The sequence below is a fragment of the Cryptomeria japonica genome, chromosome 2, assembly GCF_030272615.1.
Source record: "Cryptomeria japonica chromosome 2, Sugi_1.0, whole genome shotgun sequence".
Lineage (NCBI taxonomy): Eukaryota > Viridiplantae > Streptophyta > Pinopsida > Cupressales > Cupressaceae > Cryptomeria > Cryptomeria japonica.
The window spans coordinates 411,658,569-411,802,747 of record NC_081406.1 but is presented as its reverse complement, the minus strand read 5'-3'; the positions used below and the strand labels follow the sequence as shown (position 1 = coordinate 411,802,747).

The 144,179-nt window shown below is 37.7% G+C and overlaps 2 protein-coding genes across 3 annotated transcripts; one reads left to right on the top strand and one right to left on the bottom strand.

Annotated features, from left to right (window-relative positions):
- The first annotated feature begins 22,878 nt into the window (after nt 1-22,878).
- On the top strand, nt 22,879-23,649 carry LOC131861213 (uncharacterized). Its single transcript, XM_059214922.1, has one exon. The coding sequence runs from the start codon at nt 22,879-22,881 to the stop codon at nt 23,647-23,649; it is 771 nt and encodes a 256-aa protein (XP_059070905.1).
- Nucleotides 23,650-29,922: 6,273 nt separating this feature from the next.
- On the bottom strand, nt 29,923-140,382 carry LOC131061995 (uncharacterized). 2 transcript variants are annotated; one of them, XM_057995830.2, is made up of 7 exons: nt 140,225-140,382; nt 136,721-136,786; nt 136,535-136,584; nt 136,256-136,320; nt 109,615-109,706; nt 109,323-109,394; nt 29,923-30,214 (listed from the first exon to the last, which is right to left on the bottom strand). In XM_057995830.2, exons 1-7 carry the CDS (start codon nt 140,225-140,227, stop codon nt 30,176-30,178), a joined length of 387 nt encoding a protein of 128 aa, XP_057851813.1. In that variant the 5' UTR covers nt 140,228-140,382; the 3' UTR covers nt 29,923-30,175. The 2 variants fall into 2 exon arrangements, with proteins under 2 accessions (XP_057851813.1, XP_057851812.1); XM_057995829.1 differs by lacking the exon at nt 140,225-140,382 and adding an exon at nt 140,057-140,149.
- Nucleotides 140,383-144,179: the final 3,797 nt, after the last annotated feature.

Sequence of the window (144,179 nt, the reverse complement as noted above, 5' to 3'; positions counted from 1 at the left end):
CTCCTATAACATTCGTCTTCCAGTCACTATGATCGAACTTTGCAATACCAAATAGAAGACAGGAGAACCTTCCTTGAAATGTCCCATTTTCCTCTATTCTTGAGGACCTTGAAGCTGTTGGATTGATTGGCTCTCAATGGAGCAATGACCTCCAAAGTGGAAACTCAAGAGTTGAGTAGCTACTTGATCATGATTGATTATGCAAATGATATGAAATGTATGATCTAAGAAACTAGATTAACATGCTATGATTAATCCAAAATGATAATTAGTAGATAATTGAAATGCAAATTGCCTATAATAATGATGCTAAAACTATGCATGCAAGGGATCCCTCTCGCTCCAAAATGGGGGATATTTATAGGAATTCCAAGGCTAGAGCTGAGGTGGCAAGAATCAATGGTCCAGATCTGATCTGAAGATATCAAGGGCCAAGATTGAGGAAGTTGGAAAAGAGGTTGGAGGAAGGGACATTTGTCATCTTTGTGGTGACAAGTGTCAAGGAGCCTTGCTCATGAGAGGGCAAGTGTCCACGGGAGGAGACATGTGGCAAAAGTGCCATGTGTCTCAAGGGGAGAATATCCACACAATAGGAGGTTAGGATAAGGAGGTTAGAATGTGCAAGATAGGATAGGGTTAGTCAAACCCAAGGTTAGGTGGAATGGGTTAGGTTAGGTGGTTAAAAGTTAGGAGCCATGTGGGGAATTTGAATTTAAAAATTCAAATAATAGGAAAAGGCTAATTAACTTTCAACAACTCATAAATTAATTTTTTTTAATTAATTAGGGGATTAGAAGAAATGAATTTAATGGGGGTGGGGATTCAATTTGGATTAATTAATCAAAGGGAACGATTGAGATGAACTTGTTAAATAAATCCTTATATTTATTAATAAGTAGATGAAAGGGATTTAATCAAATTGCTAATGAATTCAATTAAATTGGGAAGGGGGGTTAATTAAATAATTGCTTATTTAATTAATTATCTTCAGACCATTTTTAGGTGTATACATTTTGCCCCTCTTTGAAGCGAGGTGTGATGATGCATTGATTCAAAGAATAATCTCAATGTGATTATGTTGATGTGATATTGGTTCGATAGGATGCCCCAACCATTGATTGCTGAATTGTGGTACGATGATGCCCCCTCGGGAGATCAATTGAGATGATTGATCTTTGGAGTTTTTGGATCTTTGCGAAATTGATTTCCCGATAGATTATGATTTGATTTCTGCAACATTGATTAATGAATCTATGAGTCCTTCGATCACTTTGATGTGGTTCCTTATGTGATGATTGATAGAGTTTGATTGAATTTATAAGATTGATTAGATTGATACAATCGAGATTTAGTCTGGTTTCAGGAATGACACCTCTTGTATAAGATAAAGATGATCAAAGCGTCTGGTTTCAGGAATGATATATCCTGTATAAGACATGATCAAAATGTCTGGTTCCAGGAAAGATACATCCTGTATCAGATATGATAGAATAAATCAGATGAGATCGATTGATAGAATTGATAAGATTGATTGGATAAAGAACTGATAGTTTGTTGATATCATGTTGCAGGAAGATGCATATATGTTGATGTGGGTTCATTTGAGGGGGTAGCATAAGATTTGCATTGGGTTGACAATATCTGGAGAGAGATGAGTCATCATTCTGATTGTGTATACACCTATAATGATACATTGATGATTCCTATGATAGATTTGGCCTTGGATAAGATGAGCTTTTGTGATTCCATGCAAAATGAAATGTAAATCTACTTTAAAAATGTAAATGCAAAATGAAATGCAATTCGGCGTTCGGACCGGACATGTGGTCATTGCTTTGTTTCATCCTTGAGCCTTTAAAATGTGGGAAGTGAGTGCAAACATCAATGGTATAATTGAACCATGATGACTTGAGCACTACTTTCCTGGGTTTTGATATTGCAAGTTAGCACAAGCATCGAGGTATAATTGAACCAAGATGACCTGAGTGTTGCTTGCATAAAACAGGCAATATTAATCATTTCTATATGGAAGTCTAAAATGTCTTCTATGATACTCCGATGATAAGGTCCCGAGACAAATTTGCACATATTAATGATTAATTTACAGACAACAGACAAGAAAAATATCATGTTCCTTCCTTGTTCCTCTAGTCAAAGACATCCTAGAGTCACTCATAAATCATGATATTGAAAAATCAAGATAAAATAGTTGACCATTATTGTCAAAGTGTTAAAATCATGAGTCAAGATATATCATCCATTGATATGTGTTTGTCATGTTTAGACTGATATGTGATAGTTGATGGTTGACAATGTGATCTTATGTTCAATGTTGGATGTGTCTCATTTTTTTGCTTGACAAATGTTTTCTAACTGTTGTCCTACCTGTTTGATTAAGCTCGAAATGATGAAAATTTTTGCCCCCAGCTAGGTTCAGGATTTTGCTGCCAGTCTAGAAACAAACTTTATTATGATATATACAATGATCCAAACCATGATGAGAAATCACCTGGGATGTCTGTGTATGTACAAAGGCTTTATTATGGATATAAATAGTGTTGATGGAAATGAATGCAAGTAGAAGGATGCATGAACCAATAGATGGAAGAGCTAGCTGACAGATAGCGCCTGTTTGCCAGGTTTTTACCATCTGTTTTTATTGCACTTTTTCTCATATTTTGATTTTTTTATTTATTTGTTTTTCACTGTTTTTGTATTTTTTGCTTTTTCACTGATTTTGGATTTTCTGCTTTTTCCCTATTTTTGGATTTTTCTACTTTTCCACTGTTTTTGGATTTTTTGCTTTTTCACTGTTTTTGGATTTTTTCCATTTTCACTATTTTTGGATTTTCTGCTTTTTTAGACATAAAACTTCTTCAGGTGCATCCTATTGATGGGTTCCTTGAGTTGATCCCTGTTTTGTGTTGATAGCTAATATTCTCCTGACCCAAATATTGTTGTGACCACAAACGAACCTAACCAGTTTGGTTCAAACTTTCCTTTCTTTTCTCGATCTGACTGGTTTCATGGATTTTCCTTTAGTACTAGTTCCCCAATTTGAAAGGTTCATTGTTTGACCTTGTGATTATAGCTTCATCAAATTCTTTGTTGATATACCTTTAAATGATCAAAGGAATTTTGTCTTCCTTCATGGATTAATTCTAACTCTTGTAATCTGGATACTCATTGTTCTTCATCTGGGATAAGACCTTTTAATGATACTCATAGAGAAGGTATCTCTACTTCTATTGGCAGTATTGCTTCTGATCCATAAACAAGAGAGAAAGGTGTGGCACCTGTTGGTGTGCAGATACTAGTACGATAGGCCCGTAGAGTAGGGTTCAATTTAATATGCCAATCTCTGTCAGCATCATTCACTATCTTTTTGAGGATTTTCAAAATAGTTTTTTTTTATGCTTCTGCTTGCCCATTCCCTTGTGGATAGTAGGGTGTGGAAAATATGTGTTGGATCCTGAATTTCTCACATAGTTCTTGGACATCCCGATTCTTGAACAGTTGTCCATTATCAATGATAATGGTCATGGGTATTACATAGCGATAGATGATGTAGTTCAAGATAAATGCAACAATTTGTTTTCTTGTGATATTGATGAGAGGTACTACCTCAATCCATTTTATAAAATATTATGTAGCTACAAGGATGAATTTGTGACCATTGGATAAAGGAGGATTTATCTTGCCTACTAGATCAAGACCCCATTGGCAGAAAGGCCAAGATGTTGCCAAAACATGAAGTTCTTGTGTTGGTGCATGAATCAAATTCCCATGGATCTGACATTGTTTGCATGTTCTAGCTATCTGAAAATAATCTCGTTCCATAGTTGGCCAATAATAGCCCAAGCGTATGAGTTTTTTTGAAAGGTTAGACCACTTGAATGAGTGCCACAAATGTTGTTATGGACTTCATTTAAGGCCTTCTCAGATTCTTCTTGCTCAAGACATCTTAAGAGATTATTGTCCAGACCTCCTTTAAAAAGGGTATCCGCGACAATAGTATAATGGGAGGATTGGCGAATAAAGTTTCTCTTTTGATTTGTTAACAAATTGGGAGGTATGGTGTTATCTTTTAGGTATGTATAAGTTTGGCCATAGCGAGAGGAATCATGCCCGACAAGGTGACAGATAGTTTGGGAATCAGGACAATTATGAGCAGGGTAAAACAACTCTTCCACCAGGAATTCATAACGCTCTTGATTTTCCTGTGTCTGAAGTAGAGAAGCAAGTGTTGCCATGGCATCTGCTGCTTTGTTGTCATTCCTTGGAATTTGCTCAAAAGTTATTTCCACCAAATACTTCTTGAAATCATCTACCATCTTTTTGTAAGGTATGAGTTTGTCATCCTTTGTTTGGTAATCATCATTAATTTGATTGATGACGAGCTGAGAATCTCCGAAGACTTGAAGTTATGTAATGTTCCATTCTATAGCCATTTTGATACCTGTAACCAAAGCTTCATATGATGTTGTGTTGTTGGTGCATGGAAAGTTTAATTTGTACATCTTTAGGATTGTATGACCTTGTGGTGTGATGAATAGAATGTCTGATCCTGATCCATGTTGTGTTCCATTATTGATGCCTTCTCTTGGACTGATATTCGGGTGATGTATTATAAGATTTGGATCCAACCCTGGAATGTCTGCATATGACCATCTTTTGATTTGCCTCCTTTTGAAGAGTTCCAAATATTTTTGTCTTTCTAGTTCTGATAGAGAAGTTGTTGGATATAGATCAATTGTGCCAATGTTAATTGCATCTGTTTGTTCTGTCAGGATAGATGACCTCTCTTGATAGTATTCAAGTAAGGTGTCAAATCTCCCATCTTCTGGCGACTCAAGGAGGTTTTCACCGTTAGATGCATCCTTTCTTTGTACTTTTTCATAGTCTAATGTTGCCAATAAATGGTTTTCATCATTAGACCTGATATTGTTTTCTCTATTTTCACTTTTGCGACTAGGAGATTTGGCACCCACTTGACTCGAAGATACATTAGTGAAATTCTTGGCGGAAGTTGTTGTGGGTTTGATTTCATTAAGATATAAGGATATGGCATGGTCATTAGGAAAGGTATCAATGGTAGTATGTCTTTCATTTTCCCAATCTATAAGTTCAGGATGGAGTAAGGGTAAAGGATCCTCAGGGTGAATTGTTTCAAAGATATTAGGGGTCATGATAGAGATGTCAGAGCTTTCAATATGCATTTCAATGTCTAGAACAATACTCTCATCAGAATAACCTCGCACAAGTAGCTCCTGATTGTCCTTGATTAAGTCAAATTCAACCGAATGTGATTCTAATTCAAGCGGGCTAGTTCCTAACGTTTGCCCTGCATACGCATGAACTACATCAACACCTACATCTTCCTCTTCCCTTTCAATTTCAAGTTGCTCTTGTTTGTTTTTCCATGATAATTAATATTCTCCATTCCCTCGATCTCTTAGTTGCATTTGTTTTTCCATGCTTGATAGAATTGAGGAAAATGATTGTTCCTTAGATTGTGTGCTTGAAGATGATGTCTCTTTGTTTTGAGGAACAATGACCTCTTGAGCTGGTCTCAGATTATTACAGTACTGTAATGGATTTGAGTCTACTGAGATCATGATTTCCTGCCCATTGTATGGAAATTTTAGGCACTGATGATATGTTGATGGAATAGCCTGTATGTCATGTATCCATGGTCTTCCCAAGAGTATGTTGTATGATAAATCTAAGTCTATAACTTGGCATGTTGTGTCTTTCTGTAAAGGTCCCACTTTGATGGGTAATATCACAATTCCTTTAGAGCAACACTCTTCTTCATCATATGCTTTGAATGTGATCTTTTTCTGGGGATCAACTGCATCTTCAGAATAACCTAGAGCATGGACAAGACTCAATGAGAAAATGTTTAATCCATCTCTCCCATCTATTAGGACACGTTTAACGAGTGTTCTATGAATGAGGACTTCAATTTGCAAGGGAGCGTTATGGGGATGTTATAAGGAATCAATGCTTAGATATGAAGGAGATGGGCTTTGAATAGGATCCTCTGAAATAGGTTTGATGGCCATTATGGATATCCCTTGGGGAACTTCATCCTTGGATGTATTATTTGGTGAGGATGCTATGGAAGGTTCTTGCAAGTTTTTAAGAGGTGTAGGAATAGATGCCTTTGGAGATTCAATTTTCTTATGGGGGGATGAGCCATTCCTAGACATAGGTGCGCGATTTTTATCATCCTCAACAAAATCCTTTAGGGATCTCTTTAAGAGTTGCATAAGAGAACCACCTTTCTTTAGAGATGCATTTGAATCCTTGTGAGGTTTTGACATAGTTTGATTTTGATTTTGGACTTGTTTGATTTCTCTGATATGTTGACATGTTATGTCTTCTTCTTGTATTTTGCTTTGGTATTCCATGTTTCTATTTCCGTTGTAAGGATTTGATTGTCTAAAAGGTGTTTTGATAAGTGACCAACTGTCAAGGTAGGTATGATAGAGTGATATGACATGAAAAGATAATTCAAGTATTTGTAGATTTGTAAATTTTTTGATCTTAGTTTGGAGTGCAATGATCATGATTTTGATAAAACCAAGTCCAATAGGAACGATACATCCTACGATGTGGGACACGTTTATCTTGATAAAACATTGCAGTTTCGTGATAGAGGATGATAGATCCTGATGAGAAACTATGTTGTGAGTGATCAATTTATCAAAGAAGGTGTGATGTTGGACTTTGAGATGTTAGATCTTAAACTTGTTGGAGATGAATACTTGAGAGCTTTAGTGTGTCTTGCTTTGAATCTATTTTAGCAAAAGATAACCTGACTGAGTGACCCGAGAAGATGACCTAGTCTCTATGTTTGACTGTCTGAGAAATGGGTTGTTTTTGTTTTCTGATTTTGGTGTAGTTTACCAGAAACGCTAACAAAATGACCAGAAACGCTGACAAACTGACCAGAAATGTTGATAAACTGACCAAGAACACTGCTATACTGACCATAAATGCTGCTATACTGACCAAAAATGCTGCTATATGGACCAGAAACACTGACAAACTGACTAGAAACGTTGACAAACTGACCGAGAACACTGCTATACTGACCAAAAACGCTGACAAACTGACCAAGAACGCAGAGGAACATACCAAAAATGCTATTCTGTAGTGTAGTGACTCTAAAGTTCAAAACAACGATGTTTATACTAAGCAAATTGAGTGTTTGAACTTAGGAGATTGTTGTTTTGACCTAACTTTTTTTATTTTTAGACTCAAATAACTGAAATTTAAACCTAGCAAGCGCATACTAGAAGATCTAGTGTTGAAACATGAGCAATTTGACATTCAACCTAAAAGAGATGATGTTTAGACTAAGAGAGCTGACATTTAGACCGTAAGAGTTAACGTTTAGACCAAGAGAGCTGACATTTAGACCGTAAGAGCTAACGTTCAGACCAAGAGAGCTGACGTTTAGACCAAGAGTGTTGACATTTAGACCAAGAACTCTGAAGCTTAAACTAGTGAAGTTAGAACTTAGACAATGATTATTTTGACCCCAAGAGTTAATGTGTAGAATGAGAAAATTGATGTTTATACCTAGCAAGCTCAAACTTGGAGAGTTAATGTTGAAATATGAAAAAGCTAACATTCATACCAAGAGAGCTGACGTTTAGACCAAAAGAGCGACTGTTTGAACCGTAGGTGCGACTGTTTGGACCGTAGGTGCGACTGTTTGGACTGAAAGTGCAACTTTTTGGACCGTATGTGTGACTATTTGGACCGTATGTGCGACTGTTTGGACCGAAAGAGCTAATCTGCTGTGAAACTTGTAAATTTGACAATTTGAAGTTTGATATTGCAATTTTTGTTGTATTTCAATGGATGATATCTTGACTTGACTTAAAAACACAAAATTCAGATTGTATTTTTGTCTCAATGGACACATAAAGTGTATGTTCAAGAATCTTTAAAGAAAGCCCAAGTTTTCACAGGTTTTGAACAATTGAAAACACATCATTCAATCTATCCTAAGGAGATTGGCTTCATTATTAGTTCTTAGCCCACATTTGGTACCCTGTCAGCTCACACAGCCTTGTCACCCCCTAAAGGGCGCCCGTGTTTTTACCTTTGCGAGAGCTAGTGAAGTCCCATTATGAGCCTAACAATAAGGTCTCAAAAGGGGATTTTGCACATACACTCAAGAGGGACATATGGTGAGTATCTTAAGGAGAGACTCTTCCCCTCCATGCACTAAGAATTTAATAATGTTCGGAGGTAAACCAGGTAGCTTCTAATTTTAATTGGAACTAGTAAGGGATCCGTTCAGCACGTCAGGGTATAAACTTAATTATGAGGCCTCCCAGCCTTGAAAACCAAGGTTTGATATACCCGAAGGTACCAAGGAGAGCTATTCCCAAGCACTGTCATTGACTTGATTTTCATCAAATCACATTTATTTTATAGTGAGTTGGAGTACTTGGCATTAGCCGTTCCCACTTGGGTCGTTCCCCTCTCACCAGCCTTAATGGATTTGGCCTTATAGGTTCCTTGGGAGGGCAGGCCCACTAAAGATATGCACTATTGAAAGAAAAAGATGAGTTTGGCTTTTTGACCACCTAAGAAAGGTGAGAGCATACTCGCCTATCATCAAAACACATAAGACATGTTTTTTCATTTCCATTGTAATTAGTCTATGTGCCAAATTTAACAAAAATAAGTGCAAAATCCTGTGGTTGCAAACAAAATTAGTAGTTTATATTGCATTCTTTGACGGAAAAATGGTTTATGCCTCCGGTATCTCATAGCGAAATGAGTACCTGCAAAACCAACAATCTGCAAATTCGTTTCAGGAAAATGATAGTCTAGAAGAAGAAATAAGGAATGCAACATACAACATACAACATTTGCGAAATCAATAAAAAATTAAAAATGCCATCAAATTGACCAAGAACGCCATCATATGTGCCAAGAACGCTGCCAAATAGACCCAAAACGCTACTCTGCACCCCAGAACGCTATTCTGCACACCAAAAACGTTGTTAAACTGACTGAAAAATGTTGTCAAATATACCAGAAATGTTATAGAACATACCAAAACCTCTAAGGTACAGACTAAAAACGCTAAAACAGAGAAAAACATAAAAACGGAGTTGAGGAATCTCCCATAAATGCCATTTTAAGTGTTAGGATGCTACAATAGAGAACAAGAACGTGATTCGAGATCCTCGGAGAGCTAATCTACCCATCGAAAGAGCTAACCAACCTATCAATGAAATTTCCTGCAAGAAAACTTGTTAAAGATCAAAGGGGCTAGGCCCCACGGTGGGTGCCAATTAATGTGATGCTAAAAATGTGGTAAATAGAAAGGCATACACATATAATGAGACAATAAAACATAATGGAAAGCTTAATTGAAACTAAATTAAAGATGCAAACCATAAGCCTTCCTTGAAATGTCCCATTTTCCTCTATTCTTGAGGACCTTGAAGGTGTTGGATTGATTGGCTCTCGACAGAGCAATGACCTCCAAAGTGGCAACTCATGAGCTGAGTAGCTACTTCATCATGATTGATTATGCAAATGACATGAAATGCATGATCTAAGAAACTAGATTAACATGCTATGATTAATCCAAAATGCTAATTACTAGATAATTGAAATGCAAATTCCCTATAGTAATGATGCTAAAACTATGAATGCAAGGGATCCCTCTTGCTCCAAAATGGGGGATATTTATAGGAATTCCAAGGCCAAAGTTGAGGTGGTAGGAATCAACGGTCTAGATCTGATCTGAAGGTATCAAGGGCCAAGATTGAGGAAGTTGGAGAAGAGGTTGGAGGAAGGGACACTTGTCATCTTTGTGGTGACAAGTGTCAAGGAGCCTTGCACATGAGAGGACAAGTGTCCAAGCGAGGAGACATGTGGAAAAAGTGACATGTGTCTCAAGGGGAGAATATCCACACCATGGGAGGTTAGGATAAAGAGGTTAGAATGTGCAAGATAGGATAGGGTTAGTCAAACCCAAGGTTAGCTGGAATGGGTTAGGTTAGGTGGTTAAAAGTTAGGAGCCGTGTGGGGAATTTGAATTTAAAAATTCAAATAATAGGAAAAGGCTAATTAAATTTCAACAACTCATAAATTGATTTATTTTAATTAATTAGGGGATTAGAAGAAATGAATTTAATGGGGGGGGATTAATCAATTTGGATTAATTAATCGAAGGGAACTATTGAGATGAACCTATTAAATAAATCGTTAGATTTATTAATAAGTAGATGAAAGGGATTTAATCAAATTGCTAATGAATTCAATTAAATTGGGAAGGGGGGTTAATTAAATAATTTCTTATTTAATTAATTATCTTCAGACCATTTTTTAGGTGTATACACATATGATCCAAAAATTAAACCCAAATGATGCAGGGAAAACGAATACTATGAATATCATCAAAACAAAGGTCATACAACAAACAACTGCATGAAACTCAAACACGAGATTCAAGACCTCATCGATACTGGAAAAATTGTTGTTGGAAATCACATGACTAATGTTGATCACAAAGCTTTTAAAGATCCTTTGCCTGCTTATGAACAAGGTGATTCCTGAAAATCCAAGGGAGGTGCCAAAGTCAATTACACCTATGCCAACAATGACAATGTGATCAACATGATTTAATCTTCCCAATTTTAGTATTGCAACGTGATCATAGTCAAAGATAAACAACATAAAATGAAAACTGCAAATGTTGTAACCAACGCTCAAAAGAAGGTTAATCTAAAAGGAGCCAGTTCCTCAACTCCTGATCAAACAACATCAAACCTACCGCCTTCTTCAAACAGACAATCAGATACGATCACGGCTAAATCTAGTAGTTGGCTTCATCATCCTCTCTTGGTTACAACATTGTCAAACAATTAAAATGAACCACCACTCAAAACTGCATTTTTGAACTGCTTAAGATCTCTTCTACTCATAGAGAGATCCTGGACAAAGCTTTTCTCACTACTAATGTCCCCAAAGATTTAGATGTAGATCGGTTTCAATCTATGGTGGGTCACCTGACTTTTCCTCATTACCTCACCTTCTCTGAAGAAGATGACAATTCACTGAATCGCCCACATAACCAGCCATTACACGTCAAAGCTATGATCCATAAACACCAAGTCAAACGTGTTTTGATAGATGGAGGCGTTGGGTTGAATATTTGTACCTACAATCTATTGACACAGTTGGAATTTTCTGAACATGTCATTGATCCAACAAAGAAAATAACAATCAAAGCTTATGATGAAGAAGAAATAACCTCTAAATGTCTGGTACTGTTACCAATTAGGGTAGGACCTGTGGAGAGAGATGTAATTTTTTAGGTGCTTGATCTTCCTCTTTCATACAACATCTTGCTAGGCAGGTCATGGATTCACGAAATGCAAGCAGTGCCATCTGCCTATCATCAGTGCTTGAAATTTCCTTATAATGGAGTTGAAGTCAGTATTCCTACTGATACAAGTTACACCTGTAATACATTGAAACAGTGTATTGATGCCTTTATTACTCATAACAGAGAAAGCTCTGCAACTGAAAGTTCATAAACTTTGATGAAAGACTTAGAAAAGAAATTGAAAATCATGAGTACTGGCATAGATGGATACAAGATAGAACCTGTACTTTCAATAATGTCTCTCCCTCCATCGCCAAGACAATCTAGAAAACCATCTGAGACAACGAAGCCACAAACTTCAACTCCAAATGTCATTTATGATTGTATTTTTGTACAGTCCTCTACTTCCCTTGTAGATGAAACAGAAGAGGAGGTTGTTCTCAAATGGCTTTTCAAAGAAGAAAATGAAAATAAAAAAGTGCAACACTGTGAGATTTCTCTCGAACAATATGGTCCAGGCTATAAGATGATTCAACACATGGGATATTCAGGTACTGGTCCTCTGGGAAAGCGTCAAGAAGGTATTGTTGAACCTATTTAGCTAGAAACTAAGTCTACAAATGATAGAGCTGGACTTGGATACCATTTAGAGGAGTCATCAGATTAGAAACATACTTCTCATCATCAGTCTAAGTGGAATAAAAAGATACTACCTTCAACATCACAGGGAGTGACTCGGCAAACTCAATACGAGTATGAAAAAGAACAAGAAGAATTGGCAATCAAGAGAGAAGAAGTGGCTTGTAATCAAGTTCCAATTGTATCAGCAGTAACACTACAAGGAATAGAAGTCCCAGAAGATATGGGAGAAGAAACAGAAGGAATTAAAGAATTGTTTGCACCACTAAACATTTTGGTCACATGCACAGCAAGAATGTAAGTAGATAATTCAGAAACTGACTCAAATGAGTATGAATGGGGTCCAAAGCCTCTGTTAGATGCATCAACTAAAGAAACTCCTGAAGAACCTAGTGATATCATAGATGAAGCACAAGAGATAGTGCACTTAAAAATGAAAAAGGAAATAGAGGATATTATACTAAAAAGACAAGAAGACTATGAACAACAGCTGAAAGAAGAAAGAACACAAGAAAATTCTTCACCTACTATATCTTCCTCTAATGAGATAGAACAAATCAGGTATGGGACTACAAATGAAGAATTGGAGGCTATAGAAGCAAGGTCGATATTTAGTCCAAAGGAAGCTGAATGGAAAAGACGATAGAGACTAACAGAGTCATCAAGGATATATCAACAGGTATGTCAACTACAAGTGATCATGAACCAAATCATGAAGGAACTTGCAGCGTCAAAGATGTAGATATTGATACTATACATGCTTTCACTAAGCCACTTGAAGAAGAGTCAGAGGCTTCATCTTCTGACTTTGATCACTCTGAAATAAGATCTATTTATGACATTACCTATTTGACACCAAACTATAACTACTCTGTCATGAATGTCAAGACTCTATCTGCTAACCATGATATTGTCAAACCATGATATATAGTCCAGTTGGAAATAGAAGACAGTGCTAGTGGTAAGTCTGTTGGGTTAGGTCCCCTAAATACTAACGTAAACTTTGATAATCGTGTTCTAACTCTTCCTGGTCTTGAGACGCTTTTGCCAAGTAGTCTTCTGGTACTCGACTTGTCGGTCCGAGGTTGTGATGACAATACCTTGAATTCCCTTGAACCTGTTAAATATTTATCCCTTGTACATCTTGAGCTTATTGATTGTACTCTTCAAGATCAACCTTTGAATATACCTACCTTTGCCAATGACTATACATTAGCCTGTTATCTTAATGCAGTTGAACAAATGGACTCTTCCACTAGTGAACAAAGTGAGAACATGACAGCAGCAAATGTCAAGTAGCTTAGTCACAAAAATCAAAAATAGAAAAATAAATATTCTAATGTTGAAAACCACACTATGGTGGTATCAGAATCAAAAATAGGAAAACTAAAGGACGTACCTAATGGTGAAAACCTCTTTGAGGCACCTGAAGGTGAGATACTTGACATTTTGCCTGATCACTTTCAAGAGAGATCATCAGTGTTGATAGAACCTACACAGCCAGTAAACATTGGAACAGAAGAAGCTCAGTACACCATACATGTATCTCAAACCTTGTCAGCCAAAGAACTAAAAGAATTTGTTGATTTCTTCACGAAAAAGTAGATCAATTTTGCATGGACATAGGTTGATATGTCGGGTCTAGATCCTGACCTCATAATGTATCATCTCTCTATCACTCCCAGGTTTAAACTTGTTAAGAAAAAACTCTGAAAGAATGCATCCTCATGTTGCATTACTTGCTAAGGTTGAACTAGAAAAATTACTAAAAGTTGGATTCATTGAGGGCAATTGATTATGTTGAGTGGATATCTAATTTTGTACATGTTTCCAAACCTGACAAATCAATACGTGTTTGCACAAATTTCAGAGATCTAAATAAAGCCTATCCAAAAGATGATTTTCCACTACCCAACATAGACATGATCGTGGACATGACTGCTTGCTATGAAATGTACTCTTTAATGGATGGTTTTTTTGGATACAATCAGATCAAAATTTCACCTGAGGATCAAGAGAAAACAATATTCACCTGCGCATGGGGAACCTTCTATTGGATTGTAATGCCCTTCGGCTTAAAGAATGCAGGTGCTACTTATCAAAGAGCTGTAACAACAATTTTTCATGATATGATGCACAAAAACATGGAGGATTATGTTGATGACACTCTAGTTAAATCTATGAAAAGATCAACACACCTATCAGAACTAGGTCCAATTTGTGCTAAGAATGTGATAAACATGCTAAAGAATCCAAATATACAACATTCAAAATAAAAAAATGCTCTTTGAACCTTAAAAACTACTTGTTGTTTTTCATACGAGTTTCCATAGACAAGCAACAACTCATATGAGCAAACACGACGATTCGAACGAGTAAACAGGCCCAAACAACAATTTATTACATGTCGCACAACTAAATGGTCACTTAAACACATTTTCGTACAAAATAAGGGTGACTACCAGATGACAAACCCTATATGCCCATACGACGAAATACAAAAAGATGGAAACTCGTATGACAAACAGTAACGACCCGCACGATAAAACGATAAACATGACTTCAAAATGGATTTGAAAATGAAAAAATTCAACAAAAATACAAAAATTAAGAAATGCAAAGGCTAAAGATCTATCACTTACTGTTGGGGCGTAGTTTCGCTGTCGATTATGACAACTTTGGCTCTTGAAACGATGCTCTTGAATTGGAATTGCCATTTTTCTTCACAGGAGGTTTTTCAAATTTCAAACTTTGAGAGGTAAAAATGAATTGACAATGACACATTGAACCCCTTATATAGCCCAAACCCTAATTTTTAAACTTGTTTCGATGGACGTAAAACTTGTACCCTAAGCTAAATCGACTGTCATGAGTCCATTTTGGGATCGAAATCAAAATTTGACGTCAATTTTCTAGTCGAAATTTCACAACATTGACCACTTAGCACTTTCATCCTCAACTCAATTTTTGAATCATTTTGTCCTCAAATCAATTATGATTTTAAGTCTTCAACATCAATCTTTGTGCTCAAATTATCATCGCTAAATCTTTTTATATTTTCAAAATTGCCTAAAAATCGTTGTACCCTCGCTACCTTTCGATTTTGCTCCTGAGGGGGCATACTCATTATCATTATCTAAAGTCGACAAAAATTTTCAAATCTTCATCTAAAGTCAAGCAAAAATATTTTCAAACAAAGAAAATCAACTAAACCTTGTTACTAGGGGCATATTAACTAAATCACGCCATATCAAATTGAGATTCTTCGATGTCAAATAGAGAAATCTCTAGGGGCATATCAATTTTTGTCCTTATCTGAATTGATGTTCAGTTTCATCACATCAAGTCAAGTTGGACATTTTCTCTTGCTAATCGATTCTTGTTCAATCAAGTTCGGAATCGATTGCATCTCTCTCTCAATCTAGTTTAATCAAGTTCTAGATCAATGCTTGTTTCTTGATCAATCAAGTTCAAGAATGGTATCTCTCTCTTTGTCGATCCTTGTTCAATCAAGTTCAAGATCAATATCGCTTTAATCAACTTTGTTCAGTTTCATCGCTTCAAATCAAGTTGAACATCTCGCTCTTCATCGGTTTGTGATCCATCAAGTTCAGAACGGATATCTATTTGACATAAACTATTCTTTGAACCAATGTGTTGCTCACACTTTAATTCAAAGAGGGGCAAATGTAATACCCTAAAAATGGTCACCTAAACCATGGGCCCCTAATCTCAACAACATCACCAAGGTCTTAACCAAAGGCAATTAAATCAACCTTGAGCACCTACTTAATTAATTCTTCAATCATTAATGTTACATGGTAATAAATCACTCTATATTAATTAAATATTTATTTAATTAATTAATCATTCCAAGTAAATCATTTTGATCAATTATCCTATTTATTTAATTAAATATCCTAGTATATTTAATTAATAAATAAATTTGCCATTTTATAATTAAAAAAAAAGAAATTAATTACAAAAAGAGGAATTAATAAACAAAAAAGAGAATTAATTTACAAAAAGAGATTTATCACAAAAAGAGGAATTAATCTGCAAAAGAAAGAGTTAAATTGAAAACAAAAGAAAAAGAATTAAATTGATAGAAGAAATCAAACTTAAGATATTTCTTTTTCTAAAATTGAGATAACTTGAAAATTAGAAAAGCAATTAAATTGAATTAATCATTTTCTCTAAAGTTAAAACTCAAAGCTTTTGAAGAAAGAGGTTCAGTTGCATTGAAAAGGCCTTTTTCTAAATAAAAATCTTGAACAAATTAAAGAAAAGTGCATGGAATCGCCTATTTTTATCTCAAGTGCATGGAATCAACTAAATTTTATCTCCAATGCAGACTTAGACTTATAATCTGAATGCATTCAATCAAGCTATAATTGGAATCTATCTCAAGATTAACTTAATATGATCTCTCAATTATTTCAATTATCCTCAATTGTGCTTTTTCTTGAGGAATTTCAACCGCTCATTGCTAATCGATCTTGACCGTTGGTCTCTCTTTTGAGTGTCTATAAATTTAGCCTTCATCTTTCATTCAAAACACCTTGGAGATTTATTGTTATTATGCATATTTTTCTCTGGAGTCATTGAAGATGTTGTGCTTTGAGATTATTGCATCTTAGTTTATCTTTTTTGCATATTTAGTTTAATCATTATTGCTTTCATTCATTTAGCTTAATATTCATTCATCTAGCTTAATCTTGCATATCTATCTTAATATTGCATACATTTAGCTTGTTCTTGTGCTCATATAGATTAAATCCTTCATCTTGGTGTAGTCTAGTCACTAGTATTTCTTAGACAAATCTGAGAGCAAGTCTATACTCGCATCTTTTAGAAGGCAATAGCTCGATTTGTTATGGTTTTTATATTCATGATTATATCTGTCTAACCATGCATGCAATGACTTAATTGAAGTGTTGTGCCTTACAACTTACATACTTATTTCACTTTTCACACACACAGGTCCATCCCGTTATCTGTCATGTTTACTGATTCTTTTGACCTTTGTGTTCGATCTTCACCCTCTCCGATGGGATTTTCCTTCCGTGGTGATTGATGGTCATTTCGATCAGGGTCTCGATTTCTTATTGGTGTAGTATTATTATCACTTCTTGGTGTGGTGCTTATTCACTTTCTCTATTTTCCTTCGCGGCCTACATTTCAACATTCTCAACCGTTCCTTCGAGTTGACCCTTTTCATGGAGGGTCGACTCTTCTTCTATCCTCTTCTACTTTGTGGTAGGAGTTCCATCTCCTTTGGGTTGTGTATCCTTCTCCTTTTGCGAGGCCTCTTCTAATTCTCCTGATCCCTCCATGTTTATCATCCGGTCCATCATACTCCTACTTGTTGTAGCTTTTGTTTCAAGTGGTGGCTTCTACAACGATTTTCCTTGCTCCAACTTCCTTTGCCATTCCCCTATAGTTCCTTTGTGGTGCTTTTCCAACACCCAATTTAGGTCATCATAAAATCCCAGGTCTTTTGCGAGATCAACTCCAACCAATTTTACTATATCACCTAGGATGTTATTAACCAACGAGGGAGATGTTAACAACTATGCAGAGGACTGAGACACATTTATGGGAATAGACCACAATACATGCTCTTGGGATGTTTCCTTCTATGTTTCGGTTCCTTCTTCCCATGTGATTTCTTGTGTAGTTTTACTACATTGATCCTGGGGCTCTTTACTCTTACTTTTGGCTACCATATCTAGATCTGGAATGGTAGCCACTACTTCAACCCCTTCTTGATCCAATTCTTCTGCTTCCAAGGTACCGGGCTTTATGATCCTAGTCATGTCCATATTTCTCTTACGAACCAGAAAGTCTGCATTTTCCTCTATGTCCTTTCTTTTCCTCTTCCTTCTTATTGTGAGCTTTGTCCCTCACTACACCATTTCTGATTTATATGCCTCCAGCCACCATTTAGTTGCTTCTAAGAGAGGTTGGTTCACTTGATCCTTTGAAACTATCTCTGGCTCATTTGGTGCAGGTTTTGTTAATGGCCTTTTCTCCACATTATCTGTTAGGTATTCCTTCCTTAGGACTTCTTCATCATCTTCTATTATTTCTGGAGATACTTCAATCCCTATTTTAGCAAGTCCTAATTGCCTCACTTGTGCCAGTGTCAATCTCTGGTAATATTTCCTTTTTCTTTCTTCCTTTTCATCTTCACAATCTATCTAGTGGTCCTCTATGTCTAGAATGTGTTTGACCCTTCTAGCAATATACTTTTATATTCTATGCAATGGATCATAATCCTTCTTGGTATACTGGAAGTATTGTAGATGTCTAGCTAGCAAGTTTTCTTCTGCCTTTTTTTGTTGGTGAGGATGGTCTTGAGATTTGTCTCCCCGACAGTATTATGGATAATATTGCCTCCTCGCTACACCTCTGCTTAGTGGGGAGATTCTTGGCCTTCAGACCCACGATAGACATGGTCAAAAGATGGGTTGGTTCGAGATGGAAACTAAAAGGTAGTGTCTCTATCTCTGCTATGTCAGGTTGGCTCTTTCTATTCAGATTCACTGTTGAAGAAGACTTTAATTACATTATGTTTGGTTCATGGTCTTACGGCAAACACTGATTAGCCCTCTCTAAGTGGAAGTCGGGGTTTGACCCTAGTGCAGATCTCCTCAGACTTGTGTCGGTCTGGATCAGACTCTCGGGCCTCCCTTTGGAATTCTGGGACGACACCATTTTTAGATGGATTGGCAACTCTTTTGGTCAGTTCGTTGCTGCTGACAATGTGACAATGGAGAAGTCTAGACTTGTTTATGCTAACTTGTGTGAATGTGATTGTTAACAACCCCCTCCCTAACTTCATAGCTCTCAAATCTAAATGGACACAAGCTATTGTCTACGAGAATGCCTCCCTTTATTGTCAAAGGTGTGGAAAACATGGTCATGTGATAGCTGATTGTTTGACCCCTCCGCCTCTAGAGGAAAAACAGAAGGAGAAGTTGTCCTCCCTGAGAATTGTCAATGAGGAGGCGACTCGGAATGTTACCCCCCCCCGTCCCCTGGTTAATGAAAATATTGAGGATCAGGTCAAGGACTCGAAGGAAAGGGATGATTCTCAAGTTCCTATTGAGGAGGGCTACCCCTTCTTGGAGGGTATTCTTATTATGATGAAGACCCCTGGCCCCAAGGTGGCACCTCCCTCCTCGGGGAGCTGCTTGGACCCGGATTTAGAAGAGGGAGAGATCTCCCAGAGGAAGGTAGAACAAGAAGAACTAAAAGTTGAGGAGTGCTTCAGAGAGAAGAAAGGGTACAACGAGACTACTCTGAATGTACTCAAACAGCTGAAACCCAATACTGTGGGGGAAAACGGGAGGAGTATATGGTGTGTAGGGGTTGGCCCCATGCCTCCCAAAGCGAACATCCTAGATCCGACCTCCTCTTCTATTGCTACTAGATCTACTGGGGAGATCACTATGACCTTTCTCTCTCAAGGTAGTCGATTTGCCTCGTCTTCGCCTATGGATAAAGCGAAAGAGGATTGGCAAGAACCAAAAAGAAAAACTAGAGGAAATAAGAAGGCAAATGTTGGAAGTGACTCTAATGGCCAGAGAAATTGCCAGTGGACAGCAATTAACTTTGGAGACATCTCAAAAAGGCAAGAAATGAAGTTCCTTGCATGGAACTTAAGGGGCTTAAACAGCCCCCAGAAGCAGTATGCTCTTAAGCAATGCATAGTAACCAATAAGGTTTATATTATTCTAATCCAGGAGGTGAAAATGACCTATCAAAATTTTGCTTCACTTGTGGACAATATATGGCCTGGTGTTGCCTTCTACTATAGTGAGGCGGAAGGAGCTTCAGGTGGAGATGCGACTCTCTGGAATAAGAGCAAGTTGGATGGGCACGTTGTTGGCCTTTCTCACAGCTTTCTTGCTACTAGGTTCACTATGAATAACTTCTCATGGTACTTTTTCAACATATATGCTCCTAATAGTAGAAATGGTCGAGCTTTGGTCTAGGAGGAAATCTCTATCTTCATGGTTAACAATAAGGAGGCAATATTCATGTTAGTCAGTGACTTTAACACCCCTCTTTATCCCTCCGAGAAGTTAGGTTGTCTAACTGATTACAGTGATAGCATGCTTGACTTTGTTGACTTCATTAGAAAAAACGAGCTATTAGATCTAGACCTTCAAGGGAATTCTTTCACCTGGTCTTACAATAGAAAAGGCTCTAATTTGATTCAAGTCAGGTTGGATAGGTTTTTGATCTCTGTTAGGTCGGACTTTAGCAACAATTCCTCACTCTTGAATCTCCCTCGCACTATCTCTGACCATTCCCCAATCCTCCTTTCTTGGGTTGATAGGTTGGTCTCAGGCTCCATACCCTTTAGGTATGAGATTATGTGGCACTCTCACCCGGATTTCAAACAGTGTATACAAAATTGGTGGAACTCCCCTGTTCAAGGTTCTACTATGTTTAGAATCTCTAAAAAGCTAGAGATAATCAAAAGGGAGGTCAAAGCCTGGAATAAATCTTCCTTTGGTGATATCTTTAAAAGAAAGGAGGAGGTTGAAACCAAATTGGACCACATCCAGAGAACCATTGTGGAGGGGATCACCTCAATGGATATCCACAAAGAGGAAGAATGTTGGAGACAAAAATGGAAAGAAATCATGAGCCTTGAACAGATCTATTGGAAGCAAAGACCCAGAATCCAGTGGTTAACTTAGGGGGATAGGAACACCTCCTTCTTTCACAGGTCTGCTTCAAAGCACAAAAGGAGAAACACTATCCGTTCCATTTTCAATGACAGAAATGAAGAATTGGTGGGGAATAACGAGATTGGGCAATGGGCTTCTCTTTTCTTTACTAATGCTTACACTAATGACAGGGCGAGTGAACCTACTGAGGTTAGTGATAAGCTTCTCAACCTTATCCCTCAAGTCCTGAATGATGCATACAATGAGTTGTTGATGTGCCAAGTGTCTGAAGATGAAGTTAAAGAGGCAATTTTTGCGATGGTTGCCTTTAAGGCCCCAGGCCCCGACGGCCCTCGACGGCTTCCCTTGGCATTGTTTCAGGTGTTCTGGGAAATTATGAAGTGTGACTTAATCAAAGCTACCATGGACTTCATTCGCACTAGGAACCTTTTGAAGAAATTGAATAACACTTTCATTGTGTTGGTTACCAAAGTTCCAGATCCTAAGTTTATAACTGATTATCGCCCTATCAGCCTGTGTAATTCGATTTACAAAATCTTTTCTAAAGTTGTTGTCAACAGAATCAAACCCCTTCTTGATAGATGTATTAGCCCCTCTCAGAGGGGTTTTCTTTCGGGCAGGCAGATCCTCGATGCGGTCATAACTACCCATTAGAAGAGTCGCAACCCAGGTATGGCTTTTAAACTTGACATCTCTAAGGCTTATGATAAAGTTAACTGGAATTTCTTGTATGTTGTACTATCCAAGATAGGATTCTGGGGAAGATTCCTCAATGTTATCAAGGTGGTGGTGGAAAGTGTTCACTACTCGGTGATTGCCAACGGCACCCCTTCAGAATTCTTCAAGATTGGGAAGGGCCTAACGCAGGGGACCCTCTCTCACCTTATTTGTTTATTATGGTGGCAGAAGTTTTGAGCAGGAACTTCTCCCACTTAATCAGGAATAGAAGAATCTCGGGGGTGAAAGCGGCTTCTACCCATCCCCCAGTGGTTATGCAGCAATTTGTTGATGACACCTTCCTATTTGGCTAGTCGTCTGTTATTGAAACTAAAGAATGGAGACACTTGTTGGAGGATTACGCCTTGGCCTCGGGACAACTTATCAATTATAATAAGAGCAAAGTTTATTTTTTCAACACGGATAGGAATCTCCAAGGTAAACTTATTCAAATTCTTGGATGTTGTGCTGCTAATCTTCTTGATTCCTACTTGGGACTTCCCCTCACGATTAAGGAGGTCACCCCCCAATTCTGGGAGTCTATCGTAGAAAGAATGCAGAAGAAACTTGCAGGCTAGACGTGAAAAACCCTGAGTAGCGCTGGCAAACTCCAGCTTCTGTCGGCCTCTCTTCAAGGTGTCCTGGTCTATTTTCTATCGCTATTTAAGATCTCCATTGTTGTGGCTAAGAAACTTGAGAAAATCCAAAGAAGTTTTTTGTGGACGGGGATGGAGGAAAAGTCTAGACTCATCCTAGTCAACTGGGAGGTGGTGTGCAAACCTAAGTACATGGGAGGCCTAGGGATCAGAAAAATTTCGGACCTAAACAAGGCTTTGCTGACTAAAATATGGAACAACATTGTCAAAAACCGGAAGCTGCTTAAGGGAGGTCTAAAATGGCAATTGGGCAATGGTGAGAAGATTAGATTCTGGGAGGACAACTAGATTGGCGATAGACCCTTGGCCTCTTCCTGCTTCAGTTGCCTCATGGGAACCCTCAAGGACTCGCTTGGCCCTCTAGTGATGAATTACATATCCCCCTGTCGCTGCTGGTTGAGGCTTACTGATGGCCTGGGAGATAATACTCATTGGGGCCACTTAGCGAGGGAATTACAATCTCTTCTTGAGGAGGTCAGGATTCCCTGATTCCCTCATGTTGATAAGTTTGTTTGGGCTAAGAATCCCTCCGGGTCTTTCAATGTTAAGACGGCCTACAATCTCCTATTTGCTCCTGCGAATGACTGCTACAGCTGGAGGGAAGTTTGGAATTCTCAACTTATCCCTAAAATAAACTTTTTTATGGTGGACGATTCTGCATGGGAAGATCCTAACCATTGATAACCTTAAAAGGAGAGGTTTCCTATTAGCCAATCGGTGTGTTCTGTGTAATTGTGTTGAGGAAAGCATATATCATCTCTTTATTCATTGCCCCTTCGCTTCTATGGTCTGGCATAAAATCTTACAGAAATTCAACATTGCGTGGACCTTCTTAGAAGACTTGCAGCAGTTTATCATCAACTGGAAGTGCCCATCTGCTCACCCTCTGATTAGACAGTTTTGGAAACTCATCCCTCATATCTGTTGGAATATCTGGAAGGAAAGGAACAACAAGATCTTCCGGGACACTGATAACTCTGTGGACACGGTGGTTGGCATAACGGAAAATATTCTCAGGGAGAACACTTTGGTCTGTAAATGGAAAAAACCACAATCTGCCCCTCTAGAGATGGATTGTAATTGGGTTAGGACATGGAATATACCTAACGACTTCCTCCGATATGAGAATTCTAAAAGGATGGAGAGGCTCAACACTAGATGGTCGACCCCATCCTCCTCATGGCTCAAACTTAACTTTGATGGCGCCACTCGTAGTGGAGTTGCGGCAGCAGGTGGAATTATAAGGGATAGCCTGGGCAACCTAATTCTGGCCTATGTTGGGAATCTTGGCTCTACCTCTAGTAATATGGTCAAAGCCTTAGAGCTCTTTTGGGGGCTTAAATTGGCTCTCAATATTAATGCTACAAGATTGATCATTGAAGGGGATTCTAGGCTGATTATTGAGGCAACTAAAGGTGTTTCTGGGATAAGCTGGATGATTAGCAGCATACTCAAGGACATATGGTCTATGATTGTTTGGCTTGAGGAATTTCAAATTCAACATATTTATAGAGGGAAATTCGGTGGTGGACTCCCTAGCTGCGGCAGGCCTTGAGATGAAAGGTATGAGGTGCTGGAGACACCTAGAATCGCTTCCTGACAGACAAAAATCCCTCATATGGAGAGATCAAAATTTCATTACTAACCAATGATTTGGTATGTCCTATTTTACGGGCAAACGTTTTGGCCCTTCTGCGATGTCAAGATGCAGGAGGGAAATTCAAATTTGAATTGGGCGGAATATGCCAAGGTGGCTATCGCTGGTCCCCATTTTCTCCACCGCTTTGATCTGGCGATGACGTGTCTGGCCACCTATAATTGTGTTACCAAAGGATTGCAGCTACAACTATCTACTGAAAGAAGGAAGTGGAAGAAAACCGACAGGGTCACGGATGAGACCAATATGAACAGATTCTACAAAAAAGGTGAGGAGCCAGTTAAGCTGCGTGGGGGTTTCAATAGAGAATGCCTACCTTATTCGTGGGACCAGATGTGTAAAATTATCATGAAATATTTTACCCTTGAGGGAAGATATGGGATTTTCTATTACTACCACTTCCCATTGCTCAATAATTTTCGCAACCATGATACTATTTCTTTTCCGTTATTTTTACTTCATGCTTTGGAATCCATTGTTAAAGAGGTTCGTCATTGCATGAGTCGGGACAGCAATTCCACCATCCTTCACCAGGGTTTAATGTTTCGGCTCTACAATTTCCACCGAGCCCTGTGTCCGCCTAAACCCATCTTTGTCTAGCCTGCCCCCTCCTACCAGGGCCCCTCTGTTGGTACTAAAAAAGGAAACAAAAAGACCTCGAAAAAGCCTAATACGCCATGTCAATCCCCTGACCACGCCCCTCTCATTTCCCCTAAAATTGGGGAGAAAAACAAATGCAATCCTTCTGCTACCAAAGCTACCTCCAAAAAACCCAGGAAAGAACCCAAGGTCCTGGTAGTTGAGTCTAACGCGGAAGACAGAGTGACCACAGATTTGTTGGTAAACCTCGTATGAAACAAATTGTTGTGAGGAAGAACTATGCCAAAGACGATGAGGAAGATTCTGAGGAGGAGGAAAGTGATAAGGTTGAGGATGATATGGAGGCCACAGAGGGCTCGGAGTCTTCTAAGTTGGATACCAATGCCCTTGACTCTGAGACTGTAAAAGAAGATAATAAGAACACCTCCCCTTCATCTACCACTTCCCCTCCTCATAATCAGATCTCTGAGGAGGATGGGAGGAAGTCTGAGGGCGGTCAGACTGTTGTTGAAGGAGGTGAGAAGGAGGAGCTGGTGCATTGTGTGGGGTGTAAAGCTATCTCCGAGGACCTGAACGGTGTGAAAAAGAAGCTGGACTATCTGGATTCCCATGTCAACAAAATAACGAAATTTGCCATTAAAGTCATGCACTCCTCGGCCACTACAATGTGTTTGTTGCACCAAGAAAAAGTGAACAAGGGTGGGTTGGAAGGTGACACCACAAAGGAACTGTTTGAATTCCTTGTTGAAGATTGGACAAGGCTACTGCTCTCCCAGCATATGAGAGCTGGAAAAAAATGATTAATAGGTGTTGCTTTCCTTTTTTGTTCTAGTTTTCATTTCAGGATCAGCTAGATCCTTGTTATGTTTAATTTCATTATCAGCCCTATGAGGCTTGTTAAGACTCTCTTTACTTTATTTAGTTATTATAGTCTGAACAATATGCTTACCTCTAAGGATAGATGGTTTAAGGTTAGTTTCTTTTTTGTTACCTAATGTTTAAGTTGCTATATGGACGAGATTGTTATCAATCTTGGGTTATTCTATAACTGCGGGTGGTTTATGTTTTTGATGATTAAGATAGGGATTGGTTGACTGTCGTTTGGCAGCTATGTGTGTGCTAGTTATGCTCTCTCTGAGACTTGTTGTGTATTCCAAGTCAGCCCCCTTGTTTTGGCTACTTTATTATCAAAAACAAAGATGCATATATAAGGCAAAAGTAAACATGCTTGATGAAACAACACCTCCATAGTCAATATAACTCTATCTAAATGATAAAAAGACATTGTCTCAAGTATAGTGTGATCAAGTGTCGCAAATTGTAACAAACATAGAGGTATTGATCGAGGTTAAACCAGTGACAATGAGATACCATGAGGATACATCAATATCAAATAAACAAGTGTAGATTCAAATATGAAATAATTTTGAAATTAGATAAATGCAATTAGAAAGTTAGATATGACAACTATAATGGAAGAATAAACCCTAACAAAACATTAGTGGAGTTGAGTTCACCATAAACATAATAAAAATATATATAGCTTTTTAATACTTTCACCTAGGATAAATAAATAAACAATAATAAAAAGCCTAAATTAAAAGTTGGGATTGATATTAAATAATTAAAATAAATTCTATAATAAATATGAAATTTAAATAAAAGCCAACACAATACTCAGTTGGATTCTAGAGATGAAAGAATAGTACTAAAGATGTCAAGAATTGATTAGCGCAAAATCAAATGTCTCACTTTATAAATAATGCACTCATTTGGTTCAGCTCAAACTATAACCTAGTTTCATACCCACATATCTAACAATTGGTATTCACTTGCCTCGATATTTTGATATTTTAAATTAATTAAGGATTAACAATGTTCAAGAACACCTTTGATAGATCTACTAAATTGTGAGGATTGTGTTCTCAAGCAAGCCCATGATTAAACTAGCTTTAGGGTTTTGAGTCAAACATTGATGATAGCGAGCAAACATATAATGGTGCCTATGATGATATCACAAGCAAAAAATGCAATTCTCATTTAAGCTCTTTCATCTAGATGATCTTTTCACATTCCAACATTCCTAGATGATTTTAAATGAGCAAATGTGGTCTATTACAACCACCAAGCACACAAATGTGCACTAGGGGTGGCCATCAACAAGTAGGAAGACGTTCGTGGGATTTACTTTGAACAAGTTTAGGGTTCAAATCTACAGCTACAAAAACTACCTTAGTCAAGACCATACCAACAAATCTGATATAGAGCGATGAATCGGAGATTTAAATATCTAAACCAAATCTGTTTTTGTTTTTTTAATAAAAGGGGTAAAAAAATATTCAATCAAAGAAAGAGATACAAAGCAAGAAGAGCCACATGGCCAACAGAGGAAAAGTTACACAGCTCTATCAACATCCACTAAAGTATCCAGCAAACGAGACATATCTAAAGATAATTGCCCATGATCATAAGCCCATTTGGCCAAACAATCAACAACTCCATTCCACTCCCTAGGAATGTGACAAAAAGTAACAGATTCCAAGGAGTTGCACAACCAAAGAATCTGCCTAATCACCACAGCAAAATGCCAACTAACCTCATCTAATGGACGTTCATTTAGCAGTGTCAACGTCATCTGAGAATCTGATTCCAACCAAGAACACAACTACGCTCCGCCGCATGCAAAATGGTGAGAGCTTCCATGAGATTATTAGTATGAGAACCCTTATAAATTGAGAAAATAAACTGAATATCTCCAGAGCTGTCACGGCCGACCCCAACAATACCAACATGGCCAAGGTTCCCTTGAGAAGAACCATCAGTGTTAAGCTTCAAGACTCCTTGAGGAAGGGACTAGCGACCAACCCTATTAACTCTCCGCAAAGGATGACGACGTCTATTTCTCATAATCTGCCCAGCATGCTATCCCCCAGAAGAAGGAATACCCCCCGAAGAGAAAAATTAAAATGATTACAAATATCCACATCCCTGGGATCCACACCCCCAACAAAGTCACACTTTGTCAATACAGTCTCACACAGAGAATGCACAATTCTCCACCACAAATGTTGAACAACCATCCTAGCACCATAAAAAATCCTACAAATTCTTTCCAGCCAAATATACCAAATAATAAAAGGAGGACCGATAGTACAAGCAATCTGGAGAAAATAAATCTTAACAGAAGGCTTGCTCAGGTGAGCCCAAAAAAACTACGAGGATTTTATGAGCCAAACTCACATAAGAATATGCCATTTGCACACTTTGTTATTGCATTTAGGACACCAATCAAAATCAGCTAAAAAAAAATAAGGGAAATGAGCATGGGGATGGAATTTTCAGCAATAAAAATATAAATTTTGAAACTAAAGAACCAGTAGTTTACCTAAAGAAATAAAGCTCAAACAATAAATATCAAGAGCTGGAAAATTTGGTTCTATCCAAGTCAAAATAGCAAGAGTCAATCCCAACAAAGCTAATAACACCTAAACAGCATTAGCTATTCTAGGAGATGGCACCTTTTGCAATCATCGGCATTAACCATTGGATGGCTAACTTACTACATGAACGAGCCCATTCGGAAACAATGTTTTTTAATAGATAATCGAAAAAACAAGGGTCCTGACCCTTTACAAAAACTGCCCTCAGGCAAGGCAAAACAGGCCCAAACCAGCCAAAAACAAAAAACTAACAGCACTGAAACATCACCCAGTGAGAAGCTAGGCAACCATAAAACTGCAGCTGAGCTACTTCCCAACAATGACTAGGTTTTGAAAGGACCTAATTCTTTAAACGTATGAAACTGAGAACGTACACAACCCCTGGTCCCTTTCTAGCATTTTGAACACCCTTAACTAGGGTGTGTGAGACAAAAGCATGTTTAGGAAGAACTCTTCTATTTTAAGTGAACATATTTAAAAGAATCGAATGAAAACTGGATGATGAAAAAAAAATTGCACTGGTGGTATTTCGTTATTTAATGTATGGGAATAGAAATATTTGAATCAAAGAATGCAATATTGAGATATGATAGGAATTTGAAGGGTGACAAAAAGACTCGTCTGGAAGCAGATTATAATGAAACTAAATGAATTGTACTTGAAGGAATGACCCTGCACATCGAAATGCTATAGGTGGAAATAATTAGCTGGAAGCATTACTTAATTCCTAGACGTGGGCATAGAAATCAACTGGACCATTCCTTTTACAGACAATAATTAACAATAATCAACTACGCAATTAACTATAAGATACTAGTGCTGCCCTAGAGATTTAATGATCTGAAGAAGTACAGAAGCCAGACAAAAGTTAAAATATACTACCAACACTAAGAATGAAAATTCAAAATAAGTATAAACATTCAACGGAAAAAATTTAACTGTATATGACACCTTGAGAACCTACACAGCCCCTGGTCCCTTTCTAGCATTTTGAACACCCTTAACCAGGGTGTGTGAAACACAGCATGTTTAGGAAGAACTCTCTTCTTTTTTAAGAGAACATATTTAAAAGGAATCAATGAATATTGGATGATGAAAAAAAAATTGTACTGGTGGTATTTCGTTATTTTATGTATGGGAATTGAAATATGTGAATGAAAGAATACAATATTGAGGAATGATAGGAATTTGAACGGTGACAAAAAGACTCGTCTGGAAGAAGATTATAATGAAACTAAATGAATTGTACTTGAAGGAATGACCCTGCATATCGAAATGCCATAAGGTGGAAATAATTAGTTGGAAGCATTACAAATTTCCTAGAAGTGGACAGAAATCAACTGGACCATTCCTTTTACAGACAATCATTAACAATAATCAACTACACAATTAACTATAAGATACTAGTGCTGCCCTGGAGATTTAATGATCTGAAGAATTACAGAAGCCAGACAAAAGTTCACTTAATATATAGTATATAGTATATACTACCAACACTAAGAATGAAAATAAGTATAAACATTCAACGGAAAAAATTTAACTGTATATGACACCTTGGGACATGTGGTACGGTCACAAAGATGCCCTTCCAAATCGAGATAATTGAAAATAAATAAAGGTGAAGGAAGGTGGGTAATACGATCCCTTACATATAGTATAGTTTCCAGGTGCCTATTATTCTTGAAATCCTTTGAATAAAAGTTTGTCAGAAACATATGTCAAATTGGTTTAGCAATATTATAGTTTAAACTTTAAACCACTGTAATAAAACATAGTGACATTTCCATTTCAATTATTTTGCTCATCAATTTTCACCATATTAGTGCAATACGCTTTCACTTCTATGGGAAACAAATGCATTTGAACACAAATCAATAAATGAAACAGATATGGCCATCTTCTCAAGACAAGCAAAAATCAAAAGCCAAATTATATTTTTCTTCTGCTAAAATATGCTTTGTATAAATGACTTCCCAAACATATGAAAAGGAAAAATGACACCAAATTAAGGAGACAATGAAATATCAATAAGATTGACCATAGCCATTCGACATCTAACATGTATTTCCACTAACAATTATCATTTGTCAATTTTAATTATAACAATAACATTAAATTCAGCCCTCAAATGTTATACAGAAAAAAAGGCAGGCCATCTCAAATTAATTAAAAAAAATTGAAATTGTCATTTTCATGATAATTCTAGAAAAAGAAGGCCAAATTCAATTTTCTCATGGAGAAGTATACTAATAAGAATACCCATTAAACTCAACCATCAATCATTTCTGAAATACAAATAATCTTCACAAGGTTTATACCCAGTTTTCACAAAGACCATAGCAGATATAGGTCAAGGATATATATGAAATATGTATATTATATCCCTAATCATCATCATCAAGTACACTCCGCCGCCTCTGGATCTGACATAAGCACAATAACATAAGATTATTAGTCAGAAAATACTTGTTCCTTAAAAGAATACCTCTGTGGAGAGATAGTGTACACATTTTACTGAAATTTTTGTATCTACTCTCAGTGCTGAAGAAGAAACCTAAACTTTGCATGCTCTAGCTCTTTATGGAACAACGTTTTGTTGAAGATGAGTGGCCAAGAAAGATTTGTTGAATTATACCACTATTTTTAATTGCTTCCCCCCCACTATGTCTTACATATCCCAGCATAAATCAACTACGATTTAACTGCATAGCTTTCTTCTCTGACGAGTATAATCTTATGTTCTACCATAAAAGTAAAGATAGGAACTATTCTTGTTTGTGGCATTTGAGATTAAAGGACTTAAAAATCAAAATTTTGGAAACCTTTTTTAGGAGGTTGGGTGCTTGTTTCCTTGGCACTGGAAACGTTAAGGTGGAGTAGAAAGATAATCCTTTAATTTTTACAGGGTTTTAAATTGAACTGGAAGAAAAATATTAATGGGTTTATCATATCAACAAGATCAGGGCTTTCTCAGTGATTTCATCTTCCTTTGTGTCTCTTTGTTATTTTGTCTCAAACTATTTAAATTTCTTTACAGGTTTACATGATGATGAGAGTCAAGGTGGTGGCATGCTCAGCACACAAGGGTCTAACAGCAATATGCTGTACCTGCAAATTTTAGCAAGTAAAATGAATCATAAATTGACACTGGAATTTTCAGTTTAGGAAATTACTTCAGAACACTTCTGAAAACTAAATAAGAAATTAATCTTTTACAAATGTCCCCTTAGGTGAACAATAATGTTGATCTGTAACTTAAGTTAAAACGAGGAATTAAAATGAAATCCTTGGATTACTACCTCAAAACATGAAACTCAAAAAACTTTAGTTTCTTAACTTAGCATGTTTTTGTTGTAACTTTTTTGAGAGGTAGAGTGGAAACTTTAGCATGTCAGAGGCTTACTGTACTATACTTGAACAACTGAGGGTTTATGAAAGACGTGCTTAGGGACTTGGTTGCATTAACTCAAAAGTACTATAATAACCATGGTGCTTTTGAGGAAGAAATGATATTGCCTAAAAAGCAGAAACTAAACTGAGAATTTCGGACCAGTAGAGGGTTGAGCACAACAGTGTGAAAATAGCATGTTGAGTAGAAAAGGCTGGTCAAGGTTTCCATTAAGGAGAATGCATATATGTTAAAAGAACATAAATGAAAATCTGAGAACAATATACCTTGCAGACAATACTGTGCTGCCAATTAAAGACATCTCTACACTACAAATGTATCATGTCTTTACTTCAAGGTTTAGAGAGGTGCTTTCGTGGTATAAAAAGAAATCTGAACTCCAACCCCGATTTGAGATTTTCTAGTTAACATATTTAACTTTTAACAAAATATCAAAAAGTGAAAGCAAATATAGAAACACCTAGTCTAAAGCCATCATAACTAACGCAATCCTAAGGGTTAAGAATTGCATGGTTCCCCCTTTACCATCCCAGCAATGGAGGCAATCCTGTTCAGTGAACATTGTGTGCACAGGATCTCATCATTACATTATTTCTGGTTTAAACCTTATTAATATGTTTTCCATAAGGAGTTGTGATTCCAATCTTTATGAAGTTCCTCAGATGGAATGCTAATTATTTCTTCCTAAGGTACATCTCAATATATGGCAGATTAACAAGTTGTAAATATAAATATGGCTAACATATGCACCAACCTGGAATGTCTATACACTAGAGAAGTATAAATGGACCAAATCCTAGAAGGATACATCAACAACTGTAAAGTGCTCATGTCCAACATTATATCTTTTTTAGTTAATCAAATTACCTAGAAATGGTTGAAAAATAAGTTTAATATTAGATTGATGTGATGGGAGGAGCTGCTGTGCATGCATGGTGATTGTATTAGAAGTTTGACTATTGTGTTAGTGTAATGTCCCCAGTTTGGGATTTTATAATAATTCAGTCCTGAAACAACAATTCCAGCTTATAGTGAGAAATGTAATATATTTATGAATAAAATTTAATCAAACTGGAAACAATTTATTATAATATTTGATTCATAATTGATAATTCTAAGAATAGTTCAGGATGGAAAACTTATCTTGATAGCTTGTCATCAATAGATGATACATAATCCAAATCTCTTGCTGTCACTTCCTCTAATATAATATTTTCATGGACAGCCCTCTAACCATTACGTGTATATAATGATTTGTCTTCAAACACATATACACACCACACAACTGTACCTCCTGCTTCCTGTCCCCTATTTAATTTACCACTTATAATAAGAATTATAAGTCACAGTCTGCTATATGAAGATATCTATTTCTCTGACTTGATGTAATTGACATCTGAGATATATATATATTCTATTTGGTACAATGGATATGATGTTCAGAGTTTGTAATATATATAGATATATATTTATAATCCTTATCGAATGGATATGATGTAAAATATTTGCTATGTTAGATACTCTGATGGGGGTTATGACATGACTATATACTACAAAATACCCTTCTGCTATGGCTGTATACTTATGCTGTCAGTCTTCCCCTTGTCCTCTATAATGTTGATAATTAATTGCTGTGTCTGATCGTTCTTTTGAAGTATGCAGATAATTGTGCTGTGCCTGATTGTTACCTTTAATCACACAACAATCTCTGCTCATAAATGTAATATAAGTCTTAGAATCGATCACATTATAATGTGTATCTAATAATGAAGCCTTCCTGATTCAATTCTATAGACTATGTGCTTCTATACTACTCTGTCTACAGCCCATGTCGAGTGATCAGAATCTGGTTAATACTCAAGGTTGAATATGCTAATATTGTTGATGGGAGTATGTTGCTGTTCTTGGTTTGGAGATTTACACTTCTAAGAATGAATGTCGGTGCTGTCTCCGATATGAATGTGCATATTTCTTATCATCGCACCACTAAACAATATTTCTTATCTAAGCGGTTGGCCATCTATATGACTTGGTGTATGCGAATAACTAATCATTATTGTATCTTTTTAATCATTGTTTTTTGAGCTGTAATCGATGTCAAAGATAATCTTAATTATCCTAATCGCTGCTTTAAATGTCTTAACCAATATATGTTTGATTGGAATGTCTTAATGTCAACTGATCGGATTGGCTTAATATATTATCAATGTCGATGTTTACTTGACTATTGCTGCCTAATAGTGGGGCTGATCGCTGATTAAATATCACTGCAGACGAAGTATCGATGTTTTGCCTTAAGCAATACCTCAGACTGCAATTACTGTCTCAAAGGCAGAAAAATCTGACATTGGTCTGCCACTATGTGTTTATTTAATAATTATTTAATAGTAATTAATATTGATTGTAAATTAATATTTTATTTAATAATCTATTATTATAGAGATAAATGGTTATTCATTATTTTATAATATATTGCTGATAGCAATAAATGGATGATTAATCAGTACTAAATAAATGTTTTTTATTTAGTTTAGTTTAATTTTTATGTTTATTCTTTTTTTTTTTTATTATCATTATTTATTATTAAATTATATTTCGAAGTGGGGACATCACAGTCTCCCCTCCGTGGAGATGCTTGCCCACAAGCATCCTTAATTTTGTCATGAAGGTTCTTGATTTGTGAAACCTTGTACTTACATGACCGAAGATTTGTAAGGATAACCTGTCACTACATTGTGAAGCACACATGCAAATATATACATATCCCATTGTAAGGATTTAAGCAATTACTGGGAAGAAGAGATGGGATGGGTTTGCTGGGAGCTGCTTCTCCACTAAGCCATTTTGTGAAGTTGGGGGGAGAATGTAGCCAGGTTGCTTGACTCTTTACGAGCCCCTCGGAACCTCTCAGCTCAATCTCAAGCCCACAACAAAAGATGGGTATTATACAATTAATTTTTTTATGCATTCCCTAAGCACTTGTTATCTTGTGAAGTTGGGGGAGAATGTCAAAACTCTATTGCATCTCAAGCCCACAACACAAGACTTGTGAAGTTGGGGGGAGAATGTCAATACTTTGTTGCATCTCAGGCCCACAACACAAACTTGTGAAGCTGGGGGAGAATGTCAATACTTTGTTGCATCTTAGGCCCACAACACAAGATTTGTGAAGATGGGAGGAGAATGTCAACACTTTGTTGCATCTTAGGCCCACAACACAAGATTTGTGAAGATGGGGGGAGAATGTCAACACTTGTTGCATCTCAGGCCCACAACACAAGATGTGTTTCATACTATCAATCTTTATGCATTACCTCTTGCCATTTTGTGAAATTGGGGAGAGAATGTAGCCAGGTTGCTTGACTCTATACAAGTCCCTTGGAACCTCTCAACTCACTCTCAAGCCCACTCCACAAGATGGTTTTAAACAATCAATCTTTATGCATTCCCTCTTATAGGATCGGGGGGAAGACGTAAGGGGGTGACTTGACTCTTTAATTGTAAGTACTTGCTTTTAGGTTACTTACAAGCCCCTCACGACCCATCTCTTACTCTTCAAGCCCTCACCCATAAGAGGATAACAAATAGTATTATGCATATGAAGACACGGAGTATACATATAAATGCATGAAGACACTGAGCATACACAAAGTATGCACTTGTACAAACACGGAGCATACATTTGAAAACATGAAGCATATATATGGATATACGCAAGCACGTAGCATACACTCAAATACTTCTATTGTTAGATTTCTTCTTATTGACTGAAATGATTTATTGATTCTTTACCCTGCCATCCCATCATGCTCTGATACCACTGTACTGTCCCCAGTTTGGGATTCTATAATAATTCAGTCCTGAAACAACAATTCCAGCTTATAGTGAGAAATGTAATATATTTATGAATAAAATTTAATCAAACTGGAAACAATTTATTAATATATTTGATTTATAATTCTAAGAATAGTTCAGGATGGAAAACTTATCTTGATAGCTTGTCATGAATAGATGATACATAATCCAAATCTCTTGCTGTCACTTCCTCTAATATAATATTTTCATGGACAGCCCTCTTACCATTATGTGTATATAATGATTTGTCTTCAAACACATATACACACCACACAACTGTACCTCCTGCTTCCTGTCCCCTATTTAATTTACCACTTAAAATAAGAATTATAGGTCACAGTCTGCTATATGAAGATATCTATTTCTCTGACTTGATGTAATTGACATCTGAAATATATATATATTCTATTTGGTACAATGGATATAATGTTCAGAGTTTATAATATATATAGATATATATTTATAATCCTTATCGAATGGATATGATGTAAAATATTTGCTATGTTAGATACTCTGATGGGGGTTATGACATGACTATATACTACGAAATACCCTTCTGCTATGGCTGTATACTTATGCTGTCAGTCTTCCCCTTGTCCTCTATAATGTTGATAATTAATTGCTGTGTCTGATCGTTCTTTTGAAGTATGCAGATAATGGTGATGTGTCTGATTGTTACCTTTAATCACACAACAATCTCTGCTCATAAATGTAATATAAGTCTTAGAATCGATCACATTATAATGTGTATCTAATAATGAAGCCTTCCTGATTCAATTCTATAGGCTATGTGCTTCTATACTACTCTGTCTACAGCACATGTCGAGTGATCAGAATCTGGTTAATACTCAAGGTTGAATACGCTAATATTGTTGATGGGAGTATGTTGCTGTTCTCAGTTTGGAGATTTACGCTTCTAAGAATGAATGTCGGTGCTGTCTCCGATATGAATGTGCATCCCCCTAGAATTGATTTTTGAAATACTGTTTATACCTTTATCTTCCTAAAGGTCATGTCTTTTGGAATAACCATTCCTTGAAAATTCATCATTGTTTGTTAACATAAGAAGTTATCTTAATAACATCGCACCACTAAACAATATTTCTTATCTAAGCGGTTGGCCATCTATATGACTTGGTGTATGCCGATAACTAATCATTATTGTATGTTTTTAATCATTGTTTTTGAGCCGTAATCGATGTTAAAGATAATCTTAATTATCCTATTCGCTGCTTTAAATGTCTTAACCGATATTTGTTTGATCGGAATGTCTTAATGTCATCTGATCGGATTGGCTTAATATATTATCAATGTCGACGTTTACTTGATTATTGCTGACTAATAGTGGGGCTCATCGCTGATTAAATATCACTGCAGACATAGTATCGATGTTTTGCCTTAAGCAATACCTCAGACTGCAATTACTGTCTCAAAGGCAGACAAATCTGACATTGGTCTGCCACTATGTGTTTATTTAATAATTATTTAATAGTAATTAATATTGATTGTAAATTAATATTTTATTATTATAGAGATAAATGGTTATTCATTATTTTATAATATATTGCTGGTAGAAATAAATGGATGATTAATCAGTAACAAATAAATGTTTTGATATTTAGTTTAATTTAATTTTTATGTTTATTCTTTTGTATTTTAATTTTATTATAATTATTTATTATTAAATTATATTTCGAAGTGGGGACATCACAGTTAGGATTAGGATTTTTGAGAATCAAATCAGAATGTTATGTTTATTTATATTATAAACTAGATGGTGATTGATTCCATATTATTACATTGTGCATAGATGATATGTTATTTTTTGTAACACTAAGGATGTCATTTGTGATTTGAAGTCTTAAATTCCAACACCGTTTGATATAACAGAATTGGAGCAACCAAATATGTCCTGGGTATGGAGATCAAAAGAGAGAGAGAAAATAAAACCTTTAGTTGGACTAGAGCATGTATATGAACTATGTGTTGGAAATATTCTACATGTCATTTTATAGACCATTGAATGTTCCAATTTAAATGGGGACTAAGTTATCCATGGAGCAATGTCTGACTACACTTGATCAAATAGAGGACATGGCATGCGTGCCTTATGTTAAACCAAAGAAAATACCCTAGCAATGAGAGTCTTAATTTGTTTTATCGTTAATCCTAGATGATATTATTGGTATGTGCTTAAGAGATTCTTTAGGTATCGATAAGGTACTTCTGAGTGCTTTATTTCTTATCATGGTAATTCGACAAAACACTAGCACTTAGTGGATATTCATGGATTTGTGGGTTTAGACTAGGCAGGAGATGTTGAGAGAGAAAGATCCACCACTAGATGTTTTATAATTTATTTGGTGGTGTTATCAATTGGATAAGTGGCAAGTTATGGTCACATTATTTACTACAGACATTGAGTACATGTCAGCTACTCATGCTTATAAAGAGGTCATTTGGATTAAGAGATTGTGTTCAAATGTGGAGCTAGATTAGGGATCCATGAGTTCTTTGTAATGTTCAAAGTGTCATATTCTATCAAAAAATCCATTTTATGTGAGGACAAAGGACATAGATATGTAGTACCCATTTTGTTTAAGATATAGTAGAGGATAGGAGGGTGATACTAGATAAGTTTGACACTTTGCATGTTATTGTAGATGTATTAAAGAAGCTAGTGAGTAAAAAGAATTTTTGATGGTGTAATGTGTCCATGGACCTTACAGGCTCTAGTAGTTAGATTTGTTAATGTGTGTAACTTCGTGAGACATCATTTCATGCAATGTCTGTAAGATTCGTATAGCTGATTGCACCCTTTCACAGTTCATCTATTTTGCTCGATTGTTATTTGAGCTCCGTGTTCGTGATAATTCTGTTTTTCATCTCCAATATGTTGAATGTGTTTTCGGTTCTTTCCAATATCCATCACCACATATGTGTATGTTGCTTGCGGCTTCGTGGAAGTATTGTGTGTTGGCTGCCATTACCGTCCGATCTGGATTCCATCCGTTGTTCAATTCTCTTGATGTCGGTCATGTAACTGACATCTTTCCCTTGCGCGTGGCTTTTCATCTTCACTTCATGGAGAGTTATACTTCTTCTATTCATTTCTATATCTCTATGTTTTCCAGCTGCAATGGAGTTCAGGCATTCTATCTATTTTATGTATTTTGGTGATCTTCAGCAGTGTGTGCTTTTTCTTCAGAAAAGAGAGGCTGTATTCAATGAGCGGTATAATTTAAAGGAAGACCATTTATTCTTTTGCTTCTGTGTTCATCCATGATTGAGTTCGAAGGAGGTATTTTCAGTAGCTTCCGTGTATCGTTCGATCCATTCTATATAACCTTTGTGTGAATGATCGATGTGCAAGATATATATATGTTGTAAAGGAGGATATATGTGGTATGCGTTATAGAAGTCATTTTTGACTTATTCGGTTGATTGTTAAATTGATAACAATCATTACTTGCTAAGCGTATCAACTTTGTATCAGACGTGTTTTGATAATAAAGATATTTTTAGTGTGGCTGGGTTTTTCACCCTCAGGTGGAGGGTTTTCCCAGGATAAGTTTTGTGTTTTTGTGTTCTTGTAAGAATTCTTGATTTAGATTTTTGAGTTTTTATCTTTCGGTTCTAAATTTTAACATGGTATCAGAGCGGGTCTATAGAAAAGATCCAGAACCAGATTGGTTGGTTTTGAAATATTCTGATTCTAGTTGGAAATCTGATTCTGAATCTGATTCTAATTGGAAATCTGATTTTGAAATATTCTGAATCTGAATCTGATTCTAGTTGGAAATCTGATTTTGAAATATTCTGAGTTTTTATCTTTCGGTTCTAAATTTTAACATGCTAGTGTTCTTCCACACAAGAACTTTGCCTTCAGCAAATGCAACCTGATATCCTGTATATTTAGCTTGTTTATTTCAAGTTTTCAACAATGGTGAATGGACTCAAAGTTGAAGATAGATTGGATGGTGTAGCTAATCATACTTCATGGAAATTCAGAGTTCTTATTGTGCTTGAAGAGAATAATCTTCTCAACAACGTGAAGTCTGTTGTAGATGAACCTTCTGATGATTCTGAGAAAGCACAATGGAGGAAAAATAATTTCATGGCAAGAAAGATTCTAATTGATTATGTTAAGGATCATCTAGTACCTGTTATATCCAAGTTGGATTCAGCCAAAGAGATGTTTGAGTGTCTTCAAAGTTTATATGAATTCAACAGCACTAGTAGAGCTCTAGCCCTGAGACATCAACTTCTTCATATCAAAATGGCTAGAGGTGAATCTATTGTTTCTTTCTTTATGAAGATTACAAATTTGAAGGATCAGCTCAATGCTATTGGAGATTCTATTGAGGATAAAGACCCGGTTATGCTGGCTATGAATGGTCTTCCTCACTCTTGGGAATCTTTCATTCAAGGTATTAGTGGAAAAAATGAACTACCCAAGTTTGATCGATTGAGAGCTGATTGCATTCAAGAGGAATGCAGATTGGAGGCAAGAGGAATTGGGCGGAAATCTCATAATGAAGAAGATCATGTTCTTACTGCCCATACTTCTAGAAAAAAAGGAAGGAAAAGAAACTTTAAAAGAAACAGAGACAGGAGTTCTGATTCAGCTCCTGAATCTAAGAAGAAAAAGGATCTCTCTAGGGTTCAATGCTTCAAATATGACAAATTTGGTCACTTTGCTAGAGAATGTCCTTCAAGGCCCAAGCATCAAGCTGCTGCAACTAATGTTGAACATGCTTCTCCTCATAGAGAATCAAGTGAAAATTCAGAGGGTTTCTTATTTATTCCTGCTCTTTCAAGTAGTGTTCCCTCTGATAGTAATACTTGGTTGATTGACAGTGGAGCTTCTCGCGATATTAATGGTTATCGTGAACATCTCTCTAATCTGATTGAAAAAGATTCTCATTTGCATGTTATCATTGGTGATGATGCTCGTTATTTTGTGAAAGGCGCTGGAACCACATCTTTTCATTTAGATTCTGGAATTCCTCTTCATCTGAGTGATGTGCTATTTGTTCTTGGAATCAAGAGAAATCTGATTTCTATCTCAGCATTGGAAGATAAAGGATATCAGGTTGCATTTGCTGAAGGCAAAGTTCTTGCGTGGAAGAACACTAGCATCAAGATAGCTCGTGAAATTGGTGTTCGTCATGATAGTCTATATAGACTTTCAGCTCGTTCTATTCATGCCTTAGCTCATGATTCCACGACTTCTAATGAGTTGTGGCATAAAAGATTTGCTCATCTAAATTTCAGAACTCTTTCCTCCATGGAGAAGATGGTCATTGGTCTTCCTAAGCTTAATAAAGATCATGATGGTGTTTGCAAAAAATGTCCTCTAGGTAAGAACATTAAAAGTCCTTTTCACTCTAGTGAAAGTAGAGCAAACGAAATTCTAGAGCTGATTCATTCTAAACTTGTGTGGTCTTATGTCTGTTGCTTCTTTAAGTGGTTTTTGGTTCTATGTTACTTTCATTGATGACTTCTCTCATAAGACATGGATTTATTTTTTGAAATCTAAAGAATCCGATGAAGTGTTGTCTAGATTTAAAGAGTTCAAAGCTCTAGTAGAGAATTTGTCTAATAAGAGGATCAAACTTTTAAGATCTGACAATGGGGGTGAATATACTTCTGGTTTGTTTCAAAATTTCTATATTGAAGCTGGGATTAAGAGGGAGCTTTGTGTCCCTTAAAATCCTCAACAAAATGGAATTGCTGAAAGAAAGAACAGGTCTATTGTTGAGGCAACGAAAGCCATGATCCATGATCAAGGCCTTCAAATATTTCCTCGGGCAGAAGCTTGCAGGACAGCTATTTATGTTCAGAATCATAGTCCACATCAAATTCTAGACAATATGACTCCTGAAGAAGCATTCTCAGGTGTTAAACCAAAAGTTAGTCATCTCATAATTTTTGGGTGTCCAGTTTACATTCATGTACCTAAAGACAAGAGGTCTAAGTTAGAGCCTTCGGGCAAGAAGGAAAATTTTGTTGGTTACTCTGAATCTTCAAAAGTTTACAAAATCTACATTCCGGGTCAAAAACAGATTGAGAACAACAGAGATGTTTCATTTGAAGAAGATGTAGCTTGCAAAAGATCCAAAAGAAGTTCTATGGAAATTGAAAGTGAAGATCATGATATTTCTCAAAATATGGATACTACTGCCCCTGATTCCCCTTCTAAGATTCAGAGGGAGACTCCTGATTTAGAAGATCCTATTGATCCTATTGATCTTATAGATACCTCTGCTGAACCAAGTAATATTTCATGTGGCAAGAAGAGACCTTTATGGGCCAGGCATACTATGCAAGAGGATGTGGCAAGAAGAGACCTTTATGGGTCAGGCATACTATGCAAGAGGCTGAAAAGTATTCAGCCCCTCATGGTACTTTCAGAGAAGGTAAGAGACCTCATAAGTTTGCAGGATATGTTGCTTTAATGAATCACTTTATTGAATCCAAGCCTTCAAGTTTTGAAGTGGCTTCAAAACAGCAAGTATGGAAAGATGCAATGTTGGAAGAATATCAATCCATCATCAAGAATGACTTTTGGGATGTTGTTCCTAGTCCTCAAGATAAATTTGTTGTTTCTTCTAAGTGGTTGTTCAAAATTAAACATGCAGCTGACGGAAGTATTGAAAAATATAAAGCTAGATTTGTAGCTAGAGGGTCTTCTCAAAAGGAAGGTATAGATCATGAGGAGACCTTTGCTCCTGTAGCTCGGTACACTTCAATCAGAACTATTATTGCTATTGCAGTATGGACAACATACGTAGCTAGTCCCACTGGATCCTTTGACTTTACAATAGTCTCGTGAAGGTAAAGAATGCAATTGCACACACGTGGATAATCAATGACTAGGTAACTTGATACAATTCTTGGATTCCATCCTTTCAAATGTGTTTTCTAACCTATTGCTATGTTATGCAAGGGTTAATTGAAGATTCTAAGAGTCGGATTGAGCTCTATTCTTGAAATGTTCTGGAACATTTGCTCCGTGGAGTCACCAGATGTTATGACCTTTTCACACATCGCCCCATTGCTAAAAGGGACCCCCTCTTTTCCTGCTTTCCACGTGTTTAGGTTAGGGTTTTAGCAGCTTAGTGGGCAATTTTGTGTTTCCTGCGCCCGAGTCTTGGAGTTTTGATCATGCCTAGAGTCGTTTAGGGTTTTTTGAGGTTATAGGATCAAGCGCGTAAAGTTGAGATTTTAAATGATCCTAATTTTGTCCAAGTGTAGACCTTTTGAGCGTTAACGTGTTTTCTGAGCATCCACGTTGGTGATTTTAAGTGCTAAAGTGTTTCAAGACCTTTTGGAGTTGTTTTCTCGCTCCTAGGAAGTTATTCAAATTGATTTCGCACTTTATCCCGATAGATTTCCTTGTGTTACACTCAAATGTTTGATAAATTTGCCCAAGTCTAGTCGAGTTTTATTGAGTTTTGAAGTTTCCTAGTGATTTTGAGTGAAAAAATCATCATTTTCCGGATGAAAATCCATATTATAAGGATTAAAAGGTCAAAATTCCACACTAGAGGTACTTTTCCCCTCATATTTCTAACTACCCATGATTTTCCCCCACTCAAAATCCAAACTGGACATGGATTTCCCTTGAAATCCAGACTTGACCCATTTTTCCACCACTGTGAATCCACACTAGGGTCAATTTTCCCCAAGATGCTATAATTTTGGCTAAGTGTTGGGATTTTATCCTGACTGCCCTTGTTTTTCCACTCGGAGTATGGATGAGGTTTCGGATGACGTTTGTGTCGATTCCACACCTAGGTCGATTTTCCACCAAGCCTTTTGTGACAAGTTTTTTGAGGATTTTAGTGCGGATACTCATTCCAGACTCAAGGCGATTTTCCACTAAGAGAGATTTTGATATTTTTGAGCCCGGATATTCATCCAGACTAGGGTCGATTTTCCACCAAGGGGCATTTTTGCGTTGAAGGATGGAGTTTTAAGTGGAATTTTCATTCCAGACATAGATCAATTTTCCACTAGACCCTATTTTTGTGCACGTTGATGATTTTCAATGGGATTTTTTATCCCTACTGGGATCGATTTTCCCCTAAGGGGATATTTTGACGATTTTAAATGTGATTTTAATGGGATTTTTCAATCCCTACTTAGATCGATTTTCCCCAATTGGCCATTTTCATTTAAATTTTGAAATATTTTTTTTAAAAATGAGCCTCCTTTTGATTGTTTTTAAATGAAAAGCAACAATTATTTAAAATAAAGGAAAAACAATTAATGATTTGTAATCAGCATTTAATGTTTCCAACCTTCTAGAAGCAAATCGATTTTTACCAGGCAAGTATAAGAACAAGTTTTTTATCCCACATTGCTTGTGTGGTGAAAGTTGATGGTGGAAGCAAGTTCAAAAGGGGATACCCCAGCATTATTTTATTACTAAGTTTGCCGAGTGTATCCATGAAAGGGTGATTTCCTCTCCAGCTGGCGATTTTTTGGTAGAATGTCCAGGTGAAGTGATTGATTGGAGACTATCCTCATTGCCATTTTTCCAGCTTAGCGACATGTTTGGTGGCTGCCATTGATGCCATAGTGCCATGATTTTTTGGAGATCGCGCCATTTTGGGTGAACTTCGCGATTTTTGCTTGGGGCGATTTTTGTGTTTGAGGTTTCCACCTCTCACTTTGGCAATTTTTCCTTGATACCGCCATTTTTTGCTTGCTGTTCTCAGATTTGGGTTGGCAGATAGAAGTACATTTTGAAGGCATTTTCAGACTTGTGTGAGGTGGCACCATAGTTGGAGGAGGACGATTTTGTTTTGCAAGTGTTTTGGTGCCATTTTTTGGTGGATTCCCTTCATGTTTGGTGGTCGCCATCACTCCCTACCTGTTGTGATTACTTCAGATCTGAGTTTTCACGCCATTGTTACTGCTGGTGCGACCTCCATTGTTGGCTGTTCATCCATTTTCAGACTTAGATTTTCATTGCCCAGCCAACTCCAACTTTGGCGATTTGCATTTGGGAGCATTTTGGGATCATTTTCAGTCAGATTTCATGGCTGCCACAGGTCTACAACTTCATTTTGGCTGCTTGTCCTCAGAACATTAAACTTTTGCCAGCCATACTTGTGTTCCCGAAATAGATTGCTTTCGTCATCAAGATTGATTTTCATCAAATTTGTGCATATTTGGGTGATTGCAACATGTTTTGAGAGATTAATTTGTATAGTTGCAGGTTGTCTTCAGATTTGCTGACGGCCATTGTTGACTTCGGAAGGTGTCCTCAGAGATAATTTTGTGTGAAAACACAACCTTTCACACCTTTCCTTAGTCATTGTTGATCCGGTATACTCCTTTGCACTTCAATTTGAGCATAAGTTCCAAGTATAAGGAGGTAATGATTTTAATGAATTTCATGAGGGTTTCATACCCTAACCTTGTCACATTTTGTATTTAAATTGTTGAAATCTATCTAGAGTGTGGATTATTTTCCTGATTTCCATACCCTAATTAGTCTAAATCATTGGGAACTCAAGAATTTTGTCAAGAATATTTTTATTTTTCCTAAGTTTTAACTTCAAGCTTCGTACAGGTGTGATGTCGAAGTCCAGACTCAAGGAAAAGAGAGAACAACAGAAGATATTTGAGACTGGATTCTATCTAGAATCCAAGATGTCATCCAGATGGAAGGAGATTATAGACACGAACATGCATTTCCTGAACATGAACCAGATGCGACAGCGTATGTTCGGAATTGGAAGCCAAATTCCTTCCCCAGCATATGTGAACATGATGAAAAGTGGCATTTTCCAGGCCGCTGGATTTCCACAATCCATACAACGTAGTGATCTTATCCTGGACTGTACACGATGTTACGATCCTCGCTCCTGAATAATCAAGATTCCTAAGGGCAATATCATTGCCTACCTTGCCGAGGATACCATTATTGAGGTGTTTGGAATTCCATGTGGAGCAGACATGAAGGATATAACTAAAGATGAATATGAAGACCGATATAAGAAGATGGATGTGTGTAAGACCATGGTGAATAAGGAGTGGATGATCGAGCCTAGGCCTCATCATTCCAAGGCTCCCAAGACACTCATGTGCACGGACTTCAAAGATGAATATAGTGATTTAGTATTCTTGTTTAACCGAGTGATGGGGAAGTGGATGATTGAGCCTAGGCCTCATCATTCCAAGGCTCCCAAGACACTCATGTGCACAGACTTCAAAGAGGAATATAGTGATTTAGTATTCTTGCTTAACCGAGTGATGGGGATGCCGTAGGGTGCAATATACGATGGATGGATGTTCTATTTCATCCAGGATTGTCTAAAAGGAACATTAATAAATTGGTCCAGAATCATCAGTGACAATCTAGACTTTCAGCTGAGGAATGTGTAGCGGTCCAAGTCATTCGCCATGACTTCCTACTCGGTATACTTGCTTGCACGGTTTCTTACATACAAAGGATTCATATGCTCAGGTGAAGTCGGGAATGGACAAGGACAATTCAAAAGTTATGAGTGCTATCCACAACTGAACATGTATAGAGTTGAAGATTACAAGAGAGTGAATGATGTATTCACAATGTACATCATGTGGATGCTGCAGGGTGGAGTCCACAAGAGATTGTCCAAGGAGGCAACGGAGCTGATAGAGAAATATGGATCGTGGTATATTCAGTTTCCCACTTTCACATACCTCAAGATTCATGGGTTTCAATCCGAACCCTACAGGCTTCCTAGGTATCCTTCTGACAGAATGATCTTGTTGGAAGTGGTGAGACAGCTTCTAGAGTTTGATTCTATTCAAAAAGAGAAGCACAGGACAGGCATGACATTCCCTATTTCAGTTGGGAAAACATTGGAGGTTTGTCAATCCGCCTTAGCAGCCAACACTGCGAGTGAGGAGCTTGCATTCTATCGATTTGCAACATATAAGAAAAGAGAATGGTTTGATTCAGATAAGAAAGTTGGAAGGATCAGGGGAGAGAAGTTCATCCACAAGGTAGACATAGAGGATTATTGGGCCAACCTGATGGACGAACAGGCAATGAAGAGACGAATGTGATCCAGAATGTCAATGGATTTCATGAGGAAGTCTGGACTTTTCCTCATTCCTGATAAGGTGTTAGATGACAGAGATCATATGCATCCACAGTATGAAAATGAAATGAAGAAGGCGATCTTATTGCCTAATTGGTCAGAGTCAGAAGAGATAGATTTGAATGTATTGATAAGAGAGGTCTTGAGTTTCTCCCGAGCATGGGTAGATATTCAGATGAATAAGATAGTTGATATGGGTGTTTCCTTCACTTATGAAAAGATGAAACCGAAAGAATCCACTTTCGAGGATGATCAGAGGACTATCAGTGATGTCAGGATTCATGCGGATGAGGAAAGTCAAGCTCCCAAGAGAAGAAAGAACACACCAGGAGAAGTCAAGGCTAGAGAGAAGAAGATTGAGGAGGTCAAGAAGAAGAAACAAAAGACTACCATTCCTTCGCCTATCATTCCTTCACCACCTCTCAGTGTCTCATCAATCAAAGAAGTTCAAATGGCAGAACAAAACAGGGACTACGCAATGCTCCAACACAGTGATACTACCAGAGAATATTTAGGATTTACATGCCACAGCGACATCTACTCCACCAAATGAGGATGATGATCAGTCGGGATCCCCTACTGTCCTTTTGGAGGTTAGTTTGGGAAAGAATGTATATGATTTGACCAAGAATAATCCTGATGATGATGACGATGTCATCTCGGCATTGAGAGAGCTTGATCGAGATATGTGTCTCGATGATGGTATGGAGATGGCTGCTATTCCTAATTGGCTGATGAAGAGTATGGAGAAAAGTAAGAAAATGATAGAGGTACAACCTATTGATGACATTGATGACTACTTAGCTAGGAGCAATGAGGAGAAAGAGCCTAAGAGAGTTGAGATTTTGTCACACATAGCTAGAGATGAGACAGGAATGCGGATTGCACAAGTGGTTGTTCCTATTGGAGGTGTGACGGCAAACATTGCTACTCCTATGGATTTCCAGATTACTTCAGTTGCCCTTGGCCGTGTTGTGACATCTTCACAGATCGCCTCATTGCAAATAGGGAACCCCACTTTTTGCTTTTTAGAGTAGAAGTTTTGCCTAATTTCCTACTGTTTGCCTTTGCTGATGACAAGGTTTTTGAATTTTGAATAGGATCATGTGTTTAAAATGTCAAAATGTTAGAGTGATCCTGAGTTTTGCCTAAGTCTAGGGGTTGCCTTAGGGTTTTGATTTATTCTTGCTAAGTGTTGACCTTTTGAGGATTAACGTGTTTTTAAACATGCACGTCGGTGATTTTAAAGTGCCAAGGTGTTTTCAAACCTTTTGGAGTTGTTTTCTCGCTCCTAGGAAGTTATTCGAGTTGATTTTGCACTTTATCCCGATAGGTTTCTTTGCTTTTCGCTCAAATTTTTGATGAATTTGCCTAAGTTCAGTTGATTTTTATCAATTTTTAAAGTTTTCTAGCGATTTTGAGTGGTTAAAATGTCAAATTCCTAAGGGAAATCCATGTTCTAAAGGTTAAAAGGTCAAAATTCCATGCTAGAGGTGCTTTTTCCCTCATATTCCTGACTACCCATGGTTTTCCCCACTCAAAATCCACACTACACATGGCTTTCCCCTGAAATCCATACTAGCTATGATTTTCCACCACTGTTTATCCATGCCTGGGTCATTTTTCCCTTGGAAGCATCAAATTTGACTAAGTGTCAGGATTTCGTCTTGACTGCCTTCGTTTTTCCACTGGGAGTGTAGAATGGAGAGCGGACAAGAATGCAGATGAAAATGAGGAAGATTCCACGCCTGGGTCGATTTTCCACCAGGTATTTGTGACAAGTTAATGTGGATTTTTGTGCAGACTCTCAGTCCATACCCAAGTCGATTTTCCATTGAAAGCAATATGATGAATTTTGAGTCCGGATTTTTATCCAAACTGAAGTCGAAATTCCACCAAAGGGTGTCAAATGAAGTTAATTTTTGTGTGGATTCTTTATCCATGCCCAAGTCGATTTTCCCCTGACCTATTTTATGTGCAAGTTTGAAAAAAATTTGTCGGGATTTTTATCCCAACATGGGGCGATTTTCCCCCAAGGGTTAATTTTGATCTAAATTTTGGAATATTTTAAATAAATTGACCCCAAATTTAATTGTTTTACAAGTGTTGACGATTATTTAAAAATTAAAAACAATTATTTAATGACTTGCAATGTTTTAAAAATTAAAAAATATTATTTTCCAGGCAAGTTGATTTTCCCTCAAGTAGTGTAAAAGAGGAAAAATTTTATCCCATATTGCTTGTGTGGTGAAAACTCAAGGTGAAAACATGTTTAAAGAGAGGTGACCAGCATTAAAATATCATTAGATTTGCTGAGTGTGATTGCTAAGTTGCTGATTTGGGTGATTTTCTCCAGCTGGGCGATTTTGGTGAAGTGTCTACTTGACACATTTGGACCTGAAAGTTAGTTTTGTTGTTCATTTCCTGCCTATTCCCAGCTGGGTGATATTTCTTGGCAGCCATTGGAGCAAGTTTTTTAGAGTAATTTTCAGATTTGGGAGGTGGCCCCATGGCTGAAGTTGGACAATTTTATTTGGGAGGCTGATTCCTCCATATCTTGATGAATTTTGGTGATATTTTTGAGTGTTAAGGGGCTGCCATTATTTTCAGACCTTGCTGGGATTGATTTGACCTCCATTGTTGGTTGGCAACACATTTTCAGAATTATTCTTCATTGCTCAGCTCATCCACACCAAGGCGATTTTGGTTAAGGGTTGTTTGGAAGAGTTTTCAATGCATTTTCAAGGGCTGCCATTGTTGTTACAGTCTGAAACTCCATAGTTGCAAGTTCTCTTTAGACTGATTTTCATTTCCAGCCACTTGCCAACTTGGAAAATTTTACTTGGGCATCATTTCCTATGAGATTTTTGGGCATCTGGTAGAGCTCCCATGGTTGATCTAAGTCTGAAACTTCACTTTTAAATTTGTCTTCAGACTTAAAAAGAAATTTACCAGCCCTTTGTTTGTGCCCAGATTTGACAAACTTCACTTTGTGAAGGTGAAATTCATCAAATACAGGTGTTTCCTATGACTGCAACAAGTTTAAATGACTGATTTATTGAAGTTGCAGGTTTCTTCAGACATTGGGCAGCCATTGTTGGACCTTGGAAGGGTGTCTTCAGAATTTACAAACTAAAAATCAGACTTCTCCACACCCTTTTCCAAGCATTTTCAGAATTGTGGTATACTTCCGAGCACCATTTTTGACATTTTTCTGAGTATACCAGGTTGTCTTCAGACTGAAACTTCATTTCCAGCCACGTAGTTGTGCCCAGATGTGACCATTTCTGAGTTTTGAAGGTCAAAATAATTCAAATGCAAGCATGTGACATGGCTGTGACCACTTCCAGCCATTGATATTCATCATTTTCAATGCGTCTTCAGACTTTTTGGAGCCATTTTCAGACTTTCAGAAGGTGTATTCAGACTTAAGAATCAGAAAATCAGACTTCAATACACCATTTTCTGAGTATTTTCAGGCATTGGAGGGCGTATTCAGACTTTGACCTCAGAAAATCAGACATTTATTACAACTTTGATATCAAAAATCAGTCACTTTCTGAGTGTTTTCAGACCTCCAAGTGATATTTTCAGACCCGAACATTCATTTTTGGGCTCCAAATATTTGATTTTCTGAGTTTACAGGGGTGTCTTCGGACTTAGCAATTGTGATCAGACTTATCATAAGTCTGAAAATTGGTTTTCCTTAAGGAAAATCTTCCAGATTTCAATCCGGACCTTCATATTTTCCAAAATTGGTATTACAATTTTTTAAGATTAACTATCACATGTTGGGACAAATGTCAGGAACAAAGTCCCTATGAGGCTCTAATTTCCACTCAACACATGATGTTCAAGGACAGTAAGTCTGGATGAGGGTCGGATTTCCACTTGAATATGAAATTACAAAGGAAGGAAGTTGTCCAGATAGGCATCAAATTTCCACCAAGTGAAGAATGGACAAGGATAATGCGAATGGTTTTGATGAATGATCAGTCCATATGCAGATGAATTTCCCACCAAAGGTTAAAGTTAAGTTTATCACATGGGTGTTTGAAATTTGATTCAATGCTTGTTTGTTTTGCAGGATTGTTACGAGGAAAGGAAGCACGATGATCAAGGCTTGAGGTGAAGAAGGATGCACGTAATGCAGATAAGGAGGATCAATACTTCAAAGATTGGATGGGGATTTCCGGATGGAGATTCCAGAAGGTGAAGATGGGGACTAGATCAATCATGAAGAAGACTTCACTTTGATGGTGAACAAATGAAGGAAAGTAAGTTCAAGAAATGAACACAAAGGATTTTACATCAAGAAATCCGGAACTACATTAAGGCATTCCAATATCAAATTGCATCAAGGAAGGAAATATTTCAGGATTCCAAGATTGGGAAATTTTCCAAACATAAGGAGGGAACAATTCATGGAATTCCTTAACATAAGGATGGAATGTAAAGTATCATAAGTGATTCCAAACATTGTGAAGATGAAGAATGTACAAGGCAAATTGGTTAAGTGTATAAGGCAAGCTGAGGTGGCATCCTAGTCACCATTCGTTCAATCAAAGGGTACCAAGTCAACATTCATTCAAGGAGGGAATAGGTGACACATGGCAGTACATGGAATATTATTTATCTTACCTACCCTCGTTTCTTATTGGCCAATGTAATGGTGGTTGTACAAACCCTAATTAGGGTTTTATCTTGTAATCTTGGTCGTTGATCTTGAATCAATCTGAGCCATTCATTTCTTTTGAGGCTCTATATAAACCTCATTGTCTCTCATTTGTAAGAGAGAGTTTTTGTAGAATTGTTGGTATATGCTACAGCTATTTGAATCATAATCATTGTTCAATTGTTGGTGATTTTGCTCTTCAAGTGTTGTATTTGCATTCATGGTTCTCAATTCCTCCAAGTTAGATTAGAATTTATTTTCATGTATGTTAAGATTGACTGGAAGATTTGTTGAATATATTTGTGTGGAATCCTTAATCCATACCACTAGCCTCTTGCCGTTGGTAAGTGCGCCTTGTGTGGTCAACTGGAGATTTGAGTAAGCTTAACTTCAACTATTACGCGTCCCTTGACAAGCATCAACTTGGATGGTGTCAACGTTTGATGGTGATGGTCTGGAAATCCTTAAGTATACCTTAAACGATTGTACTAAGCTTGTGTCAATACCTGTTTGTGAGACCTCGCCTAGTTTGATTCCACTAGATCTGTTCATCATTTCCTACATTCCTAGGCTTAGAATAGATTTCCTGAACCCTATTCCTTTTGCCCATTTTTTAGTAAAAATTAAGTCTGGAGCTTCATTGCCAAATCCTAAGTTATCGGCATACCTATCCTGATCCATGATAAGATTAAGCATTCATGTACAACGTAAGTCCCCTTGTGATTCCAGCATTATCACATCAAACCACTAAACTTATCCATAAGTCAAGACCTGACATTTCGTAACCTTGGAGTTGTCTCATTTGATCATGAAGCATAGCATGTGAGAGACTTTGTTCAAGACAGGATAAGATACCTTGGTATTTTATTCTGTATTCGCATGTGCATAAAAAACACATCAACGGGCCGTACTACAAGAGAGCAAGAATTTCAGGAGGTTGGTGATAACCTTAGGGCAATTAGTGCGAGATTGGATAGAGAGATTGAAGAGAAAGAGAAGTACAGAGAAGAGAATATCAGACTTAGAGAGTGCATTGCAAGGACAAGGCATGAGAATCCCACCCTTATTTCCCCTATTGCAGTTGATCATGGACTACATTCACACTATGAGGCGGCGAGAGATACACTCTCGGAGGTGGAGAAATGGATTGCAAGTGCAAGAAAACAAACATGATTTCCTTACTTAGTTTGTCCAGGCATATGACAGGACAACAAGGCTCATGTACAGAATCCAGTATTTGGAGGAAGTTTGGAAAAAATTCAAACCTATCCAGGAGAAGACTATTCCACGCCTCAGAGCTTTGAAGAAGATTCCTAGGTCCACATTGATCAGGAAGGACATTGTGCACAATGGAGACAGATATGATTTCCATGGCTGGTACTGTTCATTAACCATGAAGAAATCAACTTATGAGAGCGCCCAACTGAGTTGTACAGAGATGGAAGGATCAGTTCATGATTCAGTTATTAAGAGACAAGATGAAACTTATGTATTTTTGTCAGTTGAACTCTTTGAAGAAGAGTCAAATGGATGATTTGGTCTCTTTGTTGATTCACGTTCATAGTTTGCAGAAACTCATGCCAGATTGGGAGAACACTTTGGATGCTTGCTCGGATGCATTGGACGTGATTGATTTACAGTAGGATACCTTACCTAGCATTTCCATGGAGTTAGATTTTGTATTGGCTAGATTCTTGGAGTATGCTAAGAGAGAGAGAGAGATGCAGGGAGGAATCTTCTAGAAGATTCCCTATTTGATGACTAGGTATCTTTCTATTGGGCCATATGTTGGTGGCACCATTTTTTATGTAAACCCTAATTAGGGGCAATTCTAGGGTTTTGTTGGCATGATCTTGGCCCTTGATTTAGTTTTAATCTTGGACATCCATTGTGTATGAGACTCTAAATATACCTCATTGTCTCTCATTTGTAAGGGAGAGTTTTTGTAGAATTGTTGGTATATGCTGCAGCTATTTGAATATAAATCATTGTTCGACTTGATGGTGATTTTGTCTTGCAAATGTTGTTTTGCATTCATGGTTCTCAATTCCTCCAGGTTAGATTAGAATTTGTTTTCATGTTTATTAGATTGAGTGGAAGAGTTGTTGAGTATATTTGTGTGGAATCCTTAATCCATACCACTAGCCTCTTGTCGTTGGTAAGTGCGCATTGTGTGGTCAATAAGTATACCTTAGATGATCGCACTAAGCTTGTGTCAAAAACTGTTTGTGAGACCTTGCCTAGTTTGATTCCACTAAATTTGTTCATCATTTCCTACATTCCTAGGCTTAGAATAGATTTCCTGAACCCTATTCGTTTTGCCCCCTTTTTTAGTAAGTCTTAAATCTATAGCTACATTGCCATATCCTAAGTTATCAACACACCCATTCCCTATCCATGATCTATGAAGTTAATTCGAACATTCGTGTAACTCCCCAAGTGAAAACAGCAATTCACATCGACCATTGAGTTACCCACTCGTCAAGACCTGACATGTACATTTTAGTTGATCTTACCCTTAGCATCTGAGGTGATTTTGTTCAAGAGAGGGTAAAGTGCTTTGGTATTTTATTCTGAATGTTATGTGCCTAAAACACACCTCAACAAGTACCCAATTTGGGGAGTTACATATAATAAATTCTATGATAAGTTATGACCATGATTAACTTGGGCATTCAAATTTTGCCCAAATATGTTACCAATTTTGAGTGATAGTTTTGGCACATGGTTTTGGAAAACCAAACTTTATTTGTGGTTTGATATTTGTCTATTTATTGGTTGCTATAGATGGAGGCCTCATAGTGAGTTTTGGATGTACCATTATACTACTAGAATTGCTTCAAATCTACATGTTTGTGATACTCCTATAAAGTCTTAGACTCTAAAAGTGTATTTCAACCATGTCGATTAATCGATAATACATTGAGTTGCTTTGGAGTGGGGTTTTTCTCCTGAAATTTTTCCCCATGTAAATCATTATCTTATAGTATAATAATGTGTTGATTTTTTTGTAATTATTTACAAATTTAATTTTGCATATTGCTCTTGTAAATTAGTGTAGGAAGTGTAATCCGCACCTCTATTTCCTTTAACAAAGAGCATGGTCCAAGGGTATGAGGAATCAATATATGATATATGCTTATCAAAAAATGATGCATCAATCAACCTATGAGTAGACGATATCATTGTCACTAGCTAATCAATAATATCTTGTCCTTTCATAGATTTTGGAGGGATAAATTTGAGATAAAATCTAGTAACATAATCCAACATGTTGCATATCCTATAATATTAGCCTTGGAATGCATACATTGCAAAGGATCTTCCATTACTATTACATGTTTCAATGTGTAACATATAATGTCTCAACCTCTATGAGGAAATGGTCACGACTAGGGATATATGTAGGAGGCATTTTAATAGAGCATCAAGTATATTTGATACACTATGAAAATACATGCTACCTATCATTGGATGAGGTAGTGGGGCGCTATAATGAATGGTTCATAACACAAAATATTTGTTTAAGGTTTTGTAAATGAGTTAGCAAGCTCAGTTAGTTTAATCTTGGGAGAAACTCAATTGTTAAGCAAGCTTGAGTTATAGTAGTATTAGGATAGGTGACCTTTGAGGATGTCCTAATGCTTCACTCATGTGAGAAACATCTAAATGCAATGAGTACTATGTGAACCATTCATGCTCATAAGAATGTATTTGTGTGAGCCACTACACATGAAACATGGGTCAATGGCTTGACTAAAATAATATACAATTGAATCATGGCAAAACAACATAAAAATAGCATTCTCTTTTTTATTCTCATCATTTTATGCCAATGAACCACCAACAACAAACCAAGTAGTTGAAACATATAGAAATGAGGTTTTACCAATAACGTACAAAAAACCAAAGGGTTCATCATATGTCATTTCATATCATCAAAAAATTAAACTCTTCATTTTATTGAAATTTGGTACATTTCTTTTTAAAAAGTATGAAAGGTAAAGTGGAATCCACTGACTATGAAATAAACTATCAAATAGCCTAGATTTTGTCAGAGAGTAGAGACTACAATTTTTTGTGAAATTTTGAGGTGGAGGCGTATTAAAATATGCATCTATTTACTTACTATCAACTTCAATGCATCACCTAGATATAATGAAACCCAACAAATAATCATTTTCTTCATTCAAGCAAATGGGTCCTCAATTCTCCAAGATAATTAACTTGTCTCTTCAATATACCCAAAATACCATCCACATAATCTTCTAGCTTGTTGTGCATCAAAACATGAAATATCAAAATTGTTGCCCTCTGATAGGTAGCACAAACATTTTTTAATCCAAATGAAAGAACTACATAATAAAATATATGCCCCAAGTAGTAGTATAAATAGTTTTATTTTGATCTTTGAGATTCAATTACATTTTTTATAATTCTGAATTATAAAAACTCATGCCTAGTGGTGGAGCCAACAATCATGCACTATTAGGTAATGGGAAATTAGCTTTAGGCAATGCTTTATTATCCCAAAAATCAATATATATGTAAATACGTCTATCACAATTAGCATTGGGAATTATATCTGAAATCCACGGAGGGTAATCAAGAGTTCTAATGAAACTGACTTTATAGATTTTTCAATTTCATTGCCAACCATCAAAGCAAATTTACGGTGCATCTTTCTAATTTTCCATTTGATAGGTTTAGCATCAAGCTCCAAAACAATATTATGGATGACAATATCACTAAAGATGCCAGCCATATCCTAAAATGAACTTGCAAATAAGTCACTATAATCTTATAATAATATGTACAAGCTATGGTACTCAAAATTATTTAATCACATTGATTTTCAATAACCTTTTCTTTATAATATTTATAAACGTCAACATCAAAGGTATTAAATACAACTCGTGTATTTTTATCTTCAATAAATGATTTTAGTAGGTAAATTATCAAAAATTCTAGAGAACTATTGGTGGAGAGGAGAGATTGCCCTTAAGAATATACTTCAAGATTGTATGGGAAACCTCTATCATGGTAAAAAAAGAAATGCAACTCTTCATAACCACCAAGGAATCTAGCAAGAACCTTATCCTTAGTAAGCATATCTAGACAGGGAGTAGAATACAATAAATATATGTAAATCAACTCAAAATATATCAATTGTAAGTTTACGTCATGGTTAATTGCACAAGGTGACTAAAATATTATTTTTCATATAATACTTATATTTTACTCCACAGTTTGAGAATAACATAGATAGTGTCACTTTTATAATGGCTCAATAGGTTCTAAGATATCTTGCTCCTCTACACTTTAACATTTCTCAATATAACCAAAATTTTGTAGAATAGAAAAATCCTTAATATATTGGTTAACTAGATAAAAGTTAAACCACCATAAGTAATAGCATTAGCTTATCTATGAAAAAAACACCTTCATTTAGATTAATGTCCTCATGTTAAGGTAATGGTGGTTGACCATATATGTTAGGATCCATATATAAACAAACGACATAGTACTTATCATTCCCTTTGTGTATATTATAATATGAAGATGTAAACATAGGAGTCCCTCAATCATCCTTATGATCAAAATGAGGTATAGATTATGGAAAGGAGATTCCTAATGGTAACATGTGTGTTACCAATCGATTTTGAGGAACTAAAATACTATGTTTCTTCACTAGCTAAAAGTATTGGTAGGGATTATCATCAATTTTTCTCAAGGTTGATGTTGTTGCTTCTAATTTTAGCCACATCACCTATGCTTGTATTTTGGTTGCCGTTGACATTTCCAAAATCTTTATGAGCAAATTGTGCTTGTGATGAAGGCTGAGCCTTGGACTCAGATGCTTGATTGTGAGGGTCTTCCCTTTCATTGCAGAATATGTTTTTCTAGTAGATACATTTCTTCTTGTTGCTCATGCTCTCATGGTAGGTTGGGGTTTCAACTACATTGCGGTAGAAAAAATTTCCGAACACTTGATTATTGGTTATCTTTTTTACTCTCAAGATTACAAAGCTCTTGTGACCCCTTCAAATCATGATGGGCCTATATAGGGGTGGTTCCCTATTTAGTAGGTACCGAGTCAACAACTTCTAATGGAATGTCCTTCCTAGTCCTAATTTAGTCACTCCTACTAAACTTGGTTCTTTCAAGGAGTATGTGGTATCATTCTTTCAACACCTTTGGATTCTACGCAACCTACATCTTCAAATAGACACCCCTCTTCTTTGTGGATGATGGAATAGGTTAGGTGATAGTAAAGAACTCTACTCCTCTTTCCTTCCAATCTAAGGATTTGGAAAATGTTATTTCCAGAACATTATCCAAAGAAGAGAGTTGTTCCTAAACATGGTTCTAGTTCTAATACACACAATTTGGGTGTGTGTTACCAAGTGGGGGCCAAAGTTTTGTTTAGCATGTTCTTTTTAATGATTATGATTTGGCTATTTTTGTGGGGTAGTTACGAGGCAACTTAGCAACAATTTTGTTGTTGTTTGACTTTTGTGTCGGTTGACATTTGTAGTAAAGAATTACAAGGCCCCTTCAAAATTTGTTTTATTGCTATAATCAAAAATAATATTGGTGAGGCCATCTAGAACATTTCAAGAATGATGATAGGACATCCAGAAGGTTTATTTGGCTCTTGGGAAAACTAAATTGAGTACCTCCATTCTTCACAGAAGCTATTTAATTGTTAACTTTCTGATGATGGATGATGGCATCATCAATGATCACTCTATTCTATTCCCATGGATAGGTGGATAGGCATTGGGCACTGCACACCTATCAATGCCATTTACAAATGTAAGGCAAACCCATATTTCCTAAAAGCTATTGATCAATATGGGAAGCACAGAGATGTTGAATTTCAATTTTATATTTTAAAAAATATTATAGAATATGATGGCTTCACTAATGTTGTGTAGGTAGTTATGGATGCAGCACATATGTGCAGTGCAGCAAGGATCTTAACAGAGGTTTCCTCTAGGCATAGGTACTGAACCTCCTTTTGTTTGCATGCAAATGAACAGTCAACTAAAAGACATCACTAGGTTAAACAGGTGACGATATATGTAGAAAGATGCAGATGTTTATCAGCAACGACACATCATTCACCATTGTTTCAACCTTTTTCAAAGAAAGGATTACTCAAATCTGTTGAGAGTCAAGACTAATTTGCATCTTAATCCACTTTCATTGAGATGATACTTGGGTTGCAGGAGCACTTGCAGTTTATGATAATGACATGACAGTGAACTAGGTGAGGAGTCCAAGATGAACAAAGGAAGATAGTGCAGAAATGCAAGTTCACGATTTGGTTTGTACAAAAATGAGGTATATTGTGCCTGTTGTATCCCCTGCTTTTACCATCATGAGGTATGGAGACTTCCTCTCCTAGTCCCTTAGTAAGATATATGAGAACACTGGTAGCATATTTGGCTAACTGTAGGCAACTGCACCTTAGCATTATACCACAATCATTCAACCTATCGTTCAGAAAAGTGAAGAGAAGCTGAACATCCTTCACACATGGCTGCTTATCCAATGTATCCTAAATGCTATTTGGAGAGGCCTTGGAGAGTAGCTCCCCTTGATGATGAAAAGCCTAATAGACAAAAAAGGGCTTCTTCATGACAATAATTTTTCTCATTATCAGTATTTCTTGATATAAATAGAAGTTTAGAACTGTAGCATGTATGATTTTATGAGCAATTTTGTTTTAGGCTCCAGCTTTACCGTGGGAACAACGAAGACTTTTTCCCTTCTTGTATATATAATATATCTGTATACATGTGGAAGATTGTGTGTGAAGGATGAAGAGCAAAAGATGCAAATGAAGTGACAGAAAAAAGGGACGAAGTGCAAGAGGAAGAAGTGACAGTCAGAGGCAGCAAAGTAGGTATGGATAGAAACATTTCAGCCGACGAAGGAGTAGACCAAGACCCATTGGTCACCACAAAAGATAGGAAAAGGGAAAAAGCAGAATCACTGGACGAAGAAGTAAAAAGGAGAAGACTGACAGTATGGATGAAGATCAAGAGCTTCCTTCATCCATTCTCCCAACAAATTTTGGTCAGAATAAAGGCAGAAAGAAGAAGATAGGATGATGGACTCAAATATACAATCCCGAAAATGACATCATCAATCAAAAGGTAGTAGTTATGGGTGCTCATGCAATCCCCATAGGTGATATAAGGAAGACAGCACCCAACTTTGCCACTCCCATGGAGTAGGACTTCAAGACTGACCTAAAAAAAACAACCTTCAATTCCAAAATAGCAGACCTCCAATCAAAACTCACGAAATTTTAGAAATTTTGGCCAGCACAGGAAAACTTTCTCAACTGGGTTCAGGATAACTAGTGAGACAACATAAACCCATTCTTCTTGCCTACGGATTTTTTCATGGCAATTTGCTGTGATGCTCCTTCTACAGAAAGGATTAGAAAATTTTATAATCTTTGCTTGTAGAATACTGATGATAAAATTTGTACATAATGTTCCTCGCACTCCCAACAAGGATGACTTCCTCACTAGAGAAAACCATAAGAAACTTCCTATGATAAGGAATGAAGGAAAAGAGAAAAAAACAACTTAGGCATGGGGCACAATCTACAAGGTCAACAAGACTTTGAAAAAATAATTGGATAATTTATTCATCAATATACAACATATATAGAGAGAGGATTACATGACCATGTTCTAAAAAGAACAAACTGTTTAATTGAAGCTAAAAATCTAACTTCATCTTCTAATAAAAGAAGCGTTAAAAAAACAATAAATAAATACTAAATGACTATTAATAGAACGACTAAAAATAGCTGACTAAATATATTCTAATACCCTCTCTTAATGGTCATTCTATCAACTACACCAAGTTGCCCCCTAAATTTGACAAACTTTTCTGAACTGAGAGAGTTGGTGAGAATATCTGCAGTCTGGTCCTCAATTGGAATCAACTGCAACATCACGGAGCCATCTTCGACATGCTTGTCGATGAAATGACAATGAAGCTCCACATGCTTGGTATGCTCATGGAAGACTGGATTTTTGGCTAATTTCAGAACCCCTTAATTATCAGAGAACAAGGGAGTAGGCCCTGCTTGAGGTATTTGCATGTCGGCAAGCTTCTTCGAAGCCAAATTGCCTCACACGTTGCTTTAACAGCTCCCCAATACTCAACTTCGGTCAAGGAAAGAGCTACTGCCTACTACTTCTTGCTGGTCCAAACTGAAAACATACCCGGAAGTAGACTTTTTGTCATCAACACAACCTGCCCAATCTGAGTCTGTAAAACCAACGAGTCTAGGTACGTTGCTTCTACTATACAAAATGCCAAAATCAGAAGTGCTCTTCACATATCTGAACACACGCTTCTGCAACCAAATGTTCAGCTTTTAGGGCTGACACGACGCAAGAAATGTAGCTCACAGCATAATTAATGCCCAGTCTAGTGGCGGTGAGTTAAATGAGGCTGCCCACTAGTTGCTTGAATAAAGTTTCATCCACCACAAGTGAATCTGATTTGACGATAGATTCAACCCTTTCTCCATAGGTGTAGACGCAGGTTTGCAATTTTGCATCCAAAATTTATCCAGCAGACTCTTGGCGACGTGAGCTGAGAAATGAATATGTGGTTATTTGTCTACCTAACCTCTACATCGAGAGAATGATGGAGAAGTCCCAAATCTGTCATATCAAAAGCCTGCCCCAATCCTACAAGCATTTCATTGAGACGCTAAATATCACCTCTACTAGTGGTAATCTGAAGTTTCTTGATCTCTACAACAAGCTTCTACAGCAGGATAGATGGAAGCAACAGTTGGGAAATGGTACTAGTTCGTCCTCCACTGAACAGGCCTTCACAACCAAAGCTTCGAATAAAAATAAAGGTAAAACTCAATCCTCCCAACAGAAAACACAAGGCCAATCTCAAGAGTCTTCCAAGAAGAAAAGTGTCCAATGCAATTACTGTCGCAAGTTTGGCCACATGAAGAAAGATTGTAAGAGATGATTAGCGTCCAAGCAATCTCGACAAGGAGGGTCTAACCAAAAGGCCCAAGCTACTACGCATTCTAATAAGGAGTCTTCCTTTTATGTGTTATTGGCCACACGCCCATCCAATCGAGAGAATTCATCTGCTCGGTACATTGACTCTAGCGCCTCTCAATATTTCACACATCGTCGAGATTGGTTTACAAAGTAAACGCCTGTCACATCTTCTAATAAAAGAAGCGTTAAATATATATATATATATATACTAGATAAACTAAATGACCATTAATAGAACAACTAAAAATAGCTAACTAAATATATTCTAATACCCTCCCTTAATGGTGATCCTATCAACTACACCACGTTGCCCCATAAATTTGACAAACTTTTTGGGACTGAGAGACTTGGTGAGAATATTTGCAATCGAGTCCTTAGTTGGAATGTACTACAAGATCATTGAGCCATCTTCAACATGCTTGCCAATGAAATGACAATGAAGCTCCACATGCTTGGAATACTCACGGAAGACCAGATTTTTGGCTAATTTCATAACCCCTTGATTATCAAAGAACAAGGGAGTAGGTCCTGTTTGAGGCATTTGCATGTCGGCAAGCATTCTTCGAAGCCAAATTGGCTCACAAGCTGCTTTAACAACTCCCTGATACTCAATTTCGGTCGAGGAAAGAGTTACTGCCTGCTACTTCTTGCTAGTCCATGTGACTGAAACTTTGCCTAAACTGAAAACATACCCAAAAGTAAGACTTTTTGTCATCAACACAACTTACCCAATCTAAGTCTGTAAAACTAATAAGTCTAGGTGCGTTGCTTCTACTGTACAGAATGCCAAAATCAGAAGTGCTCTTCACATATCTCAGCACACGCTTTGCTACAACTCAATGTTCAAATTTTGGGGCTGACATGAAGCAAGAAATGTAGCTCACAACAAAACTGATGTCAAGTCTAGTGGCGGTGAGATAAATGCCCACTAGTTGAATAAATAAAGTTTCATCCACCACAAGTGACTCTGATTTGGCTGATAGCTTCAACCATTTCTCCATAGGTGTAGACACAAGTTTGCAATCGTGCATCCAAAATTTATCCAGCAAACTCTTGGCATACTTGGACTAAGAAATGAATATGTGGTTATTTGTCTACCAAACCTCTACACAGAGACAATAATGGAAAAGTTCCATATCTGTCATATCAAAAGCTTGCCCCAATCCTAAAGCATTTCATTGACACACTCAATATCACCTCTACTAGTGTTAATCTGAAGTTTCTTGATCTCTGCAACAAACTTCTATAGCAGGATAGATGAAAGCAACAGTTTGGAAACGGTACTAGTTAGTCCTCCACTGAATTGGCCTTCACAGCCGAATCCTTGAATAAAAATAAAGGTACACAATCCTCCCAACAAAAAACACAAGGTCAATCTCAGGAGTCTTCCAAGAAGAAAAGTGTCCAGTGCAACTACTGTCACAAGTTTGGCCACATGAAGAAAGATTGTGAGAAACAGTTGGCATCCGAGCAATCTCAATAGGGAGGGTCAAACCAAAAGGTCCAAGCTGTTACGCATTCTAATCAGAAGGAGTCTTCCTTTTTATGTGTTATTGGCCACACGCCCATCCGATCAAGAGAATTCATCCACCTGGTACATTGACTCTAGCGCCTCTCAACATTTCACACATCTTCGGGATTGGTTTACAAAGTACACGCCTTTCACATCTTCTAATAAAAGAAGCATTAAAAAACAATAAATAAATACTAAATAAACTAAATGACCATTAATAGAACGACTAAAAATAGCTAACTAAATATATTCTAATACCCTCCTTTAATAGTCATCCTATCAACTACGCCAAGTTGCCCCATAAATTTGACAAACTTTTTGGGACTTGTTGTGACCTTTTCACAATCGCCCGATTGCTAATGGGGACCCCCTCTTTTCTTGCTTCCCGCATTGTTTTGGTTAGGGTTTTGGCTGCTTAGTGGGCAATTTTGTGTTTCTTGTGCCCGAGTCTCGGAGTTTTGATCATGCCTAGTGTCATTTAGAGTTTTTGAAGTTATAGGATCAAGCACGTAAAGTTTAGATTTTGATGATCCTAGTTTTGTCTAAGTGTTGACCCCCCTTTTTTGGAGCGTTAACGTATTTTTAAATGTCCTCATCGGTGATTTTAAGTGCTTAGGATTTTTCAGGACCTTTTGGAGTTGTTTTCTCGCTCCTAGAGAGTTACTCAAGTTGATTTCGCACTTTATCCCGATAGATTTTCCGGATGATAATCCATATTCTAAGGGTTAAAAGGTCAAAATTCCATACTAGAGGTGCTTTTCCCCTCATATTCCTGACTACCCATGGTTTTCCCCTCTTAGAATCTAGACTGGACATGGATTTCCCTTGGAATCCAAACTTGCTTCATTTTTCCACCACTGTGAATCCATACTAGATTGTTTTTCCCCTGGATGCATTAAATTTTGACTAAATGTCAAGATTTCTCCTGACTACCCATGTTTTTCCACCAGGGAAGTATGGATGGAATTGCGGATGACATTCCACACCTGGGTCGATTTTCCATAGAGAGCATTTTTGATGATTTTGAGTCCGGATTTTCATCCAGACAAAGGTCGATTTTCCACCAAGGGGTAGTTTGAGTGAATGAAGTGATTTTTAAGTCCAGATTTTCATCCAAGGTCAATTTTCCCCTAGCCCTATTTTGTGTGCATTTTGATGGATTTTGTTGGGAAATTTTGTCCATACTTAGATCGATTTTCCTTTATGGGAAATATTTTCACGTTTTAAATGATTTTGATAGGATTTTTAAATCCCTACTTGGATCGATTTTCCTAAGTGGCTCAAATTTTGATTTAAATTGCAATATTTTAATAAAGTGAGCCTTGTTTTAATTGTTTTTTAATAAAGCAGCGATTATTTAATAAATTTAAAAAACAATTAAATGATTTGCAATAAGCATTTAATGTTTTAACCTTCATCAAATCGGTTTCACCAAACAAGTATAAGAACAAGTGTTTTATCCCACATTGCTTGTGTGGTGACATTTGATGATGAAAGTGAGTTCAAATAGAGAGAAATCCAGCATTATTTTATTATTAAGTTCGCCAGGTGTTTCCATGCAAGGGCGATTTTCTCTCTTATTGGCGATTTTTGATGAAGTGTTTTGGTGAAGAAGTTGATTGAAAACTTATGTTTCCTCCATTTTTCCAGCTTGGCAAATCACTTACCCGCTGCCCTTGAAGTGTATCGCTGCCATTGTATTCAGATTTTCAATTTTTTTGGAAATGGCGATTTTTCTCTAGATTGGCAACTTTCATGTTTGGCGACTTTCCTCCAATGTTTTGGCAATTTTCCTTGGGTGAAATCCACCATTCTACTTGCTGTTATCATAGTGATACTGCTGCCATTGAAGACACCCCCCCCCCCCCGCCATGGCAGGATTTTGGTAAAGTCCGCCATTTTGGGTGAGATCAGCGATTTTGGTGAAGGGTGATTTGTTCTTGCATTCCAAAACTTTGACAATTTTCCTTGATATCCCCATTCTACCTGCTGTTCTCAGACCATTGTTGGCAGATTGCATGCACATTGAAGACATTTTTCAGATTTGAAGATGGCACAATAGCTGAGAAAAATTCGATTTTGTTTTTGTTTGGCAAGTGTGTTGAAGCATATTTTGATGGATTCCTTCCACATTTGATACCGCCATTGCTTCTTACTTGTTGTCCTTACCTCAGATCTGAGCTTAAACGCCATTATTGCAGCGAGAGTGAGCTTCATTGTTGGCTGTACATCCATTTTTCAGACTTAAACCTTCATTGCCAGCCAACTCCAAACTTAACGATTTGCCTTTGGGAGAGTTTTCAAGTCATTTTCAGTCAATCACTCGGCCATTTGAGGGCTGTTATAGGTCTGCAACTTCGCCATGGCTGCGTGTCCTCAGAAAATTTACCTCTTACCAGCCATACCATTTTTCCCTGATTTGATTTGCTTTCATTATCTAGGTTGTTGTCCATCAAATTTATGCACATTTAGGTGATTGCAACTTGTTTTGAAAGGCTAATTTGTACAGTTGCAGGTTGTCTTTAGAGTTTGTTGACCTCAATTGTTGACTTTGGAAGGTGTCCTCAGACATAATTTTGTGTGAAAACGCCATCTTTCACGCCTTTCCTTAGTCACTCTTGATCCGGTATACTCCTTTGCACTATAATTTGCACAAAATTTCTCAGTATAAGGAGGTGTTGATTTTATGAGGGTTTCATACCTTGATCTTGTCACATTTTATATTTAAATTGTTAAAATCTACCTAGAGTGTGGACTATTTTCCTGATTTCCATACCCTAATTGGTCTAAATCATCAAGAAGTCAGGAATTTTAGTGAGAATATTTTATTTTTTCCTAAGTTCTAACTTCAAGCTTCATACAGGTACGATGTTGAAGTCTGTATTTAAGGAAAGGAGAGAACAACAGAGGATTGTGGAGACTGGATTCTATCTAGAATCCAAGATGTCATCTAGATGGAAGGAGATTACGGATACGAACATGCATTTCCTAAAGCCTGAACCTGATGTGACAACGGATGTTCGGAGTTGGAAATCAGATTCCTTCCCCAGCATATGTAAACATTATGAAGAGTGGTATCTTTCAAGCCACTCGATTCCCACAGTCCATACAGTGCAGTGAGCTTATCCTGGAGTGTGCACGATGTTATGATCCTCGCTCGCGAATGATCAAGACTCCTAAGGGCATTGTCATTGCCTACCTTGCTGAGGATGCAATTGTTGAGGTGTTTGGAATTCCATGTGGAGCATATATGAAGAATGTAACTAAGGATGAATATGAAGATCCATACACGAAGAAGATGGATATGTGTAAAAATGTAGTGAATAAAGAGTGGATGATCGAGCCTAGGCTTCATCATTCCAAGGCTCCCAAGACACTCATGTGCACAGGCTTCAAAGAGGAATATAGTGACTTAGTATTCCTTCTTAACAAAGTGATGGGGATGTCGCAGGGCGCAATATACGATGGATGGAAGTTCTACTTCATCCAAGATTGTCTTAGAGGGACGTTGATAAATTGGTCTAGAATCATAAGTGACAATCTAGACTTTCAGCTGAGGAATGTAGAGCGCTCCAAGTCATTCGCCATTACTTTCTACTTGGTATAGTTGCTTGCACGGTTCGTTATATACAAAGGATTGATATGCAGAGGTGAAGTCGCGTATGGGCAAGGACAATTCAGAAGTTATGAGTGCTATCCCCAGCTGAACATGTATAGAATTGAAGATTATAAGAGAGTGAATGATGTGCTCACAATGTACATCATAGAGATGCTGTAGGGCAGAATCCACAAGAGGTTGTCCAAGGAGGCAACAAAGCTAATAGAGAAATATGGATCATGGTATATATAGTTTCCTACTTTCAAGTACCTTAGGATTCATGGGTTTCAATCCGAACCCTACAGGCTTCCTAGGTATCCTTCTGACAAAATGATCTTGTTGGAAGTGGTGAGACAGCTTCTAGAGTTTGATTCCATTCAAAAAGAGAAGCATAGGACAGGCATGACATTCCCTATTTCAGTTGGGAAGATGTTGGAGGTTTGTTAGTCTACCTTTGCCGCCAACACTGTGAATGAGGAGCTTGCATTCTATCGATTTGCAACCTTCAAGAAAAGAGAAAGGTTTGATCCAGATAAGAAAGTTGGAAGGATCAGGGAAAGGTTTGATCCAGATAAGAAAGTTGGAAGGATCAGGGGAGAGAAGTTCGTCCACGAGACAGACATAGAAGATTATTGGGCCAACCTGATGGACGAGCAGGCAGTGAAGAGACGAATGTGGTCCAAAATGTCAATGGATTTCATGAGGAAGGGTGGTCTTTTTCTCATTCCTGATCAGGTGTTAGATGATAGGGATCATACGCATCCACAATATGAAAATGAAATGAAGGCGATCTTATTCCCTAATTGGTCGGAATCAGAAGAGATAGATTTAAAGATATTGATGAGAGAGGTCTTGAGCTTCTCCCGTACATGGATGGATATTCAGATGAATAAGTTAGTTGATATGGGTGTTTCCTTCACTTATGAAAAGATGAAGCCGGAAGAATCTACTTCCGAGGATGATTAGAGGACTATCAGTGATGTCAGGATTCATGCAGATGAAGAGAGTCAAGCTCCCAAGAGAAGGAAAAACATGCCAGGAGGAGTCAAGGCCAGAGGGAAGAAGATTGAGGAGGTCAAGAAGAAGCAAACGACCATCATTCCTTCACCTATCATTCCTTCACCCTCTCTGAGTGTCTCATGAATTAAGAAAGTTGAAATAACATAACAGAATAAGGAGACCCAACAATGTTCTGACACAGTGATACTACCAAAGAAAATTCAGGACTTACGTGCCACAGCGACATCTGCTCCACCAAATGAGAATGATGATCAGTCGGGATCCCCTACTGTCTTTTTGGAGGTAAGTTTGGGAAATGAGATATATGATTTGACCAGGAGTAATCCTGATGATGATGATAATGCTATCTCCAAAGTTACCCCGAGTTTCCGGGACGGGGACGGCAGGGGACGGCGGGACGCGTTTCCGAGACGGCAAAATTTTTTGCCAAATTTGGGGACAGCGGAGGACAGCTATATAATATATAGGAAAAATTTAAAATATATAGGAATATTTCAAAATTCTAAATGTTCATATGAAAACATGGATAAAGCATGCATACATACATTATATTCATATGAAAACAATAAAACATGGATATAGCATGTGTATGATACTATGAAAAGTTGAAAACATTTTAGAATGTAAATTTTAAACATACAAAATTGTTAATACTCAATAGACAATATGCAATTATGCATTCATAAATCAGAATTTCAATTCATTCACATTGTCAATATGCATATCATAATAGATATTAAAGAAATAACATACAAAATGTCAAAACAAAGAGGTTAAATTTTCCCTACTTCTATCGACGCAGTTTCCCCCCATATTTTTCAACGGGGGTTTGGGGGCAGCACCCACAAGGTGGGGTCAAGGGGCATCGCCCCTTGCGCGCTCCCTGTTGTGATACAGGGCAGGGTCGAGGGGCAGCGCCCCGCGAGGCTAAAAATACTTATTCTTTAACAAAGGCGTTGGGTGTTATTTTTCTATTGACTAGCCAAGTTTGGCGATTTTTGGGCGATTTTCTAATCTCTGTGTCAAAATGCCCAAAGGCTACACTGCTGCCATATAGTTTCATTGTCAAAATTATGAATTAAATTAATAAATTTAAAATTTAATTAATGTTATCTTTTAATTTTTTTATTTTTAATAACAATTTGAATTAATAAGGGGCATATTAGAAAAAAAATTTAAAAAATTGAAAATACAACTTTTTTTATTTTTTTTATATTTTTTAATGACCTTAGATATGGGGGACATCCCCCAGAGCTAGGGCAGGCACCCCCCCGTTTCAAGGATGTCCCCTCAAAATGCAGGACAATTTGGGGACGGGGGGAAACGTGCCCTAACCGTCCCCAAGTCCCCGAAACGTCCTCGAGACGAGGACTGGGGTTTTCAGGTTGGGGACGCGTCCCCGGGTAACTCTGGTTATCTCGGCATTGAGAGAGCTTGATCGAGATATGTGTCTCAATGATGGTATGGAGATATCCGCTATTCCTGATTGGCTGATGAGAAGTATGGAAAAAAGTAAGAAGATGATAGAGGTACAACCTATTGATAACATTGATGACTACTTAGCTAGGAGCAATAAGGAGAAAGAACCCAAGAGAGCTGAGATTTTGTCGCACACAGCTAGAGATGAGACAGGAATGCGGATTGCATAGGTGGTTGTTCCTATTGAAGGTGTGATGGCGAACATTGCTACTCCCATGGATTTCCAGATTACTTCAATTGCCCTTGGTCGTACTACAAGAGAGCAAGAGTTTCAGGAGGTTGGTGATAACCTTAGGGCGATCAGCGCAAGGTTAGATAGAGAAATTGAAGAGAAGGAGAAGTACAGAGAAGAGAATATCAGACTTAGAGAGTATATTGCAGGGATAAGGCATGAGAATCTCACCCTTATTTCCCCTATTGCGGTTGATCATGGACTACATTCACACTATGAGGCAGCGAGAGATACACTCTCGGAGGTGGAGAAGTGGATTGAGAGTGCAAGAAAATAGGCGGATGATTTCCTTACTCAGTTTGTCCAGGCATATGATAGGACAACAGGGCTCATGTTTAGAATCCAGTATTTGGAGGGAGTTTAGGAAGAATTTTGGCCTATACAAAAGAGGACTATTCCACGCCTCAGAGCTTTGAAGAAGATTCCTATGTCCACATTGATCAACGAGAGCATTGTGCACAGTGGAGACAAGTACGATTTCCATGGCTGGTATTGTTCATTGGCCGTGAAGAAATCAACTTATGAGAGCACCCAACTGAGTTGTACAGAGATGGAAGGATTGATTCAGGACATTCAAATGAAGATCCTTGCCTCAATTGAGGAATTATTGGGTGTTGATGTTAGTGATGCTAGTGGTTTTACACTTAGCCGAATTAAGAGACAAGATGATACTTATGTATTTTTGTCAATTGGACTCTTTGAAGAAGAGTCAGAAGGATGATTTGGTCTCTTTGTTGATTCACGTTCATAGTTCATAGAAGTTCATGCCAGATTGGGAGAACACTTTGGACGCTTGCTCGGATTCATTGGACGAGATTCATTTGCAGCAAGATACCTTACTTAGCATTTCCATGGAGGAGTTAGACTCTGTACTGGCTAGATTCTTGGAGTATGCTAGGAGAGAGAGAGAGATGCGGGGAGGAATCTTCTAGAAGATTCCCTATTTAATGACTAGGTATCTTTCTATTGAGCCACATGTTGGTGGCACCATTTTTTATGTAAACCCTAATTAGGGCAATTCTAGGGTTTTGTTGGCATGATCTTGGCCCTTGATTTAGTTTTAATCTTGGTCATCCATTTTGTAAGAAACTCTATATATACCTCATTGTCTCTCATTTGTAAGAGAAAGTTTTTGTGGAATTGTTGGTATATGTTTCAGCTATTTGAATCTAGATCATTGTTCAATTGTTGGTGATTTTGCTCTTCAAATGTTGTCTTTGCATTCATGGTTCTCAATTCCTCCAAGTTAGATTAGAATTTTAGATTAGAATTTTAGATTAGAATTTGTTTTCATGTTTATTAGATTGAGTGAAAGATTTGTTGAATATATTTGTGTGGAATCCTTAATCCATACCACTAGCCTCTTGTCGTTGGTAAGTGCACCTTGTGTGGTCGACTAGAAATTTGAGTAAGCCTAACTTCAACTATTGCGCGTCCCTTGAAGCATCGTGATGGTAATAGTCTAAAAATCTTTGAGTATACCTTAGACGATTGTACTAAGCTTGTGTCAATACCTATTTGTGAGACCCTACCTAGTTTGATTCCACTAAACTTGTTCACCATTTCCTACATTCCTAAGCTTAGAATAGATTTCCTAAACCCTATTCCTTTTGCCCATTTTTTAGTAAGAATTAAGTCCGGAACTACATTGCTAAATCCTAAGTTGTCAGCACACCTATTCCACATATTTCATGATCAAAGAAGATAATCCTAACATTTGTATAAGTCCCCAAGTGAACACAGCAATTCACATCGACCATTGAGTTACCCACTCGTCAAGACTTGACATGTAGAAACCTTGGAATCATTTTAGTTGATTTCACCCTTAGCATTTGAGGTGATTTTGTTCAAGAGAGGGTAAATTACCTTGGTAATTTATTCTGAAATGTTATGTGCATAAAACACACATCAACAGGACTAAGAGACTTGGGTGAGAATATTTGCAATCTGGTCCTTAGTTGGAATGTACTACAAGATCATTCAGTCATCTTCGACATGCTTGCCGATGAAATGACAATGAAGCTCCACATGCTTGGTATGCTCATGGAAGATTGGATTTTTGGCTAATTTACTTGATTATAAGAGAACAAGGGAGTAGGTCCTGCTTGACGCATTTGCATGTCAGCAAGCAGTCTTCAAAGCCAAATTGCCTCACAAGCTGCTTTAACAGCTCCCCAATACTCAACTTCGATCAAGGAAAGAGCTACTCCCGGCTACTTCTTGCTGGTCCATTTGACTACACCTTTGCCCATGTTGTCCTCATTTTTGAAAACCAAAAATGTGGACAACCCCTTTGAAATTTTTGTTAAAAATTATGCCTTTGCATCTCTAATGCACGCTTTCTAAGGGATAAAATCTATCTTGGTTAATGATCATTTGAGTATGCACATTCATTTGGGTTTCCTTGTTAAATTTTAGTCATTTTAAGCCTTCATTTTGCATCTCTTAGTGCAATTTCGGGGTTTATATGTCTCAGTGCAAGTTTGGGGAACTTTTTAAGTGCATTGCAAGTAAAACTTATTCACTTGCAATCGGGTCTTTAAGACCCGATTACAAGTGTATAGGGTCTTTTAAAGTGTTTTAGTATGTGCAACCGGACTCTTAGGACCCAATTCACTTGTAGTTGGATTTCAAACCCCTGATTACAAGTTATTTCATAAAGATGAAAGCTTTAATATGTTTTAAACACTTGTAATCGGAGGAAAATGGCCCAACTTCAAGTGCTTTGGGCGCTTAAACAAATATCGTTCATCTTTGTATTTGCATCAATCCTCAAATAGTCTGATTCCCATGTTCTTTGTCTGCATTTTTTAAGATATCCAATTAATGCTTTAAGTCTTTGAGTCCAAGGAGGAGTAGTTTTCCTCTAAATCGCCTTTTTAGTTCTTTGCAATTATTTCAAAGTTCCATTCAATACTTCAAGATCGCGTTGGCATTTTAGTTGTCACTTTCAAGGGTTTTCTTTTGCAAGTATTTCTTTTCTTTTTTCATTTTGTTATTGTTCTTATTCATGCTTTTGTAAGATGTATTGAAGAGGAAGTCGCTCTTATTCATACCCGTGCTTTCATGGTTCTTAATATTTGTATGTGTCGCTGGCTATGTTGTAAGCCTGCATTTTATCTTGTGCATTTGGGTCTTGGTGTTTCTCATGTGTTGCATTCGCATTCCATCTCACATTTCCCTTTGCATTTTCATTCGCATAGAGGTTATGCTTTGTCAAAATCGTGCCACTCCTATATGCATCTTGTGCTTTCAATATTGATCTTCCCTTAATGCTTATAGTCAGGTTTTACCAAGCGTGTTACAAGTCAAGCGGCTGATATGCATATTGTGCATCGATTGCAAGTCTTAGTTTACACCTTTGAATGGTTTTGGTAGATCCATTTGCAGATCAAATCATAGCTTCCTATCCATTTCATGTGCTTTTAAATTTCAATCAAGTTTGTCCCTATGGCAAGATGAAAATACACTTGCAATCGGGTCCTCAAACCCGATTGCACATTTGTTATCTCCTTTAAGTTAACTTTAATACTTGTAGTTGGGTCTTTGTGACCCAATTACAAGAGTTTTTGGTCGTTGCTTTCAAGATGCTAATCGGATTTTCATTTCATGATTGCAAGACAAGTCATTCCCAAAATCGCCTAAGTGCAATTGGGTTTTCTTTTATCAAGTGCAAGTCTTTAAATAAAAAAGGACTTACACTTGTAGTCAGGTTTTAGAGGCCCAACTACAAGTATACCTTTTGTATATTATTCCCCTATAAAACTCTTGTTGCAAAGGTGAACTATTGAATTCCATGTGTATGGCAAATACTACCCACTTGCAGTCAGGTTTCCAAGACCCAACTACAAGTATAAAGCACATTGTTTTACCCTCCTTGCATACTTGCAATGGGGTCTCCAGGACCTGACTGTAAATGTAAAAATTGTCACTACCCCTTAACTTGGCGAGCTCATTTCATTTGCAGTCATATCCCTCCATGCCAAGATGCTTTCCAAGACGTCATGCCACATATTAGCCACTTGTAATTGGGATTCCAAGACCTAAATACAATTATTCATCATCATTTGCTATCAAACCTTACCATTCCACTTGCAGTCACCCCCATGAGATCCGATTTTCCTTCCCATCGTTGTCCAAGCTCATCCATAAAGCATCTTTGAGTCAGTCCAAGTTGTTTCATGATAAAATCCTTCCCAAGTTGTGGTGTGAGCATTGGTTTTCAAGGTTTGAAGACTATGGAATCCCCAATTGCTACTGAAGATGTTCTTACCCTCTTAAGTTTTCATCACAGTGTTGCAGATTCCTATTCAATGAAAGAAGAATCGGCATCTCCTCCAAACAAGAAGATGAAATATAAATAGGACAAATACCAGAATGAGATTGCTCCCACTCAGGTGGTCTCTCTTATTGATGAGATCTGAGAAATAGAGATAGGACATGTTGACATGTTAGAGTTTCTAGAGAGAACAGAGGGCTCACCAACACATGGGATGCAGTTGCTCTTGAACAGCCATATTCATTTAGTCTCATCTTTCCCAGTGGCTACCCTAGACCCTAAGTTCTGTTGTGACCTTTTTTCACACATCGCCCCATTGCAAATGGGAACCCTCTCTTTTCCCGATTTCTAGGGTTTTGTTAGTGTCCTATGGCCTTCCGCATCACTTTTACCAAGCCTTGCCCAGTTTTGAGCAGTTCAGGTCCTGACGATTGAAAGTTAGTTTTTGCAAATCATGTGATTCCAGAATACAAACACCACCAAGGTGCTTAGAAAGGCCAAAGGACGAAGATCGCAATTGATTTGGACGAATTTGGACAACTTTCTATTTTTAGAAAATTTGTTTTTTTTTTGCTTTTTCCTATTTTTTAGGAAGTTTTGTTTTTGGCATTTTCAGCCCAATCCCCGGTATGGCTATTTTTAGAAAGTTTTCCCTATGTTTTAGGGATGCCTGCTTTTTTCTTTTTCAAGATGGGAATCCAGGGTTTGCACTAACACCATTGACCAGCTTCGACCGGGACCCAAAATTTCCAAGTTTTGACCTAAAAAGCTAGTTCCCTACATTTTAGGGGTTGTGTCACTTCAAAGGGTTTGCCTGAGTACGAATTTCAAATTTCAAGTCAATCTAGTTAAATTTGGTTAAACTATGAAATTTTGAAATTTCCTAAATTTTTCTCTAAGTCTGGCTAATGGAAGGCGTTGAGTGTTATGGCAGGTGTTCATCAAAGTCTGCCATGTTGGGGAAGAGGATCAAGGACCGCCATGAAGCTATGCTTGAAAGTCTGCCATGCCTTGAGAAAGTAGCCAAAGCTCCGCCTGAAGAACAAGCTTCAAAGCTCGCCATGTGGGAGCTTCATCAAACTCCGCCATACCTTGGAGAAGCCTTGAGGAGCTAGTCTAAGACTCCGCCTTGGTAGTCATGTCTCCCAAAGTCCGCCATGCAAAAGGCTAAGCCAAAAGTCCGCCCATGTTGGTCTCCTCTAAACTCCGCCATGTCTTGGGGTCACCTCAAAACTCCGCCATGTCATGTGGAAGGGCCCTCAAAACTCCGCCATGTCATGTGGAAGGGCCCTCAAAACTCCGCCATGTCATGTCAAGTGGTGGTCATGTCTTGTCAAAAGTCCGCCCGTGTTGGAGACCCTCTAAACCCCGCCCAAGGAAGACCTTCAAAAGTCCGCCCAAGGTTTGATAGACATGAGGAGATGCCATAGAAAGTCCGCCCTATACCCACGTAGCCCTTCGTGTTGATAAGGTAAGTCCGCCTTAGCAAACAAGGAGATATAAACCCCACCCAAGATGCCAAGTGTGAAGTTAAAGACCCGCTTAAAACTCTACCCTAGGCCTTCAAAGGTTGTAGAAAGTCCGTCATAGAGGGATCAAGAAAGTCCGCCCTCCATGTTGATGTAGAGAGGCCATAGAAGTCCGCCATGCCTCGAAAAGGTAGCCAAAACTCCACGCTATGTTGAAGGAGAAGCCTTCAAACTCCACCCTATGTAGGGGCCTCCATAGAAGTCTGCCCTATGCCTTAGTTGAAAAGTCTGCCATGTGGAGACCTTCTCAAACTCCGCCATGCCTTGGAGAGGTAAGGAAAGTCCGCCCAAGTTTGATGAATATGAAGGTAAGCCTCCAAAAGTCCGCCTAAACATGAAAGTCAAACAAAATCAACAAAAATGTAAGTGATGTCATGAAAATCCTTCAAGATTTCGAACTTAGAAACCAAAATAGAAAGTCCTTTGGAAGAGAATATTGGAAGATCGATGAGGATTTCGAACTTAGAAACCAAAATGGAAAGTTTTCAAAAAGAGAATATTGGAAGATTGATGAGGATTTCGAACTTAAATCCAAAATGGAAAGTTTATCTTTAAAGGGAATATTGAGGATTACTAAAGATTTCGAACTAAGTTCTAAATTAGCAATTTTTGAAGACTTTCTTTTACAAGCCTAGTTCGAGTTAACCAACTGAAAACAAATTAGAAACTTGCATTATTGAAGGATTTTCGAACTAGAGGACATGATAATACTTTCCCAAAATGCGAGCTAGATTTGGAAACATGAGTTGGATGATTTTAAGTGTTTCTAATTAAAGATTCAACTTTATTTACAAATAGTTCGTTGTAACTTCATTTCTACACCAAGAAGTTCAAAGATATTAAGGAGAGAATAGTAAAATACTTTCAGTTTGGAGTTCATCTGGAGAAATTTTTGATTGCTGGTAGTTGGACAAACTTCGTGACGAAGGATTCGCAGATTTGTGAGTGAAGCCAGCAGGTATAAGGGAGAATTATTGAATCTTTTCTAGATTTTTTGAGTGTTCTAAAGAAAATTCCAGCCTTACTTCCATCCATTCGAAGGTGAAATTGAATTCATAATGCAGATTTATGTATTTTCTGAGTATTTTTCAGAATTTGAGAAATGATTTTTAGTGAATTTATTCGAATTTCTAGGGGAAGAAAATCATTTTTTTGGCTAAGTATAAGAAATTTTCGGAGTTATAACACTTGGTGTTGATTTACAATCACAACCATCCTTGAAGATTGAAGGGTTTTAAGATGAAATTTCAGTTTTTTTTGGCTAAGTATGAGAATAAGATGAAATTTTCCGACACTTAGCCATTTCGCAGCCCTGGTATTTTCTTCAAATTAATTCCTAACTTAAATTTCATTGTTCGTTTGCAGATCCTAGGCATTATGAAATTTCAAGTGGATAAAGATGCTCCTCCGGGGTCAAGGATGACTTCAAAATGGAAAAATGTTAGTGACACCAACCTCGGGAACATCAATCTGAGGGAATTTAAGAAGCGAATGTTTGGTCTGGACAACCTTGTGCCTACCACAATCGCACGAAAGATGATGAAGGCCGGATCGTGCATGCTGCTGGTTTTCTCCCCACCATGCAATGCACTGAATTAGTGGTTGACTGTGCTAAACATTACAACCCCACCAATAAGGACATTGTTGCACCTGATGGAAGAGTGTTGGCGAACATCAGTGATGAGGCCATTAGAGAGGCCTTCAGGATCCCAGAGTATCACAATACAGTGTATGTGACAAAGGACGAAACTGACAGTCTGTATCAGGACCACCTGGAGGAATATGTGTTGTCCTCAATTTTTGATTTCAAAAATTGGACTATCACAAGGAAATTTTTATTAAAAAATGAAAAAAATTACTCTATGGCACGCTTCCCGAGGTAGAAATTCATCCCATCCTTGGACTGGATCGATTGTTGGTCCATCTCCAAGCTACGTTTCGAATTTCGTCGCGTTTCGAGTCCGTTTGCTATGTTTTTGCTTCAATGTAGGGGAATTTTTCGATAATTACCAGTAACTGGTAATTTGTTTTTCAAAACCCCCTTGAAGCTTTTGGTCTTGTAGGGGAATTTTTCTCCAATTGCAAGTTTTTGGAAACTGGTAAAAAGGGTTTTAAAACCCCCTTTACTAGTAGAATGACTTAAGTGTTTTGTAAAACTTGTAAATGGGTTTTTAAAACCCCTTTACATGTTTTTATGACTTAAAGTTATTTTTTATTTTTAAATAGAACTTGTAAATGGGATTTTAAAATCCCTTTACATGTTTTAAGTAAAATCACTTGTAAAGGGAATTCTATTTCCCTATTACAAGTAATTTTACTTGTATTTCCTTTTCTAAAACCCGAAATTTGCCTTAGAGGCAAAAATATGAACATTTTTAAAACTTGTATTTCCTTTTCTAAAACCCGAAATTTCTCCCATGCCTTTGCAAATTGATTTGGGTTTGAATTTTTTGCAAGAAAGATAGGGATTCCTTCCAAAGGCGGATTTGCTGCAACTTTGAAGAATTCAAACCCTTGTTCTACGCATCTATCAAACTGATTTTCGCCATTTGTCTTCTTCAACGTTTTTTTTTCTGAATCATGCATTTGTGCCATTTGCCACGGTTTGGAGGTTCGAATCTGCTCTTACCTAAGGCGTTTTTGATTTAATCATTAATGCGTTGGATTTCAAGCTGCATTCAAACCGTTTTGTGCGCATTTTGGGGAATCGATTTGCAAAAACGCCCTAAAAACCAGTCACGTTTTTTGCAAGTTTCGCACCTTTTTCGTTCAAGGTATGCTTTCAATTCTAAATCATTTTTGCTTTCTCTTGTATGTAATGATGAATCGAATCATTTTTGAATTACTTCCTTGGCATTTTTCATGGCGTTTTTATAGCGAATCGGTTTTTTTTTGGGTCACCATGCGTGGCTAAGTTTCTTCCTTTGTTTAATTTCTATTTAAAGGGTTTCATCTTCTATGTTTGGTTGACTCCACAAGCTTGGATCTCTCCTCATCTTTGCAAGGTAATTTTTATTTTTATATTTCTCTTTTGTTTCTTTCCTTGCATTTTCCTTGTTTAAGTTTTGGTTTTTGTTCATGTTCGTATTGGGTTTATGAGAGGAAATTCCCCATTTTACAAAGAAATTTGTAAAGAAAAAGTTGTTCTTCCCCATTGAAAATTCTCCTTCTTTACTTGCATTCGGGTTTTAAAAACCCGATTGCAAGTAAAAGGAAAATATGTGTTCTTCCCTCTTTGGACAAAGACTTAACCTTCTTTAGTCCAAAAATCAAGTTTCAAAACAAGAAAGATGTGTTCTTCCAAATATGTTCTTCCCAATTTGCAAAGAAATTTGCAAGTGTGAAAAGTTCTACCTCAAGATGTGTTCTTTCCTTTTTGGACAAAGACTTAACCTTCTTTAGTCCAAAAATTAAGTTTCAATGACGGAAAAATCAAGTTCTTCCCAATTTCGGGTTTTGAAATCCGGATTGCAAGTCGAAAGTCCTTCCCATTTTGGCACGACAAAGTTCCAAGTGATCTTCCCGAAATTCATTTTTACTTATCCGCTTCCAATTCCCTCATCCGTACTTATCATCTTCATCATTTCTCGCATGCCTAAATACCTTTTTCCGTCCATTCCTTCGATTTTCAGTTTGAAAATAAGTTTGCATTTGGATTTAAAAACCCATTGCAAATGCGTTCTTCCCAATTTTCACACTGAAAATTCAATCTTTCCATTTAATCATACTTGCGAAACATTTTCCAAAACCCGAAATAAGTCAAAAGCTTATTTTTCCACCCCTTATATCTCCTCTCACAAAGCCAAAATACGAAAGTTGAACTTTCTCATTTGGAGGAGTGAAAATGTCTAAAGATACTGACTTTGATGTTGCCTTGATACTCATGGATTTACATTGCAGCATTCCCGGTTGTGCCCAGATGACAGATGTATCATCATCTCCCACTCCAAAAAAGATGAAATACAGGTATGATAAATACCAGAATGAAGTTCCGCAGTCACAGATCTCCTCCTCCCTTGATCATATCAAGGATACTGAGATAGGGCATGTTGACATGTCCGAATTCATACAAAGGATTGAAGATCCGAAGGAGGGGGATATGCAACGGTTGCTGGACAGCCATATCCATCATGCCACATCCTTTCCAGTTGCTGCCCTAGAACCAGAATTTATTCTAGCATGTGCTCATCATTTTGACAAAGAGTCACGAGTCATTAGAAATGATGATGGAGAAGTGATCATTCGCCTAGATGCAGAAGCTATAGAGAGGGTTTTTAAAATACCTTCCGAAACCATTTATATAGAGATCTCCAAGCAAAGTGCAGCTGAATACTTTGCCAAAAAGGAGAAAGACTGTAAGCGTCATATCAACAAATGGATTCATGAACCTCGCACTGCGCTTACCAGATGGGCAAAGTTATATCGATCTGATTTCAAGAATGAGATCGGTGATACTATTACTCTTCTTAGCCGTATGATGGGATTGGAACATTCCAATGTTTTTGAACCTTGGATGTACCAGTTTATTATGTTAGTAAGGCAGTCTCAGCACATCTGTTGGGGTGAAATCATCAGTGATGCTTTGTGTGAGCAACTTGCAGTCGTCCCTACTACCTTCACCTTCTACATGAATTCATATCTCGTGTATATTGCTGCGTCACTTAGACATTTCCCAGGTCTTTCCACCAAGGGTGACCGCATGCTTGTACCAGTTTGGGAATACTATGATCAGTTGCCTCTAAGATCAAGTAGGTCTCATTTCAGAAGGGTTCGGGACGCTTTCTTTGGTCATTATTTGTGTCAATTTGACAAGAACCTGAAGGACAAAAGAGTCTCAGATGAAGCATGGGAAAAGGTGAAAGAATATGGTTGTTTGTTTCTCCAATTTCCAATTTTACCTACATGAGAGTTGGATGTTATGGCGGGCAGCCTTACATGCTCCCACGGTACCCAACAGATAAGATTATCCTCATGGAATTGGGAAGGCAGATCATGGCTGTACATACACACCAGTCAATTAAGCACAAGGTTGGCATGGGTATTTCTTCCAACAACCCATTGAAGATTGGGCAATATTCTCTAATGACTTCAATCAAGGCCAGGGCTATGGAAACTGAGTTGTAGGAAATCAGACTCAAAAGATTCAAACCTAGAGCTGATTTCGATTACCAAGGCATGAAAGAGAAGATCAAGAAGACCTTCATCCATGTACATCGGATAGAAGATATTTGGGCTGATCTTCGTACCGAAAAGGAGATTCGCAAGATGGATTACTGCCGACTCACTGCAGAACAGATTGTGGATCTAAACCTCGCAAACATGCCACAAGGTATGATTGATGATGGTAACGTTCTTGATCCTGAGTTTGTCAATCAGAATGTTGATGAGGCCCCGCTTCCTTCTATCCACTGGTCCCACAAGGAAAGCACTTCTATCTTGGATAGATTTCAGTCAGTTCTTGCCAATACCAATATCTGGCTTAAGAATAATGGTGTCAAGCTCATTAAGATTAAGGTGGGGAAAGAAGATGATTCTACAGGTCCTCTTGGACGGAAGTCTGAAATTCAACTAGACAACAAAGAAGGTGCATCCTCTTCTAGTACGAGGATTAAATTGCGGGTCAGCCGTGCGATGGTGCTTCCTCCTCAGGAAATAACAGTTTAAGGCAAGGAGAAGCCACAGTTGAAAATTCATGTGATTGATCCTGAAGCTTCAGAAGAGGAAACTCAATCTGATAATGCTCCTCAGTCACTTTCTACAGAGTCTCCACATAATTCTCTTTCTTCATTTCCTATTGAGGTACCCATGTTTCCTCCTGTGATAGATGTGAGCTCTCAATCTGCCCCTTCAGTTTCGGAATCTCCACAGAAAGTCCTCCCGCTTTCAGCAGCAGAACCATCTCAAGGCCATCCCCAGGAAAGTTTATTGAATATCTTTTCGGAAGATCCTTCATATGTACCTGTGTCTGATATTGATACTTCTATGACCTGTTTTGATGAGTTCATAACATCTTCATCATATCCTGTCGTCACTCAGCAAACTATGGTGGCTATCCAGACGGACACTTCTCCCAAGGTCACCACTGTTATTCAAACAAAAACTGCTTCTCCCTCCATCCCACAATCAGAGTTAATGGCTTTACCTCCATGGCTCAGTTCCTTCACTGCAAAGAGGAAGAAGCAAGTGATCTCACCTGATCCCTTCGACTATCAACATTTGAAACAATCAAAACCTAAAGCTGTGAAGAAGGCAAAAATAGTTTCAAGGGTGATCGTTGATGAGAACCGGATGAGAATGGCAGAGATTGCTGAACCAATATCAGATAAACCAGTTGAAGAAATGCAAGCAGCTGATTATCGGATCACCAAAGTTCAACTGGGTAAACAGACTCATGAGGTTGTCAAGCACGATGCTCAACAGACAGTGGCTACATTGGTGCAACGATATGATGAGGTGTTGACCAAGAAAGATCAGCTAGAAGTAGAGAATCAAAGACTCATGGCAGCTATCCAAAGTATTACTCAACCTTCAAGTGGAGAAGGCCAAGTACCTATTTCTTCCAGGGTCAGTGAACCAATCCAAGGTATCGAGAGAGCCGCCCAAAAGGTTCAAGCCTTAGACACCTGGGTTGATCAACTGCATGACTTATGCTCACAAGTCATAAGACAGATATTTGAAATGATGGTTAAATTGGAGATCATTGAAGATAAGTTGAATCAAATCTTGACTGCTTTCAAGCTAAATTTGGAGAAGGTTGAGGGAAATTTAGTTTCTTGGCGAAAGATGCCTCAATATCAGTTGAGCGTTCTTCAAGTGCATGATGTGATTCCTTCCAGAGTCATGTACATTGAATATGAGGAACTCCTGGAGAACAAATCTCTTGTTCTCAAATCACTCATTGAAGAAATTGATGAAACCTTAAAGTTGCGTGAAGCAGTCTTTCAAGATGTAACCTCCCATTGCAAAAAGGTATCCTGCGACATTTTCAATCAGAATGATGAGCTGCTGCCCGAGGAAGAAGTTCTTGCAGACCTGCAACTCAAGATTCATGATGAATGGAGAAGTGATCAATTCTCAGTCGCTTCCATTCAAATATTGATCAAGTATCAAACTAAGTTGCAGGAAATTCAGTCAGCATTGGAAAAAGGGAATTCCATGCTATGCCAATGCCATGATGTCATCGTAAAAACTAGGGTGGTGGCTATGAACACTCATGAACCAGATCCTGATGAATTGCAGAAAGTTATTCAGAAGTTCGATTTATTCGTATCTTCAAGAGTTGCAACTTAAGTGTTTTTAACACTCGTAAATTTTTTTTTTAAAAAATTGTAATTTCAGAATTGTAGTTTCCCTTTCGGCAAGTTGTCATCACTTGCATTTTTGTAATTGCAAGTTGTCATCACTAGCATTTTTGTAATTACTTGTAAGGCAACTACAAGTTGTGTCCACTTAGGACTGTAGTTGGAATAAGTCTTAGTTAGTTAATGAAGTCATAATTAGCTGTTGAATAGGTCTTGGTGGTTGAGGGAATTTCTCAAGTTAGTTAGGATCCTGCCACCTTTTTCTCAAGGCTCCTCTTCTATAAATACTGGAGGAGTCTATTGTAATATTTATCTTTTGGAAAGCAAGCAAAAACTCTGCCAAATTTACAGCAAGAAGTCTTTGAGCTTATGTATGTGAATTGAAGGTTTTGAAGAATAAGAAAGAAGGATTACTCAAGTTTTGAGTCTTTGAGCTACATGTTTGAGTTTGAATCTTTTATTTCTTCTATGCCAAGTGTTTCTAAAGGAGCTTAGTCCAATCTGATTTGAAAGTCTTTGAGCTGCAAGTAGAGAAGATTAATTAAAATAGGAAAATCTCTAGAAGGAGCAGCAAGTCTTTGAGCTTGCGTCTATTCTTGAGGAAAAGTTACTGTTTGATAAGAAATGTCAACAAGTCTTTGAGCTTGCATTAGTTCTTGTCTTTGTGTTAAAAGAATAAATTATTCCAGTCTTTGAGCTGTTGTCGTTTATTCATTGTAAAATTTAGTATAGAAAAGGGTAGATAGGACTTCCAATAGTCAAGTCTTTGAGCTTGATATTGCTGTCCCGTCCCGAAGGAAGTGACGGAAGTCTTTGCGCTTTCAGGAAACTTCATTTCCTTTCTCTTATTTCACTTTAAAGTGGTTACTGCTGTTATTCACTCGCTATCCTTTTCTGTGAAGAGAAAAGGATATTGTCTTTCTTGAAAAAAGAGGAAAGATTGCTGTCCCATCCCATTTTACTTTCCAAGTTGTAGTTAGATAGGGGGAGCCTTCCCTTAATTAGGAGAGTTTTTACTCGTGTGCTGTGGTTGAAACCACAATTTTGTATATTTCCCCAAGTGTACAAAATTTTCAACCAACAATATGATGCCATAGTCAACCATTCCTGGCTGGACAAGCCAAAAAAGGGTGCCTCCAAACTTCAGAGGAAGAGTCTAGTGAGAGCATACTTTAAGGAAGACATTGGAGACATGATCGTTCTGCTCAACAGAATAATGGGAAATCCTCAAGGAGCCCCATTCGAGCCCTGGATGTACTATTTCATTAATGAAATAATGAATGGAGTAAAAATGATAGACTGGGCCAGGATGATTAGCGACAACCTAGATAGCCAGCTGAGGAACCTAGAGGCGAATAGGACTTTCTTCATGAGTTCGTACCTATTTTATTCCTTGGCCAGGACCTACAGATACAGAGGTCTCACTTGCAGAGGAGAAATAGGGAACAAGGAGAACCAGTTTCCAGTGTATGATTGCTATCCCCAGCTCCACATGGAAGAGAAGTTCCATTTTAAAAGAGTAAATGATACCTTCCTCATGCACATCACTCGAACATTGCAAGGTGGACTGCACCAGAGACTCTCTCAAGAGTCTATGGACTTCATCAGTCAATTCGAGTATTGGTATATCCAATATCCAATATCCAAAGTTCACTTACCTTAGAATTCAAGGATTCTCAGGGCCTCCCTACAAGCTTTCAGCTTACCCTACCAACCGAGTTGTGTTACTCGAGATTGTAAGGCAATTGGAAGAGTATATGGTAATTCAAAGGGAAAAATAGAAGAAGGCAGGGACTTCCTCTCTTACAATTGGTAATGGGCTGGAAACATGTCCATCAGCACAAGCAGCTACAACAGCTGAAAAGGAGCTAGCCTGGTATCCCTTTTATCAGTACAAAGTGAAAAGGAATTTTGATCCATTCCATAGGATAAAGAAGGTCGAAGGGATAACGTATGAACACAGGGCTGATCTAGAAGATTATTGGGCTAATGCAGCCGATAGCTTCGAGATCAGGAAGAGATTCTGGTCGAGAATTCCTTTGAGCATGGTGAGGGCAACAGAGGTATTCAGAGGTGCCGATCAAGTAGAGGATAGCCCAGAGCTTCAGCAGCCAGGTTTTGAAAAGATGAAAAATGAACTACTAGTTTTAATAGATTGGACAAAGGGAGAGAAATCAGATTTAGCAGACCTCATGAGGACGGTAGTTGAGTATTCGGGGTGGTGGACATCTGAAAGGACAAGGCAATTAAAGGCCAAAGGTGTGACCTTGATCTACGAATTGATGGGAGTAGATGATTCTTTGTCCGCCAATCCTTGTATCTTTGCAGGTAATGCCCGGAATCCAGAAAGTGTTGGGTTTCGGAAAAGGAAGGAGTTGGTTGGAAGCTCCGTAAAGGTCACAGGGAAAAGGATTGGAGGTTAAAGAAGGGAGTCCAGCGAAGGCCTGTCCATCTTAAGTGCCACTTCTATTGTGCCCAATCAAAATGCAGCTGGGGATGAAGAGATGAATATGTGCATGATTAATGATGAAGTGAGAGTGCCTTCTCCTTCGGTTGAGGAAGTAATGAAGGAAGTTGTCCAAAGTCCGGACAGAGAGCAAACGGAAGCGCCTACAGTCTTCTTGGATGGCATACCTGCAAACCCGAGAGGGACAGATGATGGATTTGACCAGAACACCATGGAGCAGTCAACTATCCCGGATTGGCTAAGGGAAAGAATAAAGGCCAAGGTTCCCAAGAAGGCCTATTCTGAAGAAATTACAGCAGCAGTCCTGGAGAAGGTAAATGAGCTAGCTGTAGCTAAACTGCCTAAGCCCGCCAGAAAGTTTTCTTTAATCCTGAGAGACAGTGCAAGATACAGGACAGTCCAAATAGCGGTGCCTAAAGGAGGAAAAACTAGGGACAACGTCGCCACAGATGATTACAAGATCACCACCATAGAGCTGGGTAAGCCCACCCAAGACCAAGAGGTTCAGTATTTCGATGACTCTTGTAATGCTCTGAAGGCAAGTTTAGCTCAAGAGAAAGAGAAAAGAAAGAAGGTTGAAGAAGAAAACCAGCAATGGAGAAAGTATGTTCTCCATCTCACCAGGCCACTTAACCATGAGATCTCGGTTACCCCTCCACGGCCTCTTCAGCAGGAATCGATGAAGGATTATGAGGATATGAAGGGTACATTCACACAGGCCAAGCAATGGATTTCATATGCCTCAGCACGTGCAGATATACTGGTAGAGAATTTAGTGTCAGCACATGAGTCGGCCTCTTCACTTGTCAGCTGTATGCAGGACTTAGCTGCCAATTGGGAGGACGTGGAGGAAATTCAAGATGAAATACTTCCCCATCTGAAGGTTATCTGAGGTATGTCGAAGAGAAGTCTGGTGGATGCAGGTGTCATACAGACCGAAGATAGTTATGACTTTAACACCTGGTTACCCGGATTGAAGTTTTGAAGAAATCCGAGACCAAGTGCTTTGAGACAGAGGAGAGTGTCGGGGAGATTTTGAGCAAAGTGTTTCGTGTAGCATCCGAGATTTGGAAGAAAGAGAGTATAAGGGAGAAGCACTTGCAGGCAGAGAACCTGAGAGCTAGGATTCAGTCAAGCTTCTTCAAGGATTCAGGGATGATTGACAAGGGCGATCTTTCAAAGATTGCAAACTTTCTCTTCATCAATAAAAACTTTCTTGCCCAGGCAGTTGAGTGGGAAGGCATCCTTGCCACATGTACCGAGGATGTGGACATCATCGATTTCCAAATTAGCAATTTGCCAAGTGTCACAATGGAGGAAGTCAGACTTATTGTGTCCAGGTACGTCGAATCTACGAAAGAGGAAAGTAGGCACTCACCCCAGTGAGATTAGCAGTTGTGCCACGTGTCTCTTTCTTATTCACTCAAACTGATGGTGTTTTGGGAAACCCTAATTAGGGTTTATTGCTTTCAATCTTGGCCCTTGATCACTGTTCGATCTCGGTCGTTTATTTATTTTTGAAAACTATATAAGGCTACCTCCTCTCATTTGGAGAGTGTGAGGTTTTTGATGTATTGTTGTGTAAGGTCATTTCCAGATAATGTATTGCATGTGCGCTTGCTTTGTAATCTCTATTATTTGAATGATTTGCATGGTTTCAATTTCCTCGACACCTACTTAAAATTAATCTAGATTTGCTTTCATTGTTGTTAATTTGAATGAAGGATTTGATAAGTGTCAATTGATGGTGTACCTCTGTTCATACTTTTGGTGAATGGATGATTTCCATTTCACCGTGCAAAGTTAGTCTAAGCCCATCCTCTGTGCATCCCAACATCTTAATCATAAGCACAATCCATTGAAGATTGCACCGGCTTTGTGTAGTTGTCCCTAGTGTGTGAAGCAAGGTTTGGTTTCTCGAGAGCACCCAATTGATACCATCTCTGGAGTTCGTAGGATTAGATTAGCCTTCTTGAACCCTATCTCTTTTCTCCTTTCTTTTGAAAGTCTAAACCTCGAAAATCCAAAAAAAAGAAGAGCCTAAAATTGCTAAATCCATCTAAGTCCAGTTCAAGACAATTGTTAAACGTAAGTCCCCCTTGAGATTTTCAGCATACACTACCCAAGAAGCTATTTCACTAAAGTCGCTTGTTCGCACATATAGACCTTGGAATCAGTAGTGATTTTTCAGGAGAGGATAGAATACCTTCGGGTATCCTATTCTAATGTTTAGTAGATGATAAAACAGACACCAACAAGTTCGTACTTGTATGCGCATCTCATTTTGATAAGGAGACTAGAGCAATCAGAGATGATGATGGGAACGTCATTATCAGGTTAGATGCAGAGACCATTGATAAGATATTCAAAGTCCCCGCAACTCTAATGTATGCAGACATCACAATGAAGAGTGCTCTAGATCATTATAACCAAAGAAGATCTGATTGTATCAGACACATCAATGCCAAGTGGCTTAATACTCCCAGGACTTGCTTTTCCAAATGGCCCAAGTTGTATCGCTGCGACTTCATTGAAGAAGTTGGCAACATGGTCACTCTTCCCAGTAGGATAATGGGTTTGTGACACTCTAACGCGTTTGAAATCTGGATGTATAAGTATATCGTGATCATGAGGAAGGGGCAATCTCACATTTTCTAGGGAGAAGTTATTAGCGACAACCTGTGTGAGCAACTATCACTAGTTCCCACTACCCTCACTTTCTATATGAATCCATACTTGGGCGTTCATCGAAGTGTCACTCAGACAATTCCCCGGTCTTTCTACCAAGGGTGACAGATCACTGGTGCCAGTATGGAAATATTATGATCAACTAACTCTATGGCCCAGCAGAATTCATTATAGAAGAGTGCAGGATGCGTTCTTTGGTCACTTCATGTGCCTTTTTGACAAGACACTCAAGAACAGAAGAGTCTTTGAGGCCGCTTGGAAGAGAGTGAATGAGTACGGGTGCTTATTTTTGCAGTTCCCAACTTTCACCTATATGAGAGTTGGATGCTTTGAAGGCTAACCATACATGTTGCCAAGGTACCCTACAAATAAGATCATCCTAATGGAGTTGGCAAGACAGCTGATGGCAGTTCACGCAATACAACTTACCAATCACAAGTTAGGTATCAAGGGATGAAAGACAAAATCAAGAGGGCCTTCACTCATGTTCATCGCCTCGAAGATATATGGGTTGATTTTCATACTGAAGAAGACATCAGAAGGATGGATTACAACAAGCTCACCTTGGAGCAGATTGTATATCTTGATTTGACTAAGATCCCAGAAGGAATGTCGGATGATGGTAAAATCCTTGACCCAAAATACATAGAGCAAAGAGTTATTGAAACCCCTCTTCCTTCTCATCAATGGTCAAAGAAGGAATGTGACTCTATCTTTGATAGATTTCAGCCCATTCTCGCAAACACCAATGTTTGGCTGAAGAACAATAATCTCAAGACTATCAAGATCAAAGGTGGAGCGGAAGTTGATTCAGCTGGACCTGTTGGGCGAAGATCTGAGGTCAGGATTACGTCTAAAGCAGATGCTTCTTCTTCCGGCACAAGAATCAAGCTAAGGGTCAACGGGGCTTTGGTTATTCCTCAACCAGAAGTGTCACTAAAAGGGAAGGAAAAACCACAAGTGCAAATACAGGTTATTGATGCTGACAATGATACCCACGAGGAGAATACAGCAGGATCACCTCCTTCTGTAGGTTCAAAGTCTCCTCATATAGCCCTTCCCCAATTATCATTGGATGTGCCCATGTCTCCAGTTGATACGGATGTGGATTCTTTCTCCACCGTTCATGTGGAACCTATGAAACCAAGTAAATATGCCTGTACCAGCATAGAAGTACTTGTTGAGACCTCTCACGGTGACTTGGAGAATGTTTTCGATGTGAATCCCTCATATGCCATCTTGTCCAATGCTTCTCTTCTAGAGATTGGTACTTCTGCCATGAGTTTTGATAAGTTCATGACAAAAGCAAGTCATGGTTTGTCATCTGGGCAGACGCTTGTTGTTGTTCAAATAGAAGCTCCTCCTAGAGTGACAGTTGTGGCACAGGTTGAGCTTGTTTCTTTAGAAACCACCGTCGCTATCACAGGTGTGAACTCTTTAGAACTACCCCATTGGTTGAGTTGCATCACACCTAAAAGGAAGAAGCAAGAGATCTCTCCAAACATATTTGATTTCCAACAACTCAAGAGACCAAAACCAAGGACCAGCAAGAAAGCAAAGACAGTTTCGTGAGTGGTAGTAGACAGTAACAAAATGAAATATGCAAAAGTAGCAAAGCCTCTAGTTGAGAAACCACCAGAAGAAATGCAACTGTCAAACTACAGGCTCACGAGGGTGTGTTGACGTGTATTTTGTACACTGCCTAACACAGAATAAAATACCCAAGGGTACCTTATCCTCTCTTGAATAAAGCCTCTGATTGCTGAAGATATCGCGAAAAAGGATCAATCAGGATGACTCCAAGGTTCTTGTATGTAGGGTCTCTACGTGTGGATAAGCTCTCTGTGGTATGATGTGATTTGCTGGAATCACAAGGGGACTTACACTTGATGCCTGAACTTCTGATTTGCTTTGAATATTGCTGGACACAGGATCTTACTAGCTTTGATTTGAAAAAAGGAAAAAAGATGAGGGCGAGGAAAAGATCTAATCTTAACACTAAGAATGTAAGAGCAATGATTGATATTTGATGAAATTCTAACTAAGTCTTGTTTTGACATCATAGGACCATCTCCACAAGGTTAGTGCGATCTTCGAAGGAAAGCTTTATGATGTTCAAATCATCACTGTAGGCATAGACACCATCACGCTGATGCATATCAATGAAGAAGCGATAATTGAAGTTAGGCTTAAGCTGAACGATTCCAGTTGACTACGCAAGGCAAGTCTGCAATCAACAAACTGCTAGTAGTATGGATATACGAATTTCACCATCAATCAAGCACATTTCTTCCACTCATCTAATAACATGAAATCAAATATGAGAAGTATAAAGACCATGCAATTTGTCGAATCGACCCATAAATTTCACCATTTCTTCAATGAAGTTACAAGTTTTTTACAACAACATCTTGGCAACAATCTTTGCCTTCTCTCTCTACTCTACTCTAATTGCTATTCTAATCACCTTCTAACTACTCTCTATTCACTAACTCTATTCTATTACTTCCAACTGCTTGCTGCTATTCTAACTCTCTCTAATTGCCTTTACAAAATGAAATGTCAGGGCTTATATAGTGCACTCAATACAATTCGATGGCTTAGATCAATTCGAGATCAATGGCCAAGATTTTACAATGAAAACCCTAATTAGGGTTTGTTACAACCATTACATAACATTTAATGCTTGACCAATGATAAAATTGTATTGCTTGGACACATGTCCTCTCTAGAAAATTCCACCAATGGATAGCTGGGGTAGGTACATCGGAGTTTGTGCCACCTTCCATGAGTTAGGTACATTGAATCTGGACATGCGGAGGTGGAACAATCCCACTGGATGAGCGATGACTGGGATGACACCTCGCCTGACACTTGTAACTTGGTAAATATTCAACTTGATGTTGTTGAGAAGCTAGCTTTAATTAATTCATCTGGAACTATCTGCTTCTTCAACGAACCCTTTGCTCTGACTTCTTGTGTCCTTGATTTGCAGGATGATGATGTACCTCGCCTTGGAATGCTGGATTGGAAGAGGTCGCCCTTGATGACGTTAGTCCAAAGAAGGCCGTCCTTGTCGATGCTAGGCTGGATCGAAGAAGGTCGTCCTTGTCCTTGCTTGATCGTCCTTGTCCTTGCTTGATCGTCCTTGTCCTTGATCTGGCTTGATTTTCCTTGAGGAGAGTCTTCCGACTTGTAGATCTTTCGAGCTTGGAGTTGCCATCTTGATACCTACACAACATTTCAAAATTAGTAATATATCTTGAAATCTAAAAATTAAACTTTAAAAGGAAGATTCAAGATTTTAATTTAGGAAACCTCATGATAAATCTTGAGTTATCATTTCCTAATTTAGGATTTTCAAAGCAAAATTTAAATCTTCAAAAATGGTGCCAAGGTGATTACGCCATACCTTCACTTGGGAATTAATTCTAAAAAATGATGCAAAAATAGGAGAATTTGCTAGGCAAAATGTAGATCAAGACTCCCTTTAGCAAAACGCGCCCCCTTTAGCTTGGAAAAGAACTCCATCTTCCACTAGCTTCTTCAAGATCTGGAAATTCGCCTTCAAATGTCTTCAAAAATCTGGAAATTATCCTCCAATCTAGCAAGAAATACGCCTCTCCAATAGCCTTCAAGATGAATTTCGCCCTCCACTAGCTTCTCCACACTTAGTAGAAATTCGCTCCACTCCTCTGGATTTCGCACTTCCTTCCTTGCCCTTCCAAATCGCATTTGAAATGATGAGTGAATGATGGATTAAAATCGCCCAACACACCTCTCTTATATAGAGCGCTCACCATTTTATTTTCCCATAGGCCGACTTGGTAAATAAGCCAAAAATAAATAAAAATTAAATAAAAGAAGAGGCCGACTTTATAAATAATATTAAAATAATACCCCAAGCGCTCTTTCTTTTTATTTTATTAATAATAATTAATTTCAAATGCCTTTATAATTAAAAATTTCGATTTTAAGGCTCAAAATTAATTATTAAATGCCATGCGCCATCATTAAATGTCAATTTAATTTCAAAATATTTCAAGGTTTTATCGAATTTGGCATTTAATGCAATTTGAAGGATATTGGCGCCCAAGTATGGGAAAATAATAGATATCAACAAGATCGCTCTAGTCCCTTGGAGAGGGACAGGAGCGCCTATACCTTTTGGACCTCACACTTCTTGTTTTTTTACGTCCAAGACCTCATTTTTGACGTCCAAGATGGCATTTTTACTTAGAATTTCGAGTTCAATTTATTCGATCTTTGAAATGAGTGCACTTTAAAGCATTTTCGCCCTGGTCCCTTGGTGAGGGACAGGAGCGATTTCATCTTTTGTCCTTGGTCTTTGTCCTTTAGATCGCCAAATCAAGTTTGGAGGTAAGCAATGACCTTCGTTCATCTCTTCTATGCATGTTCAACCCGCTTCTTCAAGGCAAAAACGTGCTTTCCCAAGATTTTCGCCCTGGTCCTTGAGTGAAGGATAGGAGCGATTTTGCATTTATAAGCTCACTTGTGTTTTGCTAGCTTCGAAAATTATCTTCAACGGATTGATTGCGTCTTCCTTCACCCACCTCAAACGCGAAACTTGCCTTCCTTTTGCCAAAAACTTGTCTTGAGGGAAAATCGCTCTGGTCCCTTGGAGAGGGACAGGAGCGCCCTGGCCTTTATGAGCTCATTTATGCCTTGTTAACTTTCAAAACTATCTTCAATGGGTTGATTACGTCCTCCTTCATGCCTTTGATGTCTCAATTTGTCCAAACAAGGTCAGGAATGACTCCACTAAGCTTTTTCGCTCTGGACCCTTGGTGAGGGACATGAGCGATTCGCCTTGGACCCTTGGAGAGGGACAGGAGCGCTTTTCGCTCTAGATCCTCAGTGAAGGACAGGAGCGGAATTTGACTTTTCGAACTCTCTATCAGGATAATTTTTATGGAATATAACATTTAAGTATAAGTGACTTATACTTTAAGTTATATTCCATATATACTTTCAGGATGTTTGAGAGTGGTTTCAGACCTCCAGGAGTTATATTGCACAATCTAGTTTTTTGAGGTTTTTCAGTTTCCAGACTTAGTCAAATTTCAGGATCAGGACATTCCAGACTTAGCCAAATTTCAGGATCAGGACTTTCAGACTTAGCCAAATTTTCAGGACCTGCTATCCTATTGATCTCCTCGACAGCACTCAAAATGCAAAGGCTAACTAACAAAACCCTAAAAGACCAAAAAACAAACCCTAAAAAGCAAAAAAAGCAAGGGTCCCCATTTGCAATGGGGCGATGTGTGAAATGGTCACAACAGGGTGGAACTTGGGAAACAAACAAATTCTGGTCTCAAACATGATGCCCAAGATTGTGTAGCTTCGTTGGTCCAAAGCTACGATGAGCTGCTAGCAAAGAAGAATGAGCTCAAAGAAAAGAATTTGTAGCCCATCACAGTGATCCAAAAGATCACAAATTCTTCAAAGCAGGTTGATCCTTTGACCTCCTCCACCTCTGAAGAATCTATAAAACAATTGGAGAGAACTGCTCAAAAGGCCAAGGCTGTTGATTCCCGAGTAGACCAGCTGATCAATCAGAGTATTCAAGTGGTGAAGAAAGCATTGCATGTGTTGAGCAATGTAAGAGTAGCGAAGTTGAAGTTGAACCAAACCTTGGAAACTTTCAACCAGAGTCTAGTTTCAATTGAGAAAGACTTGAAGATCTGGCATGAGATGGATTAGATCAAACTAGAAATTCTATGCAACAATATGGCAATTCCTTACAAGGAAAGATACATAGAATTTGAAGAACTCATGACAAATAAGTCAATGGTCATCAAAGATCTAATCAAAGATGTGCAAGCCACTCTTGAAATGAGTGACAAAGCTGAGCAAGATATCGTCTCCAATTTTGACAAAATATCTTGCAAAATCTAACATCATGATGGAGAGCTCCCCGCTAAAAATTTGATTCTTGCTGACTTAGTGTCTAGCCTTCATTAGGAGTTGGAATCGGAACAGTTTGTTGTAGCTTCGATTCACAAGTTCGTGAATTACCAGGTGTTCTTTGATCAAATGCAGGAAACACTCTCAAGAAACACGGAGAGGCAACAATTAGATATTCTGATGTCATCATCACGACTGTTGCGGTTGCTAGAAATGCAGCGGGTTCGGTTGCAGAAATCCATCAACAATTTCCAGTCCCTCATGACCAAAAATGAAAAAGAATAAAAATGTCCTTTGACACATACTTTTTGTTGCATTTTGTTTTCAACAAGTTACATGTAATGTCAGAAGTCATGTTTACAAGTGAATTGCCACTTGTAATTTTGTAAAATGTAATTACATGTAAACAAATTACAAGTTGGTTAGCAATAGAACTGTAATTTGAATAAGTCATAGTTAGTTAGTTAGTTGTGGAAAAAGTCTTAGTTAGTTAGACTTCTCCCACATTTTGCTCTCAGCCCCTCTCCTATATATACACGAGGGTGCTCTATGTAATTTTTATCTTTTTGGCAAGCAAGAAAACTTTGCAGAATTTTGCACTCATAAAGACTGAGCTTTGAAATTGTAAATTGTTTTCTCTCAAGTAATATCAAAGAGTTCGAATTTCAAACTTTATGTTGAAGCCATGATTTTTGTCCTTTGTGTTCTTGTGTCATGTTGGAACATTCCTTCGTACTTGCTTGAGTTTGTGGAAAATTGTTAAGAAGAGCTTCCCTCTAAATATCTACAGACTTTGCGCTGCAAATATCGAAGGTGGAATTAGTTTAGTTTGTTATTAGAAGTTGAGAAGAGTTGCAAGACTTTGTGCTCGTAGTAATTCCCATCTAAAGTGACTTGAAGATGCAACATGCTTGCAGACTTTGCGCTGCCATATGCTGTACATTGTTCTTATTTCATCATTCTGAAAGGGTAGAAAGGAATTTAGAAACTCAAGACTTTGTGCTTGTTTGCTCTTTTCCCATGCCGGAGGAGGTGACGAAAGTCTTTGTGCTTTCAGGAAACTTTATTTCCTCTCTTGGTTTTATTTTATATTGTTGCTATTATTACTTCAAAATTGTTGTTTCTTTTCTATGAAGAGGAAAGAACATAATCTTTTTTGAAACAAGAGAAAAAAGGTTGTTGTCCCACCCATATTAGATTAGATTAGTTTTAGTTAAGTGTTAGAAAAGAGGGAGCCTTCCCTAAATTAGGAGAGTTTATACTCACGTGTTGTGGTTGAAACCACAATTTTGCACATCCTCACAGGTGTACAAAATTTTCAACCAACAGCCCAAACTGAAAACATACCCAGAAGTAGACTTCTTGTCATTAACACAACCTGACCAATCTAACTCTGTAAAACCAACTAGTCTAGGTATGTGGCTTATGCTGTACAGAATGCCAAAATCAGAAGTGCTCTTCACATATATCAGCACACGCTTTGTTGCAACCCAATATTCAACTTTTGGGGCTGTCATGAAGCGAGAAATGTAGCTCACAACAAAACTAATGTCAAGTCTAGTGGTGATGAGATAAATGAGGCTACCCACTAGTTGCTTGTATAAAGTTTCATCCACCACTGGTGCATCTGATTTGGCTGATAGCTTCAACCCTTTCTCCATAGGTGTAGACACAGGTTTGCAATAGTGCATCCAAAATTTATCCAACAAACTCTTGGCATATTTGGACTGAGAAATGAACATGTGGTTATTTGTCTGCCAAACCTCTACACTGAGACAATAATGGAGAAAGTCTCGAATCTGTCATATCAAAAGCTTGCCCCAATCCTACAAGCATTTCATTGAGACGCTCAATATCACCTCTATTATTGTAAATCTGAAGTTTCTTGATCTCTAAAACAAGCTTCTATAGCAGGATAGATGGAAGCAGTTTGGAAACGGTACTAGTTCGTCCTCCACTGAACAGGCCTTCACAGCCAAAGCCTCGGATAAAAATAAAGGTAAAACTCAATCCTCCCAACAGAAAACACAAGGTCAATCTCACGAGTCTTACAAGAAAAGTGTCCAATGCAACTACTATCACAAGTTTGGCCACATGAAGAAAGATTGTGAGAAACAGTTGGCATCCAAGCAATCTCGACAAGGAGGGTCTAAGCAAAAAGTCCAAGCTGCTATGCATTCTAATCAGAAGGAGTCTTCCTTTTATGTGTTATTGGCCACATGACCATCTGATCAAGAGAACTCATCTACCTAGTACATTGACTCTAGCGCCTCTCGGCATTTCACACATCGTCGAGATTGGTTTACAATGTACACACCTTTCACTGATAAATTGATCTTTGGAGGCGATGAGTATATTGTTGTCGGCAAGGGCAATGTTCAAATTTCATTTAGATGGAGCGATTTGATCTTCCTCAATATATACTTTGTCCTAGGTATGGGGCTCAATCTCCTGTCAGTCTGTCAAATTATGCATCATTCTCCACAACTAGATGTTGTCTTTTGTTCACACTAGTGCAGCATTGTTGATAGGGAGATTCGCACTACAGTTGTTGTTGGTCTTGAGGATCATGGTCTTTTGTTGATTCTAGTGATTCTGAGGAGTATGGCTTGGCAGCCAAAAGTACTTCCATCAGCAATTTTTGGCATCGGCGATATGGGCACCTGAATATTCACTCTCTCTCTCAGTTAGTTTGGGAGGGTCTAGTTGTTGGATTACCTAAGTATCAGACTCAGAATCATGGAGTTTGCAAAGCATGTCAGGCTGGAAAGCAGCATCGTACTTCGTTTTCAAATGGTTATACTTGGAGAGAATCCAAGGTCTTGCAATTTGTTAATGCAAATATCTATGGCCCAATGAACACTCCATCAGGTCACTGAATGCGGGTATTTTTTGTTGTTTGTTGATGATTTCAGCAAGAAAATGTGGGTGTATTTTCTCAAGCACAAATCTAGCAAGAATCTTTAAATACCTTCAAGGTACAATGAATTTTGGATTATGGTATCCTAGATGTAATGATTTTACACTAACAACCTACACTGATGCAAATTGGGGAGGCTTTGTAGATGATAGGAAGAGCACGAGTGGCGGTGCTTTCTTTGTTGCTGGCTGTCTTGTCTCTTGGCTTAGCAAAAAACAAGCTTCTATTTCACTATCCACAGCTGAAGCGGAGTATATTGTAGTTGTATCTTGTTGTACTCAGGTTATCTGGATTAAACAAACTTTGCAAGATTTTAAGGTTGAGTATGCTAAACCTATTTCTGTTTTATGTGACAATACAAGTGCTATTGATATTTCAAAAAATCTTGTTTTGCACTCCTGTACTAAGCATATTCCTATTAAATATCATTATTTGTGTGAACAAGATGCTAATCAGATTGTCAAGCTGGAATGTGTGTTCAAAGGAACAAGTTGCTAATATATTTACAAAGCCATTGATATATTTACAAAGTCGTTGCCACCAGAAACCTTTGAATATCTCAGGAAGCAAACAAGAACTAGCTTTAAATCCAAAGACTTGTCCAGCTCCAGACCACTTGAGCTAGTCTATACGGATCTATATGGACCAACTAGGACAACAAGCTTGCAAGGTGAAAAGTATTTTATGCTATTAATTGATGATTTTACTCGTATGACATGGGTGACATTTTTGAAAGAAAAATCAGACCGTTGACGTGTTTTTTATGACTACGTCAAACACAGAATAAAGTTGCCTTACAGTCACTTCACTCTCTCTTGATCAAAGTGCGATTGCATGCTAAGATTGCAAGAAATTCAAACAATCGACTCCAAGGTTCCTTTATGCTACGGACGTGACTCAGTTGGCTGATGTGATTGCTGGTAATCCAAGGGCCTTACGTTTGCATCATTCTTTCACTTATTTGTTGTGGTTGGAACTCCATCATCGGATATGGCAATTCTGCGATGCTGCTGCTTTGAACGGACTAAAATGAACTGAAAATAAAGGGGAAGGGGTTCAGAAGGATCTAAATCTGTTCCTAAGGGCCATGATATCAACAGTTAATGCTTTGGTGGACAAAATCCAAACAAACCAAGCTCTGCTTCGCCAAGATAAACCACAACTCTGCAAGAACCGGTGCAATCTTCTAAGGATGTTGAAGAATTTTCATATCGAGAAAGAGCATTTGAATACCCAACACGGCACAATCCAAACGACCATTCACAATCGAACTTAGCACAAACTTGGGGGTTCAGGCTAACTTTACACTGCAACTTACAATCAGCAAGATGCAAAAACTATGAACCATGGAAATTCATCAAACATCATTACATTCTCTATTGAAATCCAAGCACTTTACCTAATAACTGAGAAAATTAAATTCTACTCTAAGCGAGGAAGGTGAAACCATGCAAGTTTTGAAAAAATAACTTAAATGGACACCATCGAAGAACAATGTTTCACTATTATTTTCTCAAAAACTTATCGCAACAATTTCATACAAAGCTCCCTCCTGTTACAAATGAGGGGGGTCACCCCTTTATATAGGCCTCAGGCCATGACTACATGCCAAACCCTAATTAGGGTTTCCCAAAAGAGTCCCCACACATGATGCAACAAGGTGGGAATCAACAATAAATGCCTCATAAAGCCCATATACAATTAATTACAATCCTGCCAAAAATGGCACCCAAAATAGCATCCATTGTGCATTAAATGTACCACCTCTTTCAAATTCGCCCAACATGTATTGAATATTCCTCCATGCAAAAATCACCCCATTATGTCATAAATTCTCCATCATTTCCACATGTGGCGGCTGCATGCAAAAGGAATCTGCCATAAATTCAACATGCAATGATCGGGTCGCCATTTGGTCAAATATTCCGATAATGAATGCGCCACCTACTGCCATACATTCAATAGATCCTCGCCATGCAAGTGGACCCCGTCGTCGTATATCCGCTCTTGCACATCTAGAATTTTTGGAGAGAGAAAATTTGATTCAAGAAGAATTTTCTTGAAGTCTCTTCAACTTTCCTTGCTTGGAGAAGGTTTTCCATCAAATTTCACCATCTCCTATTTTTTAGGAATTTTCCACAAATTAGGGTTTCAAGTCCAGGAGGGAGAGAATTCTCCTACGAATCCAAATCTATAAAAATTTTGAAATTTGGATGTGATTTGATGCCCGAGAATGGATTTTTCAATTTTTTTCTCAAGTTGAAATTTCTTATTCAGTTCATCCCTAATTCCTTCCTTGCATTAGAAATTTTCATGTTAGAGACAAATTTCCTTAGTTTTCCGGCTTGAGCATGGAATTCAAATTGCATGGTGGAATTCATCCTTGGCCATGGGAGTCTTCTAGCATCTTTTGAGCGTGAAATCGTCTTGGAGTAGAAATTCCATCATCATTATTTAAACCTTCCTTTCCTATCTTTGAACTTGGGCATTGAACTGGCTTGATGAAGGAATTCATCCTTTACACATTTTCCAAAGCCTAGGCATTTTGGTGCCCTTTCATATACATAGGCGGAATTTCAAACTGAAGGAGGAATTCATACTTCGTTTGAATTATCCATCATCCCTTGAATCTGGTGCCCTATGACCTCCTTGGGCGGATTTTTGAGTTGTCCAAGGAATTCATACATTTTACTATCTTCCATGACTTCTTGACTTTGGCGCCCTCATCCTTTGCCTAAGCGGATTTCTTCACAAGCTGTGGAACTTACTCTTTTTCAAACTTTCCTTGAACACTTCATTTTGGCACCCTCCTTCACTGCTAGGCACAATTTTCCTTAAGGCAAGGATTTTTTACATTTTTTATGCTTTCCATGGACACCCTTGTTTGGCACCATTAACCTAGCATGGGCGCAATTCCTTTATGAGGGAGGAATTCACTATTTCACATCTTTCCAAGGCGGGAGGGATTTGGCACTCCATTCCAAGCATGGGCGCTATTTGTTAGATGCCAAGGAATTTCAACATTTTCTCCATTTCCAAGGCATCTTGAGTTTAGCGCCTTCCTCCAATCTAGGGTGCTATTTCACCTTTGGCATGGAATTCACTCTTTTTTCTATCTCTCCATGCACATCTCTTTTTGGTGCCCTTCCTTGTCTCATGGCGGAATTTCTTCATAGGGGAGGAATTCATAATTTAGAGGATTTTCCTTCACTACCCCTCTTTAGCGCCCTCCCTAAGTGTTGAGCGGATTTTGGCCATGAAGGAGGAACCTTTGATTTTTATCCTTCTCCATGAATGTCATTTTGGCGCCCTTCTGAGTGCTTGGGTGGCATTTCTCTTAGGTGGAGGAATTTGATGTTTTCTACCAATTCAAGACATATATATATGAAATATAACATTTAAGTGTAAGAAAGGAAAAAGACATATTGGTTATATTTCATATATATTGACAGGATATTTGAGAGTGGTTTTAGGTCCCTAGGAATCATAATGCAAATTCTAGATTTTGGAAGATCTTTCAAATATTCAGACTTAGTGAAATTTCAGGTCATTTTCGGATCAGGATGACATTGGTGGATTGATGTGAATTTCCAAACTTGGATGATTTTGCGTGCTTTCCTCTTCTAGAATAGGAGTTACAACCTTTACCATTTTTTTTATCCAACTTGTCTACCTTCTGACTCTTCCGGATTTAGAAATGATCTTCAGGAATGTTCAGTCTTCAGCGTCTTCAGGGATGTTCAGTTTTCAATGTTTTCTTGTAAAGAACCTGCCAAAAATAGATTTTCCCAAATAGTAAGTGTTTCAAAATGTTAGGGTTTGGACAAAATAGGTCAAGAAAGCACTTGCTAAAAATAGAAACTTTCTACAAATAGTAAGTTTGATTTTTGGCAAAATGAAGACATTCCGAGACTCAGTAAAATCCTTAAAAAATAGGAACTTTCTAAAAATAGAAAGTTGCTCTGTTTTGGCTCAAATTTTACTAGGAGGTTCCTTGAGGGGTCCTGATTCTAATGATATGTTCAGTTTTTCCAAAACCCTAACAGAAACCCCTAAAATCTAGGACTAAACACAAAAACCCTAAAATTGATGAAACCCTAGACTTCACCAAATTCACTCAAACAAAAAGCAGACTTAATCAATTTGACCCCCGAACACTTGCAGAGCAAAGGGATTGACGAGATTGTTGCCAAAAGACCCCAAAAACCAAAACAAAAGACCGAGTGGACCTAAAAAGTAGGGGTCCCCATTTGCAATGGGGCGATGTGTGAAAACGTCACAACAAGGCCTTAGAAAAATTTAAATCATTTAAAGCTCTAGTTGAGAATGAAATGAATTTGAAGATTAAGCATTTGTGCTCTAACAATGGCGGTGAATTTATATCTAACGAATTTGTGAGTTTTTGTGAGCAAAATGGAATCAGGAGATAGGTTTCAGCACCCAGAACACCACAACAAAATGGTTTTGTTGAAAGGAAGAATAGAACCGTACAAGAAACGGCCCATAGCATGATGAATGAGGCCAAGATTAGTGATGCTTTTTGGAGAGAAGTTGTTCATATAGCTGTGTATATTCAAAATAGAGGTTTGTTAAGGGCCAAATATAACAAGACACCTTATGAGATGTGGAAAGGTAAACCAGCAACAGTTAAATACTTCAAAAAATTTGGTAGTCCTTGTTATATCAAAAGGGATGATGACAATATAAGTAAGTTTGATCCTAGATCAGCTGAGGGTATTTTCTTGGGTTACTCTTCTAAAAGCAAAGCTTATAGGTGTTTCAACAAAAGGTTGCATAAAATTGTTGAAAGTGTTAAGTAAAAGTTCATGAGATGACTAATACCTCTTATGAGAATGGAAATGGCAGCAACAAAGCTCAAAAGAAGGAGACAAGTAGTGTTGTTCAACCCTCTTCTTCACAACCACAAGCAAGGACAGCAAGTAATAACACTCAAAATACTCCTAAGAACTCTCAATCAGGAGCTGGAAATGCATCTTCTTCTAATACGCAAACTGGGACAGCAAGCACACATTCTAAAAATGAATCCGAAAGTGAGTAAGGTAAGACCTCTTTCAAGACTCCTCCTAAGTTTGTGCAAAGAAATCATCTTGTTGATCAAATTATACCTAAGAATAGAGCTACAGCTACTAGAAGGATTGTAAACTATTTTGAGGATGAAGATGTTTCATTACTTTCTATGTTTGAACCTAAGTGTTTTGAAGAAGCTGCTGAAGATAAACATTGGATAGCTGCTATGAAAGAGGAGCTTGAGCAGATTCAGAAAAGTGACACATGGGAGCTTGTGCCTAGACCCAAAGACAAGAATGTCATTGGCACAAAATGGGTCTACAAAAACAAACTAAATGAGGAAGGTCAAGTGGTAAGAAATAAAACACGTTTAGTATGTAAAGGATATGCTCAAATAGAAGGTGTAGATTATGATGAAACTTTTGCACCTGTAGCACGTCTAGGAGTCATTAAACTCTTTCTTGCTTTTGCCTCATATAAAGGATTCAAAGTGTTTCAAATGGACATTAAAATTGCATTTCTTAATGGTATTTGAGTGAAGAAGTCTATATTGAACAACCTGATAGATTTGTGTTGATTGACAAACTTGATTATGTTTGCAAGCTGAAAAAGGCACTATATCCCCTTAAACAGGCTCCACGAGCTTCGTATGACAAGCTGGATAAGTACTTGCAACAGCAAGGTTTCAGAAAAGGTGTTGCGGACAGCAATCTATATGTGAAGGAAGAAGGTAACAGCATTTTGGTTGTTGTTGTTTACGTGGATGATCTAATATTTGGCAGTGATTGTGTAGGTATGAGCAAATAGTTCGCTGCACACATGAAACAGGAGTTTGAAATGTCTATGTTAGGTGAGTTGTCTTACTTTTTGGGTCTTCAAATTCAACAGTTATCTGAAGGTATCTTTATCTCTCAAACAAAGTATATTAGAGAGATGTTAAAAAGATTCAAAATGGAGGATTGTAACCCAGTTAGTACACCTATGAAAACAGGATGTAAACTCAATAAAGATGATAAATCTCCTACAATCAATCAGACTTTTTACAAGTCTATGGTAGGCAGTTTATTGTATGTCGCAGGTACAAGACCTAACATTATGCAAGCAGTTGGATATGTTGCAAGATTTCAGGCCACACCTAAAGACACTCATGTGCAAGCAATGAAGAGAATCTTTAAATATCTTAAGGGTACAATGAATTTTGGATTATGGTATCCTAGATGTAATGATTTTACACTAACAACCTACACTAATGCAGATTGGGGAGGCTATGTAGATGATAGGAAGAGCACAAGTGGCGGTGCTTTCTTTGTTGGTGGCTGTCTTGTCTCTTGGCTTAGCAAAAAACAAGCTTCTATTTCACTATCCACGGCTGAAGCGGAGTTTATTGCAGTTGTATCTTGTTGTACTCAGGTTATCTGGATGAAACAAACTTTGCAAGATTTTAAGGTTGAGTATGCTAAACCTATTTCTATTTTATGTGACAATACGAGTGCTATTGATATTTTGAAAAAACATGTTTTGCACTTTCGTACTAAGCATATTCCTATTAAATATCATTATTTGCGTGAACAAGTTGCTAATCAGATTGTCAAGCTGGAATGTGTGTTCAAAGGAATAGGTTGCCGATATATTTACAAAGCCATTGCCACCAGAAACCTTTGAATATCTCAAGAAGAAACTTGGGGTGCTTTCACTCCAACATTGATTTGCAGCATGGTTTCAGGGGGAGTTTGTTATATTTTTCGCCCCATATCAGATATGTTGATTGTTCATTATAATGCAATTTTGTTCAGTCATTGATGTCAAAGGGGGAGTAATCTCAGGGGGAGCCTTTGTTGGATTTCCAGTTGTTCAATGTACTTCAGAGGGTTCGCCATCAATGAAAAACAGGGAGATTGTTGAATTTGTTTTGTCATTGATGTCACTTCGCCCTCTATATGTCAATTCCTTTACTTTTGTGTGTTTTCTCAAATGATCGATTTGTTTGGTTCAGCTAGTGAGCATGTTTTATTGGCCAGTTATGCACAGGGTGTGATCGCTGTTCCTTTTCACTTCAGCTTGTGCCAAGTGTCTGTTGGAATCCGTTTTTCTTTGACAGACAATTTTACAAAGAATGTTGGATATTCCATGTGCCAGAATATGCTCAGTTCTGATTTCTGTGGCAGCATTTTCAGATCAGTTATTTTGGCTCTGCGATTTCCTCAGTGATTAAGTGTCGCTTCTAAGTACTGATGTAGTATTTTTGCATGGTTGATTTTATCCTTCTATGACAGCGACTCTAATATTTTTATGTGCCGTTGTGAGCTGTCTTTTACTTATGTGGCGGCATCTGCGATTCAGTTGGTGTATCGGACTGTAGCATTTCTCTTCAGTTTTATATGTGCCGTATTGTTTATAAAAACATGGCTTTCAGATATTTGAAGGTTTGTTGTCAGTCAGTATGAAAAGCGTTTGGATGCTTCTGATAAGTAACGGCATTGCATTCTTTTGAGACGTATTTATTCACTTTGCATTAGGAATTTGAAACGCATGGGAGTGTTGTTCAGTCTGTGTCAGAGACGTTTTTTTGTATTGAAGTTTCTTTGATATGGAGACAAACAAAAAAGGTGTTGTGATTGTGTGTTCAATATGTGAAAAATGTGGTGATAGTATTCTGTGTAAAATGCAGGGAATCATAATGATTTGGGTGTGATGTTGTTTCTGTGCATGTCTGCCATTTTCTTGTCTGGTGGAAGTATAGGTACGTGTATGAAGAACTGAAGTTTCTTTGAAGCAGTAAAAAAATCGTGGTGGTTTATACAGTGCGAGATTCTTTTGAGGAAAAAGATTATCATGATTGAATGTATCGGATTGGTTGAAGTGAAAAAAAATTGAAATGTGTTTTGGGTGGTGAAAATAATAGGGCTGGAGATGTTATAGCGTGACTGAATTTTTTTTTGAAAAAGTGGCTCTATGAGAGCTTAGAGTTTGTGCAGAAACAAGTTTTTTTTTTAAAATCTGAAGATCACCACCACATCTGTCCTATTCATCTGAAAGGGTATTGCAGCGATTACAATGGAGACCATATATACCAAGCAGTGTTGATTGAGTTGTATGAAGAAAAAATACAGACAGTCTATTTTCTACAAAATCTGTTTTGGGTGGTGAAAATAATAGGGCTGGAGATGTTATAGCGTGACCGAAATTTTTTTTTGAAAAAGTGGCTCTATGAGAGCTTAGAGTTTGTGCAGAAATAAGTTTTTTTTTTAAATCTGAAGATCACCACCACATCTGTCCTAATCGTCTGAAAGGGTATTGCAGCGATTACAATGGAGACCATATATACCAAGCAGTGTTGATTGAGTTGTATGAAGAAAAATTACAGACGGTCTATTTTCTACAAAATCTGTTTTGCCAGTTGCAGATAAGTTTGGAAGCAGATAACCTGTCTGTATCTGCCGTATCTTTTTGTCTAAAAATAAGTTGCTATGATATGTAATACGAGAGTTTTATGCACAGCTGCATAAAACTGTGAGCCTTCAGTTGTAATTCTCTAAAACTCTGAAACTGATTCTTAATGTGTTGGTGCACAGTCTGAGGTAGGAGCCTCTTTTAGTCTTGAGTTGGTGCTCATACAACAGTTGGAGCTCTTTTTGTAAAACAGGATTGGAGCCCCTTTAATTTTAATGAAGTCAATTGTGCCGTGGTTTTTTACCCGAAAGGGTTTTCCACGTGATAAAATTTGTGGCTCTTTCTGGTTTTTAGTTTTTATGCTGGTTACATCATCTAAAGTACTGATTCACCCCCCTTACTTCAACCTTAATTTGTTCTTCAACCTTTACTTATTCCACTCTATAAGACTTCCAAAAGGCAAAAAGCCTTTTACAATTTCTGCATCATATCTTTCTCTATAACGGTATAACATCTTCCTTTATATCTGCATTAATTCCTTTTTGATATCTGTGTATGGTCCTCTCCTATATCAGCAATCTCCTTTTTTCTTCTGCAGCAAAATATCTGAATTATATATATATATACAATGATCTTTTAATTCGAATACAGATCTGTGGATGTAGATATGATATATATATCTTCAATCCTCACACACACTACTCATTCCACACATAGGCTCCATCTACTGATTATTTAATTCTGAAATACTTTGATTATAAATTCTTCTACTGAACTCTTTCAACAGTCTGCATTAAGGTTATCTTAATTTCTGTTGTGTCCTCAGTGCTGATTCTTCATTGAAACAATTCCTCTTTATAATTCTGACTATAACCTCAATAACTGATTCATCATTTGTAGACTTTCTGTTCCTTTTATTGATATATATGTATATATATATCAAACCAGTAGATCAGATAATGATGGCATCCACCCGTTCTGAAGGTATTATCTATATATATCTCTACACACCTTTATTTGGACTTCCTTGTGATGAATATACCTATGTATGCAATCTATCGCACACCACAAAGTGTCAGTAGCTTCTTATATTTCCAGCATTCTCTTCTTCTACACACAACACACCTTTCACTCTACTACCATATACCACAATTTTCAACTTCTATATATATAACTTCTCATTTTCTTAGAGTCATTTCGTTTCATCAAGTAGACATAACTCTTTGGACAAGTCATATCTCTTCATATTAATAATTGTATTTCTTATTACTATCAAAACACACCATTCTTAAAGTTGACCACATCACTTTATGAGTCGGCTTATACTTATTAAATATGAATCGACTTGTATTAACTAATTGCAACATTTAATTTTAATCGTCGACTTTTCTACACAACAAACTACATGTCTTTGTTGTTACTTGCTGCTTATTACTTACTTCAATCGCTGCACTCTTTTATCGGACATCTCCTTAATACGAAGTATTGTGGTGCTATATGCTTCAATCACTATAATGATTTGCTTATTTTCAACAACATATGGATGCGTTCCTTTAAGTGAAAAGTCTTTTACTGTGACGGAAAGATAGGTTCTTGCTTTATCAATCATATTGTATTGTTTTCCAAAACTACCTTTTGGTCTTCAGCGCTACATAGTAATATCACTACTTAATACATAGTGTCATTCTTTGTCTCCAACCGCTGCCTTGTGAAGGTTAGTTGACCACATTATATGCTGACGTTGGATGTTCAAACACGAGTTGTCTATCATATTTTCAAGGTACGTGAATATGCCCAGCATGTTAAGATCGCCACATTCTGTATACAAGGATCACAGCTTATTTTGGTTGATGTAATCTGCGTGTTTAATAAGTCGACCAGTATTAACCAAAGTCGACAATAACCATTTATATATGCTTTTCTTAAGTCGCTGCTCATTATACTCTCATACAATTGCTGTTTATAAATAAGCATCTTATAAACCATAATCAAGTCGTCATATACTTCAAGTCTCTACCTTGATTAATAAATGTTTGCTTCTTCTTTAACTACCAATTGTGGCTTTCTAATTAATCACAAATAGTATATGAAATCTAATATATTTATTAACGGGTGTATCATTCTGCATAATGATGTCTTCTTACAGCTGTCTGTAACCATTCCTTGTAGATAGTCAGTGCATTATAGTCACTTCCTCCCTGATGCTGAAATCACTTCCTTATTGCCTGTAGCAGCCGATATGAATAGATTGGCAAGCATAATCTTTGTCATGATCATTCCCATTAACTACCAGTTATACTAATACTCATAGAAGCATTATTATTTAAATTATCCTTTCAATTGACTTCTGAATTATCTGTATGAGATGTCTTATATGTATTTTCTGATCTGTCTTTGATTACTGACAAGTAATTGTACTGTTCTTCATTTGTTACTGTTTATGCAAATATAATGGTCACTGTTGTATATTACTGTATTCATCTTTGCTGATGTAAGGAGCAGATGAATCGCTGCCAATCATATAGATCTGAAACTCTGTAAGGGTCTGAATGTATATTCTATCAAACAAGGACTGTATGCATATCTGAATGTATAAACAATCTATTTTATGCTTAGACTGAAACTGTATATACATCTGAATGTATGAACTTAGACCGTAATAAGCATAGTAAATCTTAACAACATATCAATAGGTTCAGCAGTCTTCATGATTTAGCAAATCCTTTTGACATCAATGACAATATTTAACATCTTACCTTTGACATCAATGACAACTATTCCAACACCTTTTCCACCTCCTATGATTGGATTCCTTAGCATAGTGATCCACCATGATAGAGGGTTGGGGTACATTTACAATAGGGTGTCCCAGATATCCTTCCCTTCTAAACCCAAGGGCAGCACTCCTTTCTGGGACCCCCGGTCAGCACCATGAGGTGGCATACTTAGAAGAGGATCCCAATGCTGTTTCCCCTCCTTGTATTCCCTTATTCCCCAATCATGGTTGATAGCACTTAAACAAACATAGAGAGATTACACGTAATCGCATATATTCAGTATATCAAAGATTTTATAATAACATCATGTTCTAGATTGCATATACTACTATAGCTATCTTAAATACATCTATCTAAAGAATGCCAAGAGATATCAATTGGAACTATTATATTTACCTTAAATTTATTATTTTTTACTTCAAATTATATATCTAACTAAAACTTATTATTTTGATAAGGGTGTATTTTATTTTATATGGTTATTTTGATAATATTTTGACATTTGAATGGTTGTCAAATTTAAGGTAAAAGGTAAAAGTTAAACATTAACATGCTCATGCCATCGCACTCCAACTCTTGCTGTCATTGTAGAATGCCTCTCCGCATTATTTATTCATAAGTGAGTAATTATGAATAGATTCATTATGTTACAGGAGGCATTGCAGTAATACTATTAATCCCCTTGTATGTCGAACCTGGCTGTTTATTCTCTGATCTGATCTGAGTTTCTTCCTAAATAGCACTGCTGCTAAATGCTGTTCTGATTTTCCATCTCATTCTATTCCTCTAATATATCCTCTCTCATGCCTTTTCATCCCCAAAGGAGGTGACTTATCACAAGGAGTCGGCACTCTTATACTTTAATTAAACACATTAGCAATAACCCTTATGTTGGTTGAGTTGGCCTTCATACCATTATTATTTTAATTCCTTGAAACAACAACTCACTAATGAAGTCGGCCTTAGCGCTGCATTTTGTGATTTATTAATATCTCCCTTTGGTCGACCCTCTTAAGGTAATTGCTGCAAGTTTGTTTTTCTGGGTCAACCTAAAAAAGGTTAACATTATCATCTTTATTTCTAAAATTTAAAAATTATTTTTACATTTCACTGGTCCGCCTTACCACAAATTAGCCTGATTTATCTTCATATGGAGTCGGCCCTTTGTGAAAATTCGCTGCTTAGGAATTATTGACATTTACCCTAGTCGGCCTTTTCTAGGTTAGTATTCACTCAGTTTGCAATTTATTATTGTTGCAATCTGGTTAGGGGCATGACAAATAGATGCTATAGAATTGGGAGCACCTCAAACTTTCCCCCGTTCATGAAGCTTTGGAGATTCAAAACAGGCCTGTTGATAGAATGCTCATCAAGTGGGTCCCACTTTCAGATGATTGCAATGAAGCCTCATGAGGTGATGTGGAAGTTTCAGGTGTTAGTTGCATGATCAAGAATTTTGATGTTAAGATTATCAAGGCAGTTGTATGGGGGAGAAACAATGAAGCAGAGGCACAAACTTTAGCCATGGGTCTATCATTGGCAGTTCAGTGTGGGATATTGCATCTAATGATGGAGGGAAACCCCATAATTATTATTAATGCAATAAAAAACAAGAGTAGCACAAAGAGGGAGAGTTGATAATATACTAAAGGAAGCTTGGATCTTAAAGGAATTATTGGTCGTTTATTCATGCGATCGTTGCTACAAAGAGGCCAACTCAGTAGCAGACCAACTTCCCAATTTCACCATTGATAAACCAAAGAAAAAAATTATTTTAAATGATATGAATATGTTGAAAACCTTTTCAGTGAGTCGGAATGAGTAGTGGTGGCAAATTTACTCTCGCACATATCTTCCTGCAGGTGATATAATAAAATCACTAGTGCTATTTATTAGTGTATGCCCATAGTCTGTATTGGCCATTGGCAGGAATGATGTCATATTCAGAATTATACAGAGTTCTGCATTGCATCTATGGTTTTTATATTTTATATATTCTAATATAATGGGAGTGGACCCCACCCCACATATATATAGAAAACAGATACATATGCGTATGTAGATATCAATTTTAGAAATCAACACTGAAATTAGAAACACGCCCAATTTTGACAATGCACCTCTGCCATGGTTACCTCCATGGTGGCAAGTGAGCCCTCTTTAGAGCTAGACCACATAACATGTGAATGAAATGCCTATAATATATATAATGTTGAAAAAAAGAACAACAGCTGAATTTATCAGGTAGCTCAAATGCCTAAAACTCACAGTGACTTTAGTAGGCTTTTTTGTTTGTTCATTGATTTGCTCAAGCAATGATATGAGCCTCTCTTCAGACACCTGTGAAGAAAAGTGTCACAGATGAGTAGCATCCAACATGATATAAGACCGATAACAAACTTACTAGTGACCATGCAAAAATAAATAAAAGACAGATGTAACAAGTCAAAAAACTTCATATCACCCTTGAAATGACAATAGCTGCATGAAGTTCCAATGTTCTAATATACAGGTGTTCTTTAAATAATGAAAGTTTCATGAGATCATTCTTATGTTTTACCTTTTCAGTGATCTGACCCATTCGGAAATGAGACAACAAGAAATCTTCAACTCCTCTGGCTTTCTCAGGTTTAACTAAAGCAATCCTGGCAACTAAATATATGGCCAAGGGTAAGCCAGGATAGTAAACATGCCAAATCAATAGAAATAAAAGACTATATTAACCACAAACTGACAGGATATAGTTATAAATGATACTTATAAAAGAACCACTTAAAGACACAGCACAACAAACAAAGAACTTAGATCTACTATGTGCCTAATAAAACAAGAGATGTGAAATGGTCAAGCAACATCAATCATACCCTCAATTCAATGATATGACACATCTTTTAATACACGAAATTGTCCATCTTTAAAAACCCCGAAGAATAAGTAAGATGGTTGAGAAGTGAGAACCAATCGCAAAGGTCTAACCAATCTAAAAACAACATGCAAAAAAAAAGCCCTTTAATCATTGATTAATAAAGATCTAAGTCAATTCTATAGAATCTACAATCAAGGATATGGGTATCTTTTGATAAAACAACAGAGAAATATGTCCTGCCATCTTATAGGTGCTTTGAGCAAGGAAGCAGACTATGCACTCAGAAAATTTAATCCTAAAACTAGGTAGCTTAAACACAAAAACTTCAATCAAAACAATAACTTCTAGATGTGCTAATGTACATACACATACACCTGAAACTATAAACAACAAATACATAGTATGGAAGCTGTGGTCTCATGAATTTTATCATTCAGCATTTTCAATTCAACATAGTAATAAATATAAAATAATAAACAAATTAGTTGGTAAAAACTGAAAAACTTGAGATGATTGACAAGTGGCAGGGAAAAAGCCTAAGCTGGTGAGGCAATTTCTAGCCCCCCACACTTTTCACCCACTCAAATCTGCAATCCTAAAAAGCAGGGGCTGCTATTTTTCAGGAAAAGATTCCAATTAATCCTGTAGCAATTTTTTTTTTTGCTTTGTGAGACATCCTGCTCCTAAAAAATAGGTCCTGAAGCCTCCCCATGAGACCCCAACCTTAGCTACATTGTGCAAGCTCACAGCTCAACTGCACAAGTTATTAGCTGTGTTGGGCAAGTTGTTAAGCATGTTGCACAAAGGCACTGCACTCCACAAGTCAACTGCTGCACTGTGCAAGGCTACAGTCATAACGTGTAAGTCAAATGTCCTGCTGCAGTCATGTTGTGCAAGACAGCATACATTCCAGAAGTGGTGCAAGAGAATTATATGCAATGATATATCCATTGCAATAGGTTACGATGCCACCAAAACAGCTTTTGATAGACTGAATAAGGGGCAACTGATATAATTTTTTACTTGCTTAGGGAGTCATTATTTTGTTATTTATTTTGTAGTGTAAATGGTATTCTGTTTTGATTTGTTATTGTAACAATATGCCACCGCTTATATCTATAATGTGATAATGGAAGAGGGAAAGTAGGACAATACTTTCGTAGTATAGGTGGCATTCTACTTTGATTTGTTGTTGTAACAATATGCCACTGCTAGTACCTGTTGGTGTACGTTTTATCATCTACCAAACATTAGAATAAGATATCCAAAGGTATTCTATCCTCTCCTGAAAAATCACTGCTGATTCCAATGTCTATATGTGCGAACAAGCGACTTTAGTGGGATAGCTACTTGGGTAGTGTATGCTGAAAATCTCAAGGGGGACTTACATTTACGAATGTCTTTCAAGCTTCTGGACTTGGATGGATTTATCAATTTTAGGCTCTCTCTTTTTTTTTTGGATTTTCAGGGATTTAGACTTTCAAAAAGGGGAAAAGGGGATAGAGTTAAGAAAGCTGATCTAAACCTATGAATTCTGGAGACGGTATTAACCAAGTGTTCTCGGGAAACCGCACTTTGCTTCGCCACACCAAGGACAACTACACAAAGCGGGTGCAATCTTCAATGGGTTGTGCTTATGATCGAAGCTTTGGCATACACAGGGGATAGGCTCAAAATCATCCGTTCACCAAAAGTATGAGCGGAGATACACCGTTAATTAATACTTATCAAATCCTTCATTCAACTCTAACAACTTTGAAAGCAAATCTAAATTAACTTCTAATTAATGTGTTGAGGAAATTGAAACCATGCTAATCACTCAAATAAAAGAGATTACAAAGCTTTAAAAGAAAGCGCACATGCAATGTATTATTTGAAAAAATGACCTTCACGCAACAATATATCAAAAACCTCACATTCTCCAAATGAGAGGAGGTAGCCTTATATAGTTTTTCAGAAAACAATGAACGGCCGAGATCAAACAGTGATCAAGGGCCCAAATTGAAAGCTACAAACCCTAATTAGGGTTTCTCAAAACTCTATCAGTTCAGACAAACAAAAGATTGACATGAGGCACAGATGCTATTATCACTGAGGTGAGTGTCCAGTTTCCTTTTTTGCAGATTCAATGTATCTAGACACAATGAGTCGAACCTCTTCCATACTGACACTTGGCAAGTTACTAATCTGGATGTCAACGACGTCCACATGATTAGTACACGTGGCGAGGATGCACTCCCACTCAACTACCTGGGCGAGAAAGTTTTCGTCAATGAGGAGAAAACTCGCGATTATTGAGAGATCCCCTTTATCAATCATCCCTGGGACTTTGAAAAAGTTCGACTGAATTCTGGCTCTCAAGTTCTTGGCCTACAGGTGTTTTTCTCGCATGCCCTCTCTTTGCCAAATTTATGATGCCACATGAAACACTTTACTTAAAATTTCTCTAACATTCTTCTCAATCTCAAAATACTTAGTCTCAGATTTCTTCAGGACCTCAATCTTGGTGACCAAAGCACAATACCAAGTGTTAAAATCATACTTATCCCCAGCCTGGATGACACCTGCATCTATCAAGTCTTGCTTTGACAGACCTCAGATAATCCTCAATTGTGGAAGCATTTCATCTTGGATTTCTTCAATATCCTCCCAATTTGCAGCCAAGTCCTGAATTCTGCTGACTAATGAAGAAGCCGACTCGTGCTGATACCAAATTTTCCACAAGTATGTCAGCCCGTGCCAAAGCATCTGAGGTCCATTCCTTAACTTGCCCGAATGTGCCTTTCATGTCTTCATAATCTTTCATCGACTCTTGCGGAAGAGGTTGCGGAGGGGTAACTGGTATCTCATGATTAAGTGGCTTATAGTTAGATGGAGAACATATTTTCTCCATTGTTGATTCTCTTCCTCAACCTTAATTCTTTTCTCCTTTTCCTTGGCTAGTCTTGCCTTGAGGGCGTTGCAAGAATCATCAAAATATTGGATCTCTTGAGCCTGAGTAGGCTTACCCAAGTCTACTGTAGTGATCTTATAATCTTCTGGAGCAACATCACTCTAGGTCTTTCCTCCCTTCGGTACAGCTATTTGAACCGTTCTAAACCCTGCACTATCCCTCTAAATCAAAGAGAATTTTCTAGCTAGCTTAGGTGGTTTAATCACAACTGGTTCTTTCATCTTCGCCAAAAATGTTGCAGTATTCTCTTCTGAGTGGGTCTCATTAGGAACCTTAGCCCTTATCCTTTCTCTCAACCAATCAGGCATGATTGATTGCTCCTCAGTATTTTTATCAAATCCACCATCTATTTCTCCAAGGCCAGTAACTATACCATCAAAAAAAACCATTGGAGGCTCAACTTGTTCCTTGGCTGGATTTTGGATGACTTTTCTCATTATCTCTTCAACCTAAGGAGAAGGCACTCTTAATTCATTATCCTCCATATCTATGTCCATCTCCTGTTCCTCAATAGTATTCTGGTCAGGCACAGCAGATGTGGCACTCAAGGTTGAATGACCTTCATTTGATTCACGTCTTTCCCCAACGATTTTCTTTCCCTTGGTTTTTCCAGAATTTCCAACAGGTTCCTTTCTCTTCCAGGACCCAACAATTTCTGGATTCTGAGCATTGCTTGAGGAAATACCATGGATGGAAGACATAGAGTCATCCATTCCCATCAAATCATAAGTCATGGCAACACCTTTGGACTTTAGCTGCTTTCTCTTCTCAGATGTCCACCAGAGTATTCGACCACCGTCTTCATAAGGTCTGCCAAATCCGATCTTTCCCCGTCTGCCCAATCGATCAAGGCAAGTGGCTCATTTCTTATCTTTTCGAAACCTGGTTGTTCAAGTTCAAGACTGTCTTCCACTTGATCAGTGACCCTAAATACTTTTGTTGCTCTTACCATGCCTAGGGGAATTCTTGACCAAAATCTTCTTCTGATTTTGAAACTATCGGCTGCATTAGCCCAATAATCCTCTAAATCAGTTCCGTGTTCAAATACAATTCCTTCTACCATTTTCATTTTACGGAACGGATCAAAGTTCCTTCCTGCCTTGTATTGGTAGAAGGGGTAACATGCCAGCTCCTTTTCAGTAGTGGCAGCAGCTTGTGCTGATGGACACGTCTCCAATCCATTTCCAATAGTGAGAGAAGATGTTCCTGCCTTCTTCTCCTTCTCTCTCGGAACTATCATGAAGCTCTCCAGTTGCCTCACAACTTCTAGCAGCACAGCTCGGTTGGTGGGATAAATTGGGAGCTTGTAGGGAGATCCACAAAATCCCTGAATTCTGATATAGGTGAATTTTGGGTGTTGGATATACCAATACCCGAATCTGCTTATGAGGTCTTTTGACTCTTGAGAGAGTCACTGATGTAATCCACCTTGCAGTGTTCGTGTGATATGCATCAGAATTACATCATTCACCTTCTTGAAATGTAATTTTTTCTTCCATATGCAATTGGGGGTAACAATCGTAAACAGCAAACTAATTCTCCATGTTTCCCACCTCTCCTCTGCAGGTGAGCCCTCTGTATCTATAAGTTCTAGCAAGGGAATAGAACAAATACGAACTCATGTAGAAGATTTTATCTCCCTCAAAAATTTTCAGTTGGCTATCCGAGTTGTTGCTTATTATCTGAGCCCAGTCAATAATCTTGACTCCATTCATTATCTCATTAATGAAATAATACATCCAAGGCTCAAATGGAGCCCCTTGGGGATTACCCATTATTCGGTTTAAAAGGACAATCATGTCTCCAATATCTTCTTTAAAATATGCCATCACCAAGTTCTTCTTTGATAGCTTAGAGGCCCCCTTTCCTGGTTTATCCAGTTGTTGGTTCCCAAAACCACAGATTGGAAATCAAAGAGTTTTGCCAATTCTCTTGATGAATTCCGAATCAGTCTTGGCCAACAAACGGGAATGATCGATAGATCAAATTCCCCTGCACTTCAGGCTTCACTAAACCAAGGGGGGTGAACCTACATCCTAAACCTAAACTGCAGGTTAAAGACTTTTCTATAGCGAATTTAAGAAATTAGGTGACTTCAAGATGGCAATTGTTCCCGAACCCAATCTTATTACCTGAAAACTATAACTGCTTGTTCGTAAATGAATGTTTATAAAGTAGTGATTGTATGAATTAGAAATATGATTCCTTAATGAAACTTGCTTTGGAAATACTTGATTCAAATATATAAAATCAATAAAAGACCAGTGCCTTGATTCCTTACTGGCTTCATATCATTTCAAATGAAAAATCCTACGTTTAACCTTAGAGATAGTTTTAATAACATGTTAATGAAACAAGACCAACATTTCAAAGGCTTCCATATGGATTGCAATTAAAATGTGACATCCTGTTAGTCTTACTGAATTTAACTTTACTTTGAAAGACCAATAAGATAATTCAAAGTTTACCAACCAATCCTTCAAACTGATATTCAAACTGAAAATCAATCTTAATTACAACAACACAAGATTGCACAATGAAGAAACCTATGTAAATAGATTTATCTAAAGAACTGATCAATCCATTGAAAAGATAGATACTATCATGAATGAAAAACACTTGAATCTTTATATTGAAAATAAAATACTTAAACCAATTGATTTCAATGCATATCCTCCATCAACTTGGTATTTCCAGACACGAGTTCATAAGGAAATGCATAGAGATTGTCTTGATTAAAACCATAAAAACTATATATATACTTATGATATCTGTCTTTCCTAAAACATCCTCTATATATAGATGAGGATTCACTTTGAAAATGAAAGGGCATACCCTTTTATTAATACAAAAACTAACTAGAAACTAACTACCTAGAAACTGCCCTAACAAACTAAAACTATAAAATACAAAGTAACATCTTTAAACATCTTTTGATATCTATGGCTGGTTTCCAAGCATCTGATCGCACTTCTAAATGTGCTTCAAATATCCCTCTGATTTGTAGGTATCTACATCGTAGATAATATCTCTGACCACAATTTCCAGAGTGATGAAGTTCTCCATCTGCTCAATTGTCTTTGTCATGTCAAGTACATCGGACCGGGCAATGTGAAGGGAAGCACTGAGAAGACTTTGGCACTCCACAATCCATTTATCCTTATCTTTAATCTGTCCATTCTGATCTTCAATTTCTGGAAAACCATGTTGTACTATTTCCTTACAATCATTAAATTCATTTTGCAATTCTGTGTCAAAGTCTTCATGCTTTTTCAACAGCTTTTGTATTCCTTTAATAACTTCAGCATCTGAATTGACCATTGTCTTATCATGCAACAGAGTTCCTAGTCTGTTATAAATCCGGTTGTGAGATATTGCATTATCCATATTCTTTTGATAAACAGCCCAGAAATCTTCAAGGAAACCCTGCAATTTTCAAATCTCTTAGTCAGTAAAACAGAGGCTGTGTCAGCCCTCACACTCTGCATTTGCCTTTTCAACTTTTTATTTTCCAGTTGCATTTCCTCACATTTCTTTTCCCACTAAGACCCATCATGGATTTGTGGCACAGGTTGTCCTCCTCTTTTTAGCAATTCTTCATATAATCCCTTGTACTAATCTCTTTCTTTTATCACTTTGACCAATTGTGCTTTATTAAATTTTGAAATATCAATACCCATATCAGCAGTAACAATGGGATCCACTTCACCAACTTTCAATTTCATCATGTGACCAAAGGCTTTATCCACATCAATGATTTTTGGCCTCTTATTTGGAGGGTAAAGAGCCCATAAGAGAAGAGCCTCTTCATTTTGGTCAAATCTAGAGCCGACATACACATCATTCACCCCCTGAATATCCAATTTAAAATCTTTATTCTCAGAATGTAACATGCTATCAAAAATAAACGATGCACTCATATCCCATCCTCGAAAGATAATGATGCCTGCTTCACTAAGAAGTTGTCTTCCCCTTTGAGGGGTTATAGTGGTCAATTCTAAACTGATTTCTTCCTTTAGTTTCCCCAACAATTCTGATTCTTTTTCAGGGGTTACGTTTGGGATAGAGTCTCTCAATTTTTTCCCTTTGAAATTATATAAAAAGGATTTAAATTCTTTTGACTTAATAAAAACATCATCAGACACAAAGGCAGAATACTCATCGTATCTTGCATCACTATGGATGTTCAGCCTGGCAACAATTTGCTCTTGCAAATCTAGCTCTTCTACTGTGTCTGGTGCTTGATGCCTAGATACCACCTCAACTTCTTTTGACTCGCCTTCACTCTCTTCTTCCCCAGTTTCCATTTCTTGCAATCTCCTTTTCTTTTCCTCCAATTTCTTGTTTAATTCATCAATGGCCATCTGGGCCTCTTCCTCCTCCATGTTTCTAAACATGTCCTCTGCTTCCAAGTAAACATGAAGATAATCTCCCAGATTTTGACTTTTCTTGCAATTGTGAATATATCCTTCAAGGTCATAATTTACCCTAGCAGCATATTTGAACAAATTGTATTCTTCAATCAGTTTCCTATCAATGGTTTCATAAGCCTTTGTTGATACAATGGTAAAATCCCCAAAACTAAAAGTCCCGGGCAGGAAAGTCTGCTTATGCATATCTCCAAAATGTTTGGCATTCGAAACACTTAACTGTCTCACAATCTCCAGATAAGCAATTATGTCTGGTACAAGTTTTGGCAACAGATATGGGGTTCCTTCAAAACCATAAATCCTGAAGCAAGTAAAATCCTTGTGAACAAACCAATCGCCCCAATTGTGATTGACAATACCTCTTTCATAAAAAACAGCAGGTCTAAGAAATCTTTTAACTTCAGTGGAAATAGATCCTTCACAAGGGACACCATACATCTGGTATAATGGCTTTACTATTAGCTCTTCAAACTTAATGTAGTTTGATTTCACATATCGTGAATCCCAAATTGATGTCCACATATGTACTGGTTGTTCTTTACCTGCTATGTCCATTGTGTTCAATTTTAAATTCATTGGCCACATACCCCAAAATCTTCCATAAAATAAAATCAAATGCATTAACGAGGAGTAAAACTTGAAAGTAGGCTCCCTATTATCTCTAAGGTTCAAGAAACCTTCATGTAATTTTTCTACAAGATAAGTAGCATAATCAAAGGATCTTGACTCATACATCTGTACATTTGCTGCTAACACCAGCGGCCAAATATTAGCTACATCAGGGACCTCTATACCTCCAACCTATCTGCATGACATATAGGTGTACTGTAAGTAGTGTCTGAAAATATCCATGTTGAATGGGGGACCATCTTCTTCGGTTAGAACGCCCTTCTCAACCCTGTGGAAAGCTAAGTTCCACCCTTTATAAGTAGTATCCATTTTAACAAATTCCTCCTCTAGTTCTTCAAATGACAAGGGTACATCAGGGTTAGGGTCTAAGCTAAAAACTTCATCTATGGTGCCACGGCTAAATCTGATAAACACCTCACCATTTGGAAACTGAATGCATCTCTTCACAGAATTGTAATTTTTGACCAAGACTTCCATCAATCTGATATTTACGAAAACATTTGGAACAACTAGTTTACCTAAGTTGGTTACCCACGGGTTGCAAATTGGTACTTCTCTGTCCTTTCTCAGAAAATGAAACCAGAAGAGTTCATAACCTCTCACCTTTGTCCACACATCTCCAACCCCTTTAAACCTGTCCTCAGCTGGTCTTTTCTGGGCAAATGTTGTTTCAACCTCCTTGATTTTGGGCCTGGGGACTGCAATTGATCAATGATATAATGATTCAGTTTTCGTGCAGGAGGGACTTTCGCTGTTTTGGATTTTTTAGACGTGGATTCAAAGCCCTTAGCACTCCTCTTTCTTCCTGATAAACTTGAAGCCTCCATGATGCGTGAAGAACTGTGAGCAATAATTCTCACCATGTGTGTTTTTTACTAAGACACAACCTGCATTTGGTTCTTAATTTGCCTCGTGTGAGCCATCAATCTACTCAATTGCACGCATTAAATATAGGCCGCTTTGGTTTCAATTTTGAATTGTATCTCTAACGGCTCATCAATATATGCTTTCCCGACGAATTACTCCCTTGGTGCCATCAGCAATATTTCATTCCTTAAGTCACTTTATTTTTTATCAATGTGTGTCTTCCCAAGCCCTCCATCAAGTATCGGCATAACCTTGAACAGCCTCTGCCAATAGTTACTTTTTCTCCGATGAATCTCCTGCTCTATTGTTTCCATCGGGTGTCGGGATAGCTTGAAATGTTACATCCCGATCTCTTTAAGTTATGCCGATAACCTATGTTTCTCTTCCTATCGGTGTAAGTCTTACCGATAGGCTATCGGTAAAACAGCAATCCGCATGTTCCGATAGTGAAAGTCATGCCGATGATACTTTAGTGATTACTCAGTCAGTGTATATCCTCCCGATGTGTCTATCGGGTATCGGGATAACTCCTATCCCCTTTTAGCGATAGTTAATCACTTCTCGATGACCTTTGGCTTTGCTAGGGTGCTTTCTTCAGGGTAGGCTACATTGATGGTTTGATTTGCTTATAAAATGTGCTCCCCTTAATGAAATATACATGTTTATGATTTTTTACATATAAACTGAACAAAACCTCACACAAGCTCAGCCTCTGAGATATCACATAGAACCTGCCTCTTTGGCTAAATTTGTCAAAGCGAAAGCCTTATCTTTACTCAGTGCCACCCCCCAATTGCCCGGCTGATGGTTGACTCACTAGAGACATATCACATATGGATGGGAATTGATGTTGTAGGATTACTCCTGCACATAAAATTTCAGCAGTAACTATTCTCATGATAAAAATACTTGTTTAAAACAATAAGCAAATAGTATCTCAATAGCATAAATAATTTGAAAAATTATGCGCTAACACCAGCCATGAATGATTGATGGTGGCCTCGTACTCCTCCATGTGGTCTTGATACATTTGATTGGCCTCATCCTTGGTCATATATACAGCATTATGATATTCTGGGATTCTAATTGCCTCCCTTATGGCTACATCACTGATATTAGCCAACACTCTTTCGTCTGGTGCTACAACATCTTTACTGTCAAGGTTATAGTGCCTAGCACACTCAACTACCAACTTCGTGCACTGCATAGTAGGGAGAAAGCCAGCAGCATGTACAATACCACTCTTCATCATCTTACGTGCGGTCACAGCAGGCACAAGGTTGTCCAAGCCGAACATCCTTTTCTTAAACTCCCTTAGATTGATATGTTGTAGGTTTTTTTCACTGACATTCTTCCAGTCCGAGTTCATCCTTGATTCAGGAGAAGCATCCTTGTCTACTTGAAACTTCATCGCGACTGAAATCTGCAAAAACACATGAAGCCTAAGTTAGAAATCAGAATTTCAATTTAAAATTTGAGGTTTTGAATGACCAAGTGGTTGAAGTTGTTTACTTCATTTTTCATACTTAGTCATTAAAATGGAGTTTTCACATGTAGGAATTTCGAAAATGATAATAAAACTACACTCTCTAAAGCAACTGAATTCTGATTTTAATCTACAAACCAGGTCTGCAATCACATTAATCTTATCCAAACTTGTTTTGAAATGTGGGAAAGAAGGTATGAATATTCAATCCAGCATGATCTTTCTTATTGAAATTTTGGACAAATCTGTTAAAATCACCTCCAACGAACTTAGAAAACTCAGAAAATCTAATAAATCTGCCTTCAAAACCAACTTCATCTTCGATAGAATGAGAAGAAAAAGACAAGAAGATAGAAGGAACTTGATGAAAACTCAGAAAACTCGATAAATCTGCCTTCTATCAGTTGGTTTAACTCCAAAAACCTGAGAATGCTCATGTTTAAAATGATAGTTAAACTCAGATCTTCACCAAAAATACACCCAACCTGCAAAAAGCTTCTGAAAATTGTTGATTGTAACTAGGGTATAGGGGTTCGGATTGCCTTAAGGCAACATCTGAACTCCTTTAGGACCGAGTCCTACCCTAAATGTGGCCCTATCCTAAATCCACGCTAACACATAACAATTAAATATTAGCACCAAACAAACATTAGCGCCTAAAATATAAGGAGGCCGACTTCAAGAAAGGGCCGACCTTAATAAAGAAAAGAGGCATATAAATAAAGATCACTTTGCAAGACAATATCATCAAGTTCAATTAAAATCAGAATGCAAATTAGCTCTGCTGTGCGAACCTAAGGAAGAGGGCGAATTATTCAGTTTGGTGTAATATTGTCCAAAGGGGACATAGCATATCTTGAGGCAAGTCATTGAAGCATACAAGGACAGATCTGATATGTCAAGATCAGATTCGAGCTAAGTATTGTACTGTTATTTAGAGGAGAATATACAATCTGACCTGTGAGTCTTTCATGCTGGGTTTTTTCTCCTTGGAGGTTTTCCCAGGGTATGCTTGTTTGTCTTCTATCATATTTCTGACTTATGTTGTCTTACTAAGTTCTGCAAATCTGATTACAATCTAGGGCACAATTTAATGCATGTTGATTCACTAAACTACTGCAAATCTAATACAAACCAGGGCATAATTGAATAAGATAAATCTGATTATCATACCTAGGGTTTAAATTTACATGGTATCAGAGCTCTAGGTGTTACTAACTTCTGATTTTAGCAGATCAATTGTTGCATATAGCTGTTGTTTGTGTTCAGATTAAAGATGTCACGTTCGAAGGCTGAAGATAGGCTTGAGGGAGCCATTGACTTTGCTGCTTGGAAAGTTCGTATTCTGTTGATCCTTGAAGAAAATGACCTACTGAAATTTGTAGAAGAAGAAAGGCTGTCTCCTCCAGAAGATGCTGAAGAGCTGAAACTGTTCAAGAAAGATTCCCTCAAGGCTAGAAGGATCATAATTGAGTCCGTCAAGAATCATCTTGTCACTGTCATATCAAAGTTTACATCTGCCAGAGAAATGATCAAACACTTGGAAGGGATCTATGAAGTCAACAATCTCAGAAGGGCTCTTGCCCTAAGACAGCAACTTCTACACATAAAAATGAAAGAAGAAGATTCAATCATAGCCTACTTCATGAAGATCAATGAACTAAAGGACAAGCTAAGCACTCTTGATTGCCAAATCTCAGTTAAAGACCTTGTTATGATTGCATTAAATGGTCTACCAGATGAATGGGAAACATTCATTCATAGCATTGGTGGAAGAGCTGATCGTCCCAACTTTGAGCGTCTTCAATCTGATTGCATCGAAGAGGAATCTCGAATTGAGGTAAGAGGAAAACTCAAAAACTCTCTCAAAGATAATCATGTTCTCTTATCTAAATCTAGGAAAGGTGGTCATTGGAAGAAAGAAAAGAGAAGCAAAGATTTTAGATCCTCCTCCTATGATCCAAGGAAAAAGTCAAGAGATTCCTCTCACATTCGTTGCTTCAGATGTGATAAGTATGGTCACTATGCCAGAGATTGTCAAAATGACCCAAAGGAAAGGGAAGCTAACTTAAATGAGGTTGCTGAACAAAGTGAAGACTACCTTCTTATCTCTACTCTTTCCAACAATGTTCCTACGGATAGCAATTCGTGGATACTTGATAGTGGTGCCTCCAAACACATCTCAGAATTTCGTGAGCATCTCTCAGATCTGATTGAAAAAGACACCAATCTTCATGTTGTAATCGGTGATGATGCTCAATACTCGGTAAAAGGTTCTGGTACTACCTCTCTAAAACTAGATTCTGGTATTTCCTTACAACTCTGTGATATTCTATTTGTACCTGGTATTAAAAGAAATCTTATTTCTACTTCGGCTTTAGAAGATAAGGGTTTGCAAATAGCTTTTTCTGAAGGGAAAGTACTCACTTGGTCTAAGAAATCTAACTTCAAATCTGCTCGTATTATTGGACATAGATGTGATAGTTTATATAAGCTTGCAGCCAATCCAATTCAAGCTCTCATTCATGAGACCCCTGAATCATGCGGGCTATGGCATAGAAGATTGGGTCATCTTCACTTTCAAGCTCTTCCCACTCTCGGTAAAATGGTCAAAGGTATGCCTAATCTCAGTTTATCTCATGATGATGCTTGTAAAGGTTGTGCAATGGGTAAGAATGTAAAGAATCCCTTTCATAAAAGCGATAGTAGGGCTAAAGAAAGGTTAGAGCTTATTCATTCAGATTTATGTGGTCCCATGTCAGTAGCATCTCCTAGCGGGTTCTTATATTATGTTATCTTCATAGATGATTTCTCTAGGAAAACATGGATCTATTTTCTTAAAACTAAAGAGTTTGAAGAAGTCCTAAACAGATTTAAAGAATTCAAAGCCTTAGTTGAAAATACTACAGGAAATCGAATTAAATGTTTGAGGTCTGACAATGGAGGTGAATACACCTCAGGTAGCTTCTATGACTTTTGTGTAAAGCAGGAATTAAGAGGAAGTTTTGTGTTCCCTACAACCCTCAGCAAAATGGAGTTGCTAAAAGAAAGAACACGACCATTGTTGAAGCTGCAAGAGCCATGATTCATGATCAAGACTTGCAACCTTTTCTATGGGCAGAAGCATCCAAAACCGCAGTTTATATTCAGAATAGATGTCCTCATCAAGTCCTAAAGAATGTAACACCTGAAGAAGCATTTTCAGGAATCAAACCTGACATCAGCCACCTAAGGATATTTGGAAGCCCTGTGTATGTTCATGTGCCTAAGGAAAAACGAACCAAGCTGGATCCATCTGGAAAGAAAGGCATCCTAGTAGGATACAGCGAATCTTCCAAAGCTTTCAAGATCTACATTTCAGGTCAAAGGTATGTTGAGGTAAGTAGAGATGTAACCTTTGAAGAAGATATTGCTTTCAAAAGATCTAAAGGTTCATTAATCAACAATGATGATATGATGATGGAAAAACAAGATTCAATTGTTGATGCTAACCCTGAGTTACAGGAGGAGTCTACTGATCTCCCAGATCAGGAAGTTCAGAATGACTCATCAGAACCCATGCAATCTACCGATATACCTCAAGATATTGTGGTCTGCAAGAAGAGACCACTTTGGGTTAGAAATACAATTCAAGATGCGGAAGGGTTTGCTGCTCCCAGAGGAACCTTCAGAAACAGCAAGAGTGTCCAAAATCACGCCAACTACATTTCTGTGATGTGCAATATAATTGAGTCTGAACCCCACAATATCGGTGAAGCTATGTCCCATCATGCTTGGAAATTAGCCATGGATGAAGAGTATGGGTCTATCATCAAGAATGATGTCTGGGACATTGTACCTAGACCCAAAGGTAAGTCTGTCGTTTCCTCTAAATGGTTGTTTAAAATTAAACATAATGCTGATGGTAGTATTGAAAAATATAAAGCTAAGTTTGTAGCTCGTGGTTTTTCTCGAAAGGAAGGAATAGATTATGAATAAACCTTTGCCCCTGTTGCTAGATATACCTCTATTAGGTTTATAATAGCTATTGCTGCAGCCAAAGGTTGGGAGTTGCATCAAATGGACGTTAAGACAGCTTTCCTCAATGGAGTCATTGAGGAGGAAGTCTATATTGAGCAACCAGAAGGTTATGTAATCCATAAAAGAGATTCTCATGTTTGTAGGTTGAAGAAAGCCTTATATGGGCTCAAACAGGCTCCTCGCGCTTGGTATGAAAGAATTGATAAGTACTTACTAAGTTTAGGGTTTTCCAAGAATGATGTTGATGCTAACATTTACTTGAAAATTTATAATAATGAGATGCTTATTTTAGTTTTGTATGTAGATGATTTATTTCTCACGGGTGAAAATAAATTAATCATAAGATGTAAAAAGGAATTAGCCTCAGAATTTGAAATGAAAGATTTAGGTCTAATGCACTACTTCCTAGGGTTAGAAGTATGGCAAAGAGCTAATGAAATCTTTCTAAGTCAGGGAAAATACACTATTGATATTTTGAAAAGATTTAGAATGATAGATTGTAAACTTATGCGTACTCCTATGGAATCTAACTTAAAGAAGTTAAGTGTTTCTGCAGCTAACTCAGATTTTGCAGATCCTTCTGAGTACAGATAGTTGATTGGCTCCCTTATGTACCTAGTCAATACTAGGCCAGATATCTGCTATGCTGTGAATGCTCTCAGTCAGTTCATGAGCTCACCGAAACATGTTCACCTGGTTGCTGCCAAGCACATTCTAAGATATCTACGTGGCACGATTGGTTATGGGCTGAAGTATACACTTAATACCCCAATCCTCCTGAAAGGCTACTCAGATTCAGATTGGGCAGGAAGTGTCAAGGACAGGAAAAGCACTTCAGGCATCTGCTTCAACTTGGGCTCCGCAATTATCTCTTGGGCATGCAGAAAGCAATCTTCGGTAGCATTAAGCACTGCAGAAGCTGAGTACATTGCCGCATCTGTTGCATCCAGAGAAGCAGTGTGGCTCCGTAAGCTTCTTGTTGGATTATTTGGTCAAGTCAATGATCCTACCACCATTCATTGTGATAATCAAAGCTGTATAAAGATGTCAGTAAATCCTGTATTTCATGATCGGTCCAAACATGTGGAAACCCACTATCATTACATTCGGGATATGGTGCAGAGAGGCGTCATTCACCTAAAGTACATTAGCACAGATGAACAGATTGCTGACATCCTCACCAAACCCTTATCCAGAGTGAAGTTCGAGTACTTCAGAGATAGACTCGGTGTCATGGAAAACGGAACCCTGATTGAGAGGGAGTTTCAATCTCAGTGACTATTGGTAGCACTTTGAACCATTCTTTGCTTGTGTGCAAGAATGAATTTCATCCAATCTATGCTTGTGTGCTAGATGGATAGTTGTAATAATGTAAAGACCCACTGATGTATTCCACTTTCTATGCTTGTGTGCTAGAACCATCCTATGCTTGTGTGCTAGGTGGAAGATGTAATTCTATGCTTGTGTGCTAGATCCATTCTATGCTTGTGTGCTACATGGAATGTAAAAGGTTCAGATTATGTATTCTCCTCCTCCCTAGTTAAGAGGGAGTGTTGATTGTAACTAGGGTATAGGGGTTCGGATTGCCTTAAGGCAACATCCGAACTCCTTTAGGACCAGGTCCTACCCTAAACATGGCCCTATCCTAAATCCACGCTAACACATAACAATTAAATATTAGCACCAAACAAACATTAGCGCCTAAAATATAAGGAGGCCGACTTCAAGAAAGGGCCGACCTTAATAAAGAAAAGAGGCATATAAATAAAGATCACTTTGCAAGACAATATCATCAAGTTCAATTAAAATCAGAATGCAAATTAGCTCTGCTGTGCGAACCTAAGGAAGAGGGCGAATTATTCAGTTTGGTGTAATATTGTCCAAAGGGGACATAGCATATCTTGAGGCAAGTCATTGAAGCATACAAGGACAGATCTGATATGTCAAGATCAGATTCGAGCTAAGTATTGTACTGTTATTTAGAGGAGAATATACAATCTGACCTGTGGGTCTTTCATGCTGGGTTTTTTCTCCTTGGAGGTTTTCCCAGGGTATGCTTGTTTGTCTTCTATCATATTTCTGGCTTATGTTGTCTTACTAAGTTCTGCAAATCTGATTACAATCTAGGGCACAATTTAATGCATGTTGATTCACTAAACTACTGCAAATCTAATACAAACCAGGGCATAATTGAATAAGATAAATCTGATTATCATACCTAGGGTTTAAATTTACAAAAATGTCTTTAAACCTGCTAGATAACTCCTTCAACCTGCTCTCAACACTTAGAAATTCGAACTCTTGTGTGTAAAAATGAAGGAAAGAATGTCTTATTTGTATTCAAGTTGGGTTTCATAATTAGAAACATGCAGATCCTCTTCCAATTCATGTTTCCAATTCGATTTCAGTCTTATATACTCATGGAGAAAGTTTCTAATTTAATTTTGAGTTGCAATGTCATCCTCATCTAGTTTGAATCTCTCACAAATGTAAGTTTCTAATTTGATTTCTAGTCTCAAAATTGATTCAATCTGCAAAATTCATCCCACAAGAAACTTTCTATTTTCAATTCTAAGTTCGAATTCTCCAAGATCTTGCTGACATCACTCAGAATATCCTCTTTTTTAACTTAGTCAGCAACCTTTGACTTATTTTGACCTCCATTATGAGCAGAGTGGACTCTGTTGAGTTTGTCTCATCATTAATCATCTTGGGCGGACTTTTTCATACTTAGGAGTATGAGGCAGACTTTGTAGCATTTAGGAATCTCTTTCTTCCTCAGGCGGACTTTGCTTGTCATAGACACCTCATATGTTTTCCACTTGGGGCGGTCTTTGCTTGATTTATCTCCAAGTAGGAAGGCGGACTTCAAGCCTTCCACTCTCCAATGCACACTAGTCTTAGGCGGACTTTGGAGGGGTTGATTATACTTTGTCTTAAAGCGAACTTCTTAGGACTTGATACCTTTAGCATACACCATGAGGGTAGACTTTTGAGTGTTGCTCCCATAAGTTGGAGGGTGGACTTTACTTGCCTTATGCTTTTGGCCTTCAAACCTTCCTCAAGGCGGACTTTGCTTGCCTTGATACCTTTGCTTACTCCTTATCTCACCTTAGGGCGGACTTGTTTTTTTTTTAAAACTTAACCTTTCATTGCAAGGCGAACTTTGAGAAGGTCATGATCTTAGGAGGGCGGACTTTTTGCTTCCTCCAAACACTTTCAACTTTGACAAGGCGGACTTTCTTGGGCTCTCTCTCCATCATCTTTGGGCAGACTTTGTGAGACTTATGCACCTTCACCTTAGGCAAGCTTTTTCAAACATGTTCCAATGCTTGGGCGGACTTTTTGGCTCATGCCACTTTGCTATCAAGAGTAGGGCGGACTTCTTGAAGAACATGACCATTGCATTTGCACCTTGGGCGGACTTTTGGAGTTGCACCTTGGACGGACTTTTGGAGTTCACCTTTTATGGCAGACTTTTGTAGTTGCACCTTGGGCAGACTTCATGAAGATCATGGCCATGCTTCCCTTCCATGAGGGCGGACTTTGAGAAGCTCCTGTCACAACATTAAACACCATTAGCCAGACTTAGAAATATTTGGAAAACATTAAAATTTAATAACTTCTTCAATTTTAGCCAGATTAACATGATATTTGAAATCCATACTCAGGTAACCCATCCAAAGTGCCATGACCCCTAAAATATAGGAACTTAGCTTTTTGGGTCAAAACTTGAAAATTTTCGATCGCAATCGATGCAAGTCAATGGTGTTGGCACAAACCCTAGGTCCCCACTCTGAAAAAGCAAAAAGCAGACATCCCTAAAAAATTGGGAAAACTTTCTAAAAATAGCCATCCCATGGATCGAGCTAAAAATGCCAAAAACGAAACTTCCTAAAAAATAGGAAAAAGCAAAAAATGAAACTTTCCAAAAATAGAAAGTTGTCCGAATTCGCTCAAATCAATTGCGTTCTTCGTCCTTGCGTTTCTGGGCACTTTGACGGTGTCTAGACTCTGTTATCACTTGGTTTGCAAAAACTGACTTTCAATCCTTAAGACTCAAACCGTTCAAAACTTGACAGAATTGAGCAAAACTGAAGCGGAAGGCCACGGGATACTAACAAAAACCCTAGAAAGCGGGAAAAGAGAGGGTCCCCATTCTCAATGGGGCAATGTGTGAAACCAAGCCTTGCCCAATTTTGAACAATTCAGGTCTTAAGGATTGAAAGTTAGTTTTTGCAAACCATGTGATTCTAGAGTCAAGACCCCGCCAAAGTGCCTAGAAAGGCCAAAGGACGAAGATTGCAATTGATTTGGACGAATTTGAACAACTTTCTATTTTTAGAAAGTTTGTTTTTTTTGCTTTTTCCTATTTTTTAGGAAGTTTCGTTTTTGGCATTTTTAGCCCGATCCCCGATATGGCTATTTTTAGAAAGTTTTCCCTATTTTTTAGGGATGTCTACTTTTTGCTTTTTCAGAATGGGAATCTAGGGTTTGCATTGGTGGCACTCACCTGCTTCGACCGAGACCCAAGATTTCCAAGGTTTGACCTAAAAAGCCAGTTTCCTACATTTTAGGGGTCATATTGCTTCAAATGGTTTGCCTGAGTATGGATTTCAAATTTCAAGTTAATCTGGTTAAATTTGGTTAAATTGTGAAATTTTGAAATTTTCCAAAAATTTTCTAAGTCTAGCTAATGGATGATGTTGAGTGTTATGGCAGGTGTTCAAAAAGTCCGCCATGTTGGAAGATGATCAAGATGGTAGCAACGTTGAAGACCTCCAAGAAGTTTGCCATGTATGTTTGAGAGGATGTGAAGAGAGGGCATAAAACTCCGCCCTAGGCCTTGCTTGAGGTAACACCAAACTCCGCCCTCAAAGAAACCTTCTTAAAGTCTGCCCTATGCCATGTTAGAGGTGTTCAAAGAGTTCGCCTTATGCCTTAGTAGAAAGTCCGCCCCTTTGGTGATAGACCCAAGGTCCGCCTTGACTGGGAGATGCATCAAAGTCCGCCCAAGGAGAAGCCTTCAAACTCCGCCCTTGGTAACCATGTCAAAAGTCCGCCATGTATGTTAAAGAGGCTATGAAGAGGAAGCATAAAACTCCGCCCTAGGCCTTGCTTGAGGTAACATCAAACTCCGCCATCAAGGAGACCCTCCTAAACTCCGACATGCCTTGTGGAGTGGAAAAAGTCCGCCTTGGATAACCTCAAAAGTCCGCCATGTATGTTTGAGAGGCTATGAAGAGGGAGCATAAAACTCCGTCGTAGGCCTTGCTTGAGGTAACATCAAACTCCGCCCTCAAGGAGACCCTCCTAAAGTCCACCTTGAAGAGGGAGTTGGAAAGTCCGCCTTGGTGGAGGTAGCATCCAAGTCCGCCCTATGCCTTAGTAGAAAGGCCGCCCATGAAGAGAGTCATAAAAGTCCGCCCAAGCATGAGATTGAAGACAAGTAAACATGTTGGAGACCCTCCAAAAGTCCACCCAAACATAAAGATGAACACTAAAAACTCCACCCTACTCTTGGAAGTCAAACAAAGTCAATAAAATTTTGAGTGATGTCATCAAATCTTCCAAAAAATCGAACTCCTAATCAAATTAGAAAGTTGGAAAAAGAGATTTTCAAAGATCATTGAGCTAGGAAATTAAAATGGAAACTCAAAATTAAAATTGGAAAGAAGATATTTTGCAAATCGAGAGGATTTTCAGACTGAGTCCCAAATTAGAAACTTTTGGAAGATATTCTTTTATGAGCCTAGTTCGAATTAATCAACTAAAAACAATTTAGAAACTTGCATAAGTAAAAGATTTTCGAACTAGAGAAGACGACAACACTTTCCCAAAGGTTTGAGTCAGATTTAGAAACATGAGTTGGAGGATTTTGCGTGTTTCTAATTGGGAATTCAACTTCATTTGTAACTTCATTTTTTACACTAAGAAGTTCGTAGTTCTTGAGGAGAGCATAGTAAAGTGTTTGCAGATTGAAGTCCCTCTGAAGAATTCTGGATTCTGTGTATTTTCTGAGTATTTTCAGAGTTATGGAAAATGATTTTTAGTGGATTTATTCGAATTTCTAGTGAAGGAAAATCATTTTTTTTGGCTAAGTATAGGAGAGTTTTTGAGTTATAGCACGTAGTGTGGTATTGTGATCACAACCATCCTTGAGATTGAAGAGTTTATAGATGAAAATCCATTTTTTTGGGCTAAGTATGAGGAAAAAAGAATCAAATCTTCAAACACTTAGCCATTCGCAGCCCCTATTTTCTTCGATCTACGAATTAATTTCTAACTTAAGTTTCATTATCTGATTGCAGATTCTAGGCACTATGAAATTTCAAGTGGATAAAGACGCTCCTTCTAAGTCAAGGATGACTTCGAAGTGGAAAAATGTTAGCGACACCAACCTCGGGTACATCAATCTGAGGGAATTTAAGAAGCGGATGTTTGGTTTGGACAACCTTGTGCCTACCACAACCGCACGAAAGATGATGAAGAGTGGCATCGTGCATGCTGCTGGTTTTCTCCCCACCATGCAATGCACCGAATTAGTAGTTGAATGTGCTAAGCATTACAACCCCACTAGTAAGGACGTTGTTGCACCTGATGGAAGAGTGCTGGCGAACATCAATGATGAGGCCATCAGAAAAGCCTTCAGGATCCCAGAGTATCATAACACTGTGTATGTGACCAAGGACGAAGCTGATAGCATGTATCAGGACCACTTGGAGGAGTATGACACCATCGTTAACCATTCCTAGCTGGATAAGCCAAGGAAAGGCGCCTCCAAACTTCAAAGGAAGAGCTTGGTGAGAGCATACTTCAAGGAAGACATTGGAGACATGATCATTCTGTTGAACAGGATAATGGGAAATCCTCAAGGTGCTCCATACGAGCCCTGGATGTATTATTTCATTAATGAAATAATGAATGGAGTGAAAATGATAGACTGGGCCCGAATGATAAGTGACAACCTGGACAGCCAGCTGAGGAACCTAGAAGCAAATAGAACCTTCTTCATGAGCTCGTCCTTGTTTTATTCCTTGGCCAAAACCTACAGATACATAGGTCTCACTTGCAGAGGGGAAGTGGGAAACAAAGAAAACCAGTTTCCAGTCTATGATTGTTATCCCCAACTCCACATGGAAGAAAAATTCCATTTTAAAAGGGTAAATGACACATTTCTCATGCACATCACCCGGACGTTGCAAGGTGGACTGCATCAGAGACTCTCTCAAGAGTCTATGGACTTCATCAGTAGATTTGGATATTGGTATATCCAATACCCGAAGTTCACTTACCTTAGAATTCAGGGGTTTACTGGGTCTCCCTACAAGCTTCCAGCTTACCCTACCAACCGAGTTGTGTTACTCGAGGTTCTGAGGCAATTGGAGGGGTACATGGCAATTCAAAGAGATAAACAGAAGAAGGCAGGAATTTCCTCTCTCACCATTGGTAATGGGTTGGAAACATGCCCATCATCACAAGACGCTGCAACTGCTGAGAAGGAGCTGGCTTGGTATCCCTTTTATCAATACAAGGCGAGGAAGAATTTTGACCCGTTCCGCAAAATAAAAAGGGTCGAAGGGATGACATTTGAACACAGAGCTGATCTAGAAGATTATTGGGCTAACGCAGCTGACAGTTTCGAGATCAGGAAGAGATTTTGGTCGAGAATTCCCTTGAGCCTGGTAAGAGTGACGGAGGTGTTTAGAATTGCTGACCAAGTAGAGGACAACCTTGAGCTTCAACAGCCAGGCTTCGAAAAGATGAAGAATGAACCATTAGCCTTGATAGATTGGGTAGAAGGAGAGAAATCAGATCTAGCAGACCTCATGAGGTCGGTGGTCGAGTATTCTAGGTAGTGGACATCTGAAAGGACAAAGCAATTAAAGTCTAAAGGTGTGGCCTTGACCTATGAATTGATGGGAGTAGATGACTCTTTGTCCTCCAACCCTTGTATCTCTGCAGGTAATGCTCAGAATCCAAAAAGTGTTGGGTCTCGGAAGAGGAAGGAGTTAGTTGGAAGCTGCGTAAAGGTCACAGGAAAGAAGATTGTAGGGGAGAGACGGGAGTCCAACGAAGGTCATTCCATCCTGAGTGCCGCCTCTATCGTACCTGATCAAAATGTTGTTGAGGAACAAGAGATGGACATAGGCATGGTTAACAATGAAGTGAGAGTGCCTTCTCCTTCGATCAAGGAAATAATGAAAGTAGTCACCCAAAGCCCGGACAGAGAGCAAATTGAAACCCCTGCATCTCCAGTAGTCTTCTTGGATGGTATAGCTACTGATCCAGGAAGGACAAATGATGGGTTTGATCAGAATACCGTAGAGCAATCAACTATCCCTGATTGGCTAAGGGAGAGGATAAAGGCTAAGGTCCCCAAGGAAACCTATTCTGAAGAGATCACAGCAGCATTTCTGGAGAAGGTGAATGAGCCAGTCATAGCCAAACCGCCCAAGCCAACCAGAAAGTTCTCGTTGATTCAGAGAGATAGTGCGGGATTCAGGACAGTTCAAATAGCTGTGCCGAAGGAAGGGAAAATTCAGGACAGTGTTGCCCCAAAGGACTACAAGATCACCACTATAGAGCTGGGTAAGCCCACCCAAGACCAAGAGGTCCAGTACTTTGATGACTCTTGTAACGCCCTGAAGGCAAGTTTAGCTCAAGAGAGAGAGAAGAGAAAGAAGGTTGAAGAAGAAAACCAGCAATGGAGAAAGTATGTTCTCCATCTTACCAGGCCACTCAACCATGAGATCCCGGTTACCCCTCCACAACCTCTTCAGCAGGAATCGATGAAGAATTATGAGGATATGAAGGGTACGTTCACACAGGCCAAGGAGTGGATTTCAGATGCTTCAGCACATGCTGATATACTGGTAGAAAATTTAGTGTCAGCACATGAGTCAGCCTCTTCGTTGGTCAGCCCGAACTGTATCCAGGACCTAGCTGCCAATTGGGAAGACGTGGATGAAATTCAAGATGAAATACTTCCGCAGCTGAAAGTTATCCGAGGCTTGTCGAAGAGAAGTCTAGTGGATGTAGGTGTCACACAGGCCGGAGATAGGTATGACTTCAACACTTGGTATTATGCCTTGGTCACCCGGATTGAAGTTTTGAAGAAATCCGAGACTAAGTGCTTTGAGACAGAGGAGAGTGTCAGGGAGATCTTGAACAAGGTGTTTCATGTAGCTTTTGAGATCTGGAAGATTTGCAGGCAGAGAACCTGAGAGCCAAGATTCAATCAAGCTTCTTCAAGGACTCAGGTATGATTGACAAGGGCGATCTTTCGAGGATTGCAATTTTTTTTCTTCATCGATGAAAACTTTCTCGCCCAAGCAGTGGAGTGGGAAAGCATCCTTGCCACATGTACCGATGATGTGGACATCATCGACTTCATAATTAGCAGCTTGCCAAGTGTCACTATGGAGGAGGTCGGGCTTATTGTGTCCAGGTATATCGAATCTGCGAAAGAGGAAAGTGGACGCTCACTCACCTTAGTGAGATTAGCAGTTGTGCCACATGTCACTTTCTTATTCATTCAAGCTGATAGTGTTTTGGGAAACCCTAATTAGGGTTTATAGCTTTCAATCTTGGCCCTTGATCACTGTTTGATCTCGATCGTTCATTTATTTATTTTTAAACTATATAAGGCTACCTCCTCTCATTTGGAGAGTGTGAGGTTTTTGATGTATTGTTGTGTAAGGTCATTCCCAGATAACATATTGCATGTGTGCTTTCTCTTAAGGCTTTGTAATCCCTATTGTTTGAATGATTTGCATGGTTTCAATTTCCTCAACACTTAGTTAAGGTTAATTTAGATTTGCTTTCATTGTTGTTAATTTGAATGAAGGATTTGATAAGTGTTAATTGATGGTGTATCTCCACTCATACTTTTGGTGAATGGATGATTTCCATTTCACCGTGCAAAGTTAGTCTGAGCCCATCCTCTGTGCATCCCAACATCTTAATCATAAGCACAATCCATTGAAGATTGCACCGGTTTGGTGTAGTTGTCCCTAGTGTGGCGAAGCAAAGTTTGGTTTCCCGAGAGCACCCAGTTGATACTGTCTCCGAAGTTCGTAGGATTAGATTAGTTTTCCTAAACCCTATCTCTTTTCTCCTTTTTTGAAAGTCTAAATCCCCGAAAATCCCAAAAATAAAGAAAGAGCCTAAAATTGCTAAATCCGTCCAAGTCCAACAGTTCAAAGACATTTGTTAACGTAATTCCCCTTTGAGATTTTCAGCATACACTACCCAAGAAGCTATTCCACTAAAGTCGCTTGTTCGCACATATAGACCTTGGAATCAGTAGTGATTTTTCAGGAGAGGATAGAATGCATTCGGGTATCCTATTCTAATGTTTGGTAGATGATAAAACAAACACCAACAAGTACCCATTCGGAAAGATTGGCAAACAGTTTTAGGTTTGATTTGTGTGTTTGTAACTGTTATTTCGCATTTGATTCGAGCAACTAATGACAGTTTGTTGTGAGTATTAAAATAATGTTATGGTCTGAATTCAGTGAGCTATTATTTAGTATTTCAACTATAATTCAAAAGTAATCTCATTTCTTCTTTTTGAGTCTGCCATTAGAATCAGCTTCAAAACACTGTTTGACTGTGCTCAACAGTGAAGAAGAAAAAATTAATCCTGTAAAATTAGAAGCACAGCTTAGAACCTTGCTGAATGATGAGGTTAGAGATACCCAATAATACACTAGTGAGAAAATTTCATCTAGCAAAATTCTTTGACAAAATAATACAGGAAGCTTTGTAAGCTGACAAGCAATGTTGAGAAATTCATCCTTGACAAAAGAACAACTGAAACTGAGCAGATAGATCAGTGAATGGTGGTAGGTTTAATTCAAAAATACGTTCAGTTACAATAAAAGTGTACTAGAGTGAATAAAACATAGTTTCCAAAATTTATATAATGAAATCTTGGATGACCGGATAGCAGCTCAAAAAACATCAATGTCAATGGGGTCTAACAGATTTCTTTAGGTCTTCAACGTACATGGGGAAACTGAGTATGCCAACTGCTGAAGTATACCAGGAGGTCCAGTGATTAATTATTTGAACTTATGGTCCAGATTATCACAAGTTTGAGCCAACAACCAGCTAGATGGAGTAAACTCTATTGCCAAGTACATAGAGGTAAGAGTATTGGAATTTAACATTCATAGATGATTCCTCCTGTGACTGGGTGTAAACCTGAGGTCAACAGGATTACCTGCCATAAGCACCAAATATGTATTTTCAGAGGGAGAGCTCCCCCAACAGCCAAGCATGAAATCTGGAACCTCAACAGTTCAAAATAAAAATAAAAAAAATTTAGATTATTCTACTCTGGTTTGATTGTAACTGCCAAAATCTTTTATCCTAAAAATTTCTATAACCAGTTGTAAGCCATTCCAGAATGGCCTAGGTATGTTGATATTTTATGGTCCAAGCTGTTTTCTGAAGTGGCCTGTTTTGGTGGCTTTGCTGCATTTTGACTGTAGAAGCTTGGGCATTGGATGGAACTCAAAATGTTTAATACAAGATAATTTTACCTATCAAAATAATTTAAATATATAATGCATTTGCCCCACTTTATGACTTGATGTACAAACATAGTCAAGTTCATAGGGGGTGACCATGAAGTGCAGTCTGCACACTAGTGATGTCTTTGGCAACCTTGTACCTATAATTTAAGTTTGATATATCTTGCCTAAAAGCTTGAATGCCAATCACTATATTGTTTTTGTATAGTAGGCATGCGCATTTGGTTTATAGCGAGGAAAATAAGTAAATGTTTTAAAATTTAAATTGTTAATATCACAGGAACAACTTAATGCATGAAGGTGCTCACCTGCAAGTATGCCAGATGCACAAACCTTCACAACAGCCTACAGATAGCTAATAATTCGAAATTGCCAAATCAGAATGCATTTCATATGGACTTACGCCGTTCCCTTGCTTGAGAGAAAAGAATTTGGCTCAATAATAATTGTCTCTTTTCCTCCGCTTCCCTGGACATGCATTAGATGTCAGTCCTGCAATCAAAACTTTTGAAACCGATTAAAAAACTAAAAGAACACCAATTACAATTGAATTCTATATAGGTTAAAAATGCAAATTTGCGAATAAATGAATGGTCAAAAGTGTGGAAGAAAGCACGTCAAATTTATTCAAGTAGTTAATGAGGACTCAAGCTCAAGCCTTAAACTGTTGGGATTAGCTTACCTCTTTTGCTCCTCCTGTGCTTGCTGTTGCTCAGCACCTTGTGAGTTGCCCTGAAAGGGAATCAGAGTCATAGAAAAGAAAAGATAAATACAATGTAATTCCTGACAAATAAAAAAACATCCTTGGATAAAAGTCTTTTAGCAATGAAATGTACAATACTGTAGCAGTTTTTTAGATCAGTCATACAATGCCTCTCTGTGCCATCATCTCCTGTATTCTCCTTTGCCTGATTGCTTCCAACTCTGGATCAGCCTAATTAAGGAATAAATTAATAGTCAAAAAATGAAGTAGAAGTTTGTTAAGAAAATAGGAAAATGGAAATTGAAGCTACATAACATATTTAGTAATATCTTAAAAGACAGGATCAATAGGCAACCTTTTCCTCCACAGAAATCCATTTTAAAGCCTTATTTCTAGGAAGATGAACAATTACATAGATCCCACTTTTCAGTGCAGGAATGACATTATTGCAGATATTTTTTATTATCAGATACAGACCACAACTTTGCCATCGGATTTTGCTCAGAATACCACAAGGTGTAAAACATTAACACTTCCTGGAAAGTAGTGTGATATGATAGCAGCAAAGTGACACAATTTGATAGAACAAACAAGCAAAATCCTTTTAAGAATTTTAATAGGTTCAAAGCCCTTCAACAACTGCTACATGAATGCAATCATGTCTTTTAGACTAAAAGGATGCAAAAACAAATTCATCTAAAACTATGAACTTAAAATAAAGGGAATGCAGAAACTGTCTACAATTACCAACCCACTTTTAAGCTCACCCAATCTGATCCTAGCAACAAGAAAGCTGGAAGAACATTAAGCCTTCACTTAGAGATAATCAAACAAATGTACTTCACCTTAGACCTTTCAAATAACTAGAAATATCATTGATTTCATATTTGGTAGAGTTTGTACACCAGTCTTTAGCTCACATGGTGACACTTTAACATATATACACAGAATTTCATGCTACACTTATGCATTAAGGTTGTATGTTAATATTGCAAACATAACATACCAAGATTAAGGTTAATGTCTTAGTTATATAACAAAAAAAGCAGCAAACCGTGATCATATAAGAGTCATCTGTTACAATCAAGACTCGGTATATATTTCGTATAAACTATAACAGCATCCAGATAGCTATAAACACTTAACAGTTAAAATTGAAAGAAAGCTGCAACCTGCCAATTGCAATTGTCTCATCTATCTGCTTAAACCATGAGATTTACTAGTTTATTCATGCAAACTCCAAAGTTGTTATTATATATGTAAAAGTGAATGCTAAGTTCAAATTTGGTATAACTGATTAAAATCTAGGTAGCTACAAGAACATAACAGTTAAAATAGAATTCTGCAATATGCACATTCCAATCACCTTATTTATCTGCTTAAACCATAGAAATTACTAGCTTATCTGTAAAACCCAAAGGCCGTTTAAAGCCACTTTTGAGGAGGACAAACTTGTCATGGTGAAGTGCAAGCACTATCTCTAGTATTAGCAAACCCTTTGTTTTTGCACACTGCTCGAATGCTTCCTCTGTTTCTTCTCAACACATGAAGTCCAAGTTACAAGAACTCGTGTTAGTAGAATAATGAGGGGAGATGCAATATTTGAAAAGCAATGCTGTTTTTAACCCGACTCCACAAGCCAATCTTGTAATTTTGACATTTATAGTCAATCAAATGGATTACAAATCATGAATTAATAACTAATTATGTCTTTGTTCAAAAAGTCATGCCTATTGACATATTTCAGAGTCAACCGCTCATAAGATACAAATCTAAGGCAGCCCAATTTCTCTTGATTTGCAATCTAACAAATGAGAAACAATAAATGAAGATTCCAAATACAAATACAGCACCTCCATCAAGATGATGTGGTGAAAAACTTCTTGTAAATATGGACTTGTAATAATACTTATAATATAATAAAATGGAGGAGATGTTTAAGAGAAAATTAAAGGCAAAGACAAGTATCAAGCCATACGATACTAAAATTAAAAATAGATATTATTCTTACTAATTCCCTCGTTAAAGTCTTGACAAATCTCTCCATGTAAGCATTAGGGAAAAAAAAAATTATTAATTCAAGAAACTAGACCATTCGCTCCAAACTTTGAAATTAAATTTTGTTCTTACTTATCCATTAATGCAAATCTTGTCAAATGTCTGTATGCAAACAGTATTAAGGAAGGAGATAAACATTCAACAATAATTGAACATGTGTACTGTTTTAGTCCACAACGGGCTTAAATCTCCAATCAAGGATTTTGAGGAATCTCAACACCATTACAAAATAGACTGTCATTTGAAGAGAACTGCTGATAAGAATTTCTCACAATCCTAAACCATTTATGTAAAGAGGCTTTTACAGGTGCATATTCTACAGGTACAAGAGAAGTCACTTCAATTAAAGATATTTTTTTTGAGCATTCACCACTAGAATCCGACTGACTTGATCCTCTACCAAATTCTTTTGACCACAAAACAGGACATGCAAAAGTGTAGAGATTGGTAATTAATAATATTCTAATACTTAAATGCAGAGAACACCACCCATAAAGCTTGCTTCCTAACAAATTATCTTGTAGGAAGACTCTCGTGATACCAAAATCAATCATATACTACTTAATAACATGCAACAAATATAAGTGTAGATACAAGTACCATACATAAGAAAATATCATTAACAACCCCTTGTAAGGCTATATAATCTGTAAAAAAACTACTTAAATTTGGCAAAGAAAGTTTCTCAATGATAGATATAAAAAACATTACAACGATAAGGATCAAATCAATCTTAAGGCCTGGACCTCGGAATGCTTTGACAGAAAACATAATTGTTGAACTTTCTATGTAGATGAGGAAAGAAATCTATTCAATACCCATAAGCTTGAAACTGAGGAGGTTATTTTAAAATTTTCTCATCTAAATTCTCCACAAAATGAAATGGCGTTTCATAAGCTAAGGCCTTACTACAAACATAACCTAGGATGTGCTGGCAACGAAACAATATATCACAAGAGGCGAAATTCACACAAATTTGGATTTTCTAGTCAATGTGGAAAGAAGTGATGAATAACTGAGCTATCGAAGACAGCGAACTATAGGTTACATTATATTTACAAGCAAAAAATGCACGAATTTGATTTTGCGGTGGTCACGTTAAAGGGCAAATGCAGACCGGCAATTATTGGCCACACAAGTTTGAAAGCTTGCTGAGGAAGATATCTACTGAGAGTGCAGACTGGTTACTGCAACTTGTCTCAGGAGTAATCACCCCAACTCTCCAACCGGTTAGCCCAATAGTTCCATCTATCTGTACCCAACTAGAAAGTTTCGTCTAGTTTTGATTTCACCACCCGTGACTCATTTCGCCATTCATGATTATTTTTAGAATTCTGCAAATCTGAGTGATTTTGGGATCCACAATACATACAACTCTTATGCCATAGAAAGTCGCAAGTTGGATAGGTTAATTCAGGCGTGTGATGAAGGATAGACACTCACATCACAAGATATATGCCCAACCCGATCAGGGAATAAGAATTTAGACAATCTTGGAAGCCACCAAAATCGAAAGACCATAAAACTTGAAACTCAAAATGAAGCAGTGGCACTTTCAACCCAAATTAAGCTATAAAAAGAAAAAAATAAACAAAATGCTCACGCAATTACCATGCCTGCAACCAACAGACTTGGATCTTCCTTTTTCAGCTGCCTGTCCTTTCCCTTTCCCCTTCGGTGGAAGGATAGAACTCGACGTATCAGTGGACTCTGCAAAAGTTGTGATTGTTATTATAATTATTCGTGTTTTTCACTTTATTTATATATTCTCCCATAAGTATTTTTTATTTATATAATCTGCCCTCTCTAAAGCGAGCTGAGCCCTTTCCTTTATCTTCCGTCTCTTGCCATTTTAGGGCACGGTCACGGTCACGGTCCCGTAGAGCGGTTTGAATTTTTATTTTAACTTTATGTTTTACAGTAATTGAAAAATGTAGTATGAGACTGAAATGAATTTTTATGATGTAGAAAGTTTTCTCAAATAATTTTGAGATTTATATGTTACAATCTTTGATTTTTTTTTAAATAAGAATATTTTAACTTTATGTTTTATAGTTTTTTTAAATAAGAATATTTTTGGATTTTTGTTTTAACTTTATGTTTTACAATAATCGAAAAATATAGTATGAGATTGAAATATTTTTAAAGTGTAAATTAAGTTAAAATAATACGACGTATATAAATAAGTATAAATCAATTTAGACTATATAAAAAGTATATCATATTTTTTGAAATTAAAAGTTAGAAGTATGAAAATAAATGTAATAAATAAAGTTATTTAACTTTGTGATCGAATAATGAACAAACTATTTGTATTGTGAATTTTCAAGTCTATAGATCTAGGTTAGATATGCACACACAAATGTCTTACATTTGTAGAAATCATCTTGTAATCTACATGATTGTTTTTTTTTTATCTAATTTGCTCCCACTTCCTTTACCTTTTTTTATATCTAAAGATTGGGTGATATTTAAAAACTATACCTTGAGAGGATTGTCATTATATCACAAAAGAACACATTCTCCTAATTCAGCGGCAATAAAACTTAAGTTAAAGATTAAGAACAGTATTCCTAGATTGTGCATATGCTTCTATAATGAATGTATAGATCTAGATTTATTTTAGAGCACCAACTAAAGTGATCCCTTCCATATAGGGGAACAATATTCAAATAGATGTTTAAATGATCAAATGAATGTTAATTAAATCTCTTTGAGTACAAATACATCACAATAAATCACACAAATGTGTGTTTAGTTAGCTTGAAGCAAAAAACGAATGACGAGAAGTTAGAAAAAACATGAATTTAAATTTTACTCTAAAAGGTCAAATCCATAGGTGTGAGGTCAATTTCGCAAGTGTGAACTTGACCCATCAACGTCTCAAAGCAACCTACTTCATATCTTGTCATTCTACTTCCAATGTATATAAGCAATTTTAATGTTGAGTTATGGTTCCAAAATTACTATCAAAAAAATTGACAATTATCTTTCAACCATCAAAATAAAAAGTGGGAATGAGATATCTAAGGATAAGTATATGAGTAGGCATAATGAATGAACAATACATGGGAATATAAGAAAATATGGATAGCATATGTATAAAGTTGTGAGGATGTGTATAAATTTAGGGATAACAACATGATACAAAGAGCCTATCTTCACACAAAAAAACAAAAAACATTTTTAGATATGTAAATGTATCAATACATTGTCTCAAAATGGGCACAAGACTAAATGGGAAATTACATGGGTATGCAAATTTCACCATCATATTTGTCCCCACTTTAAGGTGCATGTGAATCTTAGAATGAACATGCATATCTAAGCATGTAGCACTAACTAACATGCATGTAAATTAAATATCTAGACATAAAGGATAGAAAAGGGTCCGCTTTGACATGCATGTAAATTAAATATTTAGACATAAAGGATAGAAAAGGGTCCACTTTGACATGCATGTGAATCCTAGAAGGATCATGCATATATAGTATATAGAACTCACACGTGCATGTAACATTAATATTTATATATGAAGCATAGAAAGGCCCGTATAAATTAATGGACCCTATAAAATTACATAGACTTGTCATTTCCATGTGCTTTCCATGGGAACTTACAAAACAAAGGAAAAATATGCAATGAGTGGCTTATATAACATAAGTAGGAAAAATTGAAATCTAAATATCGCTATAAATAATTATAAAGGAGATGGAAACTAAAAAAGTATTATAAAATTTTTACTTGTATAAAAATTGGTAATAACTTACCTTCTTTAGTGGTTGATGTGTGACAATGTGCATGAATTGTAATGACATGTCATGTACACCAAACACAAGTCTCTATAGGAACATGCAGTTGTCTACTAAATTTGATATGAGATTGTTAGTGACATGATATTCCCCTATCATTAATTACATCTATAAGATATAAAGGATTATAGAAGAGGGTAAATAGTATATGAAATATAAATATACATTAAACTTGTGCCCATGTAATCATGTAAAGTAGTGAAAATAATGTATGTGCATCATGTAATAATCATGTATAATGTCTAGATTAATAATATGTGATAAGCGCATGTGGTTCAAAGAACATCAAGAAATATCAAGCTCCCTCCAACATGGACAAGTAAGAAACAGTGATGTGGCCATCCATGCCCAAGAATACATGTAAACCTATAATGAGCTAGGAAAAGGCATACTCCCCTCAAGGTGCTAGTACGAGCATAAAATGGGTGAGGGAGATGATAATTCCTTATTGGACATAAGTGTGAAAAAGGTAACGTGTAAGGGAAGGTATGATGACTTGGTCCAAAAGAATTTTAAGATAATTAGATAGGTAATGTCAAAGTGGGAAAGCGATATGCCCTTAGTATAAAGTGTTAAAATGTTGCGGGGCCAATCATATGATTCTTTTGAACTTAAGTATATAGTGATGAAAGCTCAATATGTAAAGAGAAAGCATGATACCCACAAATGTAAGGATATAGCAATGAGAGTACAATGTAGAATGAGGGAATGATAATGCCCCTAAAAGAAAGGAAATAGTAATTAGATTACAATATAAAGAGGAGAAAGCATGGTGCTTCCCCAAAATTTAAAAGGCATGGGATCATAAGATTAAGTACTAAGGGGGGAAGATGATTCCTTTGATATAGGTATAAATATTCAAGATACAACAAGAGAAGAACAAATAGATTGAATATGGGAAGTTATATTATCCCTAAAGTGGATTGGATGTACCAATGGAAGTACACTATATGTAAAGGGGAAAGTATGGCGCCCTGATGTGAAGGTAACTCTAATAGTGTGATATGGCTATGTAGGAGCATGATAAGTAATCAATGGTCAATGGATCAATTATTAGCATCACGATATTGTAAATATCATAAGTATAAGCATGATAAAAAAAATGTGGACAAACATAAGTATAAGCAAAGTATCACAACAAGTATGGAGATGTGTAATAGGTAATATGATGTAGAGGGATAAGACAACGTGATAAATCAAAGTGGTGAGACAAGACCAAAGCATCATTAGGGGATTAAAAATGACATTAAGTTATAAGGATGCAAAAGTTGAAGTAGGAAAATAATGTGATATAAAATTAAAAAAATGTGTTGATATAGGAGCATCTCTGGATCAACACAATCTCGCTTCACCCAAAATTAGATATTTGTCTCTTCATGTGTGAGCTTTGTTGGGACTCATAAAATTTGAGTATTTTAAGAGGCCCATTTCAAAAAAATTGCTCCTGCACTTTCAAAAGACCACCTAATGAATCAGCCTAAATGGCCTAGTTTGAAGAACTGTAAAATGGAGTCAGTTGATTATCAAGAGGTAAAGCTTTGAAAACTTGTTGTACACCTTTCATTTGGCATATGTCGTGTCTTACAACTTTCAGATTTCAGTTCAGATCAGCTTGTCAAGTACCCATTTCAAGGGGTGGACTGAAAGTTGTTTTGTGCACATTTGTAGCTTTTACCAAGTGGCCTACTTTGAGGCTTTGCATTTTGTGACCAGTGGATTGTCATATCAATTTAAGTGTACCCTTGATTCGTACA

Bases quoted from the DNA above. Each gene is read 5' to 3' on its own strand.
- LOC131861213 (XM_059214922.1), top strand. From the start codon at position 22,879: ATGGTCTGGCATAAAATCTTACAGAAATTCAACATTGCGTGGACCTTC.
- LOC131061995 (XM_057995829.1), bottom strand. From the start codon at position 140,134: ATGGTCTTTCGATTTTGGTGGCTTCCAAGATTGTCTAAATTCTTATTC. The intron at 109,395-109,614 runs GTAAAACATAAG...TTTTCTTCACAG, and splicing joins TGGGTCAGATCACTGAAAAG to GTGTCTGAAGAGAGGCTCAT. The intron at 30,215-109,322 runs GTGAGTTTTAGG...TGCTTATGTCAG, and splicing joins AAAAGCCTACTAAAGTCACT to ATCCAGAGGCGGCGGAGTGT.